At 35.6% G+C, this 139,904-nt stretch overlaps 4 protein-coding genes and 3 long non-coding RNA genes across 17 annotated transcripts; 4 read left to right on the top strand and 3 right to left on the bottom strand.

Moving 5' to 3' along the window:
- Positions 1–16,918: 16,918 nt before the first annotated feature.
- On the bottom strand, positions 16,919–26,810 carry LOC18426904 (DnaJ (DUF3353)). Its single transcript, XM_088846487.1, has 4 exons — positions 26,512–26,810; positions 26,310–26,413; positions 17,538–17,982; positions 16,919–17,381 (listed from the first exon to the last, which is right to left on the bottom strand). Exons 1-4 carry the CDS (start codon positions 26,655–26,657, stop codon positions 17,231–17,233), a joined length of 846 nt encoding a protein of 281 aa, XP_088702613.1. The 5' UTR covers positions 26,658–26,810; the 3' UTR covers positions 16,919–17,230.
- Positions 26,811–40,378: 13,568 nt separating this feature from the next.
- On the top strand, positions 40,379–45,404 carry LOC110007684 (uncharacterized). The gene is made up of 3 exons (XR_016040538.1): positions 40,379–40,889; positions 41,463–41,565; positions 45,021–45,404. It is a non-coding gene; the product is annotated as an uncharacterized LOC110007684 (long non-coding RNA).
- A 2,428-nt stretch (positions 45,405–47,832) lies between these two features.
- On the bottom strand, positions 47,833–55,177 carry LOC148780548 (uncharacterized). 4 transcript variants are annotated; one of them, XR_016040542.1, is made up of 4 exons: positions 54,355–55,177; positions 52,900–52,940; positions 49,702–49,998; positions 47,833–49,530 (listed from the first exon to the last, which is right to left on the bottom strand). It is a non-coding gene; the product is annotated as an uncharacterized LOC148780548 (long non-coding RNA). The 4 variants fall into 4 exon arrangements; XR_016040541.1 differs by having other exon boundaries at positions 47,833–49,469; XR_016040540.1 differs by having other exon boundaries at positions 47,833–49,998.
- Positions 55,178–68,103: 12,926 nt separating this feature from the next.
- Positions 68,104–71,101, top strand: LOC18439040 (putative TPR repeat-containing protein At2g32450). The gene has a single exon (XM_006849214.4). It carries the CDS (start codon positions 68,490–68,492, stop codon positions 70,905–70,907), a length of 2,418 nt encoding a protein of 805 aa, XP_006849277.1. The 5' UTR covers positions 68,104–68,489; the 3' UTR covers positions 70,908–71,101.
- A 557-nt stretch (positions 71,102–71,658) lies between these two features.
- On the top strand, positions 71,659–78,131 carry LOC148780547 (uncharacterized). The gene is made up of 2 exons (XR_016039958.1): positions 71,659–76,534; positions 76,751–78,131. It is a non-coding gene; the product is annotated as an uncharacterized LOC148780547 (long non-coding RNA).
- Positions 78,132–81,127: 2,996 nt separating this feature from the next.
- LOC18439039 (putative pectinesterase 53) lies at positions 81,128–90,702 on the top strand. 2 transcript variants are annotated; one of them, XM_088846486.1, is made up of 4 exons: positions 81,128–81,839; positions 82,523–82,712; positions 84,276–84,718; positions 90,447–90,702. In XM_088846486.1, exons 1-4 carry the CDS (start codon positions 81,523–81,525, stop codon positions 90,487–90,489), a joined length of 993 nt encoding a protein of 330 aa, XP_088702612.1. In that variant the 5' UTR covers positions 81,128–81,522; the 3' UTR covers positions 90,490–90,702. The 2 variants fall into 2 exon arrangements, with proteins under 2 accessions (XP_088702612.1, XP_006849276.3); XM_006849213.4 differs by having other exon boundaries at positions 90,428–90,702.
- A 3,727-nt stretch (positions 90,703–94,429) lies between these two features.
- LOC18439033 (endoglucanase 23) lies at positions 94,430–103,791 on the bottom strand. 7 transcript variants are annotated; one of them, XM_088846482.1, is made up of 6 exons: positions 103,239–103,791; positions 100,798–101,097; positions 100,009–100,170; positions 97,507–97,782; positions 95,603–95,955; positions 94,430–94,736 (listed from the first exon to the last, which is right to left on the bottom strand). In XM_088846482.1, the coding sequence occupies exons 1-5, from the start codon at positions 103,350–103,352 to the stop codon at positions 95,629–95,631; spliced, it is 1,179 nt and encodes a 392-aa protein (XP_088702608.1). In that variant the 5' UTR covers positions 103,353–103,791; the 3' UTR covers positions 94,430–94,736; positions 95,603–95,628. The 7 variants fall into 7 exon arrangements, with proteins under 7 accessions (XP_088702608.1, XP_011625192.2, XP_020525843.2 ...); XM_011626890.3 differs by having other exon boundaries at positions 103,276–103,791; XM_020670184.2 differs by lacking the exon at positions 95,603–95,955 and having other exon boundaries at positions 103,276–103,791.
- Between the last annotated feature and the right edge of the window lie 36,113 nt (positions 103,792–139,904).

The following is a 139,904-nucleotide window of genomic DNA, read 5'->3' as shown; positions in this document are numbered from 1 at the left end:
AGTTGTTGAAATGAGGGTTGATGTGTGGCTAGTAAGGAGGTGCAATCAGGTTCAAGGCGAAGGCTCTAAAAGGACTAGGGAATGATTAGAAAAGACATGGAAAGAAATAATAAAAAAAGATAATAACATGTGGTCGTTTTGAGGGTATAGCTCTTTATAGAGTAGAATGAGAGAACATGATTATGCAATCGACTTTAAGTAGTTAGGATAAGGCTTTGATGGTGATGATGTATAGCCTCTTGAAATTTTAATTGAAAAAACTGAGGAATTTGGAAAAACTATATGAGGGTAATCAATATCAAGATTTTTAGATGCTTGTATTGAAATTAAAAATTACAACAAACCCCTTTCTAGTTGTTTTCCATGGGATGGTGAAATTTTTAAAGGATGCGGTTAGCATGCGGCCAAGCCTACATATGTAGAAATGTGAGCCCCGTAATAAATTTATTTTTGAAATAAATTCGATACTAATTTTTAGAGAATATATAATCTTTAACATGGAAATCATGAATATGAAAATAAAATAAAATAAAATTTGAAAACTAGAAATAATAATTGTATTAAAAAAACATTTGGATCGGTAGTTTCAATTGTTTTTAAATGGATCACCTATTTGCATCCATCTTTAAGATGGCTCCTTTATACCTCTAGACCACATATTCTACAAATGCGATCCAACCCGTATGAAACAATTGTTCATTTTTAAATTACAGCACTGCCCACATGGCCTTGTAAGATGAGTTTGACTTAGTTATGATTTTAACCCTCTTTCTTGTGATTTTAACCCACTTTCTTGATACCAGTAAGGGAAATTATCGTTGTTATTTAAAACGTCTTGTAATTTTTATATTTATACCCACGTCCATTTTTGTCCTTTTTAAAATTTTCCAAATTACTGAGGAGCTCGAGTCGAGTCATATGCAATGGCCACAAGACTCCGACCTGGCCAAGTGCCCACTCTAGATCTGCCTATGCCTCCTTGGCATTTGGAATGTCGACCCGCATTTTAGGCTTATCAAGGTGCTCCAAAACCTAATGCTTAGGTGGGATAAGAACTAGGAGGGCCGACTTGCACTCTGGTTTCAGGTTGAATGCCGACCCAGTATTTTCAAAAAAATGAAAAAAAAGGAGAAAAAGATGCTCATTGTAAATATTGCAGAAGATATTTCAAATACCTCGATAAAAGGAATATCTATAGAAATGTCCATATCCGATATCCATAAGGAAAGGAAGTGTGCAATGCACGGTGAATTTTCTAACAATGCCTTGTCATCCCAGCCGTCCAATATCAACTGCTGACGGATGGGGTGGTTTTAAAGCGCAGTATAAAACTTCAGTGGAACACCTTGAATATTTTCCCCACACAAAAAGGAAATCTATCAAAACTAAGAGGTCCGAGTTGCAAAAGGGTAGGAATATATGACCACTTCATTCCATTTTATAACGTCGATGCCTTCCAATTGTAGAATTCATTTAGTCTCTCTCACTGTTGGAAAAACCGGGCGATCTAATCACTAACCGCCCGGAGATCAAAACTGACAGGTTTCGATTTTGGTGATCGATCAGTTTTTAAAAAAAAAAATTCAAAAAAATATATATAAATTCTCAAAATAAAGGAATTTGATTTGTAATCTATATTTTAATATTTTTTATATTATTGTAAATTTAAAAAATTGTTTTGGCCATTAATACTCACTTTTATATTTTCCCATCTTTCTTAGAAAATTTGGAAAATACCCTTAGGTACAAATCGAGTCATTAAAATCCATTTTTTTCATTAATTTTCAACTTCATTTGAATGTGTTTTTGTTTTAATAATTCTTTATATGTTTTTCACATTTTAGTATTTTTTTTTGTATCTTTTTTTTTTTTTTCAACACTTTTTTGACTGCTCGGGACTTGCCCGGTTTGAACAATTGAATTGGCCGGTATACTAGTTGGGCTGGTTTACCTGTTCCAAGCCCATGTCCGGTTGACCGTTCCGGTTCGATTTTGCAAACACTGGTCTCTCTCTTTTAACAACATTTTTTTTGACTGGTCTCTCTCTTTTGGCCCGACATCCGCAACACAATGAAGATTCTTTTGGTCCAAGTGTGATTTGGAATTTTAGGAAGAGTAAGGGTGGACTGGTTTCAAATCCTTTCAATTTTTTTTGTGCACTAGGTATAAAAAAACATCCGAGAAAGTGGTTCTCTTGGCTAATAAATATGGCGATTATAGGGGTGTCTGCAGGAGTAACTACCGGAGTGGAGGGAGATGGTGATGATGACGATGGGAGGTTCAAAAAGAGTTTGGATCATCCACATTTCATCTTGGAGAAATTTGATATTCTCGATACTTTTAAAAGAGCCTCCATGATGGTGGTGGGGTCTTTCTCACCACCATCTAACAATATCTTTGGCCTTGGGAATTGGGCAAAAATGGCTTGGAGCTTGTCGTACGAACCTGTAGTGAGGAAAATCGATGACAACCATTGTGTCTTCATTTTAGCTTCACCTGAGGATGTGTGGAGTGATGCAGGTTCCAATGTGACTGGGTGAAGTAACCTCTTAACTATTAGAGTATGGAGCTCTTTGATTCATTCTTCTTTAGTTCGTAAAGATTTTTGTTAGATTAGATTGTATGGTATTCCGTTGTATACTTGGAACTTTGATGTTTTTCATAAACTTAGAAATACTTGTGGTGAGTTTGTTAGTATGGATCAAACGAGTCTTCATAGTGGTGATATGTCTTATGTTCGATTGAGGATTAAGAGGAATTCATTATCACCAAACATTAAAGTTATTTGATTGTCTGTTGATGGTGAGGATTTTTTTGTCAGAGTCCAATTTGAAGGTCTGAGAAATGATTCTCAACCAGTTATTCCTATGCGTACCGAGGTAAATGAGGAAGTTACTCATAGGGTGGTGGAATCAGAATAGCAGACAGTTAGCAGGAAAGAACAATATGAGGCAAAATGAAAGTTTATTGTGAGAGAAGGGAATGGGGTAGAGTTGCAGAGAACAATGGAGTCAAATCTTCAAAGAAATAGTAGTCGTACACGTGTTAGTTGGGCTAATGATAATTTGAATGGAAAGTCGGTTACAAAGGTCAAGAAGATTTGAGTCCTAAAGTTAAGCAAGGTATCATGGGTGACGGTTTTACAAAGTTGAATAGATTTGATCAAGGTGGTATTCAAAGTAGGGAGGTGGCGTCTACAAGTTTCAACGAACGAGATGGAAAGGTCTCTTATCATGATAAAGACAAAAACACGTATATTGAGGGTGGCTTTGGGAAAATATAATGTCAGCGTTTGGTTGGCAATGAGATTTGCATAGGAGATTTATATGTCTCTATCAATCATGCCTCTTTTGAAGGGAGAAACGGATACCCATTGGGTTATGGGGGTAGCTGGGGTTATGGCAATGCATTAATTAATGGGTATAAAGGGGACCTTAGCTTAGGCAAGGCGGAAGCTTCTAATAGTAAGGTTCGAATAGGAAGAGCTGCATCTGTGGCATTCTCTCCTTAGGAAATTGTGGCAGTGCTTCTCTTCCTTTCCAGATTCCATAAAGCCATTGCCTTGCCTCTTGCAGCTGTGTGGTGGAAAAGCATAGTGTGGTGGAAAAGCATAGAGCATCGCGATATGTCGTTCTGTAGGGCTGCCCATAGAAGAATGACTCGGGGGTTGAGGAAACCACTAGAAGAGCAAGGGCTCTCAATAATGGTGCTTGATGAGGGTATTGGGGATGATATTGAACGGTGATCCTGACCGATGAGTCCTTCACCTTCTCTTGGGTGGAGGATAGCAAGTCAAAGGGAGAAATTGAAAACCAAGTGAACTTGGCTCTCGAGTTCGGGAACTTTGAATTGGGGGAGATGGGGGTTCAAGAACAAGTTGGGGGGATGGAGTCGTAAGTTTGGGGGAGGTAGTTGGAAATGACAAGGGATGGAGGGGGTTACAGTGACATTGGGGAGGGAATGCATGAGGCAAGATGATCACATAAAGGAAGGGGAGATAATTGAAGAGGGGGAGGTTAAAGGAGATTGCTACCATGTGCGAGGATATCAGGATGGACGTTAAAGTGCTTATTGCTAGGGTGCTTGAGGTGATCAAAGAGATGAATAAGGCTGCAAAAAATGCTGAGAAAATGAAGTCTGAGGTGGCTGTTGGGAAGAGTGAGAGTAGTGGGAGGGATAAACCAAACGAATCTAGCAAGCCTTTGGTTACCCCCACTCAGTTTTCACTTAGGTTGGTGGCTAGGCGTGAGCCTACACATAAAGTGCATGTTGTAGCTGTGGACGAACGTGGAAAGTAGGTGGTTGCAGTCCGAGGTTTAAGCTCCTTCGCTTCTAGCGCTGAAGATATTCCTAGTGTGGCCAGGAAAGGCTCCTCCTCACGATTTAATGAAGGTTTGTAGCTGGAATGTTCGTGGGCTTCGTGGGGCAAGAAGAAAACGCGAAGTTCCGCTCTTGGTTAGGTCTTTAAAATCTAAAGTTTTACTGTTGCAGGAAACCAAACTGCTAAATCCGACAGTTAGTTTTATTAGAGATGTATGGGGTGTAGTGCTGGTGGGCTGTGGTCCCTGTGGGACCCTACTTGTTTCCAACTTGTGGATTCTATTTTGTCAGAAAGGATTGTAATATTGGGTTTGAAAAATCTAGGGGATGGTTTTACTTGGATGTGCTTAAATATGTATGGCTCTAATGCGAATGAACTCAAATAGGACTTTTTGAATGGTTTATCGAATATTATTTTTTAATTGGATCTGTCTGTTGGTGTTTGTAGCAATTTAATATAATTAGATGGCCTTCTATTCTTAATTGGATCTGCCTGTTGGTGTTTGTGGAGATTTTAATATAATTAAATGGCCTTCTGAAATTTCGACTTTATCTTCTCTTATTCACTCCATGAGGCTATTTAATCAGTTTATTGAGAGACATCATTTTATTGATTTACCAATTAATGGAGTGGACTACACCTAGTCAAATAATAACATTGATACTCTCATTCAAAGTAAGATTGATCTATTTTTTATATATAATGAATGGGAGCAACACTTTCCTCTGGCTCGGGTAGTGGTTACCAAATTGTCTTCTGATCATGTTCTGTCATATGCCTTTTCGAATTGACCTTGTTTGGCTTGAAAAGGAAGATGTAGTGAAGATTATCAAACAAGCTTGGCAAAATTCTATTATCGTGGATTGGTATGGGTTCTTGGTACATAAGAAACTTATACGTATCAAACACAAGTTGATACAATGGAAGAAAGAAAATAATTTTCATATAAAAAATAGGATATATGAGAATTTGCTAGATCTGGAGAGTGTTGAAACTCATATTCAGAATGGAGGCAATTTGACCAGTACCCTACAAGAAGAGAAAATAATGCTTCTTAGCTCTCTCCATGAAAAGTTGAGAGCAGAAGAAAACAAAGATCAAGGGTGAGATGGTTGAATACAAAGTACTTTCATGCAATTGTGAATTCGAAGAGATGGCAACATGATATATATGGATTTCAATTTGTGGGGGTAATGGAAGGTAATGGGAGTGCGTGGGAGCTGAAGTTTGTTAATCATTTTCAGCAGCTGTCTACTGAGGAGATGACACTAACCCCTACATTGAATGGACTTAACCTTCAGAGACTGACGTTGGAGGAGGATGGCTCTTTGAAAGGATGGGCCACGGAAGACGAGGTCAAGTTGGCAGTATTTACATTGCCTGGTGATAAGGCTCGAGGTCCAAATAGTTTCCCTCTGAGATTTTTGCAAAATTTTTGGAGTGTAGTGAAGATGGACTTGATAATGATAGTCAATGAGTTTGTTGAGAGGGGTGTGCTAAACAGAGCGATAAACTCTACCTTTGTGGTGGGTGAGACCTGGTTCTCGGGGTCGGGAAAGAATCCTCTCTCAGACAACGGAGGGGTCGCTCGCACGCGGACATGGGGGCGTGCACTGGTGTAGGGTGCACAAGTGCAAGGGCTCTTATGAGTGGATAGGTACCAACAACGAGAGAGATTTTTGACAGCGGGGGGCGCTTTGGGGCGCTCACCTCACCACTTGGGGTTCGAGGGATACGCCTAGGCGGTTAGCCCTCTTAGAACATTTAAGAAACCGTCCAACTGTCTGCCAGCGCGGTTTTGACAAGGACTCTTGTCAGGCTCGCAACATCTCTCAACTCTCTCTCTCTCTCTATCTCTCTCTCTTATTGGTGAATGGGATGGGATTCGACTGCCCCTCCTAGTGGCTGTCCTCTCGATGGGACTGGCCAGTAGAAGGATGTGAGGGAACCCGGGGGTCAGAGTTCATGGGTTCGTGTATGTGTCGCGGACACAGGGTGTTATGTGGGGCAGACGACGTGTAGAAGAAGAAAGGGAGAGGATATGTCCACACGTTCTGGGTCTCTAGGTGCCCACTCGCTCAAGGGTATTTTTTCTCTCTCCTCTCAGTGGGATTAGAAGTAAAAAACAAGTGTAATGCCTCTGTATTATCTCTGGGTAATGCACAATGATCCCTCCTCCCATCGAAAAGTTTTTTCTACAAGTGACTTATGCTTGCTTATATAAAGGATTTACTAAACAGGGGTGAATGCTAAAAAAACAAATCTTAATTGTAATTTAAGAAATTAGGAATAAATCTCGAAATTAAGCTCAATGACCAAATGTCCCTGAGATGTTTTTCATTAATGACGAGACCATCCCTGCATGGAGGTCATTCCGTCATGGTCAGATCTTGGAAGCTTTTTCTGTAGCTTGTGGTGATGGTTCAGATGATTTGTCTCAATATCTTCAATGTCCTTGCAATTCTGAGTATTTTGAAACCCTTTAATCGTGATGGGGTGGCCTTTTTTCCACAGGGTGTAAGTCTGACTAGATTCGTGAACTTTGTTCACTAATGCAGTTCGACTTGTGATGTTCTGACTCTTGGCTCTGCTTGCAAACGAGAGAGGAGACAGTCGCAGTCATTTCGCACCAAGTTTCGGCTGATTTGGTTATGATTTGCATTTTTGCTTAATTTGGGAGGTCATCAGAAAGAGGGATTCTGGCATCCGAGCGGATTTACTTCTTATGTGACCTGGGGACTTGCATTCATCGGACCTTGGATTGAATGCAAGAGTTACAATAGTTTGCAGCTCTTTCTGACGTGGTTGCATTGAACTCGTCCCTACGGTGATCCGATGCGTGGATGTTGAGCTGTGCTTCACTGGATTCGAGACTTCCTCTTCTGAAACCCTGGTTTTTCTGGTTTTGTGGGCACCTTCTTTTCAGGAGAAATTTGACTCTAGGTCGCGCCGCCACAGTGCATGCCTTAGGTCAAAATGACGAGGCTGGCGTGATCTAGAACATCTATGGATATGGGATTTTCTTGGTTCTAGCGGAAGGTGTCATGGGTCCTTGAAGCTGCCCACAAAACACGATGTTGCAGTCTCCATGCTTGGGAACTGGTTTGGTGAAGCCGTACCGCGTTAGTGTGAAACCCACTTGTTACGAGGCTGCATGGGTGTAGACCCCTTTCGAGTGGTCCGATTGAGCCCAAATTTGGTCCCCATGGGTTTTTCAACATTATGAATGCAATGGCGGTGGTCTGGTATAGTTTTGAAACCGCTAGCATAGGGCTACAGTTGTAAGGTCATTCCTTGGTGCGATGGCACCGTACCCAGGTCGTATGGCTCAAGGCTTTATTTTACGGCACAACTTTGACTTATAGGCACCTTGTGTACCCACAGGCCAGGCTGTTGCCGGTTCTCTCCTTGTTCATGTGGGAGGTGCAAGTACGTCAAAAATGACATACAACAGTGGCATTGATTCAAAAGAGTGGCTCTATATCAAGAACGTCAGATATTCGCCCAATCAGTCTATTAACTAGCATATTTAAGATTATTGCAAAATTACGAGCTGAAAGGTTGAAGAGAGTTCTAAATAAAGTTATTTTGGGCCCTCAATCAGCTTTTATTCAGGGACATATTATTATTGATGGGGTCCTGATTGCACAGAAATGCAGTCACTCTAGGAAACTTCAGGGGGAGCCATGCATTTTGCTTAAGCTGGATTTGGAGAAGGCCTATGAACGGGTAGATTGGGATTTATTGTTAGAAGTTTTAAAGTGCATGGGTCTTAGGAAGAGGTGGTGTCGTTGGATAGAGGCTCTGTTGAAAGTACTCATTTTTCGATTCTTGTGGAAGGGAGCCCAAAAGGATTCTTTAAAGCAACTAGGGGACTGAGACAGGGTGATCTGTTTTCTCCATTTTATTCACAATAATGGGCAAAGCCTATAGCCGATGTAATGCGAATGTAGTGAACATGAGTTGATTCAGGCCTTTAAAGTTTCTGCAGTCAGCAGATCTCACATCTACAGTATGTGGATGACACTCTAATACTTTGTAATACATCAGTGGATTAGATTTTAAATAGCAGAAAAGTGCTTTTATGTTGTGAAGTGGGGTTGGGGTTGAAGGTCAACTTTCCGAAGGCATCGATTACAAGTGTGGCATGTGAGTGTGATATTGTACATCGGCTAGCTAGTATTTTGGGGTGTAGAGTTCAAACTTTTCATGTGAGATACTTGGGATTACCTATTTTTTATTGCAGGTTACCAAAGTCGGTGTGGGATCCTGTAATGGAGAGGATGCATTCGACACTTAACCTATGGAAGTCAAATAACCTATCACTTGAGGGTAAGACGACACTCAATGGGACTTTTGATGCTAACTTTGGTGTAGAAGGCTATTAAGAAGTTGATGAGATTTTTTCTATGGGATCAAGGGAATTTGGAAAGAAGTACCATTTGGTAAGTTGGGATAGAGTGTGCACTCTAGTATTTGAAGGGGGTCTGGGTGTAAGGAGAATTAAATATATTAATCAAGTACCATTGGCCAAATAGTGATGGAGATCGATGGATGGAGAATATGCGCTATGGAAAGAGGTAATCAGGTTCAAATATGGTGATTATAGGTTTAATTTGTGGTTGGGAAGTAGTCGGAATGCATGGTTATAATCGAGGATATGGAAATGAGTGATCATAAATAGAACTTTCATGATTGGGGGTCTAGATGGGAGGGGGGATTGCTTAAAAACCCTGTTCTGGTGTGGGAAGTGGATGGGGGATGCACCACTGAGGTATTGCTCCTCATTGATCTTTAATGCAACTGCTAACCGTTTGGCTAAAGTAAGTGATTTGTATTGTAGGGAAGGGGAGGTGTGGAATATCATTTGTGTTTATAATAGGGTTAGCAATGATTTTATCCAACAAATGTCTGAGTTGCTTCAAATACTGAAAATATTAAATTGTATCAAGGATTCCATGATGAGATGGTGTGGGAGGCTAAGACGAATGGGATCTTTTCTGTGAAAACAACATATAATTTGTTGTTCCATGATAGGATAAAGTCGAATCGGAATTCATTACGTAGAATTTGGGAGTGGCTAGTTCCAATTAAAGTCAAGGTTTTTCTTTGGGTGTTGTCTCAAGGAAAATATTTGATTGTAGACAAGCTTATTAAGAGAGGTAGCATCATAACAAATGTTTGTATAATGTATAAACAAAATGATAAAAGTGGTGATCACCTCTTCTTATATTGTCCATTCACCCATGATATATGGTGTTGGTTCTTTGATAAGCTCTGTGTTGCTGGCCCTCTACCTATGAGTCATACTAACATCATAGATCATGTGTCTTTTGACAGACTTCCTAAGGTAGGTCTGTTGATTTCTCAAATAGGAAGGGCTGCGGTACTCTGGGATATTTGGTTGGAGAGAAATAGACAAGTTTTTAAGGGATCTGTAATGGAGGGTGACTCAAGAATATAATACAACATATATTATGGAGTTGGTTTTCTATTACCAAGGAAAGATTTGGGATGTCTAAGGTGGATATGGAGATTAATGTTAGGAGTTTGATGTTACAGACGGCGGTTAAGGTGCGACATAAAGGGCGATGGATAGTGCCTGTATTGGGTAGCCTTAAGCTAAACTGTGACAGTAGCTCGGTAGGGAATCCAGGACCAACAGGAGTTGGGGGTGTGTTGCGGAACCATCTTGGTGTATGTATTTTTTGTTTTGTAGGTCCATGTGGTGTCAAGATTTGAAAATCTTTAAAGAGCGGGGGTTGCAAGAATGTTGTATAGTTGAATGTGATTCTTTGAATGTGGTGAATTGGTATAAATCACATTGGAAGCTGAGATCAACATGGCTAGAGACTATGAATCTGAGTCGAGATATGTCAATCACCTTCCAACACGTTTAGCGAGATAGTTGATGCCTTAGCCATGAGAGGAGGTGGGATGCAAGAGCTGCTTATTTCGGATTCTATTTTTATTTGATCTCTATGTAATATTCTTTGATTAATAAAATTACGGAACATTGTCAAAAAAAAACACCCTCACTTGGTTCTAGTTCATTCACAGTTACTTTAAAGAGACCTCACTTCGCCAACTATAAGATTCTCGAATCAACATGGAAACCATTTTACCATTCCTCCTAAGAGTCAGCTTAGTCACTTCGATTTGCCTATGGCTGCGTCTGAGTAGCCCCGAGTTGTGTGTACACCTCAGCGCATAGAAAAAATAAATAAATAAAATATTTTAAAAATATTGCAAAAATATATAAATATGTATAGTTTTTTTTATGGGAAAAGATAGAATGAAACCATTTACCTTTGATACAAGGTGGTCACATAAATCTTGATCATTGGATGTGAAATTGGGTGGATGCAATTATTCCATTAACTAAGCTCAAATTTCAAAAGACATTTTCTTGAACTTTGTGACACATCCAGGCCATCAAATTTCACATCAAATGATTGTAAGGAATTGTGACCACCTTGTATCAAAGATAAATGATTTCAATATCTACAATCCCTTTTTTTTATAAGATTTTGGATGTTTTTGAAAATATCAATTGTTTCATGTGGGCTGGACCACATTTGTACAATATGTGGTCCAGAGGCATGACATATCCATCTTAATGATGGATGCAAATAGGTGATCCATCTAAAAATAATTGTAATTAAGGGTCCAAATTTTTTCTTAATATATTTCTTATTTCTAGTTTTCAAAATTTATTTATTTATTCATATTCATGATCTCCATGTTAAATATTATATATTCTATAAAAATTAGGATGAAATTATATTTAAAAAATAAATTTATTGCCAAGCCCGCATTTGCACATGTGCGGCTTGGTCGCATGCTAACCGTGTCCTTTTGGAAATGATTGGTGAGTGTTTTTTCTTTCTCTGGAATTTTTTAAATCTCATCATCTAAAATCAACTAGCTTTATATAGTGTTATGTTTTCTTGAAATTTCATCATCTAAAATCAACTAGCTTTATAGTGTTATGTTTTCTTGAAATTTCCTGAGAGTTCTTTATGTAGAAACAAAAAACAATCCATGAAAACAACAAAAAAGAAACAAATATAAAAGAAAGAGACAACCAACCATAACGCAAAGATATACGTGGTTCGGCAACGTGCCTACGTCCACGAGAGATGAGAACTTCTTTACTAGTAATGGAGAATAGGGTTACAATAGCTCTCTTCCTCACGCCTCTTTGTTCTCTCTAATTACAAAGAAATATGTATTTTTCCCTTAACCCTATAAAACCCCCCATCGCAATAATATATATTAAATCCTAGATAGATGGTACAAATTATCAAAATACCCCAAGTACAGATATATATCGAATCCCAGATATATCGAATTCCCATGTACGGATATACGGCCTTCGGCCCTCTAGAGTCGTCCTTTTGACTCTACCTTGACAGATCTATTTCCTCATAGATAATACATCAATCCTTAACACTTTTGCCATGCATAGGACTTTAGCAAATCCATACAAACTCACCCGAATCAATCAGCTCGGCCAAGGGCCGAGTACCTTGGCTAAGTCAAGGATTTAAAGACGTTCTAAAAGCTTTGCCCAGAGCAATTTTAGACTCAGAGCTCACGGGGGTTGGCTCAACACTTGAACTACCTTGGCTTGAAGAATAAGGGGTAAAATAATTGCTTAAATGCAGTGTTTCAAAAAGCGCTTGTCGGCACCTAGGAGGCCGTGGGGGTCCAGGCCGCTCAGCGCCTAGGCGGGCGCCTAAAACATAGGCAGCCTAGTAGACAGCAAAATGGTAGAATTTTTATGATGTTATCCACAACTATATCTTAAATATAATAGTATAACTATCAAATATAATAATATAACTATATAACACATAATCCATCATATCCATATTTGATATTTCTATGAATGAGGAAAATTTTGATAGTCCATAATCCATATTTTCATACAATGCTAAAACCATACAAGCATACACTTCTACACACAAGAATTAGATAGTAGAATCTAAAAACTAAAAATACAAAAAAATATATATATACAGAAGTTAAAAAAATATACAGTCTAGACTCAATAAGCAACAATCTCAACACCAAGGTCCAAGAATCAAGCGTTTTCAACTCTTCATTCTTCAATCATCATCATCATCATCAGAAGGAGTAGGGTAAGCCTCATCATATGCATCAGATTCGAGGCCATCACCATCAAGTCATCTCCTTTTTCAACATGATGCTCTTCCTGCTATGTTTCTTTTGAATCTGGCTCTTCTTCCTCTTCTTCTACCTCCCTCCTACTCTATGCAGAAGAGGCCTTAGGAGTATTGGTTGCTCTACCATTTTATATCTTTTTGTGATTCCTTGAACTCAAATATTGTATAATCTCTTCCCTGGTAGCCTCAGTAATATTTTTACATGGGACAACATCCCCCTTAATATCGGTAAATTGTTTTTTGAACCGGTAAATACCCTTATTAGTATCATTTCTAAAATAATTACATTTAATATGATTTTTGTCATTCGGATTCGAGTTATGACCATACTTCCAACTTTGATCGCTACTATTAGAAGAACCTGGAGAAGATATTTCCATAGAACAAGGCTCAATTTCATCCTTTTCTGTTTCTACTAAATTCAAATATTGTCTAATCCCATCCCGAATGGCTTCAAGAATCTTTTTACAAAAAGCAATATTCCCTTTAATACCGACAAGGTTTTTCTTGAATCGGTTAATACCTCCATTGGTATCTTTTTCACAAAAATTGCCCTTATATAATTTTTATCATTTGGTTTCGGGTTATAATTATACTTCCAACTCAGATCACTTCTTCTAGCAGAATAAAAAATAGACATATCCAAATGACAAGGATTTTGTTTCTGTTTTTCTTTTACTAAACTCATATATTGGTTAATATCCTCTCTGATAGCTTCAGGAATATTTTTACAAGGAGCAGCATTCCCCTTAATACCGACAAGATGATTTTTAAACCAGTTTATACCCTTTTTTGTATTTTTTTCACAATAGTTGCATTTTATGCAATTTTTGTCATTTAGATTTAGGTTATATCCATATTTCCAACCCGGATCTCTACTTCGACTACATCCTGAAGAAGACATCTCAAAATAAAGCAAGCAGTCTAAAAAATACAGTTTTGCATTTATTTGATTATTCGAACTCCAAACTTCCACCTCTGAGATGTTTTATGGTGCTAAAATATTCAAAAACACCCTCTAATAGGTTTAAAAAACTTAAAAATTAAATCTAATATTGATGGGTGATGTTTGGATCCATTTTCTATAACTTAGAGTAACACTTTGATCCAAAGAAAATCACAAAATCTAGTTTTTTTGAGGTTTCTCTCTCTCTCTCTCTCTCTCTCTCTCTCTCCCTAAAATGGATTATTGTGGGTTTAGGTTTCAAATGAACTTAAAACCCACTTTTAAAAGCATTTTTTAAAAAAAATACCCAAAAGAACCCTAAAGAAATCAATTTCCGCCTGTGGACGAGGGGCAAGCCCTAAGCGGCCACCACCTAGGGATCACCCGCGGGCGATGCGCTCAGGCCTTCTGGACCACCTAAGCGCTGAACGGTCCGCTTTGTGAATTACTGGTTAAACGCGTGTAGGGAAACCTGCAAGTGAAAGGTTGGCAAGACTTCATAGTTGTCAAGATACTGCAAAGTCCCAAAACTAAGTTTGTAGATTCAAAGCATGACGTCTTTAGTGATATTCCAAATAACATCAGACATATTACAAACCAGTTACAATGCCTTGGCATTTAGGAAGAGGAACATGATGGTTTTAGTGAAGAAGAAATTCAGATGAGAAATGACTTAAAACTCAATCTAGATGAGTGGTTGAGAAAAGATGAATTGTTTTGGTTTCAAAGATCTATATCCAAGTTGATAAAGGAAGGACATAAATAAAAAGTACTTCTATATAATAGCTAATTCTTAAAGATGTAATAGCCTACAAGGGGTACATGTGAATACCTAAATGGTGATGCTAGAGTGGACCTTGGAATTGATATCATAAATCATTTTAAAGGAGCCTTTTAATGTACACTTAAGTAAAAATTCTCAGGGTGTCTTTCTGAAAAACTGAATGAAAGGCAGACCTCAAAGTCCCATCTGCGCTAGAAGAGATCAAGACAGTTATTTTGCACTCCCATGGGATGAAGTACCTGATCTCGGTTGATAGCCAATAGCATTTTAATTCTTTTTTGGATATTGTTCAAAATGACTTTGTTACAATCTTCGAAGAATTTCATCAACGGAGTAAAATAAATAAAGCAGTTAATTCCACTTTTATAGTTTGGTTCCTATAAGCAGAACATAAATCCTTACTTGACATTAGACCCATTAGCCTCTTGATGAGTCTGTCTAAAATATTAGCCGAGTCCTTACTTAGAGACTCAAAGCTAGCCTTTAAGAACTAATCTCAAGACCTCAATCAGCCTTTGTCAAGGACCGACAAACCACAGACAACATTTTCATGGCTCATCTGTGTATACAATCTAGAATGATAGCAGGCAAACTGTGAGTTATGCGTAAACTGGAATTTGAGAAGACCTCTTACACAATAGAATGAGAATACTTCTTGAGATTAAGAGATGCATGGGCTTTGGGAATACGAGGAGGAATTGAACTAAGGGATGTTTGACAAATACACAATGGGATATTAGGCAAGGAGATCTACTCTACCTTTCTTATTCGCCTTGGTGGTAGAGTCCTTCAATTTGATATTTCAATCGGTGAATGAAAAAGGGTTGCTCAATGGTTTTGAGACATCTTCTAGAGGATCAACTATATTACACTTACAGTATGCTGATAATACATTGGTATTCTAAAAATTCCTCATTAATTCAAAAAATTTATGGTTGTTTCTTAAATGTTATAAAGTTGCTTTGGGAAAAAATATCAACCTGAAAAAGAAAGCTAATGGGAGTAAGTTCTGACAATGAGGAGATTTCTTCCTCTGCAAAGTGATTTGGCTGTTACACAAATACCCTTCCATCCAAATATATATGGATGCCTTTGCTAGAAAAGAAACCTCCTAGAGTTATTTGGGAGCTAGTAATAGATAGATTTCATATCAAACTGGGCTCATGGAATAAAAGGTATTTTCACCATTTGCAGGAAGAATTACCCTGGCTAAAGCTACCTTACCAAATCTGCCAATGTATTACTTCTCTTATGTTGGGCACACCTTATATGGTAATCAAGAAGCTAGAGCAAATGATGAGGAATTTTTTCTAGAGTAGATAAGAGAAGAAGAATGAATTGCACATAATAGCCTAGAACTCAATTTGTTCCCCAAAAGCCGAGGAGTTATTCACGAAATGGTGGCCTGGCCATTAGAAGCCTTAAGTGAGGCGCTATTGACGAAATGTTGGTAGAGGTATGCAGGGGATTATCCATTTTGGTGGAAATCAGTAATCCTGAACAAATATGCTACAAAGGGAAATGACATCCTACTGAAGTAATTAGCAGCTAGAAAGACCCCGCATTTGCGGAGGGAGGCATCTTCTCGACAAAGCCCTTGTTTACATAATACAACAGAATGAAAGTAGGAGTTGGTGGAAAGACCTGGTTCTGGTCAAGTAAATGGTCTGGTAATGTGTGTATTGTGTACAAATGATACAGAAACCAATGCACGCACCTTGTATATTGTCAATTCATATATCCCCTTTGGACCTCGCTGTTTAACTCGCTTGATTTCTGGTGGGTCACTCCTTGCTCAATAAAAAAGCTCGTACTCCATCAAAGGTGGGGATCACTCTGTAGAGAATAGCTATGACAAACTGCCATTTGTGGAGTGAGGAAAGAAAGAAACAACAGAGCATTTGAAGGAAAAAGCTGAGATTAAGGATCCCTCCAATGGCAAATTTTCGGGTAGATCAATGGGGATTACAAGCCCTTACCTGCTTTGGAAAGAGTCAATTTTTTGAAACTGTTAGTGAAAATAGAGGACGTGACCTTTATACATGACTCAGGTCTTATTACCACCACAACCACAGCCCCATTCTTAGCTTATGACAACGTCTTGCGCAATGAAAAGAAGATAACATAAAAGGGCACCGAAAGGAAGACAGTAATTAATACAAGCTGCCCATTAAAGATTAAGAAACCCATGAAACCAAGTAAGCCATAACCACCAACCGGAGGGTGGTTAAAGCTTAATTTTGATGCCAATGTTTAAGGAAATCAAGTCTAAATAAGTGGAATTCTCAGGGACGATTATAAAAACACCCTTATCCTTTCAAGCCCTTGCGTCTCCTGCACGGATATTGAAGTGGAACTCTTGGCTCTTAAAAAAGGGGTTTTGTGCCTCTCCTAGTCACAATCGAGTGATTATTGAAAGAGATTCCTTAAATACAATGAGGACTTCGAGGAGAAGGTAAAGGCTCAAGTAGAATAGATCATATGGCGGGTGCTGCTGGAAGTTGTGCAAGTTTTTCTTCCTTTCACCTTTCAGATTTCATTTGGTTGTATTTCGAGTTTTTCCTTTTTGTTTCTCTTCGTTCTTTATTTTTGTCCAAACCGTACATTCACCTCGCTGTGCAGATTTTGATAATAAAATTTCACCATCAACACTCAAAAGATAAAAATCAACAAAATGAGATTAAAAGGACCCATGACCATTCTTTTTAATTGCATCGGACCAACCATCAAGATCTGTTTTAAATCAAGAGGTCCAAAAGAAATGACTCAATCACTCATATTGGATGTCCATAAAAGTATGAGGTGTCATATCCAAAATCCCTTTGCAATAACGTTTAGAAAGGAAGCCTCTGCGGCATTTTGTAATGCTCCTTAATAAGCAGAGAACAGTAAACAAAAAGAGCAGCGCAAGAATCAAGAACAAGAACACTTTTAAACAACATTCTCTCAGCAGTTTCACTCCTCTTAGCAGCTCCAAAAGCAAACACCTACTTGAGATATGTAGAAGAAACCCATAGGAACACATAGCTGATCAGAGAGGTGCTAACTTCTAAGCTTCTTGGACCCCGAAGCAAAGGTGGAACCACAGATACCATTAGGAAGGTACCCAACAGCCATGAACCAAAGAAAACTGCCAATCTGCAAAGCCCAACAGCCAGATGATCTTAATATCTATACCCATAATAAACACAGTTAACAGATTAAAGTAACTCATAATAAATTCAAGAGACTGAACCATAAGAAAAAACCCTATAAAATGCAAATTCAATGTGTGGAATAAGTTTGCAAGCATACCCATATAAGAAAGCCCTGATTCGATTTTTGAGCCTTGAGTATATGAAATACATAGATGCCATTAGAGAAATGGCCACTTGAAGTGTAGGACCTTCCTCTGTTGGGAAAAGAACGGTTAAGACCCCAAGCACTAGAAAAGCTGCAGCAGTCTTGATTATGAACTCATCCGAGGGAGCTTCAAACCGGCTCACAATAGCCTTGATTACCTTCGATTGACTCACTTCCCTAAACTTTTTCTTAACATTTATCTTTGGGTTTTTTCTTTCATAGAACTTCTGCATGATTATCTTGTCATGTGCTGACTCTATTGCATCAATACTTGGTTTATGGCCTGCATATTTGTTTATGAGGAAGTTGCGTGCAGCTTGGATCTCTTCTTCAGAAGCCTCTCTGCTGATCCCAAGTCTCTTGTATGGATCTCTGATGTTTATTCTTGGAAAGACAGCTGAAAAGGAGTTTAATCAGAATGTTTCTACCAAAGTGGAGAGATCAGAGTACAAAATAAAAGCGCAATAAGCTACAAAAATTTCAATAATGAAATTCGAAACACTGATACATAAATTTTAAGGTCTATCTCAGTCCCCATTTTTTTTGGAAGAAGTTAACAGTTGTATTAAAGGAGAAGGATAGTACAAATATGAGTCTCCGAAATGTGGAGACTATACACAGACAAAAATGGCAACCCTCTTCGAGGAAGCTCTATACTGAACTTAAAAAAAAGGTGAAAAACATAGAGGAGAGATTCGCAATGGTGGACTGAGCTTGCAAGAAAATCCGTCACTGACATTTGTGGCACCCGTCTTGGCGAGAATGTCTGCTAGGGAATTGCTTTCTCGCCAAATATGAACCCATGCAACCGTGATGTCCCTGCAGAAGTGATTAATCTCTTCAAAGATGGAAGTCAGAGTCGATGGACAAGGGGATGAGCCCAAGGCCCAGGTGATGACATTCCTTGAGTCGCCTTCGACCAGCAGATTGGAGCCCCATGAAGGATTGAATCGTTTTAGTCCTTCTAGAAGAGCGAGGGCTTCAGCAGTTTGAGAATCTGAATGGCCTATACGTCGAGAGAAGGAGGCTAAGACTGAGCCTACGTGATTCCTGAATAGACCACCTATGCCGGCTGGGGTTGCCTAGGGAGCAACCATCAAACTTCAGTTTGATCCAATCAAATTCCGGTGGACACCATAGAGAAGCACGAGGGATACAATGCCCGTTGAGGTTGAGCATGGTCACCCAGTCCAAGTGGAATGTCGAGAGAGGGAACTCTTTGAAGCTCTTGTGATTTGAAGCCCAAAAAACCGGAGGACTTGATCTTATTGAATAAGACTGATGGAGATGAACTTTCTCCGCGAAAAATGTGTTGATTGCGTTCAATCCATGCGGTCCTAAGAAGGGTAGCAACTGCCGCTTTCCAAAGTAAGATACCAGAATTGGGCCATGGAAAGCGAGATAGTAAGGAACATGGTTGAGATATGGAGATGGGGGTAACCCATTGCCACTGAAATAACTGAAGAAGGGATCCCCACTGTTGGAAAGCGTTGGGACAATGGATGAACAAATGGGCATTGGTCTCTTCGGCAGCCTTACACACGACGCAGCGGTTTGGTATTGGCATTCCCCTTCGCTGAAGTTGGTCTACTGAGTACTCTCTCAGCCAAGGCCAGCCAGTTAAAGAACTTAATTTTTGGATGCTGTCTCTACATGAAGGGGAAGAAAAGAAGAACGACGACAGGAGGAGAGGTCAAGTAACTCTTGGAATTCTTCGTCAGATGGGGGGCTTCTGAAGTTTGGACTCCATGTTCTGGTCAACCCTAGGACTGGTCACACGGTCCTCGAAGGTGGATTGGCAATCAAGGACTAAAAGGAAAAGTGATGGGAATTGGTCCTTGAGGGTGGTTTGGCCCAACCACAGGTCATGTCTGAAGCTTACTTGAGAGCCCCTTCTGGGGTGAAGTCCGGTGTGGCTTTTGAAGAGATGGAGAATCGCGAGGATAGATTTCCAAATTCCTGAGAATCGAGAGGATAGTACCATCTTCCATAGGTGGTTATCTTGAGTTGCAAACCACCTCCACCACTTTCCGAGCAACGCTAGATTAACGAATTTAAGTTAACGAATGCCAAGACCACCTTGAGAGCGAGGGAGACAGAATTTATCCCAGGAAATGAGGTGATATATTTGTGCTTATCCTCTTCACCGGCCCACAAGAATTTTCACATAAGTTTTTCAAGTGGGGCTCTTACCAAGGCCAGCATTAGAAAAAAAGACATCTGGTATAAAGGCACATTGGATAGGGTTGCCTTTATCTAAATGGTTCTCCCACCCGGGGTGAGGAACCGACCCTTCCAAGTGGCTAGTTTTCGATAAAATTTGTCTATCAGATGAGCCCACTCGTTGAGCTTGGGCTTCCCAATAGAAAGGGGAAGTCCGACGTAAGTACCTGGGAGCTTGTTGGCCAAACAGCCCCATCTCTCGGCCAACTCCTGGGTGATGTGATAGTCGAGGGCTACCCCCATCATCTTGGTCTTATCCATATTCACCCTAAATCCAGTTGCACACTCAAAACATTTAAGAAACGGTAGAAGGGTATCGACTTCCCAGGCATCAGCCTTGCAGAAGACGAGGGTGTCATCTGCGTATTGAAGATGGGAGATGGTAAGTCCTTGGGATCCGATGGTAAATCCTTGTAGCCACCCAACTTGCACTAGGCGGTAAGTAGAACAGGTGAATACTCCTGCCATAATGGCGAATAGGAAGGGGAAAGGAGGTCTCCCTGGCACAAACCTCTAGAAGAGGGAAAGTAGTCCTTGGGGGATCCGTTGATGAGGAAGGAGAAGTGGGGATTGGAAGTACGTGCATCCACTCGCGTCATCGTGGACGAAAACCCATACGTGCATCCACTTGTGCCATCGTGGACCAAAGCCCATACGTGCAAGAGTTTCAAGAATGATTAAACGATATACATGGTCGTAAGCCCTCTCCCAATCAAGCTTGATGACCAAGCCCGGAAGTGTGGAAGGATGCCTCGAGTGGATGCACTCATGGGCGACTAAGGCACTGTGGTCTATTTGGTGATCCCTGACAAAGGCCCCATACTAGGCCTAACACTTCTTTGAGGCGAGAGGCTAACACTTCTGCGAGGAACTTGTATGTGTTGTTGATGAGGCTAATGGACCGGAAATCTTTAAGTTCCTCAACCCCCCCCCCAGTTTGGGACCGAAGCAATGAAAGTAGCATTGAGAGTCTTGTGGAGCACCCCTCTGTCATAGAATTCAGTAAAGCAGTCCAGAAAATCTGCCTTTAAGGAGGGCGAAAAGGACTTGAAGAAGGCAATGGGATATCCATCTAGGCCTGGGGCCCGGTCTTGACTGAGATTGTGAATTGCCCTTAGAATCAACTTCCTCTGAGAATGGTCATTCAGTCCAAACTGCCTTCTTGTGGGGGAGGGAGAGGAAGGATAGGTCCCCCAAAGTGGGTTTGGGGCCGGAAGGGGCTATGAAAAGGTTCGTGAAGAATTCGATAATTGCTCCTTCCACCTTAGAAGCCTGTTCTAAATAGCTGTCTTCGATTTTGATGTGAGCTATTGAGTTATCTCGCCTCCTACAGTTGGATATCCTTTGAAAAAAGGAGGTATTAAGATCCCCGAACTTGAGCCACCTAACTCGAGATCGTTGATACCAGTAAATCTCCTCTTGCTTTAGGATGGTTTGGTAATCGATCTTGAGTAGTGCCCTGGTTTGCCTCTCCAGTCTCCACATCAGTAAGTGGACAAAGCTTTTCGAGTGAGTCCCATCCCTGGATGGCATGTAAAATATCACTTTTTCGGGAATGGAAATTGCCCAGATGTTGCTTCCTCCATTTGGTAATTGTGTTTTTGAGCAACTGGAATTTTTCTTTGAAGCCTAAAACTGCCTCTCCCCAAGACTTGGGAAGTAAAAGAGTTCCACCAGAGAGGGACAAGATGGAGAAAGGTTGCCTCTTCGAGCCATAACCGCTTAAACTGAAACAGTTTTGGCCACGCACTATGGAAGTGGTGTCGAGAAGTATGGGGCAATGGTCTAAGGTGGGCTTAGGTAAGGCAAAGGCATGGGAGCCGAGGAAAGTGGCATCCCTATCAGAGCTGAAGAGAATCCAGTCGAGTTTAGAGAGAGTTAGGGAAGGGGAGTGGTTGGACAAAGTGTAACGAGCCCCTTTAAGCGGAATATCAATCAAGCTGTGGAGAGAGATGAAGTCAGAAAACTAAGACATGGCTGCAGTTACTCTGGAAAGAGAATTTCTTTAAACGAACATCGTGTAATATTGAAATTTCCTCCAAGATACCATGTAGGTGAAGGGAGAGATGCGATAGCATCTAGTTCGGTCCAAAAGGTATACCTTAGACCGTCTGAATTTGAGCCATAGATAGTTGAAAACTTGAAAACCAGGTCATCCGATACTCATGACAAAAGAACCATCATCGAGAAGGTAGCTTCGAGAGAGTAGGAGAGAGAGAAGAAAGCAGGATCACAAATGATCCAAATTCCACGAAACGCCCCTGTTGCTGGTCTAGCCACCTATTCACATCGTCTTCTTCCCCAAAATAACGGCCAATGCTATCGCGCATCGCATTGCGCTTAACCGGGAGCCCGAGGCCTGAGACGTTCCAACAAAGAATTAGCATGGGCAAACAGGGAGAGTTGAAGGGAGGCTTCCACCGAGGCTTGGGATCCCAGTTTGCTTTGAAATGGGTAAGGAAGGGATGGCCGGTGATAGTTAATGCCTCATGCGAGATTCGAGATTTCTCTTAATCCTCTTTTTTTAGTCTTTCGGTTAGAGTTAACTTCCGATTTCAAAAAGGCTTGGAGAGCCTCTTGAAGTCCATTGAATTGGAGACCCATGACTCTAAGGACCTAGGATACGTTCCCATGTGCTTGATCGCAAGCATCGATGAAAGCTAAATTCACCGAGGTCAGAGAAAGCGATGATTCAATGGATCGAATGGATTGAAAGGGAGGCCGAGGCAAATATGGAAGGGGGGGGGCGCAGACTGAGAGGATGCTGGGTCAAGGTAAGAAGGGGGAAGATATTGAGGGGGGAACAGTGGCAGTAGACGAGGTAGAGGGGGGCCCAGTAAAGAAATAGGGGGTAGGAGGGAAAAAGAGGGAGGAGATGAAGGGTTGAGGGGGCAGGCACGAGAAGATGGGGGCTGGGTTGATAGGGGAGGGAGAGAGGAAGGATGAGGGGTACGAGAGAGTCCACGTGGAGGGAGGTGGATCACAGGGGGGAGAGGGTGGGTGGGAGAGTAGGATGGGGGGAGGAGCGGGAGGGGGCTGAGGTTGAAGGGGAAGTGGAGCAAGGATGGTTATCTTGGGGGGGAGAAGGGGGGTTAAGCGAGGCAATAGAGGGAGGGGATGAGTAAAGAGGAGAAAGGGGGGGTGGATGACAGACCGGGGATGAGATACCCGAACGATCGGACGATGTAGGGGATCATGACGAGGGGTGTCGAAAGGTGTACCGAAGCAGTCTTCGAGGTCTTCGGAGGCATTTGTTGACTAGGTAAGGGGCAACTGGTGGTTGGCTACAGCAGGGTTGAGGACCGAGGCAATGGTGAGAACATCTAGTTGGTGGGGCTGAGGAGTGGGATGGTTAGAGTCTTGTGGGGCGAGGGGGGCTCAAGAAAATGGGGTAAGAGAGTTAGAAAGAAGGGAGAGGGTTAGACGAGAAGATAGGAGGGACGAAGAAATGGAAGGGGGAAGAGGAGAACTAGAAGGAGATGGACGTACCAGGAACTGGACTAAGACAAAGGGAAGGGTGCTCAAGGAAGGGTCAACGGCGAGCAGGTGACCGTTGGATGAAGTGGGCCGAGAGTTGGAAACAGATAGCCAGGGAGGGAGACCCAGGGAGGACTTGCCAGCTGAAGAGGTAGAGGAAGTACGAGGTGGGTTGGTGGCCGGTGTAGGACGAAGATGAAGCAACGTCGCGCGAGGATGAGGAAGGGATCAGGTGGGAAGTCTAGGAGAGGGATGGGAGATAGGAGAGAGAGAAATACGGTCAGTCACGTGGAGAGAAGGCGGCTGAAGGTCAGAAGGGACAGGAAATGTGTCGGCATCACATTACGGGTTGAAGGTGGTTGACATGTTGCATGCAAGGAGAAGGGAGATGGTATAGCTGTTAGGTGGGTAAAAAGGTGGGACACATGGATTGAGAGAAGTGGCAGACTGACTGGGATAGCGATCAAGAGAGTTAGCCCTCCGATGTAGAGATGGACGGCTTCAGTGGGGATGTGGGCTGTGGTTGTTGCATTTCCGGGCTACAGTGGTCTGCTTGTTTTGGTCAGTAGGAGGTTGGGGTCCATGGTCCTGCACCTGGACATGGCGGGGGAGGAGGTGAGGCAAATTGCCATGCTAACCGAACCCCGAAGAAACTGCCTTCCACCTCAAGCCAACGAGAAGAAGGTTTGAGAACCTCTACCAATAGTTAAATTGAACCCATAGGGGGGAATTCCACTAACTTCCAGTGAATGGATACTAGGGAGCCACAAGCTCCTAAAATGGAGCGGAACGTTTCAGGGGTCCAAGCATGGAGTGGGATGTCGAAAGTTCTAAGCCATACTCTTTGGGCCTTAAATGATACTAGCTCTTGAGACCAGGGGGAAAGGGAGAGGGTCGCTCCACAGAAGACCGGAAACGCTATGTTCGAGGCTGAAATGACTCTCTGAGTAGAGGGAAAGAAGAAGAGAACACGGCCATTAGTAAGCTTTCGGCAGCATAGGTCTGGTTCTCCCCAAACCTTCCGTCCCCACCTTTCGATACCGCGGTCATCATTACGATGGGGGTAGAAGAAGCCCACCAAAGCCGAGTAGAGTTTGGCTTTAAGTGTATAGTATCTAAACGGCTATGGATAAGGCAACTTCTTGGCAAAGGGGGAATGGAGGAGGGGTGGGGAGGGGCTTGGAGGGACAGGTTGTTATTAATAGGATTTGGCGAAGGACGAGTGAGGGGGTGCTGCTGGGGAGGCACGAAGGGGCACGAGGATGGAGTAGCAGCGGTGGGTGTAGGCTGTGTAGAGGGGAGGGAGGAAGATGCGGTGGAGCCTTGAGATGGATCCCATGCAATTCAGTCCCAATTTTTTGTCTATTTCTGAGTCCTAATTCCAAATAACTTAGGAGCTGATTGCAAAACTTTGCCAGTCCCTCTAGTTAGCATTAAGTGTCTCATACCATGCATATTTGATATTATTTTGGACCAAAATGTTCTTTTTGTTCTCTGCAAAGCTACTCCAGATGTACACTATCCAATGAGAAGCAAAATCAGCACAAATTGATGCATCAACTATGCATGCCAATGAACCTAGAATAACACATGAAATGGCAAAAATAATATATAAATGCATCAACAATCAGGCAGAGAAATACTTTCAAGTCTACAAGCATCAAGTTGAGATGCATCAATACAAGACCATAATCAGAATAGGCATCGCATTCATGTCTGCATACCCAAGCAGGATCTCTGAGCATTATATGTTGTAAAGCATCACAAGTATGAAATGATTTTGTAGGAGGGGCCAAGCATGACTTTTAAACTCCCTCTAATGTAAGAGCCACTCTAAGTAATCTTATCTCTAACAACCTTTTGTGGATCTTTACACAAAAACTGATTCGGCAACAAAATACCTCCATCAAGCAAGTATTTTTTTTCTCTGAAATAGACCGCGGATAGCAGAATGTGCATCCATGATTTTTATCTAGCATGAATTATTGCACATCTAAACTGATACTTATCTAACCACACAAAAGTCCAAGCATCCCAATATAGATCAATATGGACGAATTGCCGCTGTTCCAAGCATTCCCTTTCTGGTTTGCAGTGAAAACTCTAAGGCATACAGCTTGAGGTGAGCCTTATTTTGCTTTTCCTTCCCATTATTGAAACAACCCCCACCCCCCCACCCCACCCCCAAAAAAAACCAAACACAAAACACCACAAAAAAAAGGCAAGATCTTTCTCAATTAAACACTACTTCAAATAACTAGGTAAAGAAAACTTAGTTTGATGGCATACTTATAACGCCAGGGCAATCCCCATTTCCCATTGTACCTACTCATATGATCATAGTTTGTCAAGCATTTCATGGACAAGAACATAGTACCTCAACAAACATAATGTAAAACATCATTACTACAGCACAAAACCATTTTAGACTAGCCATAAGACAATCAACATGTAGCTTCCATTTTTTGATGGGAAAGCTTTACATGCGATGCCAATCACATGTAAATCATATGTGAACCCTGTTTGTAGCCATCCGATCTAAATGGATGGCTAAAATTGTTTCTTTTATGATTTCACATCAAATACTGGTTGATTTTTTAATTTTCTACAAAACATTTTTGAGTGAAATTTGGAGCGTGACCTCACCTCATTGGGGCACACCTGGCAAAAAATAAAAAAATATTTCCAATTAAAATAAATCACCAAAAAGCCCCTGTAAATTCCAAGGGTATTCTGGTCATTTTTCCTAGACAGAAATATTTTTTATTTTTTTTTATCATGTCCGCCCCTGTTAGGTGTGCCTAGACCCCAAATTTCAGTGCAAAATTATTCATAAAATAAAAAAGTAAAATACTCTGAGCTGTAGGATCAAGATCTAGGGCTCAAGTGTTAACTTGTGACAGATCGGACAGCTGAGAACATGTCACATATACTTTATATTACAGGTGGCGCCACATGTAAGCGTTCCGTTTCTTGAAATATATAACTAGTCCAAGTAAATAAAGCTATACTTTGTGCATTTACCTGCTGAATCACCTGCCATATTACCAAAGGAAGCATCCATTGCACTTCTAATGCTGAATTTTTCCTGGACATGTTGTTTAGATGTGAAGCCCTTCCAACATAGCCTGTAGTAAATGCCTTATGTCAGACAACAAGTTACACTATTTATACTATGGCTCAGAGTATTTCTTTTATGCATGATTTCCAAAATTGCTGAGCCAACCTTTGTGTACGAAATAGAAGTGTCGTGCTCCCGCCATAATGACCATCATGGAAACAAAATGGAACTTGCAAACTTGATGAACCTCGCACTGATAAAATAGGGCAAGAAACTTTTAACGAACTACAACTCAATCCACACAGGGACATTTTAAAGAATCACGCCTTGAGATGAAAGTTTCTGCCTCATCAAAGACAAGACTGTGACAAGAGTTCTGGCACCACTATCATACCATAAACATTCAAGATATCACGGCCATAGACATTCAAGATGTCACTTGTTGGCCCCTCCAAGTATTTATGCTGGAACAAGTTCAAGAAAGTCAGCAACTGTAGATATCATAAGAGAAAGAACTACAATTAACTTGCATCATGGGAACTTTAGAAGGAAGCAAATAAGGCAAATAAGTCAAGGATGATAACATATGACATATTGAAGAAGTTAACTGTTGTATTAAAGGAGAAGGATAGTACAAAGATGAGTCTCTGAAATGTGGAGATTATAGTTACCCAAATCGCCTATTAGGGTAGCAATTCTATTTCAGAATCTCAATTCGGCGTTTCCCCGGGCAAAAGTCAATTTTAAAAGAAAGGAATCACGTTTTGATTTTTTGCGAAACGCGATTCCTCCTGGATTGCTGGAATCAAGATTCCATATCGAGGACTTTTTGATTCTTAGCTACACAAGAATGTGATTCTGTTTGTGAGAAACGTTGATTCCAAATTTTTTGGAATTGCGAATCCATGTTGTTTGGAATCAAGTTTCTATATCGCAGACAACGTGACTCCTTGCTACACAAGAATGCGATTCTACTTATGCTAAACGTTGATTTAAAGTATTAAGGAATTGTGAATCCATGTTGTCAGGATGCAATATTAGCATAGGGAGAGCATAAACCTTTCGATGTGTGTTCAATCATGAGTGAACGCGACATGTATGAGAGCGTGAGAAAATTTGAAGTTGTTGCACACGGCAATAAAATCAAATTTTAAAATATGAGTAATATGTGAGCATAGGGAGAGCATAAACCCTTCGATGTGTGCTCAATCATGAATCAGCGCAACATGTATGAGAGCGTGAGAGAATTTGAAGTTGTTGTACACGGCAATAAAATCAAAATTTAATCTGTTAAATTTTTTATTTTTTTATTTACTAATTTCCATCCTTCATTCCATGTTACTTTTTACAAACTCTTACCAAGAATAAATAATACTAAAAAAATATGTTACTTCAAATTTAATAATGTTGGTAAATGGTGTGGGTACTAAACTACTAATGTAATAATGTTTAATATATGATCGGCACCGTCATTTCTTCAAGTTGAATAAGAGGATAAAAATGCTTTTCTTTAAGTAAAATAAGAAGATAATTAAGGATATGAGCAAAGTGCCCCGTGTGGTGTTTTAGGTTACATTAATCATTAAATGTTAGAGAAATTGACTAAAAATTGAATAACTCAATTTTCAAAAGTTAAAAGACTTAAAACTACACTTAACAAAGAAGAATTACTATGTCATATACTTATTTTATAATCCAAGGAAATGAGATAAAGGGAACTTGCCTTTGTTCTCACTTCTTGTATATCGTAGACTAGCTCCAAACCTTGCAGGCATAATAGGGTTATCAGTTGACCGAGTCCATTGTATAAGATTGTCCACAAAGATATCATAAAAGTTGACATTAGTACTTGGAGTCTTGAAATGAGTATACACGGACTAAAATTCGATCTTATAGTAATGGGTAAATTTATATATTTTCTGAATACTTCTCTCATATGCCAGAGGGAATTGGTTCGCAATTCTAGTGAGGGGATAATCTTGATTCCAATATGGGGAGAATCACGATTCCGAAATGGTGAGAATGTTGATTCCAAGTTGATGGGGACAACGATTCTAGAATTTTAGGAATCACGATTCCTTATTTTTAGGAATCACAATTCTAGCAACCACCGAAACAAGTGGAGTCATGTGTGATTCCATATCGGTATGAAACACGATTCCAACATGAAGGGACATCGATTCTTCCAAATAGGAAACACGATTCCTAATATTTTGAATCGCGATTCCGAAATAGTGAGAATCATTTTTATCAAATCCGAATCGTACAGAAAGCGATTCCTAGATTCTGAAACTTCTGATACACGCGATTCCGCGATTCCGATTCCAAAAACGATTCGGAATCACAAACGTTGCCAACAACTATAGTGGAGACTATATACAAACAAAATGGTAACCCTCTTCGAGGGAGCTCTATACATGGACTTTCAACAAAAGGTGAAAAACATAGAGGAGAAATTCGCAATAGTGGACTGAGCTTGCAAAAATATCTCAATCAAAGACATTTGCAGCACTTGTCTTGGCGAGAGTATCGGCTAGGGAATTGCTTTCTCGCCAAATATGACTCCAAGCAACTGTGATGTCCCTGCACAAGTGATTAATTTCTTCAAAGATGGAAGTCAGAGTCCAGGGACAAGGGGACGAGCCCAAGGCTTTGGTGATGACATTACTTGAGCCGCCTTCGACCAGCAGATTGGAGCCCCAAGAGGGATCGAATTGTTTTAGGCCTTCTAGAAGAGCAAGGGCTTCAACAGTTTGAGAATCTGAAGGACCTGTATGTCTAAAGAACGAGGCTAAGACTGAGTCTATGTAATTCCTGAATAGACCACCTATGCCAGTGGGGGAAAATATGACATAACTTAACCAAAAGAGTATTCCCGATAGCATGGTCCACAACGTTAACTTTTATGTCGCTGGATTCATCATAGAAACCCATCAATTATCAACTTCAAGCAAATCATAATTGTTAATGGGTAAATGTGCTCATACACGGTTCCTAAATCTTCATATCAATAACCTTCTTATACATTTTGTCCCCTCCCTTTCTTCCCCACAAGCTTGCTTCAAATGTTTTAGCCAGAGGTTTAAAAAACGGATCGATACCCCGGATCAGTGAATCGGCGATCCGGATAGGGAATCAATTGAATCGATCGGATTAATCGTTAAAAAAAATCTAAAAAAATTATCAAAATTCATTATAAATGTTGGTTTTTAGGAATCCAATAAAAAATGGGGGTACTACATTATTAACTTTCATTTTTTTCATCAATATGCGAATATGAAGATGTTCTTTCCCAGTATGAACTTAGGTTAACTATTAAATTTACATCACACAAAAGTAAACTAATAGAATTATCATGGATTAAGTATATAATTATACTGAACTATAATAAAGAATGGATTAAATCGATGAAAAAATGGCCACCAAAATATCGAATTGGCGGAAAACCCTACTCTGCTAAAAAAAACCCAAATTATTACAACCTACCTATAGTATTATATAATGAATTGAAATTGTTGGTTTATATTTTATAGTTTATTTTATTATACAAATAATAAAAAATCCAAAATATCTTATAATATCATTTAATTTAAAATGTATTATTGACAACCGGAAGAAAAAATAGTATATCACATAATTTATAATGCAAATAAATTAAAAAAAATAAAATAAAAGATTTGGTTATCAATGTAGAAATAAATTCTAAAGTGGTATGAGTTAGTGTTATTTTTCTCTCTTAAAATATCCTCTAAACTAATATTTTTTAATATTCAATAAACTAGAATTAGTATTATTTTTGTTTATTAATATCCTATGAGCTAGTACTAATTTTTAATCTCAATTAACTACTTATTTAATTATTAATTATATAATGAAATAATCTCATTGAATCACATTGAGCATGCCGTCACGACCATTTTGCAACGAACGTAGCTTGATTTCATGTCCGGATGAAGATTTTGTCGTCTTGAGTTTTTGGCCGGAATCTTGAAGTCCGGCGGCCGGAATTTACAACAGCTTTGACGTCTTCGTGTGTGAAATCCAACTGTTCATCGTACGCGAGGTTCGGACCAGAGATAGCCTTAGAACTCACACACATAATGCAATTGGTTTCGTGCCAATCGGGTATGCAAGCGTCGTGATCTGGCTGCTCGAACGAGGAGAATTTTCTGCAACTCCCTTCACGGATCAGCGACTTTCATTTAGTTTTTCTCTCTGCTCGAGCGTCGTCACGGGAAGTACCACATATCGAATTGTTCGTCTTGATGAGACGAATACACTCACCAAATTTGGGAGCGATTCGACTTGGAACGAGTGAGATATAGGCCCCGAAAGTGACTGCCCATGACTGTAAAAACAGCCACCATTAATGGTATTTTGGTGCAGTGAGGCCACATGGGAATAGTGTGCGGCCTACCCCTTTTTAGTCTTTTACCCATAACTTTGTCTTGGAGTGCCCGATTAAGCCAAAACGTATCCCATAGGGGTTTTGGACCGTGCCGGATCTAATGGCGGTGGTCCCACAGCTGTTTGATGCACCAAAAGTATAGCTCTAGTTACAGGGTTCATTTCAAGGTGCTGGAGACCGATTTTGCTGAAATTGTTTCTTTGTGTTCACTACCTTAGACATGTCTGATTACGATGAAACTTGACAGGTAGTCCTTTGAAGTGCTGATGAAGATCCTGACAAGTTCTGAGGCCATTCTGAGACTATCAGGAATTTCCATTGTCCAGTTCTGGGGCCATTCTGAGACTATCGGGAATTTCCACTGTTTTGTATGCGTTATTGACATGTTTCCTATCAGGGACCAAGGTGCTGAAAAATATGTTCAAACACTGGCGGCTTGCCATCCCAACCCTATGCCTGAGAAGGAAGCAATTCATACCTGCGTTCGAAACACGCAACTTGAGATCGCCCTACATGTTGAGGCTTCCAACCCCACCTCTATGTCAAACCTAATCTATAAGTCGGTTCGCATAGAGAGCTTGTCACACCATCATAATGGGTCACGACAACAGTCTTCAAATTTGGCAAACAACCAAGGCAATGGTAATTCTCGAGCCAACCCCCACAGCAATCAACAAAAAGGAGTGATCAGTGCAGCGATCACAGTTAATGATCCAAAGAAGGCCTTCACCTGAAGAGGAGGCCTTGCCCTCTTCTGAGCCACCTTCGCAAGAAAATGAACCAAAAATCCCTCTCGAGATTGCGGAGGTCATGGAGACAGAACTCCAGGTTCCAAAGGTTACGTACACATCAGACTATCAAAAGGTCCTGCATATCCCTATTGCGCTCTTGAAAGCCAAATTGGCATCCCAGCTGCCACGGAAGGTGCTTCAAACCTTGGTTACTGAGGATAATCCTCAAGTCTTGTGTTTCCCAGATTCTATAGAGGGGGAGCAGTCGGAGAAAGGGCATCCTGCTTGTCCTCAGGAACAAGACCCTCTGGCAGGTTAAGAAGCGAGATTCGTAGTCTCCAGAGCCAATTGAAGGTCATGCATACCACTTCAAAATATCTGAAGGAGTTCGTCCTTGTGAACAAGAGTTATGATAAACATGAAGTAAAAATGCCGCGAATAGAAGCCAAAACCCTTCCTGACTAGACTATCTATAACGAGCAGGCTCATCAAATGATGAGAAAAATGAATTATGAGCCCCTGTCCAATTAAATTTTAAAAAGAAAAGAAGCAACTGCTCCTCCCTTTGAGGTCATCGGAGCCGCGTGGCGGTGGAGGAGGAGACTCGAATGGTGGTCGAACTGAAGAAACGTATTCAGAACACCGAGGCTACTTCCGCAGAGTGCAAAGCAGAGATCAATAAGATAATTGATCATTTTTGAAAATATCCTTCTCTTTTTGCTTCTTATTTCCTTCTCTATACACCAGCAATTGTAAACTTTGAGCTTGTGAATGAAAATGTCTTTTGCTTTCCGTCTCACTTTGCTGCATAATTCCATTCTTCATTTGGTTTTGCTGGAACTCATATACCGCATCTCGTGATATAATAGCCTAATCGAATTTTTATGTTTTATTTGGGTAGGTAAATTTAGATTTTTTTCGTTGAAGATAGGGGTGATGAGCACCCAATTATCATTATTATTAATTTTTTCATTTTTTATCATATAATGTAATTACCACCACCGATTTGACTCATTGTTTTTTAAATCCCTAATTATAACTATTAATTATAATATAGTATTATAATATTAAATCAAAATAATTTTAAAATATTAGTAAAAAACTTCCATACAATTAAAAATAATTTAGTGTATATAAAAATAACTATATTGACAAAAAATTAACATAATTATATTTCAGTTATTCACATAAACAAACAACAATTTCATATAATTATGTTAATTTTTGTAAATTATTATATAACATTTTATTTTTGTAATTATATGTAATTAAATATTATATGTACTTCATATTTGTATTTCATAATAAATAAATTAATTAATAAATTAATATATAATAAATATTAAAAAATATTCAATCTTAAAAATAAATAAAAAGAATTATAGACTATTTCATTTTGTAATAACTTTTATTTTTTTATCAATGTAACTTTTTTGTAAAAATAACTTTTATTTTTTTTGCTATAGTAACTTTTATTTTTTGACAAAAATTAATTTTTTGTTAAAATAATTTTTATTTTTTTGTCAATATAACTTTCTTTTTTTTGTCGTAATTTTTATTTTTTGTCAAGATAATTTTTTTTTATTTTTACAACTTTTTTTTTTTTTGTCAAGATAATTTTTTTTATTTTTATAACTTCTTTTTTTTATAACTTTTTTTTATATTTTTATAACTTTTTTTTTTGACAAAAAATCCAATGCCAATTATTTTTATAACTTCTTTTTTTATATATATTTTATTTGACGAAAAAAATGTACTGCAGTAGAGAGAACCTACAACCCCTAGCAAGAAAATTGAAAGAGCTACCCATCATACCACTGCAGCGTATTTGTCTACTTTCATATAACAAAAATATATATATATATTGCTTTAGCTTCTCAAGACTGCCTAGTTAATTATCCCACATCGAAGCCTATGGAAAAGCATTGTCGTTATAAATTGTTCACGGGTAGTGTGTTACATTGCCCGTGTGGAAGGCAGGCGCTCCATGGACGTTGTTGTGTGTGTGTTCACGCGTGTACGTGCTTGCGCGTCCACATGTCTATGCCCGACTCAACTAGTTTGCCCGTGTTAATGACGTCACGAACCGGTCCATGACGTGAAAGTCGTTCGACTCGTCCGATTTGTTTCTAGCAGTGATTAAAAAATCGCCGAGTCATCACGGACTCGGCCAATTCGACACGGGAATCGATCACCCCGTGTCGATTCTAGCATAAAACTGCAAACTGCCCGTGTCAATAAACAAATCGGACAAGCCGAACGACTTTCACATCATGGACCGGTTCGTGATGTCATTAACACGAGTAAACTAGCCGACACGGGAATCGGTCACCCCGTGCCCGTGTCTAGAAACAAATCGAACGAGTTGAACGACTTTCACGTCACGAATTATGGACCGGTTCGTGACGTCATTAACACGGGTAAACTAACCGAGTCGGGCATAGACATGCGGACGCGTACCCACTTACACGCGTGAACACGCACGCAACAGCGTCCATGGAATGCCTCCCTTCCACACACGCGCAATGTAACGCACTACCCGAGAACAATTTATAACTACAATACTTTTCCATAGGCTTTGATGTGGGATAATTAGCTAGGCGGTTTTTAGAAGCTAAAGCAATATATATATATATATATATATATATATACATATTTTTTTTTTTTGTTTTTTTTTTTTTTTTTGTTATATGAAAGTAGACAAATACGCTGCAGTGGTATGATGGGTAGCTCTTTCAATTTTCTTGCTAAGGGTTGTAGGTTCGAACCCCCTCTCGACCGCAATACATTTTTTCGTAAAAACAATTAATTATAAAAAAAGAAGTAATAAAAATAAACCGCATTGGATATTTTGTCAAAATAAAAAGTTAAAAAAATATAAAAAAAGAAGTTATAAAAATAAAAAAAATGTATCTTGACAAAAAAAAAGAAGTTATAAAAATAAAAAATAAAAATTATCTTGATAAAAAATCAAAAGTTATTGAAAAATAAATAAAAATTATTTTAACAAAAATTAATTTTTGTCAAAAAATAAAAGTTACTTTAGCAAAAAAAATAAAAGTTATTTTGACAAAAATGTTACATTGATAAAAAAATAAAAGCTATGACAAAATGAAATAGTCTATAATTCTTTTTTTTTATTTTTAAGATTTAATCTTTTTTAAAATTAATTATATATTTATTTATTTATTATGATATAAAATATAAAGTACATATAATATTTAATTACATATGATTACAAAAATAAAATGTTATATAATAATTTACAAAATTAACATAATTATATGAAATTGTTGTTTGTTTATGTGAATAACTTAAATATAATTATGTTAATTTTTTGTCAATATAAATATTTTTATATACACTAAATTATTTTTAAATTATATGGAAGTTTTTTACTAATATTTTTAAATTATTTTGATTTAATATTATAATACTATATTATAATTAATAGTTATAATAAAACAATGAGTCAACTCGGTGGTGGTAATTACATTATATGATAAAAAATGAAAAAATTATTAATAATAATAATTGGGTGTCATCAACCCTATCTTCAACCAAAAAAATCTAAATTTACCTACCCAAATAAAACATAAAAAATCTATTAGGCTATTATATCACGAGATTATTTCATTATATAATTAATAATTAATTAAGTAGTTAACTGAGATTAAAAATTAGTACTAGCTCATAGGATATTAAAAAACAAAAATAATACTAATTCTACTTTATTGAATATTAAAAAATATTAGTTGAGAGGATATTTTAAGAGAGAAAAACAACACTAACTCATACCACTTTAGAATTTATTTCTACATTGATAACCAAATCTTTTATTTTTTATTTTTTAATTTATTCGCATTATAAATTATGTGATATACTATTTTTTCTTCCAGTTGTCAATAATACATTTTAAATTAAATGATATTATAAGATGTTTTGGATTTGTTATTATTTGTATAATAAAATAAACTATAAAATATAAACCAACAATTTCAATTTCAGTATATAATTTCTTTTGTGTGATGTAAATTTAATAGTTAACCTAAGTTCATACAGGGAAAGAACATCTAAATATTTGTATATTGCTGAAAAAAGTGAAAGTTAATAATGTAGTGCCCCCAATTTTTATTGGATTCCTAAAAAACAACATTTATAATGAATTTTGATAATTTTTTTAGATTTTTTTTAAGGCTTAACCCTACCGATCCAGCCGATTCCCGATCTGGATTGCCGATTCACCAATCCGGATGGGTTTTTGAGGTGCCTGATCCGGGGCACCGATCCGTTTTTTAAACCACTGGTTTCTAGACACGGGCGATTTACGGTTTTACGCTAGAATCGACACGGGGTGACCGATTCCCGTGTCGAATCAGCCGAGTCCATGATGACTCGGCGATTTTTTAATCACAGGTTTTAGCACATCACCTGAGTTGGTTACCTGTCATTGCCATCAAACTAAGTCCAATATATTTGTTGAGTGCCATGCCAGAGTGGCATAAATGACATCATTTACACTTTTGAAGTGGCAAATGGTTTTTTATATGCATCTTTGCTACTTCCTTTCTACTCACCTTAATAAGAAATATTGGTCAATCATGCTGATCTATAAGCACTGGTGTTGCTTATGTACCTAAAGGTGTTTTCTCTAATTTTGAAAATGCAACTGATTTACTCACCCAGGTCCTAGTCAGCCTATTAGCACACCAATCAAAGTTTTTCTGATGCTTCAAAGGAAAAAGGCAAACCACTCCTAATCCAACTTAGAGTTGTACCATTGTTGAACTCAGCACAAACACCAAAAGTCCCAATGGTACATGCATGGTCAACATTGTTCATCAATTGATCAATCACTTGCAACCGTTTTCTCCAAATCTATCAAGCACAGTGTAGACTGTCGAGGCACCATGAATAATGGCATTTTACTTTCTTAAAACCATAATTTTGAAACTTGGGGAGTTGCTCAGGACTCAGTTCCCAACCATAAGTTTAGGGTGGACCAGTTTGATGGTTTGGGAGTGGAAGGGGAACATCATATCATGGACCAAGAGGAATAACTCATGGCCTTGGCACCTCAACCACATTTTTTACCACATTTTTTACCTTTGCAGACATGAATATCTAATGTTGACATACATGGTACGAGGCAAACCACAATGTGTTGATATCCTCACTAAAGCTGGAGAGTGCTCTCGTTCAGCAGTAGATACTCCAACCAGTGGGACCTCCTTCGCAATTGTTTGAGCTCGGGCCCCACTTTTTGTTTTTTGCAAAGCTATCTCTTTTCTCGAAGGGACAATCAGGTTGACAGCACACAATGAAGTACCAATCTAACCAATGAACCCACAACGACTCTTTCATCGCCATGAGCTCAAAAGAGAAGATCAGCGTCATCCAAATGCAAACTACTCCTTTTCACAGTCACAAAAGGAACCAGGCCTCCACTTTAAGATCTGTATGGTTCCATGGCCTATAAGCAGACACTAATGCGTGGTAGTTCAATTCCTTATTTCCTGCAAGGCTTCCTGAGCCTTCGGTACATTCAAAGTAGTGTTTTTCAATAGGAAATGGTGAATATTGTGATTTTTTCGGAACTTCAGTACGCCTAACACCTCTATTTGGTAATGCCTGAGTAGCAGCATCATCAAGTCTACAAGGCTTATCCCCCATTTTTGTATAGGTTCAGAGCATTTTTCGGAAGCTGCAATGAGCCCCACCCCACCCCACCCCCGTGGGCTGCCAGATCCTTTTTGTAGTTGTCTTTCATGCTCATTGCAACAAGTTAACAATTTTCAAAGAGAAAAAAAAAGCAAGTTTTGTACTGTAAGTCTCTTTAAGACTCAATAGACCTGACTAAGTCCACTGCATGTCAATTTAGATCAGGACTATAACGATTCCCAATCTGAGTCACTCCTTTACAAATAACTAGGCATTTAAGCCTTCTTCTAAACTAACCTTTTGGTTATGCAAATATATAGTTTGACTTTTACAAATGATGCCACTCAAATATTAGATGTTATGTTGCCTTAGGATGGCACTTCTTTACTAACAAAATGAGCAGCCTAATACCGCCTGTTCTAGCCATGAATCTGAACATTACTCTATATCCCATATTAAGAATAAGGACAAACGGTCTCAAACCTAAATATTATGCTCTTGTATGATTTCTCCTTGCGCTTTACGTCAAAGTGATGTATGTTTTACCGATTCTTGGGCAATCAATCAACTGGATCAGGAATAAGGCCATATGTCCTCCAAAGCATTGGCCGAAGGAAATATTCAGCAGCTTAAATAACCATCACAGCTCCCAAACGTGGACAATAGTTTAGTGCTCCAAATGACCACCTCAAGTTAAGAGGGTTGACAAAAAGCGATGACTGAGAAGATTGGTGCCCCTGGACACAATATGCCCCAAGCTCTGGTAGCATTGTTTGCGAGAGTAGGCAATTTGGAAACAACTGTATATGGAATGTTAACCACATATGGTTCTCATTTCATTAAATTTTTTAACAGGCACAATTGCCAAAGTAGAGAGGATTAAAGAGACACAAGCAAACCATGGTTTTTCTTCATTTTTCAAAGACATTTACAGTGAATCGTGGTTTTCACGAACTTATAGTCTGTAAAATGAGGAGATTTTTAATACAATGGCAAAGATGACCATTGTTGCATATATATGGCCGTATGAAAGCTATTTGCATGAGCAACTACAAATGCAACAATAAAAATATGCAATTGCGATTATAAATTCCGAAGACTAAGAATTTGGTAATATCTCTTTACAAAATCCATGAATCAGAAGCCAATGTAATCAGTAGCCTCTGAATTAACAGTCACATGCTTCTGAAAAATGCATTAATTAAAATACGCTAAATAATCACGACATAACTTGAAAAATCAACAGTCATTTCTTTAAAAAAAAATCAACAGTCATTGAACTACAAACATGTTTTCTTCTATTGATTCAATTTCAATAACAAAGAAGGAATAAACAAAACAAAACAAAAGGTAGAAACCCTAGTGAATCACCTACAAAGATGTAATGTTTCCTTAAAAGAACTTCAAAGGAGTAGTTTTTCAGCTTACACATACCAAGGAATCAGAAAACATAATACACATCATTAGCAGCCATTAACAAGAGAGAGAGTACCTTAAATTGGAGGACAGAGAGCCTCAAAGTTTTGCAGGGGTTTTAGGATGTGGAACTCTCTTGGGTTTCTTTTTGTTTGGGTTTGACATATTCCTACAGTAAAACAGCATATCAGCAGCCGTCCGATATCAACAATCGACGGATTCAATATGCCATTACGCTGCTACAAACAATATATTTTTGTTTATTTTTCCCCTAAATTTTCTTTTCTGTTTGCATCTGGCAGCGGAATCGAACCCGAAACCTAAGGGTCGAGTTTAAGTCAAAACCAACCCCTTTAAATCGAGATGCAATTCTCGTAAGGCCCAAACGAAGTAAAGCTCGCTAGAAATCACGATTGGGTTTCACAAATCTTGATGGCTCCAGAATTAATTTATGAATTAGGTTTCTATAAAATTTATATGAAAATAAAATAAAGCCTCACTTCAAATTTTTATTCAAAAATCATTTTTTTTAACGTTATTCTCATTCGGAAATCATTTTTCACAACTGAAATCTCTATGGTGGACCGAAATCAATTTCTAATATCAATAATAAAATTTGAAACTCAAAAAATAGTACAGATATTGCGGATCTATGAACACTTTTTAGGGTTGAATGGACGGTATAGATAGCTTGTTACAATATATACTATTTCCAAAGCTTAAAATCCTCTTTTTTTTCACAAGCATAATGTTCAAGCCGAGATGATTGATGAAAAGTTTTTCCAATGTTTGAATTTTAATTTTTGATGAGTTATAGAAGGTGAGGTTTCGGTTTTTACTTATTTTGATAGGGTTCCAGCCTTATCAAACTATTTTCCTTGATTTATACCTACTGTTAAATTTGTTGTTTAAAAAATAGTGCAGATTTTGCGGATACATGAACACTTATTTTCAGGACATAATTGATAACTAGAAGGTAAACGTTCCTTAAAAATTGAAAGTTCTTTTTTGTTTGGAAGAAAGAAGATCTCAAATGAAGTCCTGATTGTCAATGTTTGATAACTTAGTGGAATGTTAAAAAAGTACCTATGTTTTACAACTTATTGGAATAATACATAAATATATATATATTATATGAGTCATGATCTTATAGAATCCTCCCCCACCTGCAAGCATGAGACCCAACTCATCACCATCGATTACGATCCAAATCTTACCATCCAAATATCAAGGTGAGATTTAATTTCTGCCCTTTTTAATTTTTTTTTTTTAAATAAAACTTCCTTTTTGTTTGAAAGAAAGAAGATCTCAAATGAAGTCCTGATTGTTTGATAACTTAGTAGAATGTTAAAAAAGTTATAAGCACCTATGTTTTACAACTTATTGGAATAATACATTAATACATATATATTATATGATCTTATTGAATCCTCCCCCGCTTACAAGCATGAGACCCAACTCATCACCATCGATTACGATCCAAATCTTACCATCCAAATATCAAGGTGAGATTTAATTTCTTCCCTTTTTAAATTTTTTTTTTAAAATAAAACTTCCTTTTTTGTTTGAAAGAAAGAAGATCTCAAATAAAGTCATCATTGTGTGATAACTTAGTGGAATGTTAAAAAAGTTCTAAGTACTTATGTTTTACAACTTATTGGAATAATACATATATATTATATGAGTCATGATCTTATAGGATCCTCCCCCACCTACAAGCATGAGACCCAACTCATCACCATCGATTACGATCCAAATCGTACCATCCAAATATCAAGGTGAGATTAAATTTCCTCCCTTTTTTAAAATTTTTTTTTAAGTAAAACTTTCTCTCATCCGTACTTCCCGTCGGCGCCATGACACATGCATCTCTCTCTCCTGTCTCTCCCATCTTAATATTTTGGGTTTTCTAAACCTCCATCCCTCTCTCTCCTCCTCTGTGTTAATCTCTCTTCCTGCCTCTCTCTGCTCTCGCTCGTCTCTCGGTGCTCAAAACCCTAATGCTATTTCCTGGTTTGAATATCTGCAACTCATTGTTTGGGACCTTCTATAAACTCTTCTGCTTTGCTTCATGGCTTCAAATCTCACCTTGGTGGTGATGGAGAACTGTATAAACCACTCTCATGATCTGTTTATCAAGTATTGGGGGAAGCGTTTTAGGTTTGAGTGATGTCAGGGAGGAGTGCAGAGAGAGTGAGAGAGAGCGTGGTACTATTTTTATCAGGTGTAGAGAGAGACTGGTTCATGAGATTTTTCTCTTGCATATTTTCATTCTACTGAAGAAGGCTCAGTGGTGTGGGAGCTTTCTTCTATGGGTTCCTCTCAAGGTACAATCTCTCTCTCTCTCTCTTCCCCCCTCCTCCGCCTCTTGGTTTCATTTTTTTATTTTTCTTTTCTTTCATGTTGAATCTCTCTCTCTCTCTCTCTCTTCCCCCCTCCTCCGCCTCTTGGTTTCATTTTTTTATTTTTCTTTTCTTTCATGTTGAATCTCTCTCTCTCTCTCTCTCTCTCTCTCTCTTCCCCCCTCCTCCGCCTCTTGGTTTCATTTTTTTATTTTTCTTTTCTTTCATGTTGAACCTCTCTCTCTCTCTCTCTCTCTCTCTCTCTCTCTCTCACACACACACACACACACACATTGGGATTCATTTATTGCTCTCAGCGTGTCATATGTATTCTCTATCTCTAATCGAGGTTCATTTATTGCTTTTTTGTGCCATTTGTAAATTCTCCGTCTTTCTGCCCTTGCCCGTCTCTCGGTGCTCGAAACCCTAACCCTATTTCTTGGTTCGAATCTCTGCAACTCAATGTTTGGGACCTTTTATGAACTCTTTTGCTTTGTTTAATGGCTTCAAATCTCACCTTGGTGGTGATAGAGATATTATGGTTGTTTTGAAATTTAGGGCATTGGTGGTATTCACTCAACAAGAAGCCCCCATGGAATCTGGTTTTCAAGGAGAGAGCCAGCCATTTTCAGGTGATGGCTTTGTTTATGACCAGCAGCAAGTAAGGGCCTTTTTCTCTGTCTTGACCATGATGTATCTTCTTTTTGGGTGCTTGATTCTAGGGTTACAGGGTTGGTGTTTTTCAAATGGTCAGTTAGAGAAGTGTTTTCTTGTTTGTGGTCTTCTTTTCTGAAATTAAGGATCGAAGAGCAATTTTTCGACTGATTTTGAGGCTCAATTTTTTTTTTTACCACAAGTTCTTATCTACTGTTTTTTTTTATTGTAATACTTCTGCCAATTTTTCAGGTCAATATTTGGGCCTTGCACAGCATACAGAGAATTAAAAAGCCATTGCCACCAAATAATGGAAGAATCAAATCATAAACACTAGTTGAAACTTAAAAGGCCATATGTAATGTTTCATTTCCATCCTAAAGCCTGCCTTATACCAGTGTAAATGAGTCTCAAGGACCTCCCAATCAAGCAATCCAGAAAGAAATACACATCACTGCTCACTTTAACTGCTAGTGCTCTACGCAATGGCATCGCAATGTCATAGAACTCTAGAAATAGGCTGAAAGTACCTCCACCCTGTCAAGGATCTTAATTCAGTTCTCCTCTTCATGGGCAAAGACATGTCCCTGATCACAACATATTGCAAAGAATAAGTTGTTACCATTGGCTTGCCCCATATAAGCTTTCTCCACCAATTGATTTTATCTGGGAAGCTCTTAATTGGCTTCTTGATAATCTGGGTTTGCAATGAGCACAAATTTGCTCGGCACCAATACTTTTTTCAGTTGTATTGGCTCTATGCTAAGCTAAGTGTTTGTTTTTTTTTTGGGGGGATTTTTTTGGTTATGGGTTTGATGAGCTTGTTAAAAAATGCAAATGAGATTTTCCTCTCCCAGAACTGAGTGAGATAAAATATGAGTTTTGGGTATGTACTATGTCATCATAATGTCGTATTTCAAATAGCAGATAGAACCTTGCTCACACGATAATACTGAATTGTTGGTTTTCTCCTTGCTTCTATATAACCCCTAATATTTGCTGGTTTTCTCCTTGAGCGACAATAAGAACCTATGAGAAGTATACATGCACCAGTGAAATCACAGGTAAAAAGGAGCAATAATGAATACTTGCAGTGAGGAAGATGAAAATGGAAGGTTGGGAAGCCCGAATGCAAATGAAGGAAATATTGGTTGTGAACCATTTGAGGGTATGGAATTTTCATATGAGGAAGAAGAAAAATTATTCTATAATGAATATGCTAGGCGAATGGGGTTTAGCATGTGCATGGGAAGTACGAAAATAACACAACGTGAAGGGGTCATGCACTCTCGTAGATTTCTATGTTCCAGAGAAGGATTTCGTACAAGGAAAGTTCATAGTGGAAAACTTACTCGAAAGGTACCAGGCACAAGAATTGGTTGTAAAACAATGATGAAAATATGTAAGAAAGATATTGACAAGTGGGTTGTTACACATTTTGAGAGAGACCACAATCATGTATGTGTGAGCCCAAGTAAGGTGTGTTGTCTTTGATCGCATTAGATTATTTCTGAATGTGAGAGAAGTATCATCAATACCTTTCATAAAGCTGAGATTTTTACTAATAATATTATGAATGTCTTTAGAGTAGAATCTAGTGGAGACTATAATTTAGGCTTAATGGACCGTGATTCTAGAAGTGAACTTAGAAAGCTTAGAAAAAAAACCTTAGTGATGATGCTTAATTACTCTTAAATTATTTAAAGCGCATGCAAAGTGAAAATCATTCTTTCTTTTATGCAATTGATGTAACTGATGATGGTCATTTAGCAAATATTTTTTGGGTTGATGCTAGGTCAAGGAATGCATATCAATGTTTTGGGGATGTGGTGATTTTTCATACAACCTATAAGACTAATAGGTTTCAAATGCCTTTTGCCCCATTTATTGAAATCAACCACCATACAAATTCAACCTTATTTGGTTATGTACTTTTAGGAGATGAAACTGAATCGTCATTTGTTTGGCTATTTGAAACATGGCTTTCGGCAATGTATAGTAAACGTCCAATTATAATAATCATTGACCAAGGCAAGGCAACGCAAGGAGCTATTGCTCGTGTATTCTCAAACAGTGTCCACAGACTTTGCAAATGGCACATCTTAAAAAAGGTCAATGAGAAATTGGGTAGCTTTTGTGCAAAACATCCTACTTTTGTCAGGGAGTTCCTCAACTATATTAACTAGACCGAAACAATTGAAGAGTTCGTGAATTCCTGGGGATTAATCATTGATAAGTATGAGCTAGAGGAAAATAACTAGTTAGCATTGTTATATGATATTCGAGATCAATGGATTCCAATCTACTTGTGTGGTACATTCTTTGTAAATTGCTCTATTATCCACGAAGTGAAAGTATGAACCATTTTTTTCATGGGTTTCGAACTTCCTTGCAAGAATTGGTTCTTAAATATGAAGAGGCCCATGATCGTCGGTACTATGACGAATCCTATTTGGATCATCTCACTTCTTACTCTACACCAATTTTGAACACAAGACTACCTATGGAGAAACAAGCAGCAGATGCTTATACCAAGACAATGTTTTTTAAGTTTCAAAAGGAATTGGATAAAGTGATATCAATTGTGGTAAAGAAAATTGAGGAGGATGGGCCAATCAACACATCAAGTTGACCACATATGAAAAAAATAGCAAACAATATATAGTTATATTTAATGTCTCCAAAACCAAAGCAACTTATTGTTGCAAAATTGTTTGAATTTTCTGGATAACTTTGTAGACATATGTTAGCCATTTCGCATCATGAGCATGTTCAAGAAATCACATTCTAATGCATTTTGAGGCGATGGGCAAGGAATGCCAAGAAAGAGGCTTTATTAAATGAGCATAAAAAAAGAATGATGGGAAATTCCATGGATTCTCTATTCTCACGATTCAACCATTTAAGTTATGAAGCAATTAACATTGCAAAGATTAGGACAAAATCTGCATATGTTTTTGATGTGGTGTTGTTAGGATTTCAAGAATTGAGGCAAAGAGCTATCCATGAGGAATGTATTGAAAATGCAACAAAAGTTTACACTATGGGCAATGAAAGTAACCTTGGAGTAGATACAACAAGAAGTGAAATTAATCAAGATTGTTCAGCAGGTAATGTTATAGTGAGGAATCCATTGCTCACAATGACGAAGGGCCACCCTGCGACCAAAAGATATAAAGCACCATTAGAGAAGCCGTCGTGGAAGCCTGTTACATGTCATATGTACAACCAAATGGGACATAATTCGTGTACTTGTTCATTGTCAAAAAGTAGTGATTCACACATTGTAGGGGTAAAATACTGATTACTTTGTAAAATATTGATTACCTTGTAATCTCTCTACCTACTATTTTCTTACTCTCTCACCACTTGTATGATAAGTTCTTTTGTTTTTAACTTACTTTATAGATGTCAATGATTGATGCCATGCCCGCAAGTAAGTGATCTTTCTGTGAAGAACAGGATGTCGAGGTGAAAATCTATTTTTCAGCATGCAAAAAATCTTGTACAACTTGGGAGAGCCCAACACAGGGAGCAACACAAGAAAGCAAACGGGGGATTTTTGTTTTGTTGGCACCTTTTTGCTCTCCCAACACAGGGAGCAACACAAGAAAGCAAACGGGGGATTTTTGTTTTGTTGGCACCTTTTTTAGCATATGGTCTCCCATTTTTTGCGTCGTAACTTCTTGTTTATATTTGGCTGTAAATCATTTTTGGAGCCCCTTTACAGGTTTTTGTATAAAGCAACCTATTTGTGGGATGCCTAACGCTTCTATTTTGTTTACTCTTATATTAAAACAACAATTAATACATTAAAAACAATTCGGGTATGTATCTTAACTTCAATGGTTTACTTGGCCGTGGAATTTGTAGCATATTCATCCTCGCTTTTTGTGTTGCTCAGTGATGAAATTGCATCTTTTCAGTATGAGAATGTGATGCAAATAATATTAGGGTCATTTTAATTTTTAATTGTTTTTTTGTTTATCTATTCAGGAATAGGCTACGGAGGGATAATTAGGTGGGCATGAATTTATTGAATTTATCTTGTGCATATTGATCAGTTGGATTGGGTTAGTTTAGGAGTATAAATAGATAAGGTTAAATTAAGAGAGCTAGTTTAGGAATGTAAAAGGATAAGGTTAAATAAAAAGTAGTTTTTAGGCTTTGGATAAAAGGGGATGGTACGTGAAGGTAAGGGAAGAGAGAGAAAATAGTGGTACATGAAGTTCAGGGAAGAGAGAAAAAATAGGGAAGAGGAGATAAACTAGGAAAAGTGTAGAGAGAATTTTTCTTGTTAATGTTTATTTTATTTTTTAGTCTATTTAAAGGGAGGATTCCCTCCATTGTAAAACAGGTGGATGAGCTAATAAAATTTGATCTCGTGAAGAGATTTTTGGGGGATTCCCTCTCAGACCTTGAGAGAGGGCATATTATCTCAACATTGGAATTTCTCTCTCAGATCTTGAGAGAGGGTATATTCTCTCATTATGGAACTTCATCATCAACTTTTGAGCTTGAGGTCGAGCTTCTCTCAACCCGAAGAGAATGATGTAAATAATATTAGGGTTATTTTAATTTTTAATTATTCTTTTGGTTATCTCTTTAGGAAAAGGGTGCGCAAGGATAATTAGGTGGGCATGAATTTATCGAATTTATCGAATTTATCTTATGCATATTGATCAACTGGATTGGGTTAGTTTAGGAGTATAAATAGATAAAAGGGTGCGCAAGGATAATTAGGTGGGCATGAATTTATCGAATTTATCGAATTTATCTTATGCATATTGATCAACTGGATTGGGTTAGTTTAGGAGTATAAATAGATAAGGTTAAATTAGAGGAGGTAGTTTAGGAATATAAATAAGATAAGGTTAACTTTAGAGAGAGTTTATCTTTATCAACAATAATCAAAGTTGGGGAGAATTTTGGGCAAAACGTGGGATAGAAATGAGCCTATTTTTGGCACGTGAATTAAAGAGAGAGAAGATAGGGAAAAATTAGCATGTTATTTTAAGAGAGAGAAAATACGAAAGAAGAGATAAAATAAAAAAGTGTAGAGTTTTTTTTGTTAATGTTTAAGTTATTTTTTAGTCAATTTAAAAGGAAGTTTCCCTTCATTGTAAAAGAAAGGTGGATGAGTTAATAAAATTTGGTCTCGTGAAGAGATTATTTTAGGGTGGATTCTCTTGTAGACCTTAAGAGAAGGTATATTCTCTCAACGACCTTAAGAGAGGGTATATTCTCTCAACCTTGGGGTGAATTCTCTTACAGACCTTGAGAGAGGTATATTCTCTAAACTTTTTATTTTATTTTTTTGGTGCTATTATTTCTTTGCATCAATTTACATCAATTGGTATCAGAGCAAGTCAGATCTAGAGAGCAAGTTAGATCTACAGAGACCAAGCTAGATCAAAGCAAGTTAGATATGCTATGGATGATCATTGGGAACAAGTTTGGGATCGTTGGGAACGAGCTATAGAAAAGTTTTCTAACATCCTAGAGGATGTTCGAACTAAAATATGTGAGAAGAAACAAGAGATGCAGCGGTTGGAGAATAATCTTCCTCGTGAAGAAGAAATGCAGCGGTTGGAGAACAATCTTTCTCGTGAAGAAGAAATGCAGAGGTTGGAGAACAATCTTCCTCGTGAAGAAAAAATTAACAAGTTAGATCCGTCGGCTTCTATAAAGAAGCCAGATCCACCACGTCCTATACAACGACCATGAGATTTTGACATTAAAATCTATCTCCCAAAATTTCATGGTCAAGCGTGTTCATCGGTTGAACTTGGTGTTTTTTTGGAGCTAGACCCATTTCGGGTTAGGAATACTCAGCCCAAGCTGGTATTCAACAATTACTCTTGGAACACAGTTGCAAGCATCAATCTTTTTGAGCTCATGGTGGGACTTCATCATCAACTTTTGAGCTCGAAGTCGAGCTTCTCCCAACCCCGGGAGCATGATACAAATAATATTAAGGTTATTTTAATTTTTAATTATTCTTCTGTTTATCTCTTCAAGAATAGGGTGCACAGGGATAATTAGGTGAGCATGAATTTATTGAATTTATCTTGTGCATATTGATCAATTGGATTGGATTGGTTTAGGAGTATAAATAGATAAGGTTAAATTAGGGGAGCTAGTTTAGGAATGTAAAAGGATAAGGTTAAATAAAAGTAGTTTTTAGGCTTTGGAAAGAAGGGGATGGTAAGTGAAGTTAAGGGAAGAGAGAAAAAATAGGGAAGAAAAGATAAAATAGGAAAAGTGTAGAGAATTTTTCTTGTTAATGTTTACCTTATTTTTTAGTCTATTTAAAGGGAGGTTTCCCTTCATTGTAAAAAAAAGTGGATGAGTTAATAAAATTTGGTCTCGTAAAGAGATTTTGCGGGGATTCCCTTGTAGATCTCTTGAGGGTATATTCTCTCAACCTTGGGATAAATTCCCTTGCAGACTTTGAGAGAGGGTATATTCTCTCAACCTTTTATTTTTATTTTTTTTTGGTTTTATTTTTTTACATCAGAATGAAAGCCACATGAGAGAGAAAAGACATAGCTAATAACTTGTCCATACAAAAGGAGAATAAATATGACATTCCTGAGCACCCCTCTCTCTCTAACCCCATTCTTAGTGGTTTTTTGCAAGGAGCTGTATAACTGTTTAAAGGAAAGTTATGCTGGAGAGTTTGGCTTTATATTCTATGGTACTCCCTTATGATTTGGTTGCATTGATTCATATGTATTCTCTGATGTAGGTATGTGTTGGCATGTGTTTTTGTTTTTTTGAGATTATGAAACTATTGCCAAGTTAAAGTCAAAACTTTCTCAAAAAGAAAAAAAAAAGGAAAAAAAAATGCCAAAGTCGATTTTATTTGACTTAATTGTTTGTTGTATTTCTTATCTCATTTTTTATGATGTTCTCTTCTACAAAACTTTATTTATTTCCTCAAGACTTTGTATCCTTGGGTGGTTGGAATCATGATCCCGTGATGTATGCAGAGTCACAATATATTTGTCTTGGGCCGTTTTAGTGCCTTGAGACTTTTGGTCTTTGTATATAGAAGCTTTCTTATCTGAGTTCATGATATGTATGAATAGGATTAGTTTAATTCTTGGCGTTCAGATTGAACCCACATGTACAGAGTTTTGTTGGTCAATGTACAATTATAGGTTTTTATTCAGCAATTCAATGGTGGAGAGGTGGTTCTCCATCCCTATTGTTTATGTGAATTGAATTCAGTTGGTTTTAAAGTTATAGATTCAGATATGTGAATTGAATTCAGTTGATTTTAAAGCTATAGATTCAGATATCTCCCTCTTCAGAGTAATTGAACTTTTTATGCCTGAACTGAATTTAGTTGCTGACTAAATCCAGTTGCGCAAAGAAAAAAAATTTGCTCTTTGAGCTACGTGTGATTATATGTACATTGATTTTATTTTACCTTTTTTTGGGTGTGTTACTATGTCCGATTGTTCTCTCATCCTTTTGTAATTCAAAATAAAAACTTTGCTCTTTATATTGTGTCAGTGTGTATTCCACTAGTTTGGAAAAAAAAAGTTTGTTGACAATGTTCAATTATAACTGCCCAATATAGTTCTAACTTTATGGTAACACGTTGCATATTGCATACCTTCCAACCAAATCTTGTTCATCTTTAATCCTATTTCAATAGCATGTATTCTAACAATGTTAGTAAGATAAGGCAATAGCTCACCAGTTATCAAGCAACGCAATTGGCACACTTCTGTCACACCCCAAGAATTTACAATACTGATATTTCAAACATATATATATTTCTTAATAGGACAAATTTACAGTGGCGAATTCTTACAAGGTAACAAAAAAAAGTTAGCACAACAACAATATCTTCCAAGGTTGATCCCGATTAGCACTCAAAATGAATCCGCACTTATTCTGAAAAAATGTTTACCATAATTTGATGAGTTTGGCTACTCAGTAAGTGATCATCATACTCCTAAAAATAATCATGATTGAAAGATATCAATATTTTCAAAAAGGAGATCTATTAACAGGAATGCATTAACAATTTCACTTTCAAAAATGCATAATTAAATATAATCCGAATAATTGAAATACATATCACATTTTAGCGTCAATGCATAATTAAAAAGATTTCACAAAATACCTTATTGGCGTCCCAAGTAGGTCACCTATATACCCCATCAGCGTCCTGATAGGTCCACTTAATCCCTATCGGCGTCCCAAATAGGTCCACTTAATCCTTGCAGGTCCGCTTATACCTCACCGGTGTATCGGATGAGTCCACTTAATCCCTACCGACCCAGATAGGTCCACTTATACCTCACCGACGAACCGGATGAGTCCACTTGCATACTTAAAGTATTTATAAATCTCTTTAAACATTCGAAAGCAGCAATATCATGTACTCAACGTATCACTCAAATCATTAATATGAATCTCACTGAAACCATTAATAACATTCACTTTTAATAACATTTCAAAAATAACCAATCAAATATTTTGGGCTCAAATTTAGAAAGGTAGCAGTTCATAAAGACATTCTAGCATAATTGTCAATTTAATATGTATAGAAAAACTCTTACAGAAATTCAAGAATACGGAATTATCACAATTTATGGGATATCAATTCACAAATAAACATTTCACAACAATGCTATAATCAATTGCAAAAATATCAATTTTTAAATAATAAGGCTGTCATTTGCACATGAATTTTATAATATCTAAATATTAAAAAACAGTAGAAAGAATTCTCACAATTTTACTAACAGCAGAAATATCACATTTATTTTTAATAATTTTACAGTATCTAAAATTTTCTAACTATAGACAAGAAAAATAAATAAATTTATTTTTCTAAGAATTTACAGCATGTAAAATTTCTAATATAGATAAAATATCACAATTTTTTATTAAAAAGGTTATGTTTCAAAATAATGAAATCGCGTGCGTATAAAAAACAAAAATAATTATTTCATTTAATTTTAAAAAAAATGGATTATTTTTCAAGATAATAATGTCACTTACTTTAACTCCGAAACTGGGGAAGCATCAATTGTGGATGTGGGCTTATCATATGTGTCATCGTAATCTCATGTGTACGGTTCATAGGCCATGGTTAGAGAGTGAGGTTATAGATGCATAAGGTCCAGTACAGAGAGTAGAGATAGGGAAAAGGATGAGGAAGTTGTGTAAATACAAGAGAGAGTAACAGAGGCCTCTTCGGGAGAGAAGAGAAATGTGAAAAATGCGTTGATGAGCGAGGGATGGATGAGCTGTTGATGAGAGAGAAAGAGAAGCCTCTTTACCTAAAAACGTAGAGAGTGAGAAAGAGAGTCAGACGAATAAAAGGGTAACCCCTCAGATGAAAGGGGCTGTACAAGGAAGGTTAACATAAAGCTTTAAGATGGTGGACCTAAGGTCCACCTAAATAAAATTGAACCCTCAAGTATATTAACAATAATATCGTTTATTTGTTGTTAATATAAAAGCAACAATATCCTAACAGTATATTAATATTATTATGATTATTATCATTACTAATATATACTAATTATTTTATATATTTATTTATTTATTTGTATTTATTTCTGTTAATACCATTAATATTATATATATATATATATATATATATATATATATATATATATATATATATATATATATATATATATATATATATATTTAAAAAAAAAAAAAAAAAGTTTAGGATTGTTACAACTTCACAAAGAGTTACTCCATATGAAAGAAGTAAGTTACAAAAAGAGACAAACCTACTCAAATTCGGGGATTGATTTATATTCAGTGGCTAAAAAGGGCTGTTTACATTGACACTCACCATTTAGAACAACATCCTTCTTATCCAAGCTAGTAGTAAGAAGGAAAAGCACCAAATACAACAAGCAATATAACTTGTTGTAGTTTAAGACAGTAAAAATAAATCCAACTAATTAAGACAGTCATAATACAATCCAAGATGCATACCCAATTTTTTGTGAGTGTGTTAATTGTTGTTACTATAAAAGGCAAACAAAATATAAGTGTTAGGCAACCAACAAATAGGTTCCCCTATAAAAAAAAACCGTAAAGGGGCTCAAACAATGCTTTATATCCTAAATATAAACAAGTTAAGATACAAAAGTTGGGGATTAAAGGAGCCTCCAACAATGCTTTATATCCAAAATATAAACAAGTTAAGACACAAAAGTTGGGGAATATCATTGATGTCGAATATCATACAACAATGCTAACTAGTTATTTTACTTTAGTTAATACTTATCAATGATTAATCCCCATAAACTCTCGAACTCTTTAATTGTTTCGGTCCAGTTGCAAACTCTCGAACTCTTCAATTAAAAAGCCCCATTTGCAAAATTTGTGAACAGTATTTGATAATACACGAGCAATAGCTCCTTGCATAGCCTTGTCTTGGTCAGTGATCATTATAAAATAATTTTGCTTCTTCCTTAAGTGAAAATTCCATACTCTCAAATGGTTCACAACCAATATTTCATTTATTTGCATTCGGGTTTCCCAACCTTCCATTTTCATCTTCTTCACTACAAGTATTTATATCACTGACCTCCTTAGAACCATCATTATTGCTCCCTTTTACCTGTGATTCCACTGGTGCATGTATACTTTTCATAGGTGTCTATTGATATTTGAGGAGAAAACCAACAAATACAAGGGGTTATATAGAAGCAAGGAGAAAACCAACAATTGGGCATTATCGTATGAGAAAGGTTCTATCTACTATTTGAAATATGACATTATGATGACATAGCGCATACCCAAAGCTCGTATTTTATCTTCAACAGTTATGGGAGAGGAAAATCTCATTTGCATTTTTTAACAAGCTTGTCAAACCCATAACAAAAAAATTCACCCAAAAAAAAAAACTTAGATTAGCATAGAACCAATACAACTGAAAAAAGTATTGGTGTCGAGCAGATTGAGATAGCCCTGGGCATGAAACAATGACAATGTAATCGTATAGTTCAGAAGATGGTAGGTTACTGTCTGGAACCCCATTGTACTATAATACCATCCTAGCAGTTGAGTTCAAAACAGTATCCTGCCATCCTTTCAACTGTCTGTTATTGACATTGGATGGTTCAAAAGATGGTAGGTTACTGTCTGGAACCCCATTGTACTTTAATGGATGAACACCACATACTTACCACAATTTATTGAAATGTGCAAACTATAATTGATATGATATATAACTCTAAGGGGTGAATAAATCACACCCAAAAGACTAAGATATTTTTTTCAACCTGAACAGAAATACTCACAAAGGCCGAACACTATCACAAACAAATTCACCTTTTCGACTCACTTTGTATATCCCTTTGGAGAATATATAGTGTTTTGGTATTCCTGCAAAAGTTTGTAGAAGATATTAGACAATAAGAAGGTAGTGCATATAGAATTTTCAATGGGAGTCATACAAGGAACTGTACTCTGTGACTGTGTTTCACTTTCTGCTTTTAACACAACAGTACCAACAGAATATCACAAAAAAATGGTTTAACCAACCAAAAAAAAACACCAAATGAGAGAAAATCGGATTTTAGTACAAAAGTGACTTGAATCAAATACAAAAAATACGTAAGTATGACATAAGTTGCGGCTTATGATCGAGCATGTTAGTCAAAATTAAGACAACCTTCTATGAGAGAGGACAGAAAAAAAACTCAACTTCATCCATATAGAGCAAACCACATAGTATATTATCCTAGACTACCTAAAGATGGTATGCAAATGATACACATGTTTCTCAGGACAGGTTTCAAAAACCTAATATCACATCCATGCATAGCACAAGACCTAGCTTAATGAGGAAGTTGAAGTAATCAGTCACGAACTATAACAAAAAAAGCAATTGGTTTCAACTTTTTATTTAATAACTAATATGCAACTCAACGAAGCTAACCACAAGCTATTCGAGTCACTCAGAATCAATTGCCTCCGTATTCGTATCACTCAGATGAGTCGTGAGTCGGACCGGTGATTATAAAATAATGGCTAAAAAGCTCTTTGCTCAAAAAAAATGATCCCTTTAAGTCAACGATTTGATGACAAAATGTGGACAAGTAAATTGATCACTCGTCTCTTTTAAACTCTACAAATTTTTCTTCCAACACCTACTCATTTAAGAGTGGAAACCAATCAAAATCACTGGATGAACCTTCCGAACACACGCAAGTTTTAATCAAAGTAATCTGACAAAAGCAAAACAGGAAACCCAAATAACTTGTATCACGCAATTATCTACCACTACAAAAGGTTGGAAACTAACCAATGGCCAGTCCCAGATAACAAAATACATTTGGAGAAAAAAAGTATTGTTTCTGGTACAAAATGGCCAGTCCCGGATTAGACTCGATGTTATAAATTCTACATATCCACTAATTAACTCTAAGAGATGAAAAATATAGTTGTTCCCCTTACCATTTCATGAATGAATACCGGTTTTTTACTACATCAATACCAGGTTCTAAAGAGAGAGCGAGAGAGAGAGAGAGAGTCACACGGTAAAACAACTAGCATAAAAAACATGAACCCCAAATATAGGGAGAGGGAGAATTTACAAATGGCACAAAAAAAAACAACAAATGAACCTCGATTAGAGAGAGAGAGATTACATATGACACGCTGAGAGCAACAAATGAATCCCAACGAGAAAGAGACAGCGAGAGAGAGAGAGAGATTCAACATGAAAGAAAAGAAAAATCCAAAAATGAAACCAAGAGGCGGAGGAGGGGGGGAGAGAGAGAGAGAGAGATTGTACCTTGAGAGGAACCCACAGAAAAAAGCTTCCACACCATTGAGCCTTCTTCAGTAGAACAAAAATATGCAAGAGAAAAATCTCACGAACCAGTTTCTCTCTCTACACCTGATAGAAATGGTACCATGCTCTCTCTCTCTCTATGCTCCTCCCCGCCATTACTCAAACACAAAAGACTTCCCCCAGTACTCGATAAACAGATGGTGAGAGCGGTTTATATTGTTCTCCATCACCACCAAGGTGAGATTTGAAGCCATTAAGCAAAGCAGAGGAGCTCATAAAAGGTCCCAAACATTGAGTTGCAGAGATTCGAACTAGGAAATAGGGTTAGGGCTTCGAGCAGAGCAGAGAGAGAGAGGGAGGGAGATAGATTAACGCATAGGAGGAGAGAGAGGGACGGTGGTTTAGAAAACCCAAAATATTAAGACGGGAGAGAGAGATGCGTGCGTCAAGGTGTTGGGAGAGAGCAAGGATGAGAAAGAGCTTTATTATAAAAAAATTTAAAAAAATGGAGGAGTTCATATATCACCCTGAGATTTGGATCGTAATCGATGGTGATGAGTTGGGGTCTTATGCTTGCAGGTGTGGGAGGGATATATAAGATCATTACTCTTTTTTTTATTTGTATTCTTTCTCACTCATTTTTTCATTATGCAGCTATCAGGAAATTTTAAAATATCATGAAAGCTCCTAACTCATGACACAGAGACAATGGAATATGAGTTAGCACTCCAAAAATTAGTGCTCGAACTCCATAGAAATGTTTTGAAAGAAAATACAACAATACCAGGAAGTCATCCAGTTAGAAGTAGATTACTGCAATGCTTTGCTTGACACTCATGAAAATATTGTGTTTGTATAAATATTGTGTGATGGATGTATCTTATATTTGCTATTTTGTGTAAGTAATTCTCTCATATGGGAACAAAATTATTTGTTCATTACTATGTTATTTTTAAATATTTATTTTAAAAACACATAGTGTGAACGTGGGTTTGTGAAGTTTGAGAAAACCCAATGTGGTTGTTAAATTTTCCGTTCGGTTAGATTTACGTCATCTAAATGCTTAAAAGCTCAAAATCCAAATCCACTTAGTAAAAGTAATTATATGTTAATTTTAAAAGGATTATGACATTTAAGATTAACTAATTAAGTATTTGCACTGAAGAGTTGATGTCAAAATCCAAATCCAACGAATTTACATTAAATTGAATTGTGTGTGTGGGAGAGATAGAAAGAGAGCGCCTGAGCGATCTTCTATATAACATATTATAATATGCATATTAAATTGCATAATGTGATATTATATTATATTTTATATATTATAATGGAGTAATGATCTTATGAGACCTTCCCACATTCATGTATGTAGAATCTTAAAGGATAATCATTAAATTTAACATAGATATCTACAAAAGTCAAGTCCCACACCCATGTCGTAACTTTTTTAGATATTTGTGTCAAATTTAATGGTGATGATTTGAGGTCCTACACACAAAGGTATGGAGGTCATTACTCATAAAAAAATATCTTAAAAAGAATGATTCTTATAGCTATGCCAATCTCTAATATGCATCTCAAGAGAATGAGAAAGATTAAGAGAATGAGATATTTTTAAAGTTTCCAGGTACTTGCATATTGAAAAATTGAAGAGTGAAACTACAAATATTTTTTAAAAAAGAAAAATTTATGCTTATTTTAAATTTTTATTTACATATAAAAAGGAAAAATTATAAAAACCCTTCAAAATGAGACTTTATAAACAACCTACCTCCAACCAATTTTTTCTTAGTAGCTTCACTCCAAATTGAACTTTCCTAACAAATTTCCCCATGTAAAAAAAAAAATCATATTTTTTTGAGAAAAATGCCCATAGTGCCGAACCGCCCCCATTTGGTGCAGCACTGCATGCCCCAAGTGTCAGACCACCCCTATTTTGTGTCAGGCCCTATGCTTTTCAAAAGCCCAAAGTGTTAGACCGCCCCTATTTTGTATCGGACCACATGCTTTCCAGAAACCCAAAGTGCTAGACCACCCCCATTTTGTACCGGACCACATGTCCCAAGTGCCAAACCGCCCATATTTTGTGTCAGACCGCATGCTTTCCATTAATAAAATGCCGGACTACCCGCATTTTTTGCTGGACTGCATGCTTTCCGGAAGGTACTTTGGTTTTCATTTTACTTTTATTTTTTTATTTTTTTATTTGGGGGTATTTGCTAGGAAAATTAAATTTGGGGTAACAATTTGTAAAAAAAATTGATTGGGGAAGTTGTTTAGAAAGTATGATTTTTGAGGCTTTTTGTAATTTTCCGTTGAGACCAGAGGGAGAAAGCTATTGGAGTACTTGTCTTCGCATTTTGCCTGATTTAGTGCTTCTACAAAGGCCTGTCTTTTCTTTTATTGAAGGTAATTGATACTATTATTTTTTTCTTACTAGTTGTTTAAAACTTTGAGCACCATATGGATCAACCCTCCATTTGATCAAATATATATCGGCTGATACGAAAGTAAAAAAAAAAGAAGAAAAAGTTTATACGAAGTTGCAACCTTAAACTGTACAATTACAAATGCACCTAAAAAATCCATCAGAGAAAAGTTGTTTAATGTTGAAAAACCCTTCAATTGATCATATCGACATCAAGATGTATGAATATGAAAAAAAAAACAAAAAAGATTTTGAGTCTCAGAAATAGTGCATCTTGCAACATATTATCTCGACCATCCATTTTCAAGATTTTTATATATTTATAGATCTACTTGATTTTGACCATTTTTGGAGTTTAAAATTTTATAATTTTGTATGAAAATAGATTTTCAGATAATCCAAAGAAGTTTTTATACCAAAATTATATGTTACGATAAAATTTAGAGGTGCGCCCTAATTGGATTGTTTAAGGTCGCAACTTTATAGAAACCGCACCTATAAAAAGTTGAAAATGAAAAATTTCATAGAATAATCTTTTCTATGTTTATATGATTATTTAGATCATTTTAAATAAGGATCATACATCTAAATCCGATAAAAAATGGTGCTCAAAAAGAAAAAAGAAAGAAAAGGCCAAAATTTTCACCTAGGATTTCATCGATTATGAATATTTTCATAAATATTCTATACAAATATGATAAAGGAATAAAACCAATTAAAAAAAGTGGAAATATATATAATCAATTATGATTAAAATATGTGATTCTCATTTAAATTAACATGAAATCACCGTTATCGAAGACACAATATAAAATTAACTATGACGGAAAAATATATTTCTATTAAGTTAATACATTAGTACTAAAATAAAAGTTTCAAAATTCTTGAAAGGAATAATTTTTGTCTAAAACTTAATAACTTGTATAGTTCGTTGCATATGTATAATTTCCTATGTATTTATAAATAATCAAATAATGTGTGTAAATAATGTGTGCAACACATGCCCCCGCTAGTATATCTTAAAAGGAGATCTGAATGAATTTTCTTATTCCAATCCAATATTATTATTTCTTTTGGAAACTACGATATTTATCCTAGAAAAATTTCTTTTTCCTAATCTAACTAAAGATACAAAGAGAAAAAAAAATAAAGTGTGGGCGTGAGAGTGAGAGAGAGATGGGCATTAGAGAGAGGGCTGAGAGAGAGATGGAGGAGGTATGGAGGGAGAGGAGAACATATATATTAATTTGAGAAGAAAGAACATCCTACCTCATCACGATCTTTTGGATTTTTTTTTAACTTTTAAAAGTCATTTAACAATAATTTTTAATAATTAGTTTTAATTATTTGATAAATATTCCTTTTGGAAGTTTTATTTATTGCCTTTATATGTCTATTAATGATCTAATTTTTATTGATGTGAAGTTTAAGAAAATTCAAATTTACTTTGGTTTATTATTTTATAATTTATTTATTTATTTTTCAATATTTTATCCTAGCAGTTCATATAAATCTAATTGATTTATAATATCTTCAACTTTATATGTTCTAATATATATTTATCATTTATTTCTTAACTTATTTATCAATATTCTTTTATCAGTAAATGTGTATATTATAGGTTGCTTCTATCCGGCCTCTCTTCTCTTCCTTTTTTTTATATGTACTTAAATATTTGAGTAGTTAAGGTGGATTTTCATTATATTCTCTCTAAAGCTGATACTTAAATAACATATGTAGCTATTTTAATCCATTGTTTTAATTATTATATATACTTCAATTATTTATTTTTATTAATAAAAAGCTAAGATATGTGATTTCATTTGGATTTATAGTCAAATTTATGTGAAACTAATTTTTAAAATTTTAAATTCAAAATATTTTCATTTCAATTTTTACCTAAAAAGTGAAGTTTTATTTTCAACTAACATTTTTTATATTTTTCCAAGCACTATCATTGTTACTTTTCTCTCTATAATTAAAGGTTTTAATTTCATTTGAAAAAGCACTTGTGAACTTTCATGATTCATAAAATTGTTTATGATTTACCTATTAAGAAAATTATAATTGTTCAAAACAAGCATATTTATTTTTAATCTATAAATTTTTTATTCCCTTAAATATCTATGCCTGATTCCTTTTTCTTTTCTTTTTTTTTCTTTTTTTTTATGTTTTTTGAATGACATAAAGTTACTTACGTTGTCTTGACTAAAAGTAAGAAACCAACTTTTTATTTTTTTAATTTTTAATCACTTTGAGAAAGAAACCAATTTTATTGACTTTTTGAAAATGTGAAATTTTAAAGTGTTTCAAATAAATAGGTGTGGATTATATAAGGTTACAACTATAAATAATCAAGGTAAGGTGCATCTCCAAACTTTGTCACAAGATATAATTTTGGTGTCGAAAATTTTTAATTATAAAATTTTAAACTCCAAAAATGGTTCAAATTAAGTAGATATATAAACGCATAAAATCATGGAAATGGACAGTCTAGATAATATGTTGCAAGATGTACTATTTTTAAAACTTGAAATATCTTTTCTTTCTATATATATACATCTCGATGTCGAGATGATCTATTCGATATTTTTTTAACATCAAGACAACATTTCCCAAAGATTTTGAAGGTGCACTTTAGTTCTATATTTTAAGGTACCCACCTCATATAATTTATTTCCCAAATAAAATATTGTACCCAATGGAAAATAAGTTTTAGATATCTTATATTTGTAAATATTGAAGTTATTATGCTTCAAAGTTTAATTAATGACATTCATTTTTATAAGATATTATGAAATATAAATTGAGGTTAGTTTAAGTAAATTTTTCTATATTTTAAATGTTGTTTATAATTATTTTCCAAAATTTTTACAATGAAATTCGAAATGCTCACAACTGGTATTTTGATATAATTCTTTAGGATATTGAAGTAATGATGTTTTAACTTCCATCTAAAAATTGATTAGTATATTAAAATTGTATTACTAATTTCATTTATTCCTTTATTTCTACTTACATTTTATAGTAAAATTTATTATTGATTTATTTTTTCTTTGAAGTGTTTTTGCTATTCTTATATCTTTCATTACTGTGTAACATTAAAAATACATGTTTCTACCCAATTTCACTTTTACGACCTGAAATTACAATTACAATGCCCATTTTTTCAAGCACTCTCCTGGACTCAAAGGAGGGGAAGAGAGAGTTTTACGCAATGTACAAAAACTCGGGCGAGCAAAACTCGGACTCTCCCTTGTAATTAGGAATCGCCAACCTGGCAACTCTGATTATCCCTAAGTTGGGTGATCTGAAGAGTAATATATTGTAAATTTTTTTTTATATTATCTATCATTTTGACAAAGACTGAAAAGTGTTTTGGCCATAAATTTTACTTTTATATTTTCTCTTTTTTTTGGGATTAATTGTAAAATAACTTCGTCACAAATTGATTTTTTCAATATCTATTTTTTCACGACCTTTTTAACCTCATTTAGTTGTGCTTTGTTTAATTATACTTTAAAGATATTTTCCTATTTTTTACTCTTTTTTTAATAATTTTTATGTTTTAACACTTTTGGCATTTCTTGTTTTTTAAGCCTTAGCCATAACCTGGCCCAACTAGGACCGAGTTACTCGGACTCACGCTCTTTTCAACACTATCCTAGACACAAAAGAGGGAAAGAGAGAGTTATAACTTTTAAGTTGAGGGAAAGTGCTTTTTTTTGGGAGTTTTTTTTTTTTTTTAACTGAAAATATCAATTTTTATTATTAAATTTAGACCAGATTTACATCATTCAAGGTTATTAGAGTCTTTGGCCTTCTTTGCCCTCTCATCCTTACGTTTTCTCATTTGTGAAAAAAATATAGATAAAAAATATAAAGTGATCACTACCTTGGGATGATGCAGACAAACAAGTCCACATTATTCCAACCATGTTTTTTGTAACCATTAAAAGACATGATCCACTCCATGCCATCATGGATAAACACAAATAAACTATTAACAATCTTCCAATGCTCTCCATCTTTCCCATTCCTCTAAGGAATCCCTATTCTTAGTGGGCCTTCTCTTCTCTCTCTTCCTTTTAACCTTTGTTCTTGTAAAGAAGATCAATCATTATTTAATTTTACTCTTTCAATCCTTCTCTCTTATAAACAAATCCCATCCCTTCTTAAACCTTAAATATTAAAATTTGAACTTGATTGAATATGAGCTGCCTGCTTATTATTATCTTAATTAAAAAAATTATGATCACCAACTGCCATTGGCTGTATTCAGAAAAGTATAGCAAGAGCCATGTTATTTTGGGGTTCTTATTTTTCTCCCTCCCACTTTTAAAAGACTAATCTTCTTTCCCTTTCAAACAACTTTTCCTTTTTCTTTTCCTTTCTCCAACTTTAACTCAAGGGAAGACCATAATATAGTACATCCAGTAATGCACAAGGATGTTATATATATATATATATGGATGTAGTTTCCATGGGCCTAAGGCTTTACCAAAATGAAGTAAAGCCTCGCCTCGGATCCTCATCTGGAAAGCACTTTGAGTATTGACAATCTCTGTGATAGCTCTAAAATTAATTTCCATCGCCAACTATAAAATTTGAAGCTCATAAAAAATAGTACAGATATTGTGGATCCATAAACACTTATTTTTAGAGCTAAATGAAAGATCTAAAAAATGTATTACAATATACGTTATTTTTAGTATTTGAAATTCTAATTTTTTTACAACCATAATGGTCGAGGCTGAGATGATCAAGTCAAAGATTTTCTTATAGCAAAGCTACAATTTTCTGTGAGTTTTGAGGTTAGATAGGGCTGCAGCCCCTATCAAACCATTTTCCATATATGTATGTCCAAACAAACATAAAAATGTCAGCTTACTTTTTATGTATTTTTTCATGCATCTCTATTTAGAATTGAAAAGTATCTCTACTCTTCCAAATTTGTAACATTTCCTTGTCCCCTCTCTCTCTAGAATGGAAACAAGATTTTCTCTCCCAACTTCGGTAATATCACCGTTCTCTCTTTAGAATTTCAGCCCCACAATTTTTTTTCTCTCTTCCCTTCTCTTTACTTTGAAATGTTGAAAATCAAAGGCACTTTTTCTACGGTCTTCTCTCTTTGGGCATATTTGATAGGTATGAAAATATTTTAGTAAAGTATTTTCACATAAAAGAACTCCGCATGTGATTATGCATGATAATTTTTTCACACCAATTAATTACCAATTGGTGTGAAAAATGTGATTGGTATCAAAAAAAATTCTCATACAAAATCTTTAGTAATACTTTAACTCAAGGGAAGACCATAATATAGTACATCCTGTAATGCACAAGGATGTTATATATATATATATATATATATATATATATATATATATATATATATATATATATATATATATATATATATATATACAATATACGTTATTTTAAGTATTTGAAATCCTAATTTTTTTACAACCATAATGGTCAAGGCTGAGATGATCAAGTCAAAGATTTTCTTATAACAAAGCTACAATTTTCTGTGAGTTTTGTGGTTAGATAGGGCTGCAGCCCCTATCAAACCATTTTCCATATATGTATGTCCGAACAAACATAAAAATGTCAGCTTGCTTTTTATGTATTTTTTCATGTATCTCTATTTAGAATTGAAAAGTATCTCTACTCTTCCAAATTTGTAACATTTCTTTGTCCCCTCTCTCGCTAGAATCGAAACAAGATTTTCTCTCCCAACTTCTGTAATATCACCGTTCTCTCTTTAGAATTTCAGCACCACAATTTTTTTTCTCTCTTCCCTTCTCTTTACTTTGAAATGTTGAAAATCAAAGGCACTTTTTCTACGGTCTTCTCTCTTAGGGCATATTTGATAGGTATGAAAATATTTTAGTAAAGTATTTTCACATAAAAGAACTCCGCATGTAATTATACATGATAATTTTTTCACACCAATTAATTACCAACTGGTGTGAAAAATGTGATTGGTATCAAAAAAAATTCTCATACAAAATCTTTAGTAATACTTTAACTCAAGGGAAGACCATAATATAGTTCATCCTGTAATGCACAAGGATGTTATATATATATATATACAATATACGTTATTTTTAGTATTTGAAATCCTAATTTTTTTACAACCATAATGATCAAGGCTGAGATGATCAAGTCAAAGATTTTCTTATAACAAAGCTACAATTTTCTGTGAGTTTTGTGGTTAGATAGGGCTGCAGCCCCTATCAAACCATTTTCCATATATGTATGTCCAAACAAACATGAAAATGTCAGCTTGCTTTTTATGTATTTTTTCATGTATCTCTATTTAGAATTGAAAAGTATCTCTACTCTTCCAAATTTGTAACATTTCCTTGTCCCCTCTCTCTCTAGAATGGAAACAAGATTTTCTCTCCCAACTTCGGTAATATCACCGTTCTCTCTTTAGAATTTCAGCACCACAATTTTTTTTCTCTCTTCCCTTCTCTTTACTTTGAAATGTTGAAAATCAAAGGCACTTTTTCTACGGTCTTCTCTCTTAGGGCATATTTGATAGGTATGAAAATATTTTAGTAAAGTATTTTCACATAAAAGAACTCCGCATGTGATTATGCATGATAATTTTTTCACACCAATTAATTACCAATTGGTGTGAAAAATGTGATTGGTATCAAAAAAAATTCTCATACAAAATCTTTAGTAATACTTTAACTCAAGGGAAGACCATAATATAGTTCATCCTGTAATGCACAAGGATGTTATATATATATATATATACAACATACGTTATTTTTAGTATTTGAAATCCTAATTTTTTTACAACCATAATGATCAAGGCTGAGATGATCAAGTCAAAGATTTTCTTATAACAAAGCTACAATTTTCTGTGAGTTTTGTGGTTAGATAGGGCTGCAGCCCCTATCAAACCATTTTCCATATATGTATGTCCAAACAAACATAAAAATGTCAGCTTACTTTTTATGTATTTTTTCTTGTATCTCTATTTAGAATTGAAAAGTATCTCTACTCTTCCAAATTTGTAACATTTCCTTGTCCCCTCTCTCTCTAGAATGGAAACAAGATTTTCTCTCCCAACTTCGGTAATATCACCGTTCTCTCTTTAGAATTTCAGCACCACAATTTTTTTTCTCTCTTCCCTTCTCTTTACTTTGAAATGTTGAAAATCAAAGGCACTTTTTCTACGGTCTTCTCTCTTAGGGCATATTTGATAGGTATGAAAATATTTTAGTAAAGTATTTTCACATAAAAGAACTCCACATGTGATTATGCATGATAATTTTTTCACACCAATTAATTACCAATTGGTGTAAAAAATGTGATTGGTATCAAAAAAAATTCTCATACAAAATCTTTAGTAATACTTTAACTCAAGGGAAGACCATAATATAGTTCATCCTGTAATGCACAAGGATGTTATATATATATATATACAATATACGTTATTTTTAGTATTTGAAATCCTAATTTTTTTACAACCATAATGATCAAGGCTGAGATGATCAAGTCAAAGATTTTCTTATAACAAAGCTACTATTTTCTGTGAGTTTTGTGGTTAGATAGGGCTGCAGCCCCTATCAAACCATTTTCCATATATGTATGTCCAAACAAACATAAAAATGTCAGCTTACTTTTTATATATTTTTTCATGTATCTCTATTTAGAATTGAAAAGTATCTCTATTCTTCCAAATTTGTAACATTTCCTTGTCCCCTCTCTCTCTAGAATGGAAACAAGATTTTCTCTCCCAACTTCTGTAATATCACCGTTCTCTCTTTAGAATTTCAGCACCACAATTTTTTTTCTCTCTTCCCTTCTCTTTACTTTGAAATGTTGAAAATCAAAGGCACTTTTTCTACGGTCTTCTCTCTTAGGGCATATTTGATAGGTATGAAAATATTTTAGTAAAGTATTTTCACATAAAAGAACTCCGAATGTGATTATGCATGATAATTTTTTCACACCAATTAATTACCAATTGGTGTGAAAAATGTGATTGGTATCAAAAAAAATTCTCATACAAAATCTTTAGTAATACTTTAACTCAAGGGAAGACCATAATATAGTTCATCCTGTAATGCACAAGGATGTTATATATATATATATATACAACATACGTTATTTTTAGTATTTGAAATCCTAATTTTTTTACAACCATAATGATCAAGGCTGAGATGATCAAGTCAAAGATTTTCTTATAACAAAGCTACTATTTTCTGTGAGTTTTGTGGTTAGATAGGGCTGCAGCCCCTATCAAACCATTTTCCATATATGTATGTCCAAACAAACATAAAAATGTCAGCTTACTTTTTATGTTTTTTTTCATGTATCTCTATTTAGAATTGAAAAGTATCTCTACTTTTCCAAATTTGTAACATTTCCTTGTCCCCTCTCTCTCTAGAATGGAAACAAGATTTTCTCTCCCAACTTCGGTAATATCACGGTTCTCTCTTTAGAATTTCAGCACCACAATTTTTTTTCTCTCTTCCCTTCTCTTTACTTTGAAATGTTGAAAATCAAAGGCACTTTTTCTACGGTCTTCTCTCTTAGGGCATATTTGATAGGTATGAAAATATTTTAGTAAAGTATTTTCACATAAAAGAACTCCGCATGTGATTATGCATGATAATTTTTTCACACCAATTAATTACCAATTGGTGTGAAAAATGTGATTGGTATCAAAAAAAATTCTCATACAAAATCTTTAGTAATACTTCAAGGGAAGACCATAATATAGTTCATCCTGTAATGCACAAGGATGTTATATATATATATATATACAATATACGTTATTTTTAGTATTTGAAATCCTAATTTTTTTACAACCATAATGATCAAGGCTGAGATGATCAAGTCAAAGATTTTCTTATAACAAAGCTACAATTTTCTGTGAGTTTTGTGGTTAGATAGGGCTGCAGCCCCTATCAAACCATTTTCCATATATGTATGTCCAAACAAACATAAAAATGTCAGCTTACTTTTTATGTATTTTTTCATGTATCTCTATTTAGAATTGAAAAGTATCTCTACTCTTCCAAATTCGTAACATTTCCTTGTCCCCTCTCTCTCTAGAATGGAAACAAGATTTTCTCTCCCAACTTCTGTAATATGACCGTTCTCTCTTTAGAATTTCAGCACCACAATTTTTTTTCTCTCTTCCCTTCTCTTTTCTTTGAAATGTTGAAAATCAAAGGGACTTTTTCTACGGTCTTCTCTCTTAGGGCATATTTGATAGGTATGCAAATATTTTAGTAAAGTATTTTCACATAAAAGAACTCCGCATGTGATTATGCATGATAATTTTTTCACACCAATTAATTACCAATTGGTGTGAAAAATGTGATTGGTATCAAAAAAAATTCTCATACAAAATCTTTAGTAATACTTTAACTCGAGGGAAGACCATAATATAGTTCATCCTGTAATGCACAAGGATGTTTTATATATATATATACAATATACGTTATTTTTAGTATTTAAAATCCTAATTTTTTTACAACCATAATGATCAAGGCTGAGATGATCAAGTCAAAGATTTTCTTATAACAAAGCTACAATTTTCTGTGAGTTTTGTGGTTAGATAGGGCTGCAGCCCCTATCAAACCATTTTCCATATATGTATGTCCAAACAAACATAAAAAATGTCAGCTTACTTTTTATGTATTTTTTCATGTATCTCTATTTAGAATTGAAAAGTATCTCTACTCTTCCAAATTTGTAACATTTCCTTGTCCCCTCTCTCTTTAGAATGGAAACAAGATTTTCTCTCCCAACTTCGGTAATATCACCGTTCTCTCTTTTAGAATTTCAGCACTACAATTTTTTTTCTCTCTTCCTTTCTCTTTACTTTGAAATGTTGAAAATCAAAGGCACTTTTCTACGGTCTCTCTCTTAGGGCATATTTGATAGGTATGAAAATATTTTAGTAAAGTATTTTCACATAAAAGAACTCCGCATGTGATTATGCATGATAATTTTTTCACACCAATTAATTACCAATTGGTGTGAAAAATGTGATTGGTATCAAAAAAAATTCTCATACAAAATCTTTAGTAATACTTTAACTCGAGGGAAGACCATAATATATTTCATCCTGTAATGCACAAGGATGTTATATATATATATATACAATATACGTTATTTTTAGTATTTAAAATCCTAATTTTTTTACAACCATAATGATCAAGGCTGAGATGATCAAGTCAAAGATTTTCTTATAACAAAGCTACAATTTTCTGTGAGTTTTGTGGTTAGATAGGGCTGCAGCCCCTATCAAACCATTTTCCATATATGTATGTCCAAATAAACATAAAAAATGTCAGCTTACTTTTTATGTATTTTTTCATGTATCTCTATTTAGAATTGAAAAGTATCTCTACTCTTCCAAATTTGTAACATTTCCTTGTCCCCTCTCTCTCTAGAATGGAAACAAGATTTTCTCTCCCAACTTCGGTAATATCACCGTTCTCTCTTTTAGAATTTCAGCACTACAATTTTTTCTCTCTCTTCCCTTCTCTTTACTTTGAAATGTTGAAAATCAAAGGCACTTTTCTACGGTCTCTCTCTTAGGGCATATTTGATAGGTATGAAAATATTTTAGTAAAGTATTTTCACATAAAAGAACTCCGCATGTGATTATGCATGATAATTTTTTCACACCAATTAATTACCAATTGGTGTGAAAAATGTGATTGGTATCCAAAAAAAATTCTCATACAAAATCTTTAGTAATACTTTCATGAAAACATTTCACACACAAAATGTGCCTTAAGAATTTAACCTAGGCACTATCTCCCAAATTTTGAAATCTTCGCCTCTCCTTTCTCTCTCTAGCGCTTCCTTCTCTCAGCCGTTTCAATTTTCTCAAGTTTTTAGATCCTTCTCTCTCTACTCCCTAAAATTTAAGGGTGAGGTTTGTATAGGGTTGCCTCTTTATACGGACCACACGCTTATAAAATTTACTTAGAGATGGTGTTTTGGTATTTAAAATCTTATGGTGGTTTCAAAATCTTGTTTTACTTCCAGTTATTTAAAATATAAAATTATTAAAAATAGTATAGATCGAGATCAATTAACATTTAAAAACCTTGAAAATAGACGGTCCAAATAACTTATTACAAGATACACTATTTTTTGGATTTGAAATTCTTGTTTTTTCTTCATGCTTGCGAGACACTCTCTACTATAAGATTTTTACGGTGTGCTTTGTTTCATTAGTATAAGATAGCAACCTTACATAACTTTTTTTTAAAATTTAAACGTAAGAGATTATATATAATAAGACTATTTACATTTAATACAAAATGGTCACAATTATTTACAAGTTATTACGGAAAATCTTGGATGTATTATTTATAAGTTATAGCGAAAAAATCTTGGGTGTATCACAACGTACTAGAAAATTCAGAATTATATTCTCTCCAATCGGAATTGCATTATCTCCAATTTTCCAAGATTTTACCCTCTCTTCTTTTTCACTCACACCTTCTCTCGTCATTTTTCTCTCGATCCCAAAAAAAAAACTCTCTCTCTCTAGAATTTGAGGATACCGATTTTCTCACTCAAGTCGTAACAGATCTGAATAATTGGCCCAGCTGTATAGGAACAAACAGAACCATATTTGTGTTGTATTTTGCACCCTTCAGCTCCAAACCCTAACCTTTGCCCTCTTCCGAAACTGTAGGGCTTGGCCATGGCTTCTGGTACGCCCATCACCAACACCAGAAGCCAGAAAGTGAAGAAAATCTTCCTCCAATTTGATGCGAACAAAGATGGAGGCCTCAATCGAGAAGAAATGGCCTCTCTGGTTACTGCGGTAAACCCTAGAGTCAAGTTCAGCGATGAACAGATCAACGCCATTTTGGATGAAGTTTTTAGAACCTATGGTGAATTCATTGAAGGGGATAGGGGATTAACGTTTGAGGGTCTTCTTCGAACCTACGATGATGGTGCGGGTGATGTTGATAGGGATTTTGATGCGTTAGGTTTAGGGTTTGATTCAGAGCCATCTGCGGTTTCAGTGGCCTCTTCGTCGTCAATTGCAGACGAGAGGACAAACCCTAATCCTAACCCTAACAGGCAGCATGCAGTGGCTGCTTGGGCTGCGTCTCCAAGCCATGGAATCATGTATGACGTGACATGGAAACTGGTTGATGACCTAGGAATTATAGTGAAGAGGTTGAAGGTGAAGCAGATGAAGGATGGGAAGATAAAGGGCGAAACTTTTGGTGATGGCTTCTCAGATCCTGGTTGGTCTCGAGAGCTTGGCTCTGAGTCAGAGAGTGGAGCTTCAAAGAGAGTCTTTTGGGAAGAGAGTGGCCATGACTATGGCGTTTTCTTGAAGGATTTAGCAGGTTTAAGGAGCAGAGCTGATGGTTCAAAAACTAGAGAAGAAGCTTTTGATGGTCACATGGCGATAGGTAGGGTTTTGTATGATCACCAATTGTTCAAGGAAGCTCTGGTAAGTTTCAAGAGAGCTGCAGAGTTACAACCCATTGATGTTAGGCCTCATTTTAGAGCAGGGAATTGCTTGTACGCCATTGGTAAGTTCTCTGAATCAAAAAATGAGTTTGTTTTGGCTCTTGAAGCAGCGGAAGCTAGTGGAAACCAGTGGGCCTATCTTCTCCCTCAAATTCATGTCAATTTGGGGGTTGCATTAGAGGGAGAAGGAATGCTTCTCAGTGCTTGTGAGCATTACAGAGAAGCTGCAATTTTGTCTCCAAACCATTACAGGGCTTTGAAGCTTCTGGGTAGTGCTCTTTTTGGGGTGGGAGAGTATAGAGCTGCAGAGAAAGCCCTAGAAGAGTCTGTGTTCTTGAAGCCAGATTATGCGGATGCCCACTGTGATCTAGGCTCTGCTCTCCATGCTATGGGGGAAGATGAGAGGGCAATTCAGGAATTTCAGAAGGCAATTGACCTGAAACCTGATCATATAGATGCTTTGTACAACCTTGCTGGTCTCTTTCGTGATGTGGGTAGATACCAGAGGGCCTCAGAAATGTACAGCAGGGTTTTATCGGTGTGGCCAAGCCATTGGAGAGCTCAGCTCAATCGAGCCGTGTCTCTTTTGGGGGCTGGAGAGGCTGATGAGGCTCGAAAGGCCTTGAAAGAGGCTTTCAAGATGACCCATAGGATTGAATTGTATGATGCGATTGGGCATCTCAAGCAATTGCAGAGAGAGGCAGCAAAGAAGCAGAGCTCAAATGGAGAGGCAGGTTTTATTGTAGTGGAGGCCTCTAAGTTCAAAGCAAACAAGAACAAGGCCACCCCAAGACAAGAGCTTGGTCATGCTCTCCAAATCAGGTCTTTTCAGAGGCTTACAAGACTGGGGAGTTGTAATGTAGAGCTTCTAAAGAAGGAATTGGGTGAGAGCCAGGTACCTGTTTCGTATTCAGGAAGTGGGGCACCTGAGAAATCAATTAGGAAGGCAGCATTGGAGGGGTTTATTCGTAAATTGCTCCATTCCCTAAAGGCTGAGACTTTTCAAGGGGCAATGAGGGCAATCAATGAGAGGATTTTGGTTGTTTTGGATGGTTCAGGCTCTGGTAGGGTCGATATGGGCATGTTTTGTGCAATCCTTGCGCCCATATGTGCAGGTACACCTGAAAAAAGAAAGCGTGCGGTCTTTGATGCCCTAATTTGGCGCGCTGTTGAAGAGGCAGGGGGCCAAATTAGGAAAACTGACGCTGATATTTATATCAAGCTCTTGAGGGCAGTTTACCTTCCCATGACAGGGATTAGCGATTTGATGGAGGTTAATGGAGAGAGCGATGCTTCAATGGTTTCTTTCCCTGAGTTTCTTGAGATGTTTGATGATCAAGACTGGGGTTTCGGGATCATGAAGACTCTTTTGAAGCTTGAAACTAGTGATAGAATACGCCATGGCCACCATGTGTGTGCAGTTTGTCGATACCCCATCATTGGGCTGAGGTTCAAAGAGTTAAAGGCTCGTTTGAGCCTTTGCAGTACCTGCTATAGTGAAGGGAAAGTGCCTTCTGCCTGCAAACAAGAGGAATACACATTTGAAGAGTTCGGTAGTGAATCTGAGTCCATAAGAGAGAAGTTCCATTCTTGTGGTTTGCGCTCTCAAAGCTCTCCCACTGATCCGTAGTTTAATTGATGTATTGCAGAATGTTCTTTGTTTCTTTTCCCTTCACGAATGTAGTGATTGGTGGCCTTGTAATTTACTTGGCAAATTGTTCCTCTTGTATGAAGCAGAGTAGTGATGTCTTAAGTGTATGGTCTTTATCTCATGTCCCCCATTGTACATTGTATATTAAGGAATTTGCTCATAATTCTTTTGTAGAGTGATTTTTTTTACTATGTGAAAAATTGTCTTGTTGGTGGACTCCACTAGTTCTCTTATTCATTGCAATATATTTTATAAGGAACCTGTGTATCGGTTTTGCTATGCTCTTTTTTTTCTTTTCTGTCCATTTGTGAGTCTCTTCTCAGCTAGGTTAAATGATTGGGATGTTTCTGTAAATATTTCTTAAATCTGTTTACTATTGGAATTGCTTTGCCTTTAGTAGTTAATGGAATGGCTTTTGCATGGAGAAATTCTATCTGTACATCCATGTGAGCTTTTGGGGTTTATACTTTGTATGCAATGATACTTATCGTACGTATAACCTGCCCATCATATGTATACAACCTTTCCATATGTATCATATGTTAACCTTCCTATCATATCATATGGAACTTGTTATGAGGTTTTCTGATTCAGCCTGTGTAATGACTTAAAAAAAAAAGCCAGAAAGGAAGTTCCTGAGTTGTTCGTAATTTCAAGTAGTAGATTAGCCCCATGTGGTCCCAACATGCGGTAGAGCCCCTAATGATGGTTGACTTTCATAGGTCTGATTGATTTTTTTGTGAAATTATTCACATTAAGATTGAAATAATAAAGCCTCATATAATAGAATGAGTTTGTCACTTTGAAAATCGTATGCTTTTTGTGGCATATCAAGTTCAAACGCGTTAATTACCTGGTCCACTCTACCACTGGTACTTCAAGCTTTTTGTAACTGAGCATTAGAATCGGAGATTTAAGAGCAATTTCTTATTAGAATTTAGGAGCTATGAATTCCTCAAAAAAATTTAGGAGCTATGATGCTTATATTTGGCTACAACTTCCTATTCTTTTTATGATTTTATGCATGTAGTATCCAATAAAACAATACAATATTCGTTTCCAATTTTCTACTATCTGCGCTGGTTTTGGGGCACAATAGCTTTAGTGTCAAGGGACGAGCCCATAATTAGTCAGTGTTTGATTATTTCATGGACATGCCCTTGAAAGTTCTTGTATTAGTGGGCAGGAAAAATTTGTTTAGGGAATCTTTTCATGCGCCTTTTAGTGGCCATTTAAATGGGATAGGCAATTGCATTTGAAGCCATCAGTTTTGAACATACAACAACTAAAACCTATTCATACCCTTTAGTCCTCCTCTCTCCAGGGTTTGGATTGGGTATGGGTTATGCCTCAATCGATCAGACAACTCTTCGTCATGTATTTTTCACCACTATACCCCTCTTCTTGACGACTATGATCTGGAGCATAATTCCTAGAAAATTTGAATGCTGAGAGACTAGCTTAGAGGGGGTGGAGGATTGTTTCTTTTTTTATTTCCTGGGTAAGAGATTTGCTCAGAATTTTGGGCCCTCACATCGAGGGACTTTATGTTTGGCTGGAAATCCATTCTAGAGACTGGACTGATGGTCATCCTTGGATCAAACATTTGGCATCCAGGGTGTCCAGGGGTTTCAAACTGAAATTTGTTGGCTGCTCATTTGGTAATCCTGAACCAGCAGCTATAAGAGGCCTCTTTAGAAATTGCTAGGTCCTGCCTGACCAGTTTGTCATTTTCAGGCCTAAAATTGTTTGACAATTTGGTGGGGCCAATCTCATATTGTGGATGGTGATCCATGGAGCGTGGGCAAATAGTCTCCCCTCTGCCTTGGAGGTTTGGACTTCCTTTTTGATCAACTTTTTGAGGTCAATAGATCTGTTCTGGTTGTACCCAAAGACGCTTGAAGAGAGGCAAATGCTGCTGCGGATTCTATAGCAAAAGTAGGTGCTACTGGGCAAGTTTTGTTACAAATCCCACCCTTGTTTGACCTCACTGTACTGCTTTTAACTTTCTGCTTGTGTGGACATGAAGTTTTGGTTCTTTTGTATTGGACATACACTCGTGTAATCTGTGCATCTTATTCTTATTTTATAGCTTTCTGCTTGTATAGACAAGAAGTTCTGGGTCATTTGGTATTAGAAACAGCCTCACTAGATTGGCCCTGACCATTTGGTCATTTTCTGTCCCTATTGTCGTCGTTAACTCCACTTTCACAGAGGCAAACTGGAAGGGACCTGAAATTGTTTGACAATAGGTGGGACCAATCTCGTATTGTGGAAGGGAACCCAAGGAATGTCATCTCTTGGGCAAATAAAGTCTCCCCTCGGCCCTAGAGTTTGGACTTCATTTTCTATCAAATATTTGGGACCACTACATCTGTTCAGGTAGGTATTCAAAGAGGCTTGGAGAGAGGCGAATGCTTCTGTGAATGCTCTAGGAAAAGCAGGTGCTTCTGCCCAACTTTTGTTACAAATTCGACTCTTTTGGACATCACCATCCCGCTTTTAGCTTTCTGTTTGTATAGACAACAAAGTTTTGGTCCTTTTGTATTGGAAACAGCCCCATGTAATCTGTGCATCTTATTCTTATTTTACAATACAATACAGTTGTAACTGAGCATCACATGGAAGTTATATTCAATAGTGTAGTATTATGGCAAGGAAAGCACATGTAATGTCTTTAAAAGTTGGAAGATATATGCAGATAGGTTGATGCTTTATATATTGGTAACACTGCTCAAGAAAACTAGATTTATGGGGGTTGAAGCAGGATTCAGGAGGTGCCCCATGGCGGGTGTTGAAGTTGGCATTGTCCACGTTTCCTACTTAGGTTTGCTTGTTTGTGCTGACTGTTGATCTTCAAGGCGGAAGTGTTCCATCCGGTCTTTTGTGATTAGACTATCTGTCAAAATGTGTTTGACTGTGTTTCTGCTTTTATTAAAAAAGAGATTTAGAAAATTAAAGAAAAGTAGAAAAGAGAAATTACAAGACAAATTTGAAACTAGCAGAAAAGAGAAATTACAAGACAAATTTGAAACTAGCAAAAATAGGAACTAAGACAATGAATAAAGTCAGGTTTGACTTGCACATATTAGAAACAAGCCCATCCATTGGATAGCGGGCTATAAGCAGAGATTCCCCCAGGAAAATGTCAAGAACTTAGCTGAAAATAAAAAGGCTGAATAAGGCCAAAAATGATCCGAAGGTTATTGGCTGGTTCACCAAGGAGCAGATGAACCAGCTGGCTCTACTGTCCAGAGTGAATATTGACCCTGGCTTGTTTTTCACCATTTTGAGTTTTAAGTTGCACGGCTGCTGGCTGTTGTGTCTGTGTGTTTTGGAGGGGTAAGGAGTGTTTATAATAGACAGTAACTTGAAACTTGAAAGAGGTCCTCTTTGGGGTGGGTGAAGGTTTCCTTTTCAGGAATATGGGAAACGATCAAATATGCGTCTTTATTTGTTCGTTGTTGGGCTTATGTTTGTAAAAGGGTATGGGAGTTTATATTGTGAATTGGTGACATTTTTGGTGCTGACGTGTTGAAAATTGATTTACCAGAGCCTTTATGGTAGTGGACAATAGAGATGAAAGGTGGGTGCTAAGAGGAATGTGGTTCAAAACATTTTCTGAATGCCTGTATTAAGATGATTATTCGTTGGTTAATGAATAATGATTGAGTTCATAGCATTTTCGTGTGTGATGGAACACCTGTGGGGATAGGGGTGTAGTGATACATTGGTGTCAAGACTGAACTTTCTATTGCCAGCTCTTTGTGGGGGTACCTACTTCAACTCTTTGGCTGGTCCTAGGTGACTCCATCCATTCCTCAACTGGTGGAGGCTTTCCTCTCTCCTCCATGGACCAGACAGGAGAGGTTCCTTTGGTGCGCAGCGGTTGAGGCTACGCTTTGGGTGATCTGGTTCGAGCACAACAATTGCACATTTTGAGGGGAGAAGTTGCACCAGACTAACACTATTTGATAAAGTCAAATCTCTCGTTATATTCTAGGATAAGAACCACAGTCTTCAAGCATTGCCCAGTCTCGGACTTCCAACTCAATTGGAGGAACTTACTCTCCTTCATAACAGTTTGTATATCTTGTTCCTCTCTATGGAGACCCTCGAAACAGGCCAAGTCAAACTTAACTTTGACTTGGGCCTTGCAGGTTCAGAGATTCCGAGGGCACTACTCTTCTTTCTTTCACTTTGCAGGATTTAAGAATCCATGGTAGCCGAAGCCTTAGCCTTTCTAGTGGGACTCAGTTGCTTTAACCCCTCATGAGGTGCAACTCTGATAGTTGAGGGGGACTCGAAGAATATCATAGCTAGATATTCCCTTTGCTCATAGAGATTGGAACTTATAGGCATACTTGGAGAGAGGTCAATGCTGCGGCAGATGCCCTCGCTAGGGAAGGCTCCTCACAGTAGAACTCGCATGAGACCTTTGAGCATCTTTTTGAGCTCTAATCAACACAGTTGTTTTACTTTACATACTTGAGCGTGTATGGCGCTTTTTGGACCCCCTTAAGGGGTTTTTGATACATGAACGCTCGGTCGGTGGGTAGTTCATTCTTTTTATGCACCTCCTACAGTTTCAAAAAAAAAAAAAAAAAGAGTAAATGCTATGGACCACAACGGCCTAGTAGACCCTAGCTAACTTTTTGGACTTAAAACCTAAACTTCAAGCTTATCCATTACCCCAAATAGCCATGACCCTAACCGGCTATTGATCCGATACCCTGAGACCTAGAATCGACACCCAAAAGTACTATCCTTTTAGACCGCTTAAATTTTATCCAAATTGGGTCAAATTTGATTTTAAATTAAAGAGGAGATCAAAAGATTTCGGACAGTTTAAGTTTCATTTGAATTCAAGTTACGGTTTGGAAATTATTATCTTAATAAAATTATTTAGCACAAATTCCATAAAGGTCCTTGCAAAAATTCCAAAACGCCTTCGAATTTTTTGGAAGCTGTTGTAGCGGTTTTTTTCACCTTGTGATAAGCATGTGTTTGACCCAAATTTATCGTAAGATAAGTACAAATATTTTTAGGATAGCTAAAACCATTCTTTAGAATTATCCTTAACGTAACTCCTATTTAAACCTCCTTAGCAAACACCAAATGATTATAGAAAATACCTAAAAACAGTCCAAAAATTTCACAAAATTAGAGAAAAAAGCCTAATTACCGCAAACCCTAGTTAGGAAAACCCTAAATCCTACTCCTTCAACCCTAGAAATCTAGAAGCATAAAACCCTACCCCTAGATCTAGGCCATTAAACCCTAGAGAATCCAATATAAAAATTAAACATTTAGTCAAATTTCAACCAATTTCTAGTATGAAGAGAGAAAGCAATGGCCTAGACAACCTGTCTTGATACAGGCCCCAATTTTGGGTTTCGGGTGTCTGAAAATCCTAAACCCTACTCCTTCAACCCTAGAAATCTAGGCCATTAAACCTTAGAAAAGCCAATATCAAAATTAAACCGTTCTTAGTCAAATTTCAACCAATTTCTAGTATGAAGAGAGAAGACAATGGCATAGACAACCGGACTTGATACGGGCCCCATTCCGGGTTTCGGGTTTCCCAGTCCGACTGGCCTGGGTAGGTAAGTTTCCTTCTCCCTGTCCTTTTTGGTTTTTAGATATTTTTATATCTGTTTGTATTAGTTTAGTTTAGAAGTGTTTCTTGTGTAAAAAATCAATTGCCGTTGTTAGCAATATAAGAAATAAATCTATTTATCAAAATTGACTTTTTTTCTTCATATTGTAATTCGACCACCCTGCAATCTCTACTGATTTTCAATATCTAATTTGGAGTTCAGATCAGAGAGGACGGCCTTTTGCATTGCTGGGTGTATTGGACCCGGAGGTCCTTCTTGCCTCTTCTCTTCCAGCGATTGTTGTCTGGGCCCATTGCCTTTCTGTTTTGTGAACTGTTAACTCCTGGGCATCAATCGCACTCGTCTCACCACTTTATTCATTTTTTTTTTTTCTTTTTTTTTTTAAAAAAGAAGTAAAAAATGAGTTTATTTCAATAGAAAGATGTTGCTTCATAATCATATGGATTATGCTCACTGACATTTTTTGCGCAATTTCGCTAGCCTTGTTTGGATCTCTTCTCATCTTGCATCACCTAATCATTTTTCAGTAAAAAAATAAAATAAAATAATTTGTGGGCTATTTTCTTTTAAAAAGAGTAGTGTCATTTCTGCTAGTGGAACCTTTTCCATAAAAAAAGCGTGGAACTTAATTCAATACAAAAGTTTACCTCACCTTCTATTTCGTGCTCTTTGGTTAGCCAAATGTCATTTACGGGCCAGGTGGTTCTCCTGGTTAGCTGTATACAATCGACTACCGACTACATCTATATTTCTACAACGGAGTACTCATATGGCTACTATCTGTCCTTTTTGCAAAAACAATGAGGAAACCCTATGTCATCTTCTATTTCATTGCACTTTTTTGTAGGGTGCTTGGCGGTCTTTAGCTTGACAGTGTGGCAAGAGCTTTGTGCTTGGAACTTCGGGTTAGGATACACTTTGTAGTTGGCTAGTCTTCATATTCAAATCAGACAGGTTTCTTAACATTTAGATGTCTATCTTCTTCACAACAATTTGGTTTCTGTAGGAAGAGTGAAACATAAGAATCTTGTGAACTAACACATCAAGAAGAGAGCAGGTTGTTATTCGTATTACTTCACATGTAAATGCCATTGCAGAAGTTAAAGAATGGGCATTTCATCTATCAGAAAAGACGATTATTGGCAATATACATATTAAGTGGTGCCTGCTGAAGCCAAAATGCATGATCCCAGTCACATGGTTACTTTTGGAAGCTTGTTGTTATAAGCTGAATATTGACGTTGCGGCCTTGCACAACCTTGGTTTGGCAGATGGTGGTGGGGTCATAAGAAATTGCAATGGTGGATTTGTAGCGGCGTTTACTAAACACTTTGGTTTTGTATCCAATAATTTTACAGAATTCGAGACTCTAGAAGAAGGCATTCTTTTAGCTATTCAAAAAGGTTGCTTCCCGATACAGATAAAGAGTGATTCATTTCTACTAGTAGAGCCATTAAAATCAACGTCGTGCCCATTGGAGATTACCGACGATAGTGGTCTATTGCTCATGTTTTTCGTGAGGCTAGATGATGCCCTCTCTAAGAGATGATCGTTTTATATAGGTAGCAAGATGATCGGTTTATACATGAGCCACAAATTGATGTAGTCGTCCTCCTGACTTTTTCTCTCTTCTTTTATTACATGATTTCTTTTATTACATGATTTGACGCAACTGCCATATTATAGGGTTGTATAATAACGTGTTATCCCTTTTTTATTAATGAAAAATTGGGTAGAGCCCTTCCCCCCCCCCACTGATTTACCCCAAAAAAAAGAAAGAATAATGTCATTTCTCTAAAATCAAAATCATCTTGCTTAAAAAAAAAGATAAATTATTTTTAAATAAAAAATCATTTTATAGGTTGTTGTTTTTGTTTTCGAAAAATATATATGTTTCTTTCTATTAATAAAATTGCCTTTTGAAACCTTTCTTTTAAAAAAAAATTGCTTCTATTTCATTTTTTTTATAAAAATCGCATTTTCATATTTCCCTTATAAAAAAAGAAATACCTTTTTTTCTTCTTTTTCTTGATATTAAAAAGTCGCATTTTAAGATCTCTTTGCCTCAAAAAAAGAAAAAAAGAAAAAAAGATCGGTTTAGCCATTCTCATTTTCTTAAAAAAAAAACAAAACTTTTGAGGACAATTTTGATTTCAACAAAAGCCCTTTTTTGGTTTTTTTTTTTAAAAAAGAAAAACTTTTAAAGTTCCCTTCTCTTGAAAAAAGAGAGATTTCTATACTTCCCCTACAACATAGAATAGCTATGCTTCTCCTACCATCCAGCTCTCCAATTTTGATCGAGAGAGCCACTCAACGTTTGATCATAAATCTAACGTCTCAAAGTATTTTTATTTTTAGTTTTTTGTACAAATTTTATGAATATGAAATTTGGTACATGCCATCTTCTCATTGGGGTGCACCTATAAAAAATATTAAAAATAATTTTTTGATAAAATATAATGATCAAAATACCCCTTGAAAGTTTTAGGGGTATTTTGGTCATTTATTTTATTAGAAATATTTTTTTAATATTTTTCACTAGTTCAAGATTAATAGAGGATTGGACATCCAAAACTGGTGTCAAAATAGTTTATAGAAAAAAATTAAAAATAAAATAGTCTAGAGACGAGACATTGTGATTGGGGCAATCGTAGCTCTTCATTCATAATGAACGGTTGGATAAGGGGAAGTTTATAAGTTTTATGTTGTAGGGGAAGCATAGAAAGCTTGCCTTTCAGAAGAAAAGGGGAAAAAAATAAAATACAATCTATTTTGTTATTATGAAAAGGTTTTTTTTTCTAAGACTGTTTTGTTTTCCAAAAAAAAAAAAAAAGCAAAAAAGAAGAAAAAAATATAAATTAAATTTCGGTTAAATATTGCTACATTATCTTTCTCATTCTTACAATCTAGTTTTTTACTTGTTTCTGTTTTCTTTCTTTGATCACTAAAGGAATGAGATAACTGCGATACTCTAATTACATGCATTTTCATTGCTTTTATTTCATAACTTTATACAAAAAAAAAAGTATAAATCGATGAAATAAAAGAAATAAACAAAACACTGTTGTTCTTTTTTTCTTTTACACTTCTAAGAGTATTTAGATTTTCCTTTCCATTTGCTTTAAAAAAAAAAAAGAAATAAAAAGAAATTTTTTTTATGTTGTTTAGAAGATTGAATTTTCTACGCAACTTTCTGTTTTTTTTTTAAAAAGAAGCATTTTTAAAAGTAAAAATAAATTGGGCTTTTTAAGCCTTTGCAGCTTCACAAAAAAAACGGAATAAAAAAACGACTATTCCCCCAAAAACAAAAAAAAAAAAAAAAAATCTTCCACCTTTTCTTGTTAATAAAAACTCCATTTTAAACATTTTGAAGGTCTTCTCACTGCAGGGTAGTAGTGGTGGTCGCAATGAAGTTGTGGTGATGGTAGTGACTAGTAGGTGGTGGTGGCAGCTAGAGTAGTAGTGGTTCAATGATAGTGGTAGTTGTGGTGGCAGTGGCGGTGGCGGTGGCGGTGGCGGTGATATTGGTGATCATGGCACCAGCGGAACCACAACAATAGTTGAACAATGTTAATTAGGTGCAGTAGTGGTAATGTGATGGTGGTAGTATTGATCGTAGAAATACACACATAACAAGAGGGAGCCAAATCAATTTTTTACCAAAACAATCTAGTGCAGTTTTTTAAAAGTTCAATTTGGAAGGTGTTTAGGATTCAATTCAAATTTGTGAATCAAATATGCCAAATTACAGTGCAATTTTTTGAAATGGGCTCAAATTACAATTTGGCCGGAAAATCAAATGATGTCTTATTAACAATGCGATTACACAATAAAATAATTTATCTTTCATATGAAATGGGCTCAAATTGCAATTTGGTGAGGAAATCAAATGATGTCCGATTAACAATGCCATTATACAATAACACAATTTATCTTTCATTTAAGAAGTCAAAACGCATAGAGTTGGAAGCAGCTAAGTTGTGCCATTCGGCCGAATTCCTAAAAATAGGAAATTTATTTAAACTTTGCAACACACCCGAGCTTATCAAACACATCAAGGCTTTGCTCCACATGGATCCTTAATATTATTATTATTAATATTAATTATATATATATATATATATTTTAGGTAGATCAATAAGAAATACAGGCTCCTATCCGTTTTAAAAATAGTTAAGGATTTTCGAATACATTAATAGGAATGAAAATCTAAAATAACTTAGGCCCAAATGGCACAACCAACATCAATCCAAAGTAAGTGAGGCTGAGGTCGCACTACCACCACCTCAACCCCATTCCCATGCCTCGGATTAGTTATGCATCACATAACACTCATCATAATTACGAATATGCCAGTCCCACACCATCCATCCTATCCATCCATCATCATCATGGATGGTGATGATTTGCCATTCTTGTCCTCTTCTGCCCACGCCTATCTCGGTGATAGACATACATTCAGTGGGCCAGTCCTGTGATTTCTCAAGCAACAAGACAAACTTATCACATTTGCTCATTCACTTTTAGCATTTTCTATATTTATTTTTATATATTTTTTTGCTGTCTCCTTTGTCTTACAGTATTGAAACAGAATTTATTGTTAAAAAAAAGAAGCAAATAATCAAAGCTAGACTTGGTAACTTGGAGAGAATGGAATACAACACATACAAATTCTATTTTTCCTTTTATATCAGGCTTCTTTTCTTGAAAAATTCCAAAATAACTATATACATAAGAAAAAAAGAAAAGACATATCAATACAATGGAAGAGGAACACATAGATACAGCCATAACACTGCAAGATTCCTCTGCAAGTCTCTTCTACATTTGTTTTTTAATGAAAATCCATGGAGTGAAGAAGCTTTTTATCCTGCATTCCCAACTGCCCTTCTCTCTTCATCGACAACCACCCGTTCCTCATCACCAAAAGTCACCACCCAACTCGCCGGAAAAAACAAAATTCCAGCCAAATCATGAACCAAATATCCCTGCTTTTGCTTCTCCTTAGCCTGGTTTTTCTCTCTTGTCCATGTAGCTTTATGTGTCATGGTGAAAGTAGAAATGGTTTGGGTGTGGAAGAAGCATATCTCAAGTGGGTTAGGAACATGGGCTCTCTTACTCATTCTATTTTCAGTACAGCAATGAAGAACAAGCCAAAGCCTTCAATGTATATTACTGTTGATAAGGAACCAGGGTCGGGTGACTTTGTTTCAGTTCAGGAAGCCATTGATTCTCTTCCTGATGGTAATGGGGTCAGGGTCGTGATCTGCATCCATGAAGGAGTGTACAGGTAAGGACTTAGTCTCTAAAGGAGAGAGAGAGAGAGAGAGAGAGAGAGAGAGAGAGAGTAGGGTGTGGAAATTGTATTTGGGACAGTGCGACAGAACTAGCCCGAGTTCAATCGGCCTCCAGCGAGTAATAGTGCGAGGCCGAGTAACCCCCAGTTGTGTTAATAACTCGGGGTGTATAAAAAAAAAGGGATTGCTTTGAAATATGAATTCAAACTATTTAAAAAATTATAAAGGATCTAGAAATGTTAAGTAATTTTTTGTTTTGGATGTTTTTGGCAAAGATTGATGAGTGTTTTTTGTCATGATGCCTATTTTTATTTTTTTTGGATATTTTAAAATGTAAATTATTTTTTTTAAACCCATTTTTTTCTTCTTTTTTAAACTTATTTAACTTGTAAAAGTTGTTTTTGGTTTTACTATATTTTTTTTCTAATTTTTATTTTTTCAAAAAAGTTTTTTTTTTTAATTTATTTAGGGCATTTTGGTCCTCTACAGTACTTGCCCGAGTCAGAAGTAACTTGCCCCAGCGAGCCCGGCCCTCGATCCGCAAGTTGTAGCCTAGGCCCTACTTCTTTAGGGCCGGGCCGGCCACCGGTATGGTGTGCATTTTTTTTGCACAGTGTAAGCCTTTCATTATGCTCCATATTGATATATAATGCTGGTGCACTACATGTATGCATAGAGAGAAGGTGAATATCGCTGCAACAAAGGCATATATAAGTCTAGAGGGAGCTGGAGCTGAAAAGACAGTGATTGAGTGGGATGATACAGCTGATAAGATTGGGGCCAATGGGCAACCCATGGGCACCTTTGCCTCTGCCACTATGGCTGTTAATTCTCCGTACTTCATTGCTAAGAACATTACCTTTAAGGTACCTGTTCCTCTTAAAGTCTTCAATTTTTTGTTTGATTTAGTGTTGCATCAGGTGAACAAGTCCATTTGTATTAATATATATTTAGTTTCAATCAATAGATGGTATACAACATGGTCATTTATTTTTATTACAAGGAGTTTATAATCACTCTTACTCATTAGATGTCCAATTGGATGGTTTAGGCTTGTTATGAAGTATGATAATTTTATTTTTTTTGAACTCTAAGTCTCTTCAATGACATTATTACAAACGCCCGATTTGAAATATACAGGATAAGATTGATTGTGATTTCCTAATACAAAAAGGAAAATCATATCGTTATATGCTTCCCTTCAATCCATAGTAATTTTTAGTCTTTATTTAATTGTTAACTTATTCATCTTTATAGAAAAGTATACAATGATACAAAGTGGTCACGCTTAATCCTGATCATTAGATATGAAACTAGGTGGTTGCATTTATTCCATAGACCAAGTTCACAGTTCAACAGAAATTTTCTCAAACTTTGGGAGACACCCAAGCTACTAGATTTCACACCGGATGATTATAAGTAATTGTGACCTCCTTATACGAAAGATAAATTGCCTCATTACATACGGTCCCAATTTTTATTGCTAAACCTTTTTATATCATCTCTAGTTTTTCCTTTTTTATTTTATTTCTAAAACTTCATCTATTTTCCCAATTATTTCTGTCATAGGTTCCAATTTATTTGAGTCATGTCCTTTTGATAGGAATCATAGTTTAAATTAAATATAGAGGTCTTCTCTCTTATCTTCGAAGTCCGAGAGGTGAAACATATTGGGCCAACATAAATATTCTATCTACTCCCTATCTAAGAGCGGTTTTTAAAAAAATAGGGAGAAAAACGTCTTCTACAGAGAATTCAAATCTCAAATAGTATTTTTCTCCCTTAGTAGTATAGGTGGCTATAGAACACCAGACAATTTCTTGTACTTGTTCTTTCAAAACTTGCCTGTTCGACTCAAGAATTGCCCGAATTGGATTCGATCAGGAGGCTGCCGGTTTTGGGTTGATGAAGCCCAAAATTTCCCGAGTCTCTCAGTTTTCTCGAATTTTTACTATTATCTTTATGTTAATATACCTTAGTCTGACTCAGAAATCACCCCGAGTCAGTTCGGGCGAATTGAATTTGCATCTTGATGAATAGTAGCCTGATTCCAATTTTTTGAAATACTGTTTGTTTTATTTTCCTAGCCAATCCCAAATAATTGAAAAAAAAGGCTTTCATGATGATGATTGCTTGTTTTATTTTTTTTGGAAATTTATATAGCAAGGCCATTTATCATCGGTACAAGAAGATTACAACCGTTAATGACCATTGGATGTGAAATAGAGTGGTTGGGGATGTATCACAAAATCCAAAACAAAATTTCCCGAATATAATGACATGCTTCAATACGTCACATTTCACATTCATTGATTAAAAATGATTATGACCTCCTTGTATCAAAAGGTATACCATGTCTATTTTCTTTTTCATTTGGACCGGTTGATGCACTAAGAGAGAATAAACAAGAGATCATTTTGTGCTTGTAGAACACAGCACCAGTGACAAAATCAGCAAAGGGAAAGCAAGCAGTGGCACTTAGAGTTTCAGCAGACACAGCTGCCTTCTTCAATTGCAAGTTTAAAGGGGCACAAGACACACTCTATGACCACATTGGAAGACACTATTTTGAGGGGTGCTACATAGAAGGCTCAGTAGATTTTATTTTTGGAAATGGTCTCTCTCTATATAAGGGATGTCATGTCCATGCCATAGATCGTGTGGGGTATGGTGCCCTAACTGCTCAGAAGAGAGAGAATATGTTACAAGAAACAGGGTTCTCCTTTGTGGGTTGTAGGGTTACTGGTTCGGGAGCTTTCTACTTGGGAAGGGCATGGGGCACCTTCTCTAGGGTGGTTTTTGCCTATACTTTCATGGACAACATCATAGCACGAAGGGGGTGGTACGATTGGGGTGATCCCAGCCGCGAGATGTGAGTAGCCTCCTCTCTCTCTCTCTCTCTCTCTCTCTCTCTCTCTCTCTCTCTCTCGGAGTGTGTGCGCTTGTGCACATATGTGTGTGGGTGCAGTGATGAGGTGCATTTAATTGTGAAAATATATATGATAAGACTATTTACTTTTGATACAAAGATGTCACAATCATTATCAATTGTAGGATGTGAATTGGATAGGCGGTAATGTGTCACAAATTGAGCACAAAGTCCTAATTGTTTTTTATCGAAAGCTGGGATATATTTAATATATTATATTTCACAGTTGAGAAAAGTTGTGACCTTCTTTTACCAAAAATAAATGGTATCATAATATACAATCTCCTTATTATTTGTTAAAGAGTTCATAAAAAAATTTTAAGTTAAAATACTTTGGGAGTGTATATCATCAAACCATTTATTTTTAGTACAAGAAAGTCATAATTATTTTTAGCTATTGGATGTGAAATTCAATAGATTGAAGTGTATCATAACATTTGAGAAATTTTATTTTGGACTTTGTATCCAATCAATGATACATCCTCAACTGCCCGATTTCAAAACCAATGATTAATAATGATTGTGACCTCCTTATATAAAAAATAAATGGTATCATTGTATTTATTTCTAAATATTATACATATATATGGAAACATATAGGAAAATATTTAAGAATACTCACAAGAGAATTTCTGCAGTATTTTGCTCATTGCTCATCACCATCCAAAGTCTATCAAACGACTAATATTGTCTAAAAGTATTTGAATTTTAATAAATTTTCTACAAATCATATTAACCTGAAATTTTGTATATGTATGCGTTATAGAGAATCGCACCTAAGTAAAATATAAAAAATAATTTAGATAATAAAATGACCAAATTATCCCTATAAACATTTTAGGGGTATTTTTATCAATTCATTTTTTGATAATTATTTTTAGTGCTTTATTTTGATCTGAGTTAGTTATATGTACACATAAATCAAAATGCAACTGCATCTGATTAGTAGAAAACTATTAAAATTAAAATACTATCAGACAACCATGAGTACATGATGGACTTTGAATGGTGATGAGCCATAAATAAAATGCTGTAAAATTTCACTTGCGAGTGTTTGTTAGTATTTTCCATATATGAACATAGGTTTGGATATAATACACCCAATGAATTTTTCTCTAGTACTTGAATACAATCATAATAGATTGATTTCAACAATGGATGGTTGGGATGGGTGGCTTCACTTATTTCAGTGAGATTTTTACACAACTCGAGGGGGCACTTTTAAGCGGTTCTTGTTAACATTTGACCACCGACGTAATGTCAGTCAAGTACCATTTACAGAATTGCCTTGTAGTAATATTTGCAAAATTGACTTGTAGTAGCATTTGACCACTAACATAATGACATTTGACCCTTTGTTTTGTAGCAATATTTACAAAATTACATTCATATAATGATGAAGATATCATAAAAAGTAATTTTTTTTAAAAAATAGACTACGAAATTAATAAATCTACCAATCACAACTCTTTATAACTTTAACCTTTGTAATTTGAACGGTTGTGAAGTTTAGATTATTCCATATATATATATAAGAAAAAACTAACAATAGCTGGCCAACTATAATGACTAGTAATCTAGGTGGAATGGGAGCCGTCAGATCTTCATCATGCGGTTTAGAATGCATATCACTATTTTAATTTTAATTATTTTTTTATAAATCAAATCATAATGAAATGTTATACATATGTACTAAAAAATAGAGCACACAAATAAAAAATATATAAAATATATTTTCAAAATTTAAAACGATCGAAATACCCCTGAAAAATGATAGGGGTATTTTGGTCATTTAAGTTATTAAAATATTTTTTTTATATTTTTATATGGTGCGCAATAGTGTTAGGTATATATGCCCAAAATTTAATATTAATCAAATTTATATAAAAAATTAAAATTAAAATAGTGATGTGCATTCTGAACCGCATGATGAAGATCTAACAGCTCCCATTCCACCTATATACTATTCATTATAGCTGGCCAGCTGTTGTAAGGTTTACCCGTATATATATATATATATATATATATATATATATATATATATATATATATATATATATATATATATATATATATAGGGTGCAGTTGGCATACAGATGCATCCGTAGTTGTAGAGGTAAGGTGCACCTTCAAATTTTATATATATATATGAGTAATGATCCTATAGGAACCTCCCCCACCCATGTGTGTATGACTCCAAAGGATCACCATTAAAGTTGGCACGGATCTCTGGAAAAGTTATCGCATGGGTGTGAGACTTGATTTTTTTATAGATCTGTGCCAAATTTAATGACGATCCTTTGGGGTCCTACACACATGAGTAGGGGAAGGTCCCATAGGATCATATATATATATATATATATATTACAAAATGGCTATAGGCGAAAATAAACAGTGATTCGCATACTCTCATCACCGTCCAAAGTTTATTATACGGTCACGATTGTTCGGTAGTGTTTCATTTTCATTTTTTTATATAAATCTGAATGACCTGAAATTTGGAGCGTGTATTTATGAATAATAGAAAAATCTATGAAAAATATAAAAAAAAATATTTTATATGAAAAAAAATTGACCAAAATACCCCCAAAAAGTTTCAAGGGTATTATAGTCTTTTTTTCATAAATTATTTTTTTAATATTTTTATTAGATGAGCTTCAATAAGATGTACACATGATCCAAATTTCAGATCATTACAATTTGTAAAAAATCAAATGAAAAATAAAATACTACCGGACAATCGTGACTGTGCGATGAACTTTGGACGGTGATGAGGATAGGCGAAATCACTGTTCCTTGTTGCATATAGGTGTTGGGAAGAATTTTCCACACACACACACACACACACACACACACACACACACACACACACACATATATATATATATATATATATATATATATATATATATATATATATATATATATATATATATATATATATATATATATATATATATATATATATATATATACATTGATCCAATGCAATGGTTGTATTATAGTATAATGCAATGACACTCCTAGAAAACCATGTTTGTGGTATTTGTATGACCCCAAATTTTACACACACACTCTCTTCATCTCAATAATCCATCCCCCAAAAAAAAAAGTTAAATTTGAACCATAGATATGGTCAAAATGAGTCCTCTCCAAAAACGAATTTAGACCATTCATTTTGTGAACTTCAAAATCTTAGACTTTATGAACTCAAAATCATTTTTTTATTTTTTAACATCGTTCATCTAATGATAATAAAGCCATCCAAAAAAATTGGAAATGAAAAAATCCTTCTAAGACCTAGATCTAAGCATCTCACCAAAATGAACGGCCTATATTAATTGAGCTAAAAGAATACCTTTTATGTTGTGTTTTCAATTTTTTATTTCTTTCTGATTGTTCATTAGAATAACAAGAGTGTATGTTTCAAAATTTAGATCAAACAAATGGCCATAAGATGGTTTTTTAAGGTTGTTGCATCATATTACTATATAACGGTTGCATGAAATCATTGCCCATATATATATATATATATATATATATATATATATATATATATATATATATATATATATATATATATATAGAGAGAGAGAGAGAGAGAGAGAGAGAGAGAGAGAGAGAGAGAGAGAGAAGATGAGATTAACTCACTAGCTCATATGAACATATGAGCTTAATGTCCCAGATTGATTTTGGGCCAATCTAATGATCATGGATGTCCGGTAGTGTTTGAATTTTCTTTTTTTTTTTATTAATTCAAATCACTTGAAATTTTATAAAAAATAGGTGAATCTTTGAAAAAGATCAAAAAAATATTTTACATGAAATAATTTGACCAAACTACCCCTAAAAAGATTCGGGATATATTTTGGTGATTTAGTTTTATGAATAATTATTTTTTATATTTTTATTAGGTGTGTCTTGATGAGAAGAACACACACCTAAAATTTAAAGTGATTTGGATCTGTAGAAAAAAAAATAAAATTTAAGTATTACTAGACGGATCCGTAATCGTCAGATCGGCTCAGATTCAATTTGGGCCGTTTGGCTCATATGTTCATATAAGCTAGTAGGCTAATCCCATCTTTTCACACACACACATATATATATATATATATATATATATATATATGGAAAATGCTGAGATTAGCCACTAGCTTATATGAACAAATGAGTTCATATGAGCCCAATGGCCCAGATTATATCTTGGCCGATCTGATGGTCACGACTTCATTTCGTATTTTAATTTTAATTTTTTTTATTACAAATCCAAATAACTTGAAATTTTAGGCATGTGTTTCTCAAAAATAGGATAATCGAATAAAAATATTACAACAATAATTTACAAGAATTAAATTGACCAAAATACCTTTGAAAAGTTTTGGAGGTATTTATTTATTATAAATTATTTTTTAAATATTTTTATTAGGTGCGTCTTGATAAGAAGAATGAATACCTAAAATTTCAAATTATTTGAATTTGTATAAAAAAATTAAAATTCAAACACGAAATGAGGTCGTGATTGTCATATCGATCAAGATTCAATCTAGACCATTGGACTCATATTTTTATATGAACTAGTGGGCTAATCTCATCATTTTCATATATATATATATATTAAAAACCTCTTGATAGCTTTTAGCTCATCATAAGGTTGACATGACCTAATCATCATGCACTTAGCGTATGTCAAATGTGATTAAATAAACTTTAGATCTCTACACCTGATGGGGTGTTTGTTTCGTAGAAGTCTCAGCTTCCAAAAGACAGTTGAAGAGAGGCTTCCATAATTGGAATACTTCTCACATTTGTTATGCAGGGATGTTTTGGAAACTATTGCCCTGGGCCCTTTCAAAATATCGTATATCGTCAATTGACATTGTTTATGAAAGCCGTTACAAGTGCAAATATCCTTCCAAATCTATCTTAGATAGGATTTTAGTGATCTAAAATTTAACAAGTGGAAACTCGACCACCCGAATTTGAATGAAAGTTTAATTTTATTATTAAATTTAATTAATATTAAACTTTTTAATGAACTATTTTGAAATTTCTTGTTTTTACCTCTTTTGAAAGAATAGGCTGAAGGTCTATTTTTTTTTTATTAGATTCATGATCATGGTGATCAAAATATTATTGATCCGTAAAATTTTAGCTCTAAAATCCATCCCTGTGAGGAATTTTTGGAAGGGGACGCATTTAAACAAAGAAATCACTAACACTTCTTCTTTTCATCACTTGCTTAAAGCAAATATAAAAATACCACATTGGATGGCACCATTTTGATCGACAGACAGACATTGACTAAGTTTGATATTAATCTCCAAATGCTAGAGTCCTCAAATTCGAATTTCATAATTCTAAAAAATAATTGTCCTAGCTGGAATTGTATGGTCTGAGATCAATTATAATTGTTATAAGTTCACAATCACTCTAAGCCATTAGATATCAAATTGGATGGCTCGGGTATTTCATGATGTTTGAACAATTTTTTTTTGAACTTTGAATCTAGTCAATGTCACATTTACAACCACCCGATTTTATATCTAACAGACAAAAATGATTATAACCTCGCACTCAAAAATAAATGATCTCTTTGTATATTCTTTCCTATAAAAAATGTGAATATAAAATAAATTTTTTTTTTTGTAGGACTGTTTTCTATGGACAGTACAAGTGCAGCGGACCAGGAGCACAGTATGGAGGGAGGGTAAAATGGTCAAGAGAGCTCACCTCCCAAGAGGCCAAACCTTTCATCTCCTTGAATTTCATTGACGGTTATGAATGGCTTGATTTTCACAACTAACTTAAAAGTTTGTTTATTTGTTCATTATTCATTTTTTAACATTAAAAAAAATTGTTTTTTATTTTCTTCTTTCTCAATGTGAATTTGTGTCAATTGAAAGAGATTGGAAGGGTCTATTTGATAACCGGAATCTGGAAGCTCTAAACATCTAGAAGCAGGATTTTTTGTTGTCTGGAAATGAGAAAATACCACGTTTCATAACCTTTTCAGAAGTTCTAGCAAGGTTATGTACTTGTGTCTGATTGAATATGAAAGCCTTGGGCATGTTTGTTTTGTAGAAGCGGCTTCCACAACTGTAATACTAATGCATTTGTATATTGGAAGCGTGACATTGTTTGTTAGAAGCCCCAGCTTCCAAGCTCACCCAGGGAAGTGACGGCTTCCAAAGTGTGTGGAAGAGGGAGTCTTTCGTAACTCCCTTTCCCACGTAACGAACATGCCTCTAGGGATTTGGAACTTGGCCAGTTTAAGATGTTCATTATGGTTGTCATTGCTGAACATACCCTATCCAGAATAGGTCAAATTGTATGTCTCGATCATATAAAAAAAAAGAAAAAAAACTACTTTTCTCTCTCATGAGCTTATATAAAATATAAAAATAATATTTTAAAAAGTAAAATGGCCGAAGACTCTATTTTGATCATTTTATTTTATATAAATTTTTATATTTAATATAGATGTACCCCATGAGGCACGCACAAAATCCAAATGTAACCTCAATATAATATTAAGGAATAATGGAAAAACTTAAAAGCCAACATTTTGGAGATAACCTAATGGTCCGCATAAGTAATCATCTTCGTGAAGACTTTTGATGCTGCGCTTCGCCAAGAGCTTATTATTAGATTTTTGTTATTCCTAAAAGTTAAATTCAATAGAATATTCCCTCAACAAAAGTCGAGTTTAAACATATAGTCCGAAATTTAATTTCTGGTTAACCGAACAAAGGTTATATTTTGTATAAAAAATTTAGGGAGACTGATAAATCGGGATCTAGAGGCATGAGACGAAATCACTTTTTTCGAAGTGATAAACCCCTCGACTCAAAGAAATCTGAGAGACGACTCGGTCCTGGTGAGTTCATTCCTAAGATACGACCAGGAAAATTAAATAGCAGACAAGCTTTCTATACTTCCCTTATAGCATGGAAGTTTTATCCTCCCTTTTATCCAATCGTCTATTTTGAATGGAGGGTTAAGATTGCCTTAAACACAATATCATGTCTTTACACTATTTTATTTTTAATTTTTTTTTCTATAAACTATTTTGACGCCAAATTTTGGACGTCCATTCCTCTATTAAACTCGCACTAGATAAAAATATTTTAATTTTTTTCAATAAAATGGAATGACCAAAATACCTTTGAAATTTTCAAGAAGTATTTTGGTCATTATATTTTATAGAAAAATTATTTTTAATATTTTTTATAGGTGCGCCCCAATGAGAAGATGACACGTACCAATTTTCATGTTCATACAATTTTTATAACAAAACAAAAAATACAATACTTTGAAATGTCAGATCTAAGATCAAACGGTGAGTGACTCTCTTGATCAAAATTGGATCGCTGGATGGTAGGGGGAAGATAGAACTTCTATGCTGTAGGGGCAGCATAGACATGGTGCTACAAAAGTAATCACGTGCTCAAAGAAAAGGCGCGTTGTTTTAAATAATAAAATATTAAGTTCAGGTAGGAAAACTTAACATTAAGTAGTAGATAAAAAGGGGATCATTTGGGCAAACAAATATGGGATTGTATAGAATGAGTCCGTTTATCTTTGATATAAGGAGGTCACAATTATTTAGAATTATTCGATGTAATTTAATAGCTTGGGTTTGTTATAAAGTTCGAAAAAATTTATTTTAAACTTTGAACGTGGTCAATGGCATAAATGTAACTACCCTATTTGACATCCAATGATCAAGATTAATTAAGATTACTTTGTACCAAATATAAATAGTCTCATTGTATACTTTTTCAAAAAATAAAACCAGCATAAAGCTTGTGAGAGAAACGGCAGTGGACATCACCATGGTGAGCAATAGCAACAAGGGAACCACAGTGAAAAAGGTTCATCGTGATCTACAAGCCGAAAGGGGACCTCCAGAAAATTTTTATATATTTTATTTTCTCTAATTAGTTAAAGAAACACATAAATAAAAGAGGTTTTAAAACATGAATATCTTAAAAAATAACACCTAGAGTGATTTTATAGACTCTTAAGGAGAATTGGTTGAATAGATATGCTTCTCTTGATTATCTGCTGATCTCAAGCCATTCATCACTCAAATGGATGGCTAACGATACATGTAGAGAAATTTGGTTGGGTAGGAATCAATCCCATTTGTGGTCTCAAGCGGTTCATCAACCTGTCAATGGAACCATCCCTCCCCTCGTAGAGGAGGAATAAGTAACCTGAAACTATTTTGATTTTTTTTTTTTACTGAAAGAATCAAGTTCTAAATCAAAATAAGAAAGATTGGAGAATAATAAATTTCGAACACTGAACAAGAATAAAGAAATATAAGAAAAAGATAAAGAAAAAATGAAAAGAAAGCTCATGTCCTGGTGCAAAACCGCTCCAACCAAAAATGTAACCAACATAATCACCGAGAAGTGAGGACACAGACGCATGTCACAAATTATTGCCTTTCATTTTCAAAGACAAAATCCACTGTCCTCCAAGTCTCAAGGGCCATGTGACCTTTTAATATGTAAGACATTAGTCCCATCATGAAGAGAAAGAAAGAGAGAGATGATCAAATTATTTAGCCAAAAGATGATCGACTCCCTCCGGAGTATATTATGTATATACTTGCTTGGGTAAAACTCTACCTAAGATTAGTTTTAGGGTCTCAAAATTTGGGGATATAACCTCTCTAATACATGAATAACCTTAATTAAAAAATTTCTTAATTTCACTATCTAAGCACTTGAAAAATAATAATATTTCAAGATTGAATAAAAACCGTTCAATTTTAAGATGGTGAGATCTAAGTTTCAAAAAACTCAAATTTTATGTTTTTTATTTGTGGAGAATAATCATCTAATGATTTAAGATGATTACCAAAGTTTGAGATTGAAAAACTCCTCCCATGTGGTCATCTGCTCAATTATTTATTCACACTTGCACTGAAACTCAATATTAAGTGGTAAAACTCTACCTAAGAGTAGTTTTAGGGTCTCAAAATTTGGGGATATAACCTCTCTAATACATGAATAACTTTAATTAAAAAATTTCTTAATTTCACTATCTAAGCACTTGAAAAATAATAATATCTCAAGATTGAATAAAAACCGTTCAATTTTAAGATGGTGAGATCTAAGTTTCAAAAAACTCAAATTTCATGCTTTTTATTTGTGGAGAATAATCATCTAATGATTTAAGATGATTACCAAAGTTTGAGATTGAAAAACTCCTCCCATGTGGTCATCTACTCAATTATTTATTCACACTTGCACTGAAACTCAATGTTAAGTGGAAATATCTTATGAGCCCGCTTACAATCCAACCCAAGAAAGCATCACATACCGAGAGAAATTGGTTCGAGAAATATTTTATGTTCTCAACTTGATGTGGAAATGTTATTTTGAAAGAGAAATTTGTGATTCGTAATATTTATGCTCTGTTTGGTGAGGAATACAATATTTACTTGAAAATGGGGTTGGGGTCGTGGTGGTAGTATCACTTGTGCTCCAGCTAAGTTTTAGGCTTCTATTCTCACCTAATGCAGTAAAAAAGATTTTAAAAAAAAGGTAGAGGCTCGTCAGCCACACTAAATTACTCAAAAAAAAAAAAAAACAATATTTACTTTCAACAGGTTAGTATCGGATTCGAACCTTGGTGTGTAGTGAAACGTTAAATTATTGATGGGCCTACATAATGGTAGACAACATTCAACTAACCTAAGCCCACGGAACCCTAGAAAAGAGAAGACAAACTTATTCTAGGGTTCCAATTATTTCTCTCTCTCATATTTTTTACAAGACATGGGCAAGAAAGTCTTCTTCAGAGGAAGATTGTGGAGCATCAGTGAATTCTTCTCTTTGGGTGAATGTATGAACTCTTGTCCTCACTAACCACTTTGTGAGAGATGAAGGCAAATGAAGTTTGAAAATGATAAAGGCTCATTTTGTGCATTTTCCTGCTGCTTCTGCCAAGGGAAGATATAAAGGGTTAGAAAGTGATATGTAAGGGTGGCGGGTCGAGTCACGGACAAAAAATAGAAGAAAAAACAAGAAGAAAAAGAGGGCCAAACCAGGCTAACGGGCCGGCACTTACATTGGTCTGGCTCTCAGGTCACAGTTTGTGGTCCAGGCCCTACTTTTTTTTACGGTAGAGTAGCCTGGCCCCTCGCCAGCACTAATGATAGGGATGATGAGATCCACTCACACACGTATGGCTTGTGCATTAAAATAGGACGTGGTGTTATTACTAAGTAGATGTCTCTAATAAATGTTCATACACGTGCACATTAAGCTTTTTTTGGACTTGTTGTTATCACTAAGGTCCTGTTTGGGCGACAATTTAATCATAATTGTTACTATTTTCTCACTATTGCATAGCTTTAGGCACTGTTTGGTTGTTCTAGCTATTCATGAGTATAGCTGGTTCTCCAACCCGCCTATTGTAAAAAGGCCCCAAAACCCTCGCCCACCAACTAAAAAACTTTGATTTTCCCTAGTTTTCAAATTAATCCACCTAAAAACAAAAAGGATTGTATACAATAAGACTATTTACCTTTGATACATGGAAGTCACAATTACTTATAACCATCCGACGTGAAATCTCATAGTTTGGGTATGTAATAAAGTTCGAAAAAATTTCTTTTGAATTTTGAGCTTGGTCAATGAAATAAACGCAACCACCCAATTTCACATCCAATAGTCAAGATTAATTGTGACTATCTTATATAAAAGGTAAATTGTCTCATCATATACCTTCTCAAAATGAAATTAATAGAGTGTGATATTCATGAGAATTGACTCAGTGTGGCACAAAGTGAGAGGGGGTTCGCACCTTTTCTGTAAGTGTTGGTGTCACTGTTAGATGGGGTTAGCGACAAAGTATGCGAGCACGCCAACTAAGGGAGCATTGATGTAAGTTGTGGGCTCCGAGAGGCGGAAGTCGCCACGGTCATCATTGTAAGTGTCATCCTCCCCGGGGCCCCCTACGATCGCCCCGACGTGTACATTAGGGTTGGGGCCCGATGAATTGAAATACACAGAGCCCTCTTTGCACGCAATGGACTGAGGGTGGTCTACGATCGACGGCAACGACGATCCACGGTGATGTATCCTTAAGGGGTACCGATCACCGTATCCCACCATATATGACATGTTCATTGGGTTGTCGCCCAAAATGTAGTCGACCTATAAATGAGAAAAATCAGATATATCAATGCTTGGAATTCAGTTGTTGTGTACTATACTGTAGTGTGGCCCACTGGAATATGGTTGTATGGTACGAGGCTGGATATGTTGTTTCTTATCATTAATGTTGGTAGGAGATTTCTTAAAGTGGGGCTCTCAAGAGCATTCTTCCTCACGTTGAGTAGGGTTGGCAATGGGCCTGGTTAGCCTGGCCCTATACAATTGGGCCTCGGTCAAGAAATGTGGTCGGAGGGCTGGGGAAGGGTTGGGCAACCATGGTCCAAGGGTAGGATCGGGCCGAAACTGGGCCAAGACTGGGAAGGTTTAGCCCAGCCCAGCCCTCTTTTTATTTGTTTTTTCTTTCATTTATTATTATTATTATTTTATTTGCTCAGTCCAGTCTTGATAAGGCTTGGGCTAAGGCCTTTTTGTCTCGGTTAGGGCTGGGGCCAAGGTGGGCCATCCCAGGCCTGGTCCTTTGCGACCCCTAAGTCAACATTTGGCATCGAGATTAAATGGCAAATGAGTCTTTGAAGCACCATTTGCCACAATTATATTATGGAAAATTGTTTCATGCAGGTTGAACCACATTTCTACATATCCAGTCCAGAAAGTATAAAGCATCCATCTTAAAGATGGATGCAAGTAGGCGTTCCATCTAAAAACAATGGAAACTAATGGTCCAAATGTTTTCTTACTAGAATTATTATTTCTAGTTTTAAAAATTTATTTATTTATTTATATTCATAATCTCCACATTAGCAATTATGTCTTAAAATCCATCTCAAAAATAGATTTATTAAGAGGCCCTCATTTCTACATATGCGGGCTTGGCCACATAGAAACCGGATCCTTATATTATGGCATGTTTGGACTTCCATGGTCTCACAAAGGTGTCTATGTGAATAAATTGGTCCATCAAAGCATTTTACTTATCCATAGTTCAGTTGGTAGTGGGTTGGTTATAAGGATCATTACCGACAAACTACCTACCATTTTTGAGATATAAAAATACTACTAACAAGAAAACTAGAGCCTGTGAAATAATCACCATCCATTGAAGTCATGCACGTTGATGAGAAAGAAATAATAAGAGCCACTTCCATCAAGGACAGAAATGGTGGTTCGAACTCTCCATCCATCACCATCCATCAATTAATTAGACTATAGATACCCTACGAGTACGGTTGTTAAGATAGGGACTATCACCTGGAGAGAGCTCTCTCTGAATAGGGAAGTAATGTTCATGCATAACAGTAGGGCTGGCAATGGGCCGGCCTTAGGTTAGGCCAACATTAACTCTAGCCCAAAGATGGGCCTATAGGACTGGGCCAGACCTAGGCCTGGCCTTAAAAAGGGTTTTGCTAGGGGTGGGTCAGGCCAGATTGTGGCCCTAGTCAAAACTAAACATGTCAGATATAGCCCTGCCTTATTATTGAGTTTCATTTTGTGGTTCAGGCTCTAGTTTTTTATTGCCTCATTATGCGCCCCGCACAACAAGTATGAAAGAGGAAAATAGAGGGTAACAATCAAAGAGAGAGAGAGGGTTACTTGTCTTTTGGCTTGGGTGCGTAGAGTGGCGGGGCTGACCATGAGAGTCCCACATGAGAGGGTTTGGGAGGAGAGAGAGAGGTAGTTGGCATAAGCGAGAAGGAGGAAGGCGATGGCCGAGACGTGTTGCATGTTGCTGCCGCCGGGCTTGTAGATGAGACCGCCGGGGGTGTATTGGATGTGGGGGGAGGGAGAGTCGGGGATCAGGGTGCATATGAAGGTCTCTGCGTACTCCTTGTACGATTGAAGAGACATCTCATGCCCTACAAGATATTCCTATAACCAAAACACCATTAATGCATTTTTATAGGAGAAAGACAGAGAGGGAGCTGGCTTATATGAATCCAATTACCTAACGCTAAATCGCAATGAGAAAGAAAAAGGGTGAGAGAGGGGGAGAGGGATTCATGTAAACCCACTGTTTTAAAATTATGTTTGGTTGGCAAATTGTTTACTTATAGATCTGTATTGGATCTCTAGATCGATGATTCGGATTTGGTTTGAATCGATTCAAAATGGCGATAAAAAAAATTTAAAAATAAATGAAACAGTTTCTCCCTCTCTGGTAGGTCTGCCCCCTTTTCGTGTCTCTCTCAAAGGGGTAGTACGGCCTCCTTTTTCATAAAATATCTAAAAAAATCATATTTAAATACTAAAAATAATATACCATACATTATTTCAACCGTATAAATTGAAGCGTTCACATATTTACCAAATCTATAGCATTTGTTTTAGCTTCAAATTTTCTAATCAATAAAAGAAAATAGTTTTTTAACTCATTGTAGTAATTTCTAACATCAGAGTTGCACCTTATAGCTAGGTTATGTAATTATGTCTTTATCCTTGAGAAATCTAATGCTGACCTTATAAAGTGAGTTAATATTACCGTATCAAACGTGATTAAGGTCCAGAAAATATGCTCAGCGACAATAATCTAACAATTAAAAAGTAACCGAGTACCCACAACACCTTGAGATTCACATTAAAGGAAAGCTCTAAATCGCAATTTTCAGAAGAAAATAGAAAAGATTAAAATAAAGTCAAGGCTTTATAAAAAAAAGAGGACAGTCCTCACTTCAAAATTCACCAAAATAACATAGTTTTAGTATTGAAAAACCTTCAAATCGATCATCTCGACCCAGATCATTATAGTTGTGAAAAAAAAAAAAGGATTTCTAGCTAGAGCATCTATTATCAAGTGTTCATAGAACTATAAAAGCTTTACCATTTTTTGGGCTATAAATTTTATAATCGATGGTGGAAATATATTTTAGAGCCATTTTAGGGATTTTCCATATGGGAAGTGCTTTCTTGACACAATTATGAAGTGAGGCGTTACTTTTTTTTTTTCCTGTAAGGCTAAGCCTCATAGAAACTACATCCAAACAAAAAATATGGCAATGGGAAAAGTAGTGACCTGAACGTCCCATATAGGTTCTTGTTACTTATGCTCACGAAAACATCCTGGGTTTTAAAATTTGCTTTTTTTCAAAAGTTAAGAATCAAAATCCAATTTGAGATTGAAAGTCAATCACATTAACTTCAAAAAAGGTAGGCATTAGAGCTAACATTGAGCAGGGCCTAGCCGGCTTGGGATTAGACCGGGCCGATGATATCCTAGGCCTATCCAGGACGAGCCAATAATAATAATAATAATAATAATAATAATAATAATAATAATTATTATTATTATTATTATTATTATTATTATTATTATGATGATGATGATGATGATGATGATGATGATGATGATGATGATGATAATAATGATAATAATAATAATAATAATAACAAAACAAACTTTCTATGCATCCCCTACAACATAAAACTTATATACTTCTCCATAAACAACCATCCATTCTGAATGGAGGGCTACCTCAATCACAATGTCACGTCTCTACACTATTTTATTTTTCATTTTTTTCTGTAAGCTATTTTGACATCAAATTTTGGAGGTCCAATCCTCTGTTAAACTAGCACTAGTGAAAAATATAAAAAATATATTTACAATAAAATAAAATGATCAAAATACCCCTGAATATTTCAAAGGGTATTTTGGTCATTATATTTTATCAAATAATTATTTTCAATATTTTTTATAGGTGCACCCCAATGAGAAGATGACATGTACCAAATTTCATATTCATAAAATTTGTACAAAAAAAATATTAAAAATAAAATACTTTTAGACATTAGATCTAAGATCAAATAGTGTGTGGCTCTCTTGATTAAAATTGAATGGCTGGATGGTAGAGGAAGCATAGATATTTTATGTTGTAGGAGAAATATAGAAACATTTCTCATAATAATAAGAATAATAAAGAACTGGCTAGGTAGCCCTTTTTTGACCTGGTCGACCCTCAGGCCATGGTGTCCTATCCTTGAGGCCACATTTTATAGCTTGAACTCTAGAGCTAGGATGACAAGGCCGGGTCGGGCTACCCAGTCCAATGCAGTACTAATGGGTACTTTAGTTAAGGTCATACAAAGCTATATACGGACCTGAGATACGAGTACATTGAGTCCAGCGTGCTTATTATCCCAACCAAACTCGTTGATATTTTCGTCCGCACCAAGGATCCTTTCATTATTTTGAACGTAATTAAGGTATGTCTCATTTCCGGTTGCCCTTCGAAGCCATGCAGCTCCCCATAACAATTCATCCTACCATACAAAAACAAAAAGAAATTTTCAAAAGAAAATAAATAAATATATCTTGTGAATTTTAAATAGATTTTTAATTTTTTTAAAAGGATCGTATATAATGAGACTATTTCCCATAGAGATCACAATTACTCGTAACCATCCCATTGTGAAATCTAATAGCTAGGGTTTGTCACAAAGTTCAAGAACATTTTTTTTGAACTTTGAGATTTTTTCATGAAATAAATGCAGCCACCCAATTTGACATCCAATGGTCAAAATTAATTGTGGTCTCAGTATATACTTTTCATGTGATTCCTCATTGTATGAAATTTGCTATATGTAACAAAAACAAAAACAAAAGAATACAAGAAATAAACCCTTCCCTTAAGCGCATGCTTGAATGAGACGTGCAATGTGCACACAAGAAATAAATAATATGGGGAATTTATCAGATTACTTATCAGAGATGAAATTTAACACTTTATCCATATTTTTTATTTAATTTCAAAATGCCTATAAAATAACCCATAACCTTGAATTGAAATAGTTCCAAAATAATAAATTGTTAAACAATAGGTATTTTAATAAATTTCCCATAAATAAATGAATCATAAAAGTAACAATAAGTGGACAATCGGGGCATGCCTTATAACCATCAAAGTCACAGTAAAAAGGGCAGACTCCAGGTTTCAAGCTCGGATTATCACTATAAGCTCCTCTATAACTATCAGCAAATTCAAACACTCGGATAGCATTTTGGAGTAATGTATGTGAGTATGCCGAGTCCGAGGATCGGAAAGCGATGGAGGCAGCGGCCAATGCTGCAGCTGTCTCTGCAGCCACCTCTGACCCAGGATTCGCAGCATCGACACTGTATACAGTTCGAGGGGTGTCCATGTCCTCTGGTCTCTCCCAGCAATTGTGGTCCTGAACTGGATCACCAACCTGCCACATAACTTTCACTAAGCCTTAAATTTCTATCCAAAAGGCCTGAGTAATTTTTTCTTTTGGGGAATAATGCAAATTAATCAAAATATTGATGCAGTGTGCAGGTACTCAGCCTAATCGATTTGGACTCGGCCGAGTTACGCGGACTCACCCTAGGGGTGGGGCCGAGTACCCCCTGAATTGTGTGTATAACTTAGGACATTTAAAAAATTTCAAAAAATAAAAAACACTAAAAAATAAAGATATATTACAAAAAATTTCTCATATGATTTGGATGTATTTGGCACGGATTGTGAGTGTTTTTTGCCACAATCACTTTTTATGTTTTTTTTTTTCATATTTTTAAAGTGTCTTAATATGTAAATCAGGTTTTTCCATATCTATTTTTTTCCATTTTTAACTTTTTAAAGTCGTTTTGAGTTTGACTTTACTTCTAATGCATGTTTATTATTTTCAAAATTTTTATTAATTTATTTAGATTTTTTTTCCAGTGCTTTTGTTTGTTGGAGATAGTGACGTGAAAAAGCGATACGCACATGCCTTCGATAAATATGGAAAACTAATAAGATACATCAAATGTTAGAAAATGACCCAAAAACATCCTTAATTTGGGATTACGTGACGCCAAAAAGTTCCGATTAATTAAACACCCTCAATTAATAAATCTTGGGTCACTCATAATAAAACACAATTAATGCAATGTTCCTCATTAAAAGGGCAAGACAAGCAGGTGCTTTTCCGGACATTTGATTAAAATATCCCTATAATTATTTATTAGTCCGAAACATCCATAATTAAATGTGGGTTTATAGGAGCATATAAGAGAGAAACCACGAAATTATTCCCTTTCCAAATAAGCCAAAATATTTCCTACTCCAACGGGGGGGTATACCATCCATTTACTCCCTTGCATATAACACATGTTAGAAATACTTTTTAGATCTCTACAATTCATAAAATAATCTCAATAAAAAAAATTTCAAACAAAAACTATCTATGTACTAGAAAAAAAAATGCCTCAAGATTTAATAGAGACCATCAAATTAAAAAAATTCATAAAATAATCTCAATAAAAAAAATTTCAAACAAAAACTATGTATGTACTAGAAAAAAAAATGCCTCAAGATTCAATAGAGACCATCAAATTTTTTAAGACCTAGAACTAAGTGTCACAAAACTCAAAATTCAAAATTTCCTTTTGAATATAATCATCTAGTAGTTCTTATGTGTTTCCAAATATACTAGACTAAATTTATCCCTCTAAATTGGTATTTTGCACAAGGGAGCAAAAGAACAGTACGCTCCTGCAGGAGCATACTCAATAATAATAAAACGTAACGCCATCGTACTTTGTTTGTCGGCAGAAAAAACAAAGGAAATTTGTTCATTGTTTCATGCGGGCTGGAAGGGCATTTCTACACATGCAGTCGAGAAAGTGTGAAGCATCCATTTTAAAGATGGATGCAAAGAGGTGATCTATCTAAAAAAAACAAAGGAAAATTAACGGTCAAATTGATTTCTTAATAGAATTATTATTTCGAGTTTATAAAATTTATTTAGTTTTTTATATATTCATGATCTCCATGTTAGAGATTATATTTATTTAAAAACTAAATCTTAAAACCCATCTCAAAAATAGATTTATTTAGAGGCCCTCGTTTGTACGTATGTGAGCCTGGCTGCATAGAAACTGGGTCCAAAAACAACGACCTTAGGAGAGACAATCCACCAAATTGGGGGGTCTAGAGAGAGACACAAATTTGGGGAGAGAGAGAAGGGGGTATATGGGAATAAGGGTATTGTGTGTGTGAGCCTGGCCGCATAGAAACTGGGTCCAAAAACAAAGACCTTAGGAGAGACGCTCCACCAAATTGGGGGGTTTAGAGAGAGACACAAATTTGGGGAGAGAGAGAAGGGGGTATATGGGAATAAGGGTATTGTGTGTGTGAGAGAGAGAGAGGGGTAGTAGGAGTAAGGGTATTGGGTATGTGTGAGAGAGAGTAGGAAAAGAGCAATATGTAGTGTGATAGAGAGAGAAGTTGCAGAGGAAAAAAGTTGCAAGTTTGAGAAAGAGAGAGTTCGCAGTTATGGGTGTCTAAGAGTGAAGAAGAGAATAACAAATCTACAAAGAGTCATACCCAAAAAGAAAAAGGAGAGAGAGTCGGGCCGACCGACCTGCACGAACACCCGGCCATGCTGCGAGACTGCCTTGAGGAGGTAGTCTGTGGCCCAGCGTATTGTGGCCATCGCATTGCTGACTTCACCGGGGGCCCCGAATTCACTCATCCCCCACGCCAACATCGTCGTCGTGAAGGCCAAAGGAAACCCAAACTTGACATTGTCCCCCGCATCGTAATAGCCTCCTTCCAGATCGACCCCGCCCGCCTGCCCATCAGACAACGCCGAATCGCCCCTCCACCGGACCCGTTGCCCCGCGGGCAGGCTCCCCGAGCGTTGCCCCTCGAAGAACAGGATGCATTTCGACAATGCATCAGCGTAGTCGTGGCCGGCGCCCAGTACATGGGGAAGAGCGAGAAGGATAAGAGAGAGAAAGAGTGGGGAGTGGTGGCAGTGAAGCTGTGGCATGTTCTGTGTCGAAAGAAAGAGGAAGGCATTGGGGGCAATGGGTGAAGATTAATTTCCCTTTATTTGTTTGAGGGTGGGATAGAGAGAGTTAAGCCATTACTAGTCAATATTTAATTTTGCTTTTCATTCATTTATATATATATATATATATATAGAGAGAGAGAGAGTAAGTTTTGGATAAGTAGGTGAGAGAGAGAGAGAGAAAGTTTTGGATAAGTAGGTGAGAGAGAGAGAGAGAGAGCAGTTTCTAGTGCAGATTAATTAGGGTTTTGGTGTTATCTGGCTTGGTGGGAATCGAGAGATGGATACATGTTACTACTTTAGATGAGAAAAATAAGAAAAAAAAGTAATGTGGGTTGTTTTATTTAGTCATGTGGTTGTTTTGTAAGGGCCAATTGTCGAATGGCGTTTGGTTTCGGATCCGGTTTTTGGACCCTGCGGGTTGGGTTTAGTTCTAAACGGTCGAGTTTGGGTCTAAATAAATAACTTGGAATGGATCCATGTAAAACCCAATCGGGTCTGGGTCGACCCGACCCGTAACCACCACTAAGCGTATATGTGGTTATTTGTTGAAAGGGGTGTGGGAATCACGAGGCAGAGGCAGGGGGAGTTTAGAGAGAGAAGAGTGGGATTGTCAGTCACATGTGGCGCGGTGCAGCCACTTTTCGTGGACCACCTACCCCATCCCCATCCCCCCCCCGTGCACGCATTGCCCCCCCTCCCATAATTCAAGAATGTGGACTCCGTGTTGATTGGGGTTAAGACTTGAGAGTTGATAGGAGGTCAAATGAATTGGTGATGATGGGTTTGTTGTTTGGTTGTTTGATTGTGGTCATGGCAAATGGTTTTGATGTTTTGGTTTATTCGATGAAATTTCCAACCTCTTTCAACAAACTTAGCGCAAGACAAGCCCCGTTTTTTCAAGTAAATTAGGACACTGAGCAATTCCTATCTATGTAGTTCCATTTTTCATACTACCATTGAAACCCCTGCAAATCTAGTGAAAAAGAAATAAACGCCGTACATCCTGCGCCAAGAGACTCGGCTCTTGCGGCTGTCAAGTGGACTTGGCCAAGTCCTGCACAGCCCCAAAATGCCGTTTGTATGGAGCCGAGGCTCTAAACAATCTAAATAAACCACACCTTCAAATGATATCGTGAAATGTGGTTTCAATACTAAAAATCTTTGTAATACCCTTCAAACATTCTTTTAACTTTAATTATAAAATTTAAAGCTTAAAAAATTGTGTAGATTGAGCAGATCTATAAAAATTTTAAAATAATCTTGAATATTGATAGTCCAAAAATGCATTACAAAATGAATTATTTCCAGAACTTGAAATCCATTTTTTTTCTTATGTCCATGTATCTTGATATCGAGATGATGAATTTGAGAATATTTGGGCATCAACTTCTAGTGAAATTTCTGAGGTGGGCTCAAATTTGATTGTTTAAAGCCTCGGCTCTATATAAACTTCTTCTAAACATAAAAGAGGAAGTAGAAATCATTAAAACATGAAAAAAAAAAGAAAAGAAAATCTGTATAAAAGATGGATTATTGAAAATTTAGATTAGATCTTAAATATTTCTAAAAGCTTAAAAAAAATATAAAAATTCCCAAATTGCCTTAAAAACTATCAAAATCATTCACAAAACTAGCAAGTAATATGGAATTTTTTTTCAATGTTTTTGTATGTTTTTTCCACCTTAGTAAGGGTAGGTCCAGTCGTCGTGGAACTCACCCCCCTACTCAGCCTTGCCAATAGAGCGAGTCCAAATAACTTATCTAAATCCATGTGGTTACTACACTGGTTTGACCTCCATTCTTCATTAGATGGACATCATTGAGGAACATATGACCATACAATAATGGGAAATATGCTTTTCAAAAAAAAAAAAGAAAAAGAAAATGAGAATAGTGGCACTAGTCTGGCAAAGCTTTGTACATGTGACATCTCCCTCGTATGTCGAATATGTTTGCAAAAGAACACTTATTAATTGAAAAGATTGGCACATAGGGCAAGGGATGCATCAAATTGATCACATGGAATTCGTACAGAAAGAAACATATTCAATTCTAAAAAATAGTGAATGTTGTAACACATAAATTGGACCATCTATTTTCAGGTGCGTAGAGTAGGTGCTGTTCTTAACCCTTTGTGGTGGTGATGCGAAAGGCATCGAATTGTGTGAGGCTAGACCGAGGGCGTGCTCTTCTTATCCCTTTTGTGGTTGTGATGCGAAAGGCATCAAATCGCGTGAGGCTAGATTGAGGACCTCTAGTGTGGACACAATCTCGGCGTCAAGAGGCACACAAGCCCTCTCTGGGTGTGGCCTAGCTTAGAATGTTGCAGCGGGTTTGGTCCAAGCCTGGTGCGAACCGGAACTAGGTCTATTAGCAGCTTGCATTCAGCCCAAGCCATGGCTAGCCCACAAGCTGTTGAGACAGGCTCTGGCTTATCCTAGCTTAGACTATTCAGGCACAGGCTTCACCATTGAAACTAAGGGGGACGCCAAGGCGGCCATAGCCCAGGCCTGTTGGCAGCCTTAAATTGACGTGGTTGGTGCCAGGTGCAAACTTCAAGAGGAAACAAAGGGAGGTAATGATTGTATGAAATGCGAGAGAAGATTCCACAAAGAGAGCAAAAATTGACCATTGTGGAGGGTTTTAGAAAGAATACAATTTATCTCTCTAGGTTTTCGTTTGAATGGTTGGTATTGGATTTCTCTATGATGGGTTTCTCTCTTTAGGTTTTGGTAGAAATGGGTTCGAGATTATTGCTCTAGGAAGGCTTTTTTTGAATAAAGGTTTTATTTTTTGGGTTTTGGAGAGAGAAAGGGGGATTTTTAATGAGGAAAGATTGCTGAGAATTTGAGAATGATGCTCTCTGTCTAGCCTTATGCTGTTGAAATTTAGGTTTTTGCTAATAATTTGAGTATGCTGCTCTCTCTAATTTTAGGCTGCTGAAAATTGGGTTGTTTTGGGATGCGATGGATGGAGCACTGTAATGTTGTTTAAAATAGATTGGAGAAGGAATTTGAGCAGGCCTATCCAGACAATGTAAGTGTATCTTTTCCGTCGATCAACATCTTTACTTGATTGTATCCATGTTTAGTTGTGGATTAGGGTTTTGGGTGACATTTCCTTCGAAGTGGTCAAAGACATGATCGATAGGAAGCATTTGTTAAGGTTTTAGTTGTAATAGTGATCTTGATCATCACTCACTCTCTCTCTCTCTCAATGAACAATTTTAGTAGAAAATATAATACTGAACGGTGGAGAATTTGAGAGAAATCTAGAGAGGGATTACGTTGGTGAGAAAATTGTAGGGGATCTATGGTGTGGTGTTAGAGATATATCATTATTTAGTTACAGTTGATCAAGAGGTGTGAAACGAGGGCCTTTTGTTGGTCAAAAACGTTGTGGTGGGTTCTTTCTCGCTTCCTTCTTATGACATTTTTTGTCTTGGAGATTGGATCAAAAGAGGGTGATCTCTCAACTATGTTCTAGAGGTAAAGATCATTGGTGAGAATAAAGTGGTTTTTATGCTTCATTATGAGGGGACGATTGTCAAGCTTTCCGTGCTAGATTTCTCAGAGTCCGAGGTAAAGTTCTTTCTTTGGATCTGTGGAAACCCTCTGATCATTCGTCATCTACTCAGAGAGTTTGTGGGTGAGACTTTGGGGTATTCCTTTTAATGTGTGGAAACTATCTGTTATCAAGAGTATTGCTAATAGTTGTGGTGACTACTGTGGTTTGGATTGGACGTCCTTTGTAGGGGCTGACCAACGCTCTGTCAGGGTTAAGGTTTAGATGGTGTTGGGTTAGCCTCTACCACTATCTGTTCAGTTCCAGGTGGGGAAAGATACTTTTGTTAATTAAAGTTGTGGTTGATGATGGGTTGGTTCTGTCGTACCCTGGAAAAGAGGTATTGCCTTCAGAGATCATGGTGGAGGGATTGAAGACAGGGTTAGTGGCGAAAGTTGTAAAGTCAAGATTGAGTTGTAATGGTGGAGATGCTCAGCACAAGGAAACTACTCAAAATCTGCATGTTGCTGGGAATCTCGATGGCCGTCGTCGGAATCAACACCGGAGGCAGCACTTCAAAAAGAAGAAGAAGAGCAGCAAGATTTTGAATTTGCTTATTTCAAATTTGAAAAGGAAATGGGTGCCGGTTGGATTTTTTTACAGATTTTATTGGTGATTATTCTTGGGAGTTGCCATGCATTGAGACTATGGGTGCTAATACTTCGGGAGTGGTACCTACCTTGAGTCTACCTATCGCGGTAGCTGGCACCATTTCCAAAATGCTTGATGGATCACTTCTTGGGGAGGAACCACCTGATGTTAAGGGTAAGGCGGTTCCCATGCAATTCAAATTCGGATATTATGAAAGCTGTGTTTACAAATTTGGGTGGTCTCGCGTTCACCAATTACATGGGTTGTTAGTTGTAAATCTAAAGTCTTGAATGACGGTGTTGTTCTGCTAAATGGGATGGGTGGCGATACCATGGAAAGCGGCACCTCTTTGCACATGGCACTTTCCCCAAGTCCCAAGGTATATCTCCATGATGACCTGCCTTTGGAAAGTGATCGCGAGATTTTTGCAGTGAATTTTTTGCAACTGCATTTTTCCAAATTTAACAAGGAGTCTTGTTGGAAGCCGGTGGAGGAGAAAAGGTTTTTTGGTTGGAGTCTCATTTTTCTTTTATTGGCAAAGAAAGGAGCGTTGCTGGATCTGGTTCTCAAAGTCTAGGGTGTGGTTTTTTGGCAAAAGAAAACCATATATTCCGTGCCTTATCAGTGTGCAGCTATTAAGGGTCAACCTCCCAAGGCTAGAGCGAGGTTTGATCCGCTTGTCATTGGCCCTCGTGCTGTGAAGGTCGTGGTTTTTGACGAACAGGATCTGACTTTGGCTTGTAGAGACCAGAAGTTGCTTGTGCAAATTGAGGGGGAGTAGGAAGAGTATGGTTCTTTTGATCCGAATACTGTGTTGGCTTGTTTCTAATACTATAGACCCTTTGAGAGTTATTCCCCATTTGGAGGCGTCTCCTCTGCGGCTTTTGGGGGGACCATCTATAATTGATGACTCTGTATCAAAAGTTGATGTTGTTGAGTCTGATTCTGTTGATGTTGACATTGAAGAACCGAAGGTTGCAGCTATAGTATCTGATATGGGTATGGATTTTAATATCCCCATTAAAGTGTTCTTTGATGAGGTGAAACAGATTAAGAAGGCTAGAAGGTCTGTGGATTCAGGGGCGGATATTACCCAGAGCTTTATGGGGAGGTTTGAGAAAACCTCAATTGTCAACAAGGCATCTAAACATAAGAAGTTTTCTTCTTTAGGGTCGAGGGTCTTCAGCTCGGCTGGAGGCCCACGGCATCATCAAGAGCACTGCGAAGTCGAAAGCGTCTTTGGGTAAAGAACCACAAATCAGTGATCTCTCAGAGGTCTCTTCTGCTTCTCCTGTTTCAACCTCTTCGAAGTTGTCGGATTCTACTGCATTCAATGAAGCATTGATGCTGGAGGAGCAAGTCTTGATGGGCCAGGTTCCACCTCTAACTATCATTATTAATGTATATTCTCTCATGGAATGTTAAGGGTCTTGGTGACCCTAGGCGTAAGAGGGATGTTTTATTTTTGGTTTCTAAGTTTAAGCCCTGGATTTTAATTCTTCAAGAGACCAAACTTCCTAGTCCTAGTGTTTCTGGGGCTAGGGAGGTCGGGGCTCAGGGGCTGTTTCTTTTTGTGGTATTGATGCTGTTGGAGCATCTGGTGGCTTGTGGGTATTGTGGGACCTTCTTGTTCTACAAAATTTTGAGACTGTTATTCGAGACAAATTGTTACTTCTTGTCTTTCATGGTCCTATCTTAGGGTTGTCTTGGGGGATTATGAATATTTATAGTCCTAATGACCCTGCTCTTTAGGAAAGTTTTGTCAATGATATGGATGGAGTGATTCAGTAATTTCATTCCCCTTTGTGCATAGGGGGGATTTTAATCTTATCAGGTGGTCAGATGAATATTCTGCAGGATTTTCTATTAATTATTCAATGAGGTTGTTTAATAGATTTATAGAAAGTAATTCTTTCTTTGATCTACTGTTTGTTGGGGCTAAATTTACCTAGTTGAATAATAGTACCATTAGTCTTTCAATGTCAAAATTGGATAGATTTTTGGTATCTGCAAATTGGGTGGATGCCTTTCCTCTTGTCTATATTAAAGCTCTTCCACGTCTATCTTCTGATCATATCCCCATTTTGTTATACACTAGTATGGAGAGAGGTGGACCGAAGCCTTTTAGGCTAGATATTGGGTGGTTAGAAGTGAATGAAGTGGCAGAAGTCATTAAAACCACTTGGCAAAACACAATTTCTATTGCTTCTTTGGATTTTCAATTGCACAAAAAGCTGCTCAATATTAAACATAAGCTCATCGTCTGGAAAAAAGAGAATAATTTCATGTTCAGTCCATAATCGATGAGGTTTTATATAAAATTGAAGTTTTGGACCAGCACGTTCAGTCTATAGGTGTGTTAACCGAGGAGTTGATGGGTGAAAGGAGTTTGAAGTTGAAATATCTTCATGATCTTCATAGAGTTGATGAGTTATATTGGAAGAAAAGATCAAAGATAAAATGGTTAAAGGAGGGTGATCTGAATACTAAGTTCTTTCATTTTATTGTAAGTGCGAGAAGAAGGTAAAATGATATTTCTGGTTTGCCTATTCCTGGTATTGAGGCAGATGATAGTGTGGCAATGGAAGGGGTTGTTACTAACCATTTTAAGAAGCCTTTTTCGACGGAGGTGAAGTTCACTCCAAAACTAGAAATGGTAACTTTTAAAGTTTTGACAGTGGAAATGAGTTCTAATTTGGAGCGTAACTTCTATATGGAAGAATTAAAGAGGGACGTTTTTGCTCTACCTGGTGATAAGGCTCTAAGCCCAAATGGTTTTCCTATTTCTTTTTTCCATAGATTTTGGTAATTGATTAAGTCTGAATTATTAGAGATGATTAGAGCTTTTATGAGATATTCAAAGGGGTTAATGCAACTTATATAACTCTTATCCCTGAAAAATCAGTGATAGCAGAATTACCAGATATTAGGCCCATCAGTCTTCTGATCAGTCTTTATAAGATTGTGTCATAGGTCTTGGCTGAAAGACTGAAGTCAGTTTTACCTTTTCTTATCTATAACACTCAATCTGCTTTCATTCAGAAACATTAAATCACTAATAGTATTTTGGTGGCTCAAGAGTGTATTCATTATAGAGTGAGAAGTCAAATTCCTGGAATCATTATTACACTTGATAAGGAAAAAGCTTATGACAGAGTTGAATGGGGGGAGCTTATGGAATTATTAAGAATATGGGTTTTGGGGCTAAATGGGGGGCGCTTATAGAAATTCTTAAGAATATGGGTTTTGGGGCTAAATGAAGGAATTGGATTTTTGGATGTTTATCCTCTGCCTATTTCTCAATACTTTCTATGGGAAGGCCTATTGGTTTCTTTAAGGCTTCCAGGGGCCTTCGCCAAGGGTACTCCATGTCACCATTCCTTTTTTCTATCCATGCAGAATCCTTTTGCCTGATGATTCATAAAGTGGAAGGTTGTGGGAATTTCTCTGGTTTTAAAGTAGCTGAGATGGGTCCAAGAGTTTCTCATTTGCAATATGCGGATGACACACTTATTTTTTGTGAAGCAGATGAGACGCAAGTGAAAAACATTGCTCAATTTTTAGATTGTTGTAAGGTGGTTTTGGGTTTGAAGTTCAATTTCCATAAGACCTCAATGATAAGTAGTAACTATTTTCTGACCTTGATTCAATATTTTCCAAATCTTTTGGGTTGCTTGCTAGGTTCTTTCCCTTTGACTTATCTAGGAATGTCAATCTCAAATTCTAGGCACTCTATAACGATTTGGGATAAGGTGTTAGAGAGAGTCCAAGTGAAGTTGGATACTTGGAAACCAAAATACCTGTCTGTGGGTGGTAGGGTTACATTGCTAAGTTCTTTCTTAGCTAATTTACCAATCTACTTGATGTCTCTTATTCAAATGTCAGCCTCAGTGATAAAGAAAATTAAAATAATGATGCGTAATTTCATGTGGGGGTCTTTCGGGGAACAAAGAAAGTATACCCCTAAGAGTGAAGTTGGTCTTGGCATTAGAAAAATAAAATATATGAATGAGGCATTACTTTTGTAAGTGGTGGTGGAGAAGTTTTCAGTATACAGATCAGCTTTGGTTTCAGGTTTTGTCTTCTAAATATAGTTGGATAGGCAAAGAATGTGGTTAGGAGGGGGTATAAATAGAGAGATGTCTTTGATATGGACTTTTATTTATAGATGTGGGCCGATGATTGCGATTATTTTCGTTAGAATGTTGGTTGTGGGGACATCTCTTTCTAGCATCATAAGTGGGTAGGTGATGCCCCTCTGAAGCATACTTATCGGAAACTTTTTTCAAAGGTTTCGCAACCTAATGCTAAGGTTTCTGATATGGTTGAAGTAAGAGGTAATCATGTTACTTGGAGTATTAATTTCCCAGATAATAGGCTGAGTGAAGATATTTATCTTCAATGGAACGATTTGATGGGTATCTTAGATTCGATTTATATTTCCCAAAAGGCAATAGATGAAGTGATTTGGGAAGTTGAGTGCGATGGGTATTTTCGATCAAGTCTTGTTATAGGCTATTTTTCCATGATCGATGAAGATGGTCATTACCTGTCGCCGCGAAAGTGTGGAAATGGCCTGGTCCCTATAAGAGGTAGGTGTTTTTATGGTTAGCTATCCAAAATAAGATTCTGATGGTGGATAATTTGATTAAGAGGGGTAAATTTATACCTAACATATGTTTGATGTGTACAGTGGATGAGGAATCTAAGGAGCATCTTCTCATACACTGTCACGCTGCCTCAAAAATTTGGTATTGGTTATTTGGGCTACTTGGGGTTCATGTTTACTGCCCTAATCTATTATGGGTTCAGTGTCACAATTAGATTTTAATCATTGACCTTCCGGGGGTATTTTGGTATGGCAAATAGCGAGATGGGCTACTTTATGGGACCTATGGAAAGAAAGAAATAGATGGAATTTTGAAGGAGAGAGTTTATCTTTTGATAGACTGTTGAGTAAAGTCAAACTGTCTATTTGGTTTTGGCTCCGAGTTACTAATGAGGGTTGGGGGATTTCACAACCAGATGTTCTGTTGAATTTGTCAAATTTGTTTTTGATGGGTAGAGTAAAGATGAGACCAAGGAGTATTTGGGTGGCACCAGAGAGTGGGGGATTTAAGCTAAATTTTGATGGGAGCTCTCTGGGCAATCCGGATTAGCAGACAATAGGGATGTGGTGTGAGACTGTTTTGGAGAGGTCATCTTCTCATATGGTGGCCCTATTGGTATAGCCACGGCTAACCAATTGGAGTTATTGACTTTGTTGCAAGGGTTAAAAATTTTTATCTCTAGAAACATCGAGAATAACTTCATTATTGAAGGAGATTCAATTAACGTAATTATTTGGTGCAAGGAGGAGCAGCGTATTCCATAGGAACTAAGGTCTAGCTGGTTGCCAATTATGGATCTGGTGGCTCCACTTTCAATTTCTTTTTGTCATTCTTTCGTAAGGCAAATTCTTTGGCTGACTTTCTGGCTAAAGGGGGAGGCCTCTTTGTCCGCTCTAGCTATCTCCTCTGATGTAATTTCTTTTTAGTAGATTTTATAAATAAAGTAAACAATATTTGTCAAAAAAAAAAAAAAGCGAAAGCAAATTAATAAATGCTTTGGAGAACTAAGATCTTTTCTGCTTTTGGGTAGGCACTAATGCTTTATCAGTATTTACCCTGTACTGATAAAAAAATAATATACATCTAAATTTTTTTGACAAATTCAACTTCGAACACATAAAAACAAGAGATCTTGCCCCTTACTGATAAAAATTGATTTAAAAAGATCAAATGTGCAAGTTCAACGAGATTTATAGCATTAGGTAGCATTTTACTGTTAAGAGAGAACATGATACTTTCAACATCGTTGAGACTTGACTCCGTCAGGTCAACAACAAGTCTTAAGTTTAATACTCTTTTCTATTTCACAATGTGGGACTAAAAATCTAGTATTTCTCTCCCTAATAATATATAGTTTTATTTTCCAAATAATACGATTTTGAAACGACATTATTTTGAAATGGCTCTTAATATTTTTCAAATGCCCAAATACATAACTCCCTAATAATATATAGTTTTATTTTTAAAAAAATACGATTTTGAAATGACATTATTTTGAAATGACTCTTAATATTTTTCAAATGCCCAAATACATAACTCCTAATATTTTTCAAATGGCAAAATACAAGAAGATCTACCCTATTTTCAAAGTTTCAACAATAGAAATAGCCTCTACCTATTTTTCAAGTAGATTAGGAGTTAGCGTTTTAAAGGTATCAGCGGGCCTATTTTCAAGTAGATTAGGAGTTAATGTTTTGAAGGTATTAGCGGGGTGATGTTAGTGATGGGAATGGAAACCATGACGTGATGATTAGGGTGTGGAGTACTACCACCACGACCCTTGCCCTTTTCCCGATGGCCATCATGCTGGTTGATATACTAGAATTGCATTTTTTCAAAGTGGATTTCAAATGCAATTTTACTTTTTGTAAAAATGCTTAGGCCTAACACTAAGTGCAACCCTAATCGATGTTTCATGGACCTTTTTGACCTTTTTGCACTTTTCCTATAAGAGAGAAAAGTGGAAGGATAGAAGGTAAGGGTCTCTTTGACGTATTCGTTATAAATGGTAATTCATCATTTAAGCAAAAGTAATCATGATAATGAACTACTTGTTGTTTAATCATATCCATTATAAAAATATATGATATAAATTTATAGGCAGTTTTTTATACTAGCTTATAATTCTGAAAGGTTGTTTTTTCTATATTCAAAATAATTTGCCGAATCTCATATATTTTTCTATAAATAACTAAAAGTAGCCAAAAATCACTTAAATAAATAAAAGTAATAAAATTATATGTAATATAACATACAAATATATTAATTTTAGGTCAGATAGTATATTCTAGATAAAGTTAATTGTCTCCAAAATAGACACTAAAGGATCTAAGCTATAAGTAATTTACAAAGGCGCTTCATTTATTTATTGTTTCTATAATTATGGGTGCGTTGGGCGTTTGGAACTTGGAATGGGAACCTCGTAGTATGGTGTGTTATTGAAGCAACTCAGTGTGCATATCAAGGGTCTTTTGGACAAATAGAGATGGAATTTGGAAAGTTCGAAAATTTTGATAACGAAAGATTTGTATTTGTATTTGGATTTGTAAAATATTATGTGTTAGGATTTAAGAACCCTCTTAGATGAGTAACAAGAATCCCAAAAATATAGATCCCACCAAGATTGTATATTTATCCAACTAGAAATAAAATATGCGAGAGCATAAGCCATAATACGATAAATAAAGCAAAACACTATACTACAACAACACAAAGATTTATGTGGTCCACCCCATGAGGGCTACATTTACGGACAAGGCACACTCAAATCCGCTATACCAATAAAAGTTACATCATAGATTTTGAGACATAGCGTTACCTCTCTAATCCTCGACAAAACCCAGTTGAACCACGGACAAGGTACACTCAAATCCAGTATACCAATAAAAGTTATATAATAGATTTTAAGACATAGAGTGTCACACCCCAAGAAATTTCAATACAGATATTCTTGAGATGTGACAGTCCAAAACATATATACATCTCTTGATAGGACAAATTTACAATGGTGAGGTCTTACAAAGTAAATAAAGAAAGCTAGCACAACAAACAATATCTTCCAAGGTTGATCTTGACTAGCACTCAAAATGAATCCGCAGTTATCTTGAAAAAAATGTTTACCATAGTTTGATGAGTTTGGCTGCTCAGTACGTGCTCATCATAATCCTAAAAATAATCGTGGTTGAAAAATATCAATATTTTAAAAAATGAGATCTATTAACAGAAGTGCATCAACAGTTTCACTTTCAATAAATGCATAATTAAGTATAATCCGGATAATTGAAATGCATATAACACTTCAACGGCAGTGCATAATTCAAAGGATTTCACAAAATATCATACTGACGTCCCAAGTAGGTCACCTATATACCCCATCAGCGTCCTAATGGATCCACTTAATCCCTATCGGCGTCCCAGATAGGTCCACTTAATCCCTGCAGGTCCACTTATACCACACAGGCGTACCAGATGAGTCCACTTAATTCCTACCGGCGTCCCGGATAGATCCACTTATACCTCACCGACGAACCAGATGAGTCCACTTGCATACTTAAATTATTTCTAAATCTCTTTAAACATTCGAAAGCAGCAAATATCACGTACTCAACATATCACTGAAATCATTAATATGAATTTCACTGACACCATTAATAACAGTCACTTTCAATAACATTTCAACCAATCAAATATTTTGGGCTCAAATTTAGAAAGGTAGCAGTTCGTAAAGACATTCTAGCATAATTGCCAATCTAATATGTATAGAAAAACTCTTATAGAAATTCAAGAATACAGAATTATCACAATTTATGGGATGTTAATTTGCAAAAAACACATTTCACAACAATGCTATAATCAAATGCAAAAATATCAATTTTCAGATAATAAGAAAGTCATTTGCACATGAAATTTACAATGTCTAAATATTGAAAAACAGTGGAAAGAAATCTCACAATTTTACTAAAAGTAGAAATATCACATTTATTTCTAATAATTTCATAGTATCTAAAATTTTCTAACAATAGACAAGAAAAATAAATAAATTTATTTTTCTAAGAATTTACAGCATTTAAAATTTTTAACATAGATAAAATATCACAATTTTTATTAAAAAGATTATTTTTCAAGATAATAAGGTCGTGTGCGCATAAAATTTATCGTCCCTAAAATTCATGATAATAAGCAAAAATAATTATTTTATTTTATTTTTAAAAAGAGTAGATTATTTTTCTAGACAATGAGGTCACCTACACACAAAACTTATAAAATAAAGATCCTGGACGGAAATATCACTATTTATTAAAAACAGACTATTTTTCAAGAAGACGATGTCACTTACCTAAAATATTTTGAAAAGGAGCTTCCGATAAAAATTCGGCTAGAGAGAGACCTCAAAATTTTCTAGGGTGGGAGTCTTCGCCTCTCGTATTTAAACTCTTACTACACCTTATAATAATATTTTATTAAGTTACACCTCATACACGAGGTGTAACGTTTATATTACCTCTTATACGCTTAAAGTCCACGTCCACTAGACATGGCAAGGCAGTAGCAAACAAAACAAATTCAAACTAAAAGCTTTGAAAATGGTGATGGTCCCTAAGGACTATCATGCTCATATGGACCATCACTTATTAAAAGTTCCTTTTTTTTTGCGATTATTACATAGAGTTACTTTTCTAACCCTCGACAAAATCTAGTTGAGCAATCCCTTTTAGACAAGCTCTCTTGATAAAACCCAATTGAGTAATCTCTTTTAGACATGCTCTCTTGACCGACACTATCGCCGATCTCTCATCTTTATTCCACAACTAAAGCACTGTCCAGGAAGAGACCATCTTCATTCTATAGCTAAATCACTAATCTCTCATCTCTATTCTATAGCTAAGCCATTGTCCAGGAAACGATCATCTCCATTCTACATCTAAACTACTGTCTAGGAGGAAAACAAAGACTTTCTCTCGACTAAAAGGGGAAACCACCCAAAACCACCTAAAATATCCATGGGAACCGCTTCTATTCACATCTAAACCACTGTCTAGGAGGAAAAATGAGACTTTCTCTCCACTAAAAGGGGAAACCACCCAAAACCACCTAAAATATCCATGGGAACCACTTTTCTCCATCACTAAAAGGGGAAACCACCAAAAATCTCTATGAGAACTGCTTCTCTCCGTAGGAAGCTCACTTTTTCTCTGAACAACCGAGACTTTCTCTTTATTAAAAGGGGAAACCACACAAAATCTCCATGGGAACTGCTTCTCTCCGTATGAAGCTCTCTTCCTCTCTCTTTAGGGGAAGATACATTTCCTGTATGGCGACCCAAATAGGCACACCAATTCTCTGCACTTTCATATCATATATATAAGGTTAGGAGTCTATACCTATATGGTACATATATCTCAAGAATTAAGAGATATATCGAGAGTCCTAATCTTTTTGAAATTCTATTTCATTTATGAAACTTATCTATATAACAATCCCACATAAAAAAAGATTTCTTCATGTGAGTGGTTTTGGATAATTATCATATCCAACATTATGTTTGACAACTTGTTTAAAATTTCAAAGGACACTAGAAACTAGTATTTCATAAACTTCATAATTAATTATCAGATTTGAGGTGTTTTAGTTTTGATAGCATGTCTGAGTATTTATCTTCTTTTTTATTTTTTATTTTCTATTTTTATTTTTTGTACGTTGAATTGAGCAAAAAATTTGGTTATCGATACTTCTCACCTACACGAATAAAAAATATTTTTTAAAAAAAATGATAAAAGTACCCCTAGAATGTTAGGGCCGTTTTTCTTATTTTATTTTTTTATGAATTATCTTTTACAATCTTTTATATCTTCATGACATGATTGATAAAATAAAAAAAGGACAACGGCGACCTAGTCATCTAATGAGAAGCTCACGCTTCCATGTCGGGTATGGAGGCATGCACTTCTCATTTTTCAGAAATGTGCTATTTTATGTGTGGTGCATAAGGGTAGCAACGGTTGGGCTCGGGCAGGGCCATCGTTGGCCCTAGCCCAGCCCTTGTCCCCACATGGCGGGCCGGGCCGGGCCAAACCGGGTAGGCACTTACTCTAGCCCCACTTTTGGGCCACAGTTTGCGGCCCATGCCCTACATTTTAAGCTCAGCTGGCCATGGGCTAGCCCCAAGTGTGCAATACGTAGTTGTCAAAATAGGAACTACCAAGTTCCAGCTTTTATGCCAACACTTTGTTGTTAAACACGCCTTAAAAATAGTGTCTTTGCAAAACTCTGTCCTTATTTGATCCCACGCTCATGTACCACTCAAATAGCAGTGTTTTAAAACCCGAAATTGGGTTATGAATCATCCGATACCGATCCAAATCAGCAACATACTAATATATAAATAGTATCATAATAGAAAAAGAGCCTGTGCTTAATTGGTTGGTTAGCGATTGACGATCTGCAACTCTACGTCCTAGGCTCAATTTCTATCAAGGGTAGGGGTGTTTTCCCCATTGACTCATAAAAAAAGAATAGTATCATAATTGAAAGAGGAGAGGGAAGCTTCCGGATCATCCACCCACTTGATTGAACTCAGATTGACAATTTCTGATCCAGATAAATATCTAACCACACTTTTCTTTAAGTCAAGATACTTCTAGTGAGAAGAGAATGAATGCACATGCATATGAGAGAGAGAAAGTGTGTTACTTCTTTGCCATGTTACTCTTAAAATGCCTAGCCTACCCTTTATGGAGATCATCTCTTTGGCATGTACTATTAACCTTTTCTCCCTTTCCAAAGCTTTGATCTGTCTTTTGAAAACTGCAGTTAACCTTTTTTCCTCTGCAAAAACCAACAATGGAAAGGAGGGCGCACTACATTATGGGAGCATCCACCATTCATTCCCTGTGAATGAAGGATGGCATTCCTCATAATTCTCATTGATCCACATTCACTCCTTTATGATTAACCTCTTCAACCCTATCAGTTAACTTCAATAATAAAAAAATCATTATTGCACCCCCTATGTACTTGAAAAAATAGTGTCTTAATATTGAATAGACCATCTAATTTTTAGATAGTGAGATCTAAATGTTAAAAACTCTTTTTTTTTTTTGGAGAATAATCATCTAATAATTCTTAAGTGGTTCTCAAACTTTTAGATTGAAAACAACCTCCCATGTAGGTCTTTGGATTGAGGGAGTAGAAGTAAACTATGCTCTCGATAGAGTATAGCATACATGCGAAGAGAAGGTACTGTATATGCTCACGCAGAGCATATTGTACACTGGCTCCCATGGGTAAAAGAACTAGTTCAAATTTTTTTTTTTTTTTAATATAAGATTTTCAGATCTGCCCAAAAACCTCTAGATGATGACTCTCAAAAAAAAGAAAAAGAGAAAGAAGAAGAAGCAATTTCAAGTTCTTAAATACTTAGATCTATCAATAATGGATATTTTTTATGAAGCTTTATCGCCTTTTGAATCACCGATATTTGACCTTCCTTTTTCTCTTGTTTGAGATTAATTACTGAGTTGAAGAGATTTACATCTCAAAAATTGATCGCATATACTATTCTTCTGCGAGAGCACATTGTGCGTCTCCTCCCTTGCTCAAAACACCTACTTCGGAGAGCTTTTTTAGTCTAACATTTTGGAAAACACATAATAAATTTTAGATACTTATTTTTAAAAGAAAAATTATAACTTTAAATTTTCTAACAATTAGATCTAACCCTTGAAAAGTTGGACAGTCTCTATTCAATCTCGAAACATACGTTTTTTCTAGTACATATAGAGTTTATTTCATTTTTTTTTTTGTCAATATTATTTTATGGGTTGTAACGATTACATCCCAAGACTTGAGATCCAAAAAGTATATCAGGGGAGGAAATGGATGGAGGAGGAAATCATTTGGCCCCAAAATTAAGGTCCTACAAATAGTCCTCAAGTGAGTATTGAAGTGAATGTTCCCACGGAGCACCGAACCTCTTGAATAATTGAAGCTCTCTTGCTTTCCCGTGAAGGTGTCGGAATCACGAGGCTTTTCACAGGTTGGTCGGTGGAAGAGTTGAGAGGATTACAGTTTGAGAAGTAGGAGAATATTAAATAAATTCACCCAAAAAAAGGAGAATATTAAATGAAGGAAAAAGTGAACATAAAGGCAGCAACCATAAAATGTAGAATTAAATACGCACCTCAAAAATCTATTGAAAAATGTTGTTTTAAAGTTGAGAAGCCTATTAATTGATCATCTTGACAGAGACGTATGAATATGGAAAAAAAAAAAAAAAGATTTTGATTCCCTTAAATAACGCATCTTACAACACATTATTTTGATCATCGATATCCAAGATTTTCATATGTTTATAGGTCAACTTGATTTTAACCATTTTGGAGTTTAAACTTTTATAATTAGATGTAAAAATGGATTATGAGATAATTTATAAACAAATTTAAGACCAAAATTACATGTTATTAAAAAATTTGGAGGTGGTAGAGATAAAGTGGTGGGCATGTTGAGAGGACATGGGCTTGTAGTGTTGTGTTGGATCTCGTTTTGGCAAACTTTTTTGACTTTTTCTCTCGAGCCAAATGCACGTGCATGGAGGTAAATGTGGCTTGGACTCTTTCATTTTTGTTTCCTTACTTCTTTTCTAACTTCTAAGCAAAAAAGTAGTATTTTATTTTGGACTAAGTTAAAAAAAATAGTATTCTCACCATGGTAGAAAATCTAGGTGGTTAGAAACGGAACCGGTCAGTTAGTTTGGAACAGCTGGGGTTAAAAGAAGGCGGGTTTGGAGATCTCTCAGCCTAGGGAGCAACCCCATGAAATTTTAGGCCCATAACTGGCCGGTTAGGTGTCGAATTAGCCATGTTTTGGTTAAAACAGTTGGTTTTAGTGCTAACCGGACTGGTTAGAGGATATAACGGGTTTTATGGACAAATAACGGTATGTTAAAATAATGCTTGTTATTTTCAATTGAAGCCGTTATTTGATGCAAGAATTCAATGGTTGATTTTTCTAGCTCTTTCAAGTTTTTTCTATTCTTTTTCCTCCCATTTTTTTTTTGGCATTTTCATGATTTATATCTGTAAAACTCTATTTATTAACAAGCAAATTCGAATACAAGATTGAAAAATCAAGAGATTTTGTCGATTGAAAAATCAAGAGATTTTGTCGATTGAAATGGCTGATTTTCACGCCTTCTGAAATTTCCACCATTTCATCAATATCATCTTCATGGGTTTTGTTGAAATTTGAGGGTTTTTAATTATAATCGAATCATCTACCATACACCTCTTTCAACTTGTTCAAAAACCAAAATATTTGGGGTTGATTTTGGCCCGAAATGGTGCTGCTCAGAGAATTTGTGTTCGATCCAAAAAATAGATTTTGGATCTATTTTTTGGTCATTTTTTATCAAATTGATTTGTGTATTTTGATCATCAAGGCTTCCCTATCACATAAAAAAGGTACGCTTATTTATTATTGAGTAAATATTTTTATATGAATTTTTTTCTTGCTCGCTTTCACAAATCTGAATTTTGCACGATTTTTTCAATTAAATAAAAAATTTTCAATTAAATAAAAAATACCAATTTTTTTTTTATTTTTGGTATATTTGAAAAGGTGACCAAAGCCTTTACAGTGCTTGTGTGTTGATTTGTTTGATTATCCGAACATTGATGATCGTTTCTTGCTTGAATTGTTGCTCGATTTTAGGAGTTATTGAAAATCTATTTTTCAAAAAAATATTTTTCTTAATGAAATTATTATTTTTGATGAATATGATAATCTTTTTCTTCTTTTCTTAATAAAATAATATTTTTTGATAAAACTATTTATTTTGATAAAAATATATTGTTTTGATTAATATGACAAAACCTATATGTATCGGCCTCTCTACCTTGTAACATCTTGTCTTTTACATATGAAATTTTAGATGGACATGTAAAAGTAGGTGGATCAATTTATTTATTTATTTTTTTAGTTGTGATTAGCAGTATCTTGAAGTGTTGTAAAACTTGAAATTGGAGTGCGTAAACATAATATAATGTTTTTGCAGAGCTGCTACACCTGTAATATCTAGAGTGCATATTTACATTGAGGTAATACATATGTGGTAAGGTGCTGCACACTTATTGTCAGACTTCAGTCTAGGAAACAAAAAGATTTATGTGACCTGCTTGGGATCATGTATAGGACCATAGTATTCAAATATTAATTTATATAAAAAAAATTTCACTTTTTTTTATTAAGATAAATGTATGTAATAAGATATTATACCCTTAATCTAAGTTTTATTATTTTTTATTTTTTTGCGGGTTTTTGAACCATTTTTTTTTTTTACAAAAAAAAACTTGACCAGGTAGTCCAATTAACCGCCCCCAGTTAGTCCGGTTCCGGTTCTAGCCGCTCCCAACCCATATCTGGTTAACTGTTTCGGTTCGATTTTGCAACCATTGATTCTCACACTCTTTCATTGCAAGGCTACGACCCACCAATTTGATGCACTGAGGCATTTAGAGACAGGGCGAGGATCATTTGATCGTGGTACTTGGAAGGGGGGAGAGAGGGGGCAAGTTTTGAAAGAGATTCACTTAAATGACGTCAATTGGTGTAATAAGGTGTTAGTCTCAATTAAAAAATATCATTAAATAAATAAAATCGATAAACCACTTATTCGTATATATTTTTAAATTACACGAGGGACTTGAGGTTCCTAACCAAATCTTATAAACCAAGCCATCCAGTGATAGCCAACCTTAAAAGTTATCTTTAGTAAATCTCATTTACCTTCCATCTCTCTTTTTCTATCCTTTTTTATATAGTTTTTAGAGGGGTTAACATCTTTTTATCGATATCACATTTGTTTTGTAATTCTCACATTCATGGTCTATAGGAGTTGAGATCTAAGATTAACTCTGCCTTAATTCCCTTAAGTACAACTAATTAGAATTAATAAGTTGGCACCAAACTGTTAATTCTATGCAATGAGCTAAACCTATCATTAGTTCACTAATAACTCACATAATAGGATGTCATCCAATATTCAGACAATTTGATAAAAGATATTTAAATTTTAAATAAACTTTGTATATCTATAATAAACAAATTCTTACAATGAATCGAAACACACTACTGAGTTTTCCCTCCAATAACACTGAGTTTTCTCTCTAGTATAACATCTTATTAAAGTTCAAATATGGATTCAAGTATATGACATTGCCTCATGTTAACCACATGGGATTTCACATATACAGTAATATAGCTTTTGTACCATTATTAAAAAAATAAATTTTCGGGAAAAAATAGTTTGATAGACCACATTTCTAAGACAGACCACCACCATGGTGACTTTGATCTCGTTCGCTATAGATAATGGTTATAACATCATCTTGGTCGGTCAGTTTTAATCAAATGTAGAGAGAAGCAAATGACATTACCGACGGGTTGCTGAAGAAAGGAGATTCTTTGTTAATTTCATCTGCATTGTTTTGAGTTGTTGTGAATTATATGATATAGCACCATTTTAGTTAATGAAAAGTAAGTACTTATGTCAAGAGAGAGAGAAAGAGCCATTTGCTAGTGGTGCTCGGAAGGACATTTGGTTTCGTTGTTTCCAACATATAAGAAGGGAAAAAGTTTATATAAGGTTGCAACCTTAAAATGTAGAATTATTTATGCATATCAAAAATCTATCGAAAAGGTTGTTTTAATGTTGAAAAGCCATCTAATTGATCATCTCGTTGTCAAGATGTATGAATATGAAGAAAAAAAAAAAAGTTTTTGTATCCCATAAATAGTGCATCTTGCAACACATTATCTAGACCGTCTATTTTCAAGATTTTCATATGTCTATAGATGTACTTGATTTTGACCATTTTTAAAATTTAAAATTTTCTAATTAGATATGAATATAGATTTTAAGATAATTCTAAGAATTTTTTACAACAAAATTTCATATTAGGATAAAATTTGGATGTGCATCTTAAGGATTGTTTAAGAATGCAACTTTATAAAAACCGCACCATTTAAGAAGTGAAGTTTACTAACTCCACCAGAGTTTGAAAAAAGAGAAAAACACCTACTTTTTTCTATGTGATGGCCAAAAGATATTCATGTTTATCGTTTTAAAAGATGTTAAAAAAACTTGTGGATCTGAATCGGAATTAGACTGATCGACAATAGCCGGATTTGGATTGTTTAAGACTGATCTACAATTGCCCCAGCACAATTTTAAAAAATCTAATAAGTTCACCGAAATCACACCATGGAAAGACTTTTTCCCTTTACAAACACCGACCCACAATGTTTTATCACTCTCTCTCTCATAATTGTTACATTTTTATCTTCTCTAATTGCACTGCAAGATTGACAAAAAAATTATTAGGATCAAAACCCATAATCAATGAAATCAAAGGATCAAAAAATCGGGTTTTCCCCTTTTCCTGACCCCATCCTTAATCCTCCTCTCTCGACTTTCATATATTTTCTATTGAATCTGTATTGCTTTGATCATCTCTTGTTGAACTATAACATTCATATTAGAGTTTTAGTATCAAAACCCCCTAGTCACAAATATCGGACAAATAATTGTAAACCAAATTTAGTAGTTCCAAATATGAACCTTTATATCAATCGTTTTTCAGTTAATTTCGCTAAAATACCATAAATTTCACTCTTTTTTTGTTTACCGTTAAATTTCAATCATTTTTCTGATTTATACTAATTGAAGAGAATTCAAAACAATTGTTAAATCAATCTCTTTCTTTTTCTTACTCTTTTATCTGTTTTTCCCAATGGTTTAAAAAACGGATCGATGACCCGGATCGGCCTTCCAAAAAACATATCCGGATCGGCGAATCGGCGATCCGGATCGAGAATCGGGTGAATCGGTCAGAATAAAGCTTAAAAAAAATCCGAAAAAATTATTAAAATTCATTATAAATATTGTTTTTTAAGAATTCAATAAGAAATGAGGGTACTCCATTAAGAGATTTCATGTTTTTGAATGAATATGCGAATATTGATATGTTCTTTCCCTGCATGAACCGCCATTCAGCATTTAATTTACATCACGCAAAAGGATAAACATATAATTATCATGGAATAAGTATATCAACATACATGGACTACAATAAAGCATAAAATTAGTAACATATGATCTAAAAATAAAATGATAGACGACGTTATTGTTCTTCTTGATCACGCTGGTGCCATTGATTGAATTCGTTTAACAATTCATTGGTTCGATCTAAAAACGAATCATCGATATTAGCAGGCGTCTGACTATTCCCAAATCCCTGAGTGTTAATGTTTTGTTGTGTTCCCAATCTAAAATCCCCGAAGATTGTCCATCCTTCATGCTCACCTGCACTGTCGTGCTCATCCCTACACTGTTGCTGTTGGGACTCGATATGTGAATCATATGGCTGGGATAGGGTGCCTCAGAATCATCATCTCTCTCATTTTCTCTTTAAATAATATGGATTAAAAAAAAAATAACAAATTTTCGAAAAAATCGATCATGGATTAAAAAAAAAATCACAAATTTTCAAAAAATTCTATCATGGATTACAAAAAAAAATTCGATCATGGATTAAAAAAAAAAAAATCACAAATTTTCCAAAAATTCTCTCATGGATTACAAAAAAAAATTCTATCATGGACTAAAAAAACAAAATCACAAATTTTCAAAAAATTCAATCATGGATTACAAAAAATTCGATCATGGATTACATAAAATTCGATCATGGATTACATAAAATTCGATCATGGATTACATAAAATTCGATCATGGATTACAAAAAAAAATAAAAAATTCGATCATGGATTACAAAAAAGAAAAAAACAATTCGATCATGGATTTCAAAAAATTCAATCATGGATTACAAAAAACTCTACCATGGGTTACAAAAAAAGCAAAAAACAAAAAATTCAATCATGGATTACAAAAAAAAAAACAAACATTTCGATCATGGATTTCAAAAAAAAAACAAACATTTCGATCATGTATTACAAAACATTCGATCATGGATTACAAAAAATTCTATCATAGGTTACAAAAAAAAACAAAAAAACAAAAAATTCGATCATGGATTACAAGAAAAAAAACCTAACATTTCGATCATGGATTACAAAAAATTCGATCATGGATTACAAAAAATTCTATCATGGGTTACAAAAAAATAAAAAATTCGATCATGGATTACAAAAAAAAAAAAACAATTCGATCATGGATTACAAAAAAATCGATCAAGTATTACAAAAAAATCTATCCTGGATTACCAAAAAAAAAAAAAAATTCCATACAGGACTCGTCGATTCACTGTTCGGACTCGCCGATTCCGTACAGTGAATCGACGATTCACTGTACAGAATCGTCTGGTTCTCTCTAGAACCGGACGATTTCCGATTTTTTAACCGATACGATCCACTTTTTGCGATTTTCGAGTTGAACCGGGCGAGTCCGGTTCGACTCGGCGTTCTTTAAAACACTGGTTTTTCCATTACATTAGTTTACTATTGGACTAAATTAGTGAGAATGGAAGCGATGACTTTTAATTGGAGCTTAGGTGGTACTACGGCCTCGAACCCAGCCCTATTCTCATTTCACTTTCAGTCCACATACTCTTATGCTGGTTTTAAACATTAGTTTCATTATTTTCACTTGTGAAATTTTTGAGTTGGCTCATAATTGCATAAGGAAAATTTAATGAAAGACAAATTCCCGTGGCTCTGGACTCGTCTAGAATGAGTCGAATTATACGTAGATGATAACGTTAAGGTTTTGCTGGATTGCCTTATGTTTGCACACTGCGCAACTGATAAAGAAGTAGGGTTCCAACCCCTTAAATACAATGCAAAATGCTGCTTATCAGTAGAGTTTTTGTATTACATGTCTGGTATTCTAGAGGCTTTCCCAACACGGCCTTAGAAAGGGCTACTTTTACCACATGGGTGAGGTTTGTATAAGTTTTCAACCATATACTATTGAGGTAAGGTGCACCTCAAAACTATGCCGAAAATGCATTTACATTGCCGCAAACCCTTGTGGCGATGTAAAAGTCTATTGTTGCCCCCAATTATGAAATTTGAAGTTTCAGAAATGGTGAAAATAAGCACATCTATAAACACTTAGAAATCTTGAAAATTGGTGGTCCAGATAATGTGCTAGAAGATGAACTATTTTTAGGACTAGGAATCCACCTTTTTTCATGCTTATGAATCTCGAGGTCGAGATGATCAATTTGGGGGTTTTCTATTATCAAAACAACATTCTCTAGTGGGTTTTTAAGTGCACCTTATTCGTACAGTATAAGGTTAATACCTTATATAAACTTTTTCATATATATATACAGAAGGTTGTTCATTTGAAACAAGTCTTTCTATTCGTTCTGCTTGTTTACCTAAAGATTGCATATACAAATTTGTATAACTATTCTGTTCTACAATACGAGAAATCAATTCATGTTTCTTACCAAGCTCTTTTGGTAAGACTTTATAAGGAGTGGCAATTATATCATATATTGATTGTGGATGTGGTGGTTCATCCTTAGATGGGATGACTGCTTTGAGTATTATACTTTTTTCAGGAGGGTGTGTACTAGCAGTGGTAGTACCATCCGTACTGATATAAGTTTTCTCTTCTATTGTTTGAATATTGTCAAATGAAGGAATATTAATATTATATTGGATACATATTTCTCTTAACCATAGGAAAAATCCTTTGGTTAATCTTTCTTTTTGGAGAAACTTATTATATTTTTTATGCATTAGTTCTATTAATCGAGGTTGAAATGTTTTCAAATACCATTCTCGAATATGTTTATTTTCATCAGATAAATAATCTTGTCTGATATATTTTTTATCAACTTTCCTCCTTTTTCTTTCTAATTTGGCTGCTAAATAGGCTGCCATATATTCATCAGAATATTGATCATATAGATTCATTTCTTCTTCTATATCATCTTCAATTTGTAATGTGAATATTTGAAATTCTTCTAAACTAGGTTCAGGAGTATATGCGATATTTGATTCAAGGGTATATGTCGGAATAACAACATGATCAGTTGTTCTTCTTGTTCCCTGTAATTTTAAATCTAAACTATGTATTGATTGTGAAGAAGATTGGGAAGGAGAAGGTAATATGATAACATCAGGGGTAGTAGAATAAGATTTTCTACTAGGTATTAATGGGGTTTTATTCTTTTTCCTATTAATATTTATATCATCATGTACTTTCAATTGTTGGAATTTTATTTCAATATTTCCATCTGGATGTTCTATTATTTGATTTGGAATACTATTTCTTGGAATTTCTTGGGGCTGGTTTGTATGTTGCAATGCCCATGACTGTGGTAGAACAATATCTGACCACTTAATGGTTTTGGGTACTATTGTATGCGATTTTTCCATATTTGTTTGAAATAGGATAGTTTGATCCTTTTGATCTATTCTCATAATATTTGGACATAAGGTGTTCATGACTTTGTAATATATTCTATATACTATTGCTAAATTTTGAGAACCGTGTATCATATTAAAACCATGAGTTTTTAAATTTATTGTTAGTATATCTAGAATATTTGGATCAGTTAAAGAAACCGAAAAATTTGAAAAACAGTTAAAATATATTGGACCACTACATAGGCTTGATTCAACCATGCCAAGTAGTGAATCTGTGAAAATATTGTCTTGTATCTCTTAGGCATACAAGCACAGAGGTGTTCAACCCTAGGCGGGTCAAAGGTTTCACTGCTATTTGTATTAAACCGATGTGTAAATACTTGTAATTATTTTCTTTATGTTTTTCAATAACTTTTCTTGAAAGTAGTTGAAAGTCTTCTTGATTCTGAGTTACAGATAAACTTTCTTCTATTGTCTTGATGGCATAACCCATATTGAATTTAAATGATCCCTTATGATAGATGTCATGTATTGGTACCTTTGGTATATTCCAATTTGCAATATGATCTTCAATATCATTGATTATAATTTGTTCCTTATTTTTCACCATAAGTGTTTGAGATGAAGTTGTACTAGTACTTGTAAGATTCCTAATTAAATTTGCCAATTGTAGGTTGCGGATAATGACAATCTGGACGTCCAAGAATCCAGCGTTTTCCCTAAGTGGCTCTTCCTGGCCTTGGCGGTACGTTGCAATAGATTTCTTACGTCTCTTGTCTTAACTCGCGGACCAACTTTCTTAGTGGTAAATTTAAGTAGGTTTCCCTAGTAATAGTATAACTTGTGCTCTAACAGGACTAGTGAACTATTGGGACAGGTTATAATTTACTGTTCATGTACTGTATAAACAGTTTCTACTGTTTGCACAGTTTTTACTGTATGGCTCTGATACCACAAACGCCCAGGATCTACAGTCTGATTCTATTTATCGTATTGGTTAAAGTGATAATTGAATCTAGAGTAGATATGTAAATATGAGGTTATTATATTTAATTAATTCTTGCAGAATTCGATATATATATATATATATATATATATGGCAGATACTACAAAACAACTATAAGCGAAAATGAACAATGATTTCTCCTACCTTCATCACCGTCCAAAGTTCATCGCACGGTCACGATTGTCTGTTAGCATTTTATTTTTTATTTTTTATTACAAATCAGAATGATCTAAAATTTGGAATGTGTGTTCATAAAAAATAGGTGAATCCATGAAAAATATATAAAAAAAATATTTTACGTGAAATTAATTGATCAAAATACCCCGAAAAGTTTCAGGAGTATTTTGGTGAATTATTTTCGTAAATTATTTTTATTAAGTGCGTCTTACTAAGAAGTACACATTCTCCAAATTTCAGATCATTCAAATTTATAGAAAAAAATAAAAAATAAAAAACTATTAGACAATTGTGACCGTGCGATGAACTTTGGACGGTGATGAGGATAGGCGAAATTACTGTTCATTTTCATCTATAGGTGTTGGACTTATACTATTCCATGAGCTAGTGGGCTCACCCAAGCTTTTTCCTGTATATATATATATATATATATATATATATATATATATATATGAACGATTTCATGCAATGGTTGTATAGTAGTATAATGCAACAACACCTCTAGAAAACCATGTTTTTAGCATTTATATGACCCCAAATTTTGCCCACAAATTTTCTTCATCCGTATAATCAATCCTACGAAAAACAAATTCAATTTTCACCCTAGATATGGTCAAAATTAGTACCCTCCAACAATGAACATCGACTTTGGTGAATTTCAAGATCTAAGCCTTAACAAATTCAAAATCACTTTTTCCTTTTTTATCCTTGGTAATCTAATGATGATAATGTTATATAAAAAGTTTGGAAATTAAAATTATGAGGTCTTTATCTAACTATCTCACTAAAATGAACGGTTTCTATTAATTAGGCTAGAAAAACACTTTCTATGACATTTTTAAAAAATTTTCTTTTTTATGATTGTTCTTTAGAATGAAAAGAGTGTACATTTAAAACTATATGTCAAATAAATGTCTCTAAGATGATTTTTGAAATGGTTGCATTATACTACTATAGAACTGATGCATGATTTTCATCATTTCTACTAATCTTCATGTTTGGGCTTAGAACAAGCTTCTTTGTGTATTCATAGAAGGAAATAGTTCCCATGTCAATTGTTACTTATCATTCCCTAAATGGTTCTAAATCTTAACCCAAAAAGTGAGGATTTCAGTTATTATGTTTCAAGATAAGAAAAATTCAGCACGTGGAAAGAAGTAACAATGAAAGAAGCCACAAACCTAAGTGAAGCTGATAACTGCAGCAACATGAATGACAGGGCCCTTGCTACGAAAAACTGGGTCCTCACAAACCTGCAAAAAGTCCACACAGTAATATAATAGTCACAAGGTCATATGATAATCTCCCTCCCTCACACGCGTGCACACACACAAAAGCGTGCGCATACACACATGCCCACGTCCAAGCACTCGCCTATGTCCACACACACACCGATAAAAGTGGTTGTCAGCTACATATCACACACACACATGTATAATACTGGTTATCCACTACATATGCATGGGAAAGGTCATTACTGTGATGTTACCTTGATGGTTACACATAAGTCTTGTTGACAGTTATAGAAACCAGATATTCAATTTCCTATCTTATATATTACAAGATATTAAGTTTCTTATATTGAGTTTTCTGTTTTGTGGGATTACAATCGTAATGGAATTGGTTTCTTAAAAAACGAGAGTTGTAACTCTATAAATTTTTGGTAAACCAGAGTAATCTTTATAAATGAGATACTGATTTACCTTCTGTGGATGTAGGCATCATTACCGAACCATGTATATATCTTGTTGATTTTTGTCTTTCTCATCACTACTTTCTTTATTGCAAACTCTACATGGTATTAGAACAAGTAGATCTATCAATAGCGATCCATTGCTTATCGGTAATTGCTTCATCTCTCTCCATCGTAGATAATATTTTTTTTATGGAGTGAGCATAGAGGACAGAACCCTTTGAAGAGAAGAAAAATCCGTTGCAAAAGTGTGCTGCAAACTCATAGGTCGGTGGATCTCGCTTTCCCTCTATACGATTTGTCTTGGCTATTATTATTGGTTGGTTTGCAAAAACTTCCTTTAAGCTTTTGATTTGCACAAGTCAATGCAAGTGCAGGAAACAAAGACGTTGGTTTGCAAACGGATATTCTTTGAATGCAAAGGGTATGGATTTTTGAGGATTGTTTTTTCTTGGAATGGTTATTGGATTAATATTTACAAATATTTGATTTTGTGAAAGAAAGCATATTCTTATTGCAATTGTGAGCATTCAATTAACAAACAGCGATATGCATATCGGCGATTTCTAGAGAGAGAAACATTAATCTTATTTGGGTCTTTGTGCTACTATTCAACGGGAAGAAACTATGACGAAAATCAAGTCTTTATTTCAAATCCCCTGTAGCAAGTATTGAGAAATTTGCCTCGGTTGCTACCAATAAAAAGTATGAAACTAAAAAATATTAGAATAATGGTGGAGGTAGAGGTTCTATTAAATATCACGGTAATAGAGTGCGTCCAAGATGTGATCATTGCAACAACATAGGACATGTGAAGAATAGGCGTTGGGTGTTCTACCCACACTTAAGACCCACCAATGAAAGGATAACCACCATGTCTACCGCTCAAACTGCAACTACTCAAACCCATTACAACAACTGTGATCATAACCAGCAATCAAGTAACAACAATGGTTCTTCCGCCACACATGATTCTTCATCTTTATTCTTAGACACAGGTAACCCCTATACTCTCATGTCTTCATGTCACACTTTTCTTTGGATAATAGACTCAAACGTATATCATATGACTGGTAACTTGCAGCGTCAATCTAACCTTAAAAATGAAAAAAATATGAACCCCGGGTCTTTGCTAAAGGTTCCGTGATTCTTATCCATGGTGTTGATAAAATCAATTTCTTCTCCAAGTCATAAAACTCTGAAGTTCTTTTTATGCCATCATTTTCTGCTAACTTGATGTCTATTAATAAAATTACTCAGAGCATGAATTGCAATATTATTTTTTCTCCCAACTCTGTGACTTTCCAAGATCGGGCCACGGGGAGGAAGATTGGTGAAGGAACATTGTTTCATGGGCTATATTTATTCAATTGGGAGAATAAGGCTTGTGTTACCAGCCAAGATAGTTCTGTTATTAACAAATTGTGGCATTGGAGATTTGAACACCCTTTAGATAAAGTTTTTATAATTTTAATGCCCTCTCTATCTTTAAACTATCTTTATTGTGAAATTTGCAAATTATCAAAATAAACAGGGCTTCCTTTTCAGTCTTCTATGCATGTTTCAAATGAACCATTTTATTTGATACATTCTAATGTGTGGGGACCAGCCCCAATTGATTCTTATGCCGGTTTTAAATATTTTGTTATTTTTATTGAGTTCTTTTTCAGTCTTCCGTACATGTTTCAAAGGAACCATTTTATTTGATACATTCTAATATGTGGGGACCAGCCCCAATTGATTCTTATGCCTGTTTTAAATATTTTGTTACTTTTATTGATGATTGGTCACATGCTACTTACGTTATTGAAATAGAAAACATAAGTTCTTTCATATGTTCAAAGAATTTTCCAAACTGATTTCCACTCAATACAATGGCAATAGTAGAATTGTGCAAACTGATAATGGCACATAGTATATGAATAAAGCTTTTTCTGAGCATTTATTGAATATTAGTATTCTATACCAAATATCGCGTGTTATAACACCTCAGCAGAACGGAGTTGCTAAAAGAAAAAATAGGCACATTTTTTAAACTACAAGGTCTTTGATTTTTTGATATATGTTCCAAAAATTTATTAGTCTGAAGCTGTTTTAACTGCGTGCTATTTGATTAACCAAATTCCAAAGTAAAATTCTTAAGGATAAATCTCCCCTTGAAATTTTGAAAAATAAAAAAATTGATTTGTCTCATTTGCATGTATTTAGATACGTGTCTTATGTTCATATGGCTGGGCACTACTGAGACAAACTTGATAAACGTTCAAGTAGATGTATCATTCTTGGATACTCCTTTACTCAAAAGGGATACAAATGTTATGATCCCACAACCAGAAAATTGCATATTTTCAGATATATTCAATTTGTTGAAATGGAGTCACATTTTTGTGACACATTGGAGAGTGGTTTAGAAAATAAGACTTAGGGGGCGTGATTAGTACTAGTAAAGTGTCAAACATACCCAGAACAAGTTACGATGATCAAGGTGAAGATACATTTGAAACTCACCAAACTGGTTAGAAGAAGAAGATTCCGCTGTGGCCGCAGCCCCACCTGATCCCCCTTTGCACAAGTCTTTTCGTATCACTCAACCTTCATCTAGATTTCAATATTTTTATATTTACCATGCAGTTTCTTATCCAGGTCAAAATCGTATTTCCTATGAAAATATCTTTCCTGGAGTTCTATTTCTAATAATTATTAGCCAACTTATTTTCAAAGTACTATTTCTCAACCTGTGTAGAAGGCCATAAAAGAGGAACTTCAAGCACTTGACCAAAACCATACTTGGGACATTGTCAAGCTACTTAAAGGAAAGAAATCAGTTGGTTGTAGATGAGTTTATAAAATAAAATACAATAATGATAGGTCTATTGAGAGATATAAGGCCAGGTTGGTGGCCAAAGGATTTACCCAAATTTATGGAGTCGACTATAAAGAGACTTTTGCACAAGTTGCTAAGATGAATATTGTTCGTGTTCTTTTGTTTGTCGCAGTTAATTGTGGGTGGTCTTTGCATCAGATGGATGTTAAAAATGCCTTCTTACATGATGACCATGAAGAAGAAGTTTATATGAGTTTTCTACCAGGCTATTCTAAAGAAAAAAAAAATGTCTTGTACGCAAATTAAAGAAGGCCTTGTAGGACTTAAACAATCACCTCGTGCATGATATGCTAAACTTAGTTCAGCTGATTCTTCGATGTTCACAAAAAGAGGAACTTTAGGTGCAACAGTTGTTCTCATTTATGTTGCCGATATTATCATATCATGTAATGATAAATAAAACATTATGAAGTTTAAAAATTATCTTCACAAGAAATTTGACATAAAAGATCTTGGTCAACTAAGGTATTTTCTCGGTATTGAAGTAGCACATTAAAAAAAAGGGAATCTTCATTTATCAAAGGAAATATGTATTAGATCTATTGAAAGAAACTGAGAAACTGAGAGTCAAACCCATTGACATTCTTGTTGCTATTAATTGCAAGCTTAATTCAACGAATAGAAATCCTCTTGAAGATGTGGGCCTGTCACACCCCAAGAATTTGCAATACAGATATTCCTGAGATGTGACAGTCAAAACATATATATATCTCTTGATAGGACAAATTTACAGTGGCGAGGTCTTACATAGTAAATAAAGAAAGCTAACACAACAACAGTATCTTCCAAGGTTGATCTTGACTACCACTCAAAATGAATCCGTAGTTATCCTGAAAAAATGTTTACCATAATTTGATGAGTTTGCCTACTCAGTAAGTGATCATCATAATCCTAAAAATAATCATGGTTGAAAGATATCAATATTTTAAAAAAGGAGATCTATTAACAGAAATGCATCAACAGTTTCACTTTCAATAAATGCATAATTAAGTATAATTCGAATAGTTGAAATGCATATAACACTTTAACGGCAGTGCATAATTCAAAGGATTTCACAAAATGCCCTACTGGTGTCCCAAGTAGGTCACCTATATACCCCATCAACGTCCTGATGGGTCCACTTAATCCCTATTGGCATCTCAGCTAGGTCCACTTAATCCTTGCAGGTCCACTTATATCTCACCGACGTACCGGATGAGTCTACTTATTCCCTACCGACGTCCCGGATAGGTCCACTTATACCTCACTGGCGAACCGAATGATCCACTTGCATACTTAAAGTATTTTTAAATGTCTTTAAATATTCAAAAGCAGCAATATCATGTACTCAACATATCACTGAAATCATTAATAAGAATTTCACTGAAACCATTAATAACAGTCACTTTCAATAACATTTCAAAAATCACCAATCAAATAATTTGGGCTCAAATTTAGAAAGGTAGTAGTTCGTAAAGATATTCTACCATAATTGCTAGTTTAATATGTATAGAAAAACTCTTATAGAATTTCAAGAATATGGAATTATCACAATTTATGAGATGTCAATTCGCAATTAAATATTTCACAACAATGCTATAATCAATTGCAAAAATATCAATTTTCAAATAATAAGGCAGTCATTGCACATGAAATTTACAATGTCTAAATATTCAAAAACAATAGAAAGAAATCTCACAATTTTACTAACAACAGAAATATCACATTTATTTCTAATAATTTTATTTCTAAAATTTTCTAACAATAGACAACAAAAATAAATAAATAAATTTATTTCTAAGAATTTGCAGCATTTAAAATTTTTAATATTATAATTTTATTAAAAAGATTATTTTTCAAAATAATGAGGTCACTTGCGTGCAAAATTTATCGCGCCTAAAATTCATGATAATAAGCAGAAATAATTATTTCATTTCATTTTAAAAAAAAACGGATTATTTTTCAAGATAATAAGTCACTTACATTAACTCCAAAATTGGGCGAGCATCAGTTCCATCCCACACAAAAACATCGGTACTTTCTTCAGAGACTCGATGTGAATGAAGAATCTTTTCCGGTGAAAGAAAGCACATAAGTATCATTACCCAAACATAAACTCTAACCATGCTAGAGAGAGAGAGAGACAAAAAAAAAACCCGTTGATGGGGTTTTTGTTTGAGAGGGAAAAAGAAAAGCCTGCTGATGATGGTGTTTCAGCTTTAAGAGAGAGAGAGAAACCCGTTGATGGGTTTTAGTTTTAAGAGAGAGAAAGAGAAACCCGTTGACGGGTTTTAGTTTTAAGAGAGAGAGAGAATGTCGAATCAAAAAAAGGCACCTCAATGCAAGGTGTTGTTTTAAGGAGTTTAACATAAAGTTTTTGATATGGTGGACCTAAGGTCCACCCAAATAAAATTAAACCCTCAAGTATATTAACAATAATATCATTTTATATATTGTTAATATATAAAAAAAATAGCAATATCTTAACGGTATAAAATTATTATTATCATTACTGATATATAATTATCATTTTATTTTTTTATTTTGTATTTATTTCTGTTAACACTGTTAATATTATGATTATTATTACTTTCTTAATAAATATATTTATTTTTATTTTTATTTATTTTTTATTTTTTATTTTATTTTTTTTGAAATTTTCTCTGATATCGTCTTCTCGTTCCCAAGTCAACTCCTCTCTTGAATGATACTGCCATAATATACAGACTAAAGGAATCTCCTTGTTGTGCAACACTTGTACCCTTCTATCCAAAATCAAAATTGATTGCTCAATGAAATATAGGTCCTTTTTGATCGGTAAAGGTTCATATTTCAAGATATGGGATGGGTCGGGCTGATATTTTCGTAGTGAAGATACATGGAAGACATTATGGACGTTTGCCAATTCAAGTAGTAAGGCAAGTCTATAAGCGACAACTCCGATTCTTTCCAGGATTTCAAATGGTCCGATGTAACGTGGGCTCAGCTTTCCTTTCTTGTCGAATCTCATAATGCCTTTTATTGGTGAGATTTTTAAGAAAACTCGATCACTTTCCTCAAATTCAAGATCTCTCCTTCGGTTATCGGCATAACTCTTTTGCCGACTCTGAGCTGTCCTGAGCCTTTCTCGAATTAATGCTATCTTATCTGTGGTTATCTGGACAATTTCTGGCCCCAAAAGCTTTCTTTCACCAACCTCGTCCCAACAGATGGGTGACCTACATTTCCTTCCATACAGGGTTTCGTATGGTGCCATCTGAATACTAGCTTGGAAGCTATTATTATAAGCAAACTCAATCAGGAGTAAATGATCATCCCAGCTTTCTGTAAAGTCAATGACACAGGCCCTTAGTATATCTTCCAAGGTTTGGATGGTCCTCTCTGATTGTCCAACAGTTTGGGGGTGAAAGGCAGTGCTAAAGGTGAGTCTCGTCCCCATGGCTGACTGTAGCCTAGCCCAAAATTTAGAAGTAAACCGAATATCCTTGTCCGATACAATACTGACCTCCATGCAACCGCACTATTTTCTTAATGTACAACTGGGCCAGTCGATCCAAAGTGTACGTTGTGCGAATTGGCAAAAAATGGGCAGCTTTGGTCAACCGGTCTACAATGACCCAAATGCTATCATGTCTTGAATTTGTTCTAGGCAAGCCAGAGACAAAATCCATAGAGATGTGCTCCCACTTCCACTCTGACACGAGTAAAGGCTGCAACAACCCAGCGGGCCCCTGATGCTCAGCTTTTACTTGCTGGCATGTTAGGCACTTAGACACAAATAGTGCTACCTCTTTTTTCATATTATTCCACCAAAAGGTTTTCTTCAGGTCCTGATACATTTTAATACTTCCGGGATGTATCGTATAATGAGAGTGATAATGAGAGTGCTTCTTTCAATATAGCTTTATTCACACTCTCATCATTCGGGACACAAATCCGACCTTTGAATCTTAGCAAATCCTCACTACATAAAGAAAATTCGTCTCTCTTTCCTTGCTTCATCTTTTCTATAATTGTTATAAGCTGAGGGTCTTTCTTTTGTACCGATCAAATCTGTTGGATTAATTGGGGTTCTGCCTGAATGTTGGCAATCATACTTACCACACCATTAATGGACGGAGTCAGATGCCAATCCACTATTTCCTCTAACAATCTCATTTCTTGGATCATTAGGTGAGCTAAGACTCCTGTAGATTTTCTACTTAGAGCGTCAACCACAACGTTAGCTTTTCTTGAATAATAATGGATTGTACAATCATAATCTTTTAAGAAATCATTTCATCTTATCTGCCGCATATTCAAATCCTTTTGAGAGAAGATGTATTTCAAGCTCTTATGATCCGTGTATATTTCGAATTGCTCACCATATAGATAATGCCTCCTCATTTTCGAAGCGAATACTATTGCAGCCAGTTCCACGTCATGAATTGGATATTTTTTTTCATATTCTTTCAACTGTCTGGATGCATATGTCACTACTTTCCCATATTGCATTAAAGCACAACCCAAGCCTTTATGTGAAGCATCACTATAAATCACAAATCCCCCACTCCCCTTAAGAATAGTTAAAATAGGTGTTGAAGTTAATCGAACTTTTAGTTCTTGAAAACTCTCCTCACATTCACTTGTCCACTCAAATTTGACATTTTCCTGTGTCAATCGAGTCAATGGGGTTGCGATTCGAGAAAATCCTTTTACAAATTTTCTGTAATATCCTGCCAACCCCAAAAAGCTTCGAACTTCAGTCACATTACTTGGTTGTTTCCAATTAACAATGGTTTCAACCTTTGAAGGATTAACTGATAGAATTTTCTTCGATATGACATGTCCTAAACATATCACTTTCTCAAGCCAAAATTCACATTTACTAAGTTTGGCATACAATTTCTTTTCTCTTAATATTTGCAATACCATTCTTAAATGCTGCTCATGTTCCTTCTGATTCTTGGAATATATTAAAATATTATCGATTAATACCACAATAAATTTATCCAAAAAGGGCTTAAAGGTCCGATTCATCAAATCCATAAATGCAACCGGTGCATTGGTTAATCCAAAAGGCATGACTAAAAATTCATAATGGCCATACTTTGTTCTGAAAGCTGTCTTGAGAACATCGTCACTTTTAATCTTAAGCTGATGGTATCCAGATCTAAGATCAATTTTTGAAAACACTTGTGATCCTTGTAATTGATCAAATAAATCATCAATTCTAGGTAATGGATATTTATTTTTTACTGTCACTTGGTTCAACTGTCTATAATCGATACACATTCTCGTAGTCCCATCTTT

This window comes from Amborella trichopoda, chromosome 9 (assembly GCF_054954075.1).
Source record: "Amborella trichopoda isolate Santa Cruz 75 chromosome 9, AtrichopodaSantaCruz75HAP2 v2.0, whole genome shotgun sequence".
NCBI lineage: Eukaryota > Viridiplantae > Streptophyta > Magnoliopsida > Amborellales > Amborellaceae > Amborella > Amborella trichopoda.
Note: the sequence above shows the minus strand (reverse complement) of the source record. Positions and strands in the feature narration are given on the sequence as shown.

Excerpts from the sequence above, each read along its gene's own strand:
- LOC18439039 (XM_006849213.4), top strand. The coding sequence starts at position 81,523 with ATGAACCAAATATCCCTGCTTTTGCTTCTCCTTAGCCTGGTTTTTCTC. Across the intron at positions 81,840-82,522 it reads ATCCATGAAGGAGTGTACAG|AGAGAAGGTGAATATCGCTG; the intron begins GTAAGGACTTAG and ends ATGTATGCATAG. Across the intron at positions 84,719-90,427 it reads GGTGATCCCAGCCGCGAGAT|GACTGTTTTCTATGGACAGT; the intron begins GTGAGTAGCCTC and ends TTTTTTTTGTAG.
- LOC18439040 (XM_006849214.4), top strand. The coding sequence starts at position 68,490 with ATGGCTTCTGGTACGCCCATCACCAACACCAGAAGCCAGAAAGTGAAG.
- LOC18439033 (XM_011626890.3), bottom strand. The coding sequence starts at position 103,686 with ATGCCACAGCTTCACTGCCACCACTCCCCACTCTTTCTCTCTCTTATC. Across the intron at positions 100,171-100,797 it reads GTGACTTTGATGGTTATAAG|GATGAATTGTTATGGGGAGC; the intron begins GCATGCCCCGAT and ends TTTGTATGGTAG. Across the intron at positions 97,783-100,008 it reads TCAATGTACTCGTATCTCAG|GAATATCTTGTAGGGCATGA; the intron begins GTCCGTATATAG and ends TTTTGGTTATAG.
- LOC18426904 (XM_088846487.1), bottom strand. The coding sequence starts at position 26,657 with ATGTCCCTGTGTGGATTGAGTTGTAGTTCGTTAAAAGTTTCTTGCCCT. Across the intron at positions 26,414-26,511 it reads CTTCTATTTCGTACACAAAG|GCTATGTTGGAAGGGCTTCA; the intron begins GTTGGCTCAGCA and ends CATTTACTACAG. Across the intron at positions 17,382-17,537 it reads ATCAGGGCTTTCTTATATGG|ATTGGCAGTTTTCTTTGGTT; the intron begins GTATGCTTGCAA and ends TGGGCTTTGCAG.